This window comes from Enhydra lutris, unplaced genomic scaffold, assembly GCF_002288905.1.
Source record: "Enhydra lutris kenyoni isolate GAN:26980312 unplaced genomic scaffold, ASM228890v2 scaffoldscaffold56, whole genome shotgun sequence".
Taxonomy (NCBI): domain Eukaryota; kingdom Metazoa; phylum Chordata; class Mammalia; order Carnivora; family Mustelidae; genus Enhydra; species Enhydra lutris.
In genome coordinates this window covers 7,639,034-7,753,787 of record NW_019154140.1, presented here as the reverse complement: position 1 = coordinate 7,753,787, position 114,754 = coordinate 7,639,034, and the positions used below count along the sequence as shown (strand labels likewise).

The following is a 114,754-nucleotide window of genomic DNA, read 5'->3' as shown; positions in this document are numbered from 1 at the left end:
TGGGTGGGTTAAGCCTCTGCCTTCGGCTCATGTCATGATCTCAGGGTCCTGGGATCGAGTACCGCATTGGGCTCTCTGCTCGGCGGGGAGCCTGCTTCCCCCCTTCTCTCTCTGCCTGCCTCTCTGCCTACTTGTGATCTCTGTCTGTCAAATAAATAAATAAAATCTTAGAAAAAAAAAAAAGAATGGAAGCTCAGAGGAAGTTGGACTTCAGTAGAAGGGGAATGTCTGGGTTCAGGGAAGAGAAGTTTGGTGGTGAAACCAAGGAGCCAGTCCTGGTCTGTAGCAGCTGTGCGGTTTCAGTCCACAGGGTCCCTGCTATACACCGCCCTCTGGTGGCCGTCAAGATTAGTTCTTTTCCAGACCAAAGAAGAGAGAACTACAGACTGCAGGGATGAGTAGACTGGACCTGCGCAGAGGAGCCTTGTCTCAGGAGGCCTGAGATGGTGGGTGGGGCTTGGTAAGCTGCCAGGGCTGAGCCACAGGTGTCAAGAGCTGGTAAGGAGCCCACACGCCTCTCCTTGTGAAAACCCGTCCGAGCCTGGCATTTTTGCATCCCTCCTACCTGGTTTAGCTTTATGGCTCCCAGAAACTGGAGGTATACTTATAGCCAGATTCTGTGCATGTCCAAGTTGCCACCTCATCTCCCTCACCTTGTGACCCTTGAGTTCAGTGTCTAGAGACAAAACCATACTTAGGCTTCCAGGAAGTGCTTGATAAAGGCAACAGGAAGCGGAGTAAGTTTACCTTACCTTTAGTGTCCTCCCACCCACCATTTCCTTCTATCCCTACCAGGTACCTGCTGCCACCTCCCACCCCTCTTCTGATCTCATGGTCCAAGCTGTGGATCTTTCCCAGAGCATGGCCTGAAAGTCAGGCAGACCTGCAGATCTGATGCCACCCCAGAAGGACTGTTGACAAGATCAGTGTCTGTGCCCAGTGTGGACAAGGCGCTCGGTCAAGGTTTTCTACACTCTGCTCCCATTTCTCACTGCCTTTGCTGTTTTCCACTGCTTGTGTGCTTCTCTCCTCACCACTCCACTAGAAGCAGGATTTATCCATGGTTCCCAAATATTTGGGGGGGTGTTGCCCCCATAATTGTTTGATTTCATAACACTCCTTCAGAAGGTGCTATGTGAAAGATTTGGGCTTGCTTTAGAACTAAAGAATAATTAAAAGTGATCTTGTTTTGAGAATTTACAGAGTATTTTGTGATAATCTCAGCAAGACCTCTCTGCGTACTGGGAAACCAGACTTGAGAACCACCAGTTCAAGGTTCAGTTGACCTTTTTAACCCCTCAAAATCCAGACTCCACACACCCCCACCCAGCCTCTCTTCAAGTCGGATTTACTGGACATCTACAGTGTAGCGCTGCATTAGGCATGAAAAACACACAAAATATTAAGAAAGAGCTCCCTCTGGGAGGAAAAGTATAAGATGTTTAACTACCAAAACAACATTGTTACTTAATCAGGGTGAACTGAATGGGTGGAAAAATGTCATATTAGTACAGAGAAAGCCTTGTGGAAAAAGTAAGGCCTGGCTAGGATGTTGAGGCATGTAGGTGGAGGAGACCAGAGAGGGCATTCCAGGCAGAAGTAACGACATGAACAGGCATTTGGAATCTGGAATCTAGCAAGCTGGCTAAAGTGGGAGATCTGGGAGTGTAACTATATGTAGCTCATGTTTCTGGAGAATTTACTACATGTCAGACCCTGTGCTAGCTCTTTCCATGCATTCTCATTTCCTCCTTATGATAACCCTGTGGGACTGTATTACAGAAAAGGATACCGAGGCAAAGACAGGTTTAAGTCACTGGCTCAAGTGACCGCAGCTAGTAAGTGGGAGACCTGGAGCAGGAATAACAAGAAATAAGACTGCCTTGATGGAAAAGACCGCATTTGAGAGGGAGGGCCTTAAGAAGTTTTTGACTCGATGCATCTGGATGGCTCAGTCGGTTAAGCGTCTGATTCTTGGTTTGGGGGCTCAGGTCATGATCTCAGGGTTGTGGGATTGGGCCCCGTGTCGGGCTCTGAGCTCAGCGGGGAGTTTGCTGAAGATTCTCTCCCTCTCCCTCTGCCTCTCACTTGCTCTAAAATAAATAAACAAATAAAAAGTTTTGGACTCTCCTTCCCTTCACTGAGTCACTAGTAAGTCCTAGCTTTTTGACAGCTATTTCTCATTTTCATTGGCTCTTCTTTCTCCTGCCTGGATCACTGCCTTCCTTAACTAAAGTTATCTAGCCAATAAAGGAAATCCTGCAGATTAGAGGAGAGGGGAGACCACGTTTTGTTATGGATTAAATAGATGCCTCCCCCTCCAAATTCACACGGGCAAACCCTAATGCCTGTGTGACTTTTTTTTTTTTAAAGATTTTATTTATTTGCAGAGATCACAAGTAGGCAGAGAGGCAGGCAGAGAGAGAAGGGGGGAAGCAGGCTCCTCGCTGAGCAGGGAGCCTGATGTGGGGCTTGATATCAGGACCCTGAGACCATGACCCGAGCTGAAGCAGAGGCTTAACCCACTGAGCCACTCAGGTGCCCCTGTGTGACTGTTTTGGGAGGTGAGGCCTCTAAGGAAGTAATTAAGGTCAAATGAAGTCCTAAGAGTAGGGTCCTGATCTGTTAGGACTAGTGTCTTCCTAAGAAGAGACATCAGAAAGGTGCTTTCTCTCTTTGCATGCACCAAGGCAAGGCCATGCAAACGTGTTGTGAGAAGGCAGCCATGGGCAGGCCAGGAAGAGAGTTCTCACCAGAAACCAAATTGGCCAGAACTTTGATCTTGGACTTTTCCAGCCTCCAAAATAGTGAGAAAATAAATGCTTGATGTCTAAGCCACCCAGTTGATGGTATTGTGTTAAGACAGCCCTAGCAGACTAATCCAATCTTCCAGAGCTGTGTGAAGTAGAAAAAAAAAAAATCCAGTGCCAAGATGTGGTCTTTACTTAGTGAATATAATGAACTCTGAAAAGTGAGCATTTCGGACCTAGAGCCTTTATCCCTGACGGTACCTGTGTGGTCTCTACTATTCGAGGAAGCCTTCTTTTCTGGCTGGAAGACTGGAGCAGCTGTCTATTGGAAGAAGGCTATGGCTGGTCAGGGTATTTCTCTGTGGGATTGTGTGGGCAGTTAGCACATTCTCCCTGTTACTGTCTCTGTATGTGAATTGGTTGATGTATGCACATGAACATCTCCCATTAGATGGGGGGGATATCTTCAGGCAGATCTTACTGAGTGCCTACCTTGGGGAGAGGACGGTAAGGCAGGCATGGCTCTCACAGTTCACCTGGCAAGACACAGTGGTCAGATGGTTATTGAATGCGGTGGAAGGTGAAGAGTGATGTTGAAGCTGAGACATGAAAGATGGGTAAGAGTTGTTCAAGCAGAGGGAACGGCATCTTCAAAGGCCTGGAGTTGGGGAGCAAGAGTAAATTGAACATCAATTCAAGAGTATAGGAGCATCAGTAAGCTCAGTTTAGTGAAAGGGAGGCGTGATATACTTTAAAGATTTTCAGTTTTGTCCTGAAGGTGAAAAGCAACTGTAGGATTTGAAAGAGTTGGGAGTGGGAGTTGGGAATCAGACTTGCATTTTAAAAGAGAAACTGGCAATTGGATGGCCTTTTGGGGTCATCTTTAATCCCTAAGTCAGTTGTCCTCCTCTGTGAGTGTGAGCGTTGCAAGTTCTGACTGCAAGTAGAAAATGCTTCCATCCCCACATGGTATGTTATGGGAGCAGACGGTGGGGGACAGCGTAGGGATATTGGAGCAGGGCAGGATAAGATGGGGACAGATTTGAAGGCGATACCTCCAGCCCTGGCTTTGCTTCTCTCCGAAACCTAAACCCAAATTGTCTTTTCAGCTTCTCTCCTGGGGACCACATCACCTAAGAACATAGTTATTTGACTTCACACCACGTGGTGTCCAAACGGAAGAAGCCCTTGGAACTGGGAACTCTTATTCTCCTCTTCTCTTTTGCTTTCCAGCCATTCTCTCGGCAGAGTTTGGCTTAGTTTGGAGCTGATGGCCCTAAGCTGAGACAGAGCTGCCACCCCGAGAGCCAGGCCTGGGCTGGACATTGCAGCTGCCCAGGAAACAGCTGGTTAAGCCCTCAGCAGCTGCAGCAGCTGGGATTCCACCCAACATTTGAGCTGGGATTAATCCCATTTCCTCCACACACATCCCTTCCCTGTTCTAGTCCCTGGCTAGTCTATAGAGTATCTTGGAGGTTTTGAGGCTAAATGTCACAAGTCTGTCCATGAACTAAGCTAGAGCCAAAGTCATCCATCTTCCTCTTAGAGGAAGCTGACCCAAAGCACCTTCGGACCAGCCCAGGAAGGAGGATGTGGGTCTCTGCCACATCCACCCTCCTTTCCCTCATTCTCTCTATTCTCTGATAAGTGGGTAGGATGGATTATTCTTTGACTTGTCTGCATTTCAATAACCGTTAGAATTGTCTAAACAAGAAGGGACTGCTTTGGTGGGATGAGGAGGTAGATTTCCTTTATCTTGGAAAAACTCTATACCAAGACCTAGAAACTTGGTGGGAGTGTTACAGGAGGATCAGACCTCATAAGGGTGGTTGTCACTTTTCAACCGCACTTGCTTCTCCCTTAACTGTGATTCTACAGTTGCGAACAATAGGGCTGTATATTCTACTAGGTGCTTTTGCACCAGCTGTGTGACCTTGAGGAAATCACTTTGTAAGAGAGGCCAGAGACCACAATGAGGTACTTCCAAGAAGCTGGAAAGAAGGAGGTGCCCTGAGATTTGAACAAGGCGAATTAACACACAAAAGAACAAGGCATTTCCTCCCAGGCTCAGACATTTGACTCCCTCCCGTCAACAAATATTTATTAGGCCTCTGCAAGTACTAATAGACATTTTACTATGCTAAATATTTTAAAAATATTTTTCTAGAGAAACAGACAGTCATTTGAATAGATTAAATTAATTTAATTAGGTTTTAGCTTTGTGGAATGGCCTGATCAAGTTTGGATTTTAGAAAGATCGTTCTAGTTCCCGAGTGGAGAATAGACTAGAAGGGAGTTAGTGAGCCCAGGGAGGAAAGCAAAAGCAGAAAGGGTAGTGCAGTGGAGCAGATGAGAGATGATGCTGGTGAGATAAAGAGATGGCAGTGGAGATGGAGAGAAGAGACAGTTGAAGGCAATATTTATATTTGTGGAATTGGTAGGACCTAGTAGTTCATAGGATGAAGTAGGGAGCGAAGAGTAAGGTGGAGGAGAAAAAGACTGCGTGATATTAATGTATCTAAAATGAAAGAGAAGGGGGCACCTGGGTGGCTCAGTCAGTTGAGTGTCTGACTCTTGATTTCAGCTCAGGTCATGATCTCAGAGTCATGACATTGGAGCCTCTAGTCTGACTCCATGCTCAGCATGGAATCTGCTTAAGGTCCTCTCCTTCTGTCCCTCCCTTCCCCTGCTCACTCTCAAAATAAATAAATAAATCTTTAAAAAAAATGAAATAGATGAGAAAGAATAATTGATCAGCTAATATCACTCTATTAATCCAAAATGGAATGTGGCAAAATGAGTAACTCAGTCAATAAGAATTATTACTATGTGCCCAGAATGATCTTGACGAGAGAGGTACCCAACATAGTCATTGGTGGGGCAGGAATGGTTCTTCAGGCCTCCAGACGACTTTCTGAAATACCCCACTGAGAGAGTCCTAATTTTCTATTCATCAGGCAGCAATCTGGTACCTCCCTAGAAAAGAGAGTACCCAGGGTGCCTGGGTGGCTCAGTGGGTTAAGCCTCTGCCTTCGACTTGGGTCATGATCTCAGGGTCCTGGGATCGAGTCCTACATGGGGCTCTCTGCTCGGCAGGGAACCTGCTTCTCCCTCTCTCTCTGCCTACTTGTGATCTGTCTCTCTCTGTGTCAAATAAATAAATAAAATCTTAAAAAAAAAGAAAGAAAGAAAGAAAAGAGAGTACCCTAGATAGAGGACACAGGCATTCTAGGCAGTGGATAGAGAATGCGATGGATACACTGGCATGGGAGGACCCAGATCAGGAACTTGGGAATTACTGCAAGGCTTCCCTGGAGTCAAATATTTGGAGGTGTCCTGAGCAAGTCCAGTTTGCGAATTGGCTAGACTGAGTGTTCTTCCCAGGATCATCTTTCTCGGTGGTGTCGGGGAGGGAGCCAGCCCATCTGCCTTCCTCTGGGTATACCTCTCTAGCCAAACTGTGAATTCACTTTTAGACTAATAATGACAGTTATTATGATGGTGTTAATTCAGGGAGTACCAACTCTTTCTTAATAGAATACTTCGTAATACTCTGTTAAGAAATGTATATCACATAGAGGATCGCATCTACTTCTCACAACCATTGTGCAAAGATAAGTATTCGATTCCAGAAGGACTTAAGCAGGTCACAGGGACCACTGGAGACCTGCGTTTTTGAGGCTATGCAGCCAGAAACAATGCCTCAAATCACCGAACCCAGCCAGTGGGGGCACTGTGGCAACCGCCACTGAACACTGGACACTGTAGCTTACAGCCCAATGCTGACACTGCCACGGATGCTGGAGGGTGTTGCTGACACCACTGCCATGGGCCATCCTGGACCTCTATCTTTCTGCCAGCAGCCAGAAAGAATGGCAGACATCTGCTACCGTGAGAAACTGAGGCTCAGAGTAGCGAAGTAAATCGCTTAAGATCTCATAGGGAATAAGCTAGGATTTGACACCAGGTTGGGTCGACTGCAAGATCCATGTTCTTTCCACTATGTTCTGCTTCTGTGAACTACTTTACTTCTCCAGGCTGTTGCTTCTCAGCCTATAGTCTGGAGAAAATTGTGATAACAGCTGATCACCAAGATCCTCTAGCTCTAATAGGTGTTAATTCAATTATTTTGCATATTGCTCTTTATGGTCCCTGGATTGAGAAAGTTCCCCTAAGAGGATCTAAGTACTTCCCATTTTCCTGAAAGGGACTGGTATTTATCATCTCCATACTAGCAGAAGTCAAGTGTAGGTGCAGGAGTGAGAGGAGAACCAGACCTAGGTAACATGCAAGGAAGAGGCCTGCATGTATATCCTGGTTATTTTTCTGTGGAGTGCTAGAGACACATATCCTTCATTGGCCCATCAGCATGTGAATATCTGGGAGGAGCCCCAAAATACACATGTCAAAAATAAATGCATTAATTCAGTACTCTCTCTCCTTACCCCTGCTAAAACATTCCTGTTCTTCCCATGTCTTCTGATCCTGTTCATGGAATTGCCATCTTCCTTCTCTTTGTCTGCTTTAATCAGATCTTTAACTTCACAACTTCTATCTGGAGTGCCCTCTCTATGAGTCTTTACTATTGTTCTGATTGTTACCTGGTCCAGGCCATCATCTCCTTTCTGGGTATTGGCCTCCTAATAGAACTTCCACCTCCAGCCCCAACCTCTCTTGGTCCTACATCCTCTACGTCATAAAGCCCAGCTTTCCTTGTGGTACTGCCTCTCCCCATCAGCCCACCAAGGTAATGGCAAAGATCCCATCGCTCACTGCAGTGCTACCGAAGCCTTATACTGTATTCATGATGATGTCCATAGTGTCTGTCCACCCCTATAAGTGTTTACTATTCTTCTCAAATTCTGTTGGCTTTTCTTACTATCAGCTTTAGCTTCTGTGCAAGAATATTTGGGAAGTCATAGTTTTGACATTATAACTATTGTTTTTTCCACCACACATTAAAAATTACATAACAGCGTTGCCTGGGTGGTTCAGTGGGTTAAAGCCTCTGCCCTCGGCTCAGGTCGTGATCCTGGGGTCCTGAGATGGAGCCCCGCATCAGGCTCTCTGCTCCTCTGGGAGCCTGCTTCCTCCTCTCTCTCTCTGCCTGCCTCTCTGCCTACTTGTGATCTCTGTCAAGTAAATGAATAAAACTTTTTTTAAAAAATTACATAACAAAACAAAATTTTAAAGTGTGTATGTTACATGAATCATCTTACATACCACTAGTGGTGTATTTCAAGAATGCTGGATACTGAATAAAGGTCAAATTCTGGGGTGCCTGGGTGGCTCAGTCTTTAAGCGTCTGCTTTCAGCTTGGGTCCTGATCCCAGGGTCCTGGGATCAAGCCCACATCAGGCTCTCTGCTCAGCAGGAAGCCTGCTTCTCCCTCTCTTACTCCTCCTGCTTGTGTTCCCTCTCTCGGTGTCTCTCTCTTTGTCAGATAAATAAATAAAATATTTTAAAAATACAAAATAAACATAAAATTCTTTTTTTTTAAGATTTTATTTACTTATCTGACAGAGACAGAATCACAAGTAGGCAGAGAGAGAGAGGGAAGCAGGCTCTCTGCTGAGCAGAGAGCCTGATGCGGGGCTCTATCCCAGGACCCTGAGATCATGACTTGAGCTGAAGGCAGAGGCTTAACCCACTGACCCACCCAGGCGCCCCAAAGATCAAATTCTTTTTAGTAAAGTCTACTCACAACGTGGGGCTTAAGCTCATGACCTCTGAGATCAGGAGCTGTACGCTCTACACACTGAGCCAGGCAGGCACCCCAAAACAAATTCTTTTTTTTTTTTTTTTTTTTTGGAGAAAGAGAAAGTGTGTGCAGGTAGGTGAGGGATGGGCAGAGGGAGAGAGAGAATCTTAAGCAGACTCCATGCCCAGCATGGAGTCGCATGTGGGGCTCCATCCCACAACCCTGAGATCATGACCTAAGCTGAAATCAAGAGTCAGATGCTTAACCAACTGAGCCACCGGGCATTCTCCCAAATCAAATTTTTAAACCTGGCATTCAAAGGCCTCCCTGATTTGATCCCAAGTCTAATTTCCAGGTTTAATTTCTACATAGCTCATACACAAAGAGCTGCAGGATCCACTCTGTATTTCCAGATACAGTATTCCCTTAACTTTTTGGTTTTTTCTCTAGGGCTTTCTCAAGCTTTAAGGCCTGGCTTAATTGTCAAGTACCATGTGAAATCTCTGATCTTTCCACACAGAATCAAGCCCCTTACTTCTGTGTTCCTTTCCTTTCCCTCCCTCCCTCCCTTCCTCCCTCCCTCCCTTCCTTTCTTCTCTTCCTCCTTCCTTTTCTTCCTTCTTTCCTTTCCTCCCTCTTCTCTTCCTTATTTTCTCTTTTTCTTGAGAACAGTTTCTTCCTCTATACTTTTCGCTACTCATACTGTGATGTGAGACTTAATATAATTTTGTGTCTAGTCTTTTACTTGATCATTTTCCCTCTATAACATTCAGAGGTACATCATTCAGAGTCTTGGGGAAAACAGACTGCACACTCAAATGCAGGAACTGAGAAAAATAAAACAGAAGAGCTGTTCACACTGTTCATAAAGTTGTGGGTAGGGTTAAAGAATATCTTCCAGAGTGGTGAAACGTTGAGTCTGGGATCATTGAGGAACACAATAAGTGGTAACCCCTAAACCTGAAGGGGCCAGGGAAGAAGGGTTACAAGAACCCAGAGAGAGAGCTGTAAGTAGCTGTAGTTGAAGGAAAGGGTCTGTGGCCTCTGGTAACCACAGAAGTGAGTCCAAGAGACATAACAGAAGAGTTGCCGGTTCAACCCACAGAGTCAGGAGAAATAATACATTGGTTTTTTGTTTTGTTTTGTTTTGTTTTAATATTTATCTTTTATGGTGGGTTTCTTTTCTTTTTTTTTTTTTAAGGATTTTATTTATTTGACACAGAGAGATCACAAGTAGGCAGAGAGGCAAGCAGAGAGAGAGAGAGGAGGAAGCAGGCTCCCCGCTGAGCAGAGAGCCCGATGCAGGACTCAATCCCAGGACCCTGAGATCATGACCTGAGTGGAAGGCAGAGGCTTAACCCACTGTGCCACCCAGGTGCCCCAATACATTGTTTTTTAAAACCACCAAGTTTTTGTCATCATTGCTCTTGTTTTTAAGTAATCTCTATGCCCAGCGTGGGGCTCAAACTCATGATCTTGATACCCAAAGTTGCATGCTCTGCAGACTGAGCCAGCCAGGTATTCCTGGAACCCATATATTTAATAAAGTTATTTATTTATTTTAGAGAGTGAGAGCACAAGAAGGGGGAGGGGTGGAAGGAGATAGAAAGGAAGAGAGAATCTCCAGCACACTCCCCACTAAGCGAAGAGCCTGACACAGGGATCAATCCCAGGACCCCAAGATCACGACCTGAGGTGAAACCAAGAGTTGGTCACTTAACCAATTGAGCCACCCAGCTGCCCCAAAACCCATACTTTTGATACAAACAGAGTAAAAATGTTTTCACTTTTCTTTTCTTTTTTTTTTAAAGATTTTATTTATTTATTTGACAGAGAGAGATCACAAGTAGGCAGAGAGGCAGGCAGAGAGAGAAAGGAAGCAGGCTCCCTGCTGAGCAGAGAGCCCGATGCGGGACTCGATCCCAGAACCCTGAGATCATGACCTGAGCCGAAGGCAGAGGCTTAACCCACTGAGCCACCCAGGCACCCTGTTTTCACTTTTCATAGAGATACTTAAAACAATTTTCTGGGAGTATTTAATCTTTATTTTATTTCAGTTGTTTGAGACATAGCAAGGTATATGACGCTGTCACTAGAAATTTTATTCCAAGCCCATTTACCTGCCATTAGGATAGTTTACCTTCGGGATGCCTGGCTCAGTCGGTTGAGCATCTGCCTCTGGCTTAGGTCATGATCCCAGAGTTCTGGGATCGAGTCCCACGTCAGGCTTGGTGGGGAGCCTGCTTCTCCCTCTGCCTGCCTCTTTCCCCTACTTGTGTGCATATGTACTCTCTCTCTCTCTCTGACAAAAAAAAAAAAAGTGGTTTACTTTCTTGAGTTGATCCTGTATTGGTGATCTTTGTATACCTATGATCTCTACAAAGTAAACATTTATGCATTAATCTTCAAGGGGATTGATATTTAATAAACAAATATCTTGTTCCTGAGGTGTGCAGGTCTTATAGATTTGGCTCACTGAACATTTATTCCTAATCACCTCTCTTTTGCCTTCCTTTACTATAGAGGGTAGAAAAGAAAATGCTAAAATTTCCAGGCTCCCTTGCAGCTAGAGATAGCCATTTAATAGTTTGGTTTAAGGAGATGGAGGTGAAAATCTGCTGTGAGATCTTCTCCTCTTGTATAAAAAGAAGAAGACACAAGAGGAGAAAACCCTTTGTTTTAGGCCTTTTGTTTTCCTCCTGATTGAAAACAAGAGAATTTGAGAATGATTTAATAAAGAGATTATTTACAAAGGTATAGGGAAACCACAGGGGTACAGTAGTATTGTTAGGGTGAGTATCAGAGAAGCTGTTACCAAAGCAGGCCTGAAGGGGAGGGAGCAACTAGAAACAGCACAAGAGAAGTGTATGTGTTGGGGGTGTGTGTGTAGAGGGAGTGACTTGAGAGGTTCTAGGACCTTCAGTGGGGGTCACAGATACTGTCCCCACTCCTTATGACCTTCTGTGAGGGCTTCCCTTAGGCTGAATTCTGCTGAGATCCAGGGGGCAAGGTGTGTCTCCTGGAAACAAATCTGGGTGAAAAAGAATAGAGACTTTTTTTAAAAAAAGATTTTATTTATTTATTTGACAGAGAGAAACAGCCAGGAGGGAACACAAGCAAGGGGGAGGGAGAAGCAGGCTTCCCACCAAGCAGGGAGCCCGTTGCAGGGCCCGATCCCAAGACTCTGGGATCATGACCTGAGCCTCAGGCAGACGTTTAATACCTGAGCCACCCAGGTGCCCCAAGAATAGAGAGTTAATCTAGAAAGACAAACAGCATAAAAGGCATCTCACTTATCTTTATATCCACGCTGTATGACACATGGTGAGACTATCTGGTACAAAATAGGAGGTGAACAAATTTTTACTGAATTTCACTGAATCTAGTTCTTTGTTCTACCCTGCAGTGCCTTTAAGACCCAATCTGGGGGGCGCCTGGGTGGCTCAGTGGGTTAAGCCACTGCCTTCGGCTCGGGTCGTGATCTCAGGGTCCTGGGATCGAGTCCCGAGTCGGGCTCTCTGCTCAGCGGGGAGCCTGCTTCCCTCTCTCTCTCTCTGCCTGCCTCTGTCTACTGTGATCTCTCTCTGTCAAATAAATAAATAAAATCTTTAAAAAAAAAAAAAAAGACCCAATCTGGAATCTCCACCAACCTCCACTCAGGCCAAATAATTCAACATAAAATTGCTGGTCTGCAAGGAACTTCCTTTACCCAGTCAAGAAACTATTTAGGTCCCTTTCTGAGGCCAGAGTAAGTGCCTCTTTGAAACAACTCTTGTAGATCTGGACTTCCTAAAGCATTAGATAGTTCCACAGTTATACAAAGTGTGTCCTCCAGTACAATCTTTTTTTTAATTACTTTTTTTTAATACTTTATTTATTTATTTGGCAGACAGAGGTCACAAGTAGGCAGAGAGGCAGGCAGAGAGAGAGGAAGGGAAGCAGGTTCCTTGCTGAGCAGAGAGCCTGATGCGGGTCTCGATCCCAGGACCCTGGGATCATGACCTGAGCTGAAGGCAGAAGCTTTAACCCACTGAGCCACCCAGGCGCCCCCCTCCAGTACAATCTAACTACTGCAAACACACTTCATCAGGCCCTTCCAGAAGAACTACCTTCTGTGTGCTATCTATATGGCCAAATCTCAGTTTCCACATCTGTAAGATAAGGGTGATAATAGCTACCCATCATTCAAGCCTCAGGTACAAATGTCACCTCCTCAGGATTTCTAGGATATCATATAAAATAAGAGGAATACTACACCCCATTACTCCCTAGCCCATTAACACCTTGTTTTTCCTCCCACTGCAGTTATTATTTTTCTATTGCAGCTTATTTGTTGTTTATTTGTAGATTGTTGGTCTTGTCCAAAAGAATACTTGCTCCTTATGAGCAAATGACCCTGTCTGTGTTGTTTGCTGTTCTATTCCCAGCATCTAGAAAGGTGCATGGGATATGATGGCTGTTTGATAAATATTTGTTAATGAATGGATAAATAACACCAATTACCAACTTTAGGGCTGTTGTGAATATTAAATGAGATAACAATAAAATGCACCTGGCACCAAGTAGAGGTCCATAAACCTAGATGTTTTCTTTCTTCTTTTTCCCTCCCTCACCTCCTATATCCAATCCTTTAGCAAGTCAGATTGACCTCAGCCTCAAAATGCATCCAGAATTCTCCACTTAATTCATCTCTACCACTCTTGTCAAGCCTGCTTCACTTCTCACCTGGACTACAAGTAAGTCTCCCAACTGATCTTCTTCCCCTCTTGCTCCTATTCGCCTCATTTCTTCACAATCAGAGAGATTTATTTATTTATTTAAACCAGGGAAATCTTTTTTTTTTTTTTAAGATTTTATTTATTTATTTGTCAGAGAGAGAGAGAGAGAGAGAGAGCGCACAAGCAGGCAGAATGGCAGGCAGAGGCAGAAGCAGGCTCCCCGCTAAGCAAGAAGCCTGATGTGGGACTGGATCCCAGGACTCTGGGATCATGACCCGAGCGGAAGGCAGCGGCTTAACTGGCTGAGCCACCCAGGCGTCCCTCAACCAGGGAAATCTTTTTGAAACACAATTCAGATATTCAGATCATCATCTGCTTTCTGGGTACCCAAACTTCTTTACATGGCCGGGACCTTGCCATCCTCTTAGATTTCACCTGCTTTAGGTTGATGCACACACTCTCTCTCCCTCCCTTCTCCTGGAATTTAACAAATTTATTTTCATCGTAGCACCCATAGCGCTAATGGTTTCTTTCGTCAGAATTTTGTTCTCGCTGGCTCCTTATTGTCTTTCAGACCTCAGTTTAAATAGGGATTCCTTTGAGAGGAAGTATTACTAATCTAATGTGTCCATTTCTTATTATACTACCTTTTATAGCACTTAATACTATCTAATATTTCCTTGCTTATATGTTTGTTTCTTCAGACTAGGCTTTACGCATTGTGAGCAGAGAGACGTCTGTCATGTTCTTCGCTCTATCCCCAAAGCTAGAACAATGCCTGAAACATATAGTATATGCATAATAAATATTTGTCGAATAAATGAATGCATTGATTATTAGGATGACTACAAAACTTCAGACGACCTGACCACAAATCCTAACAATTTTCTCAAGAATAAGAATCGCATTTCCGAAGATCCTGGTAGACTATGGAAATTGACGATAAAAGATCTGGGGCCGAAGTCTAGGGGAAACAGAGGTAATATATTGGAATTTGGGGCCCTTTTTTTCTCCTATCCAAGCACCTCAGAGACCTTGCAAAAGGGAAGCCTAGAATCTTCTGAGAAGAAATTCCAACAGAGCCACAACGGGTATTTTTCCATTTTTCGGTTCTTAGCGGCCACTTCTGCTAGGTTGAAAATGCGCAAACACCTCTAGGACCCCGGGTTCCTTTCTGTTTCTTTATGAATGAACCGGCTCTAGTCTGCGCAAGCGCAGCTCCTCGTTCTCCGGCTCCACGTGAGGCCCACCCTTCCCTCCCGCTGGCGGCCCCGCCCTTATCCTTTCTAATGAACCAATGGCAAGCGGCCTGGGAGGCGGAGCCCGGAGCGGCGCGGCACTGTAGATCCCCCGGCGCCCGGCTCCCTCGCGTTAGTCTTGCTGTGTTGTGATCACGTGGCCAGCTCCGGGCGCGGCGCTTGTTTTGGTTTCCCTCTAGCTTGTCCCTGGCAGCTCCAGGGTGAGCGAATTTACTGTGCCAGTTGCTGCGCCTGCCTTACACTCAGATCTCCTCTTCTTAGGGCTCTTTCAGCCCGCGGTTCGGCAAGCCCCTCGGGGCCGGTTACTGCCATGCCGCTAGTTCGCTACAGGAAGGTGGTCATCCTCGGGTACCGCTCTGTAGGTGAGTCTCCGCCTTGGGGAGAGCACGAACGCACCGCGGCTTTGTGGCCAGAGGAGGCGCGCTGTCGCGGGAACACGACCCGGAGAGGAATGGTGGCATCGTTAGAACGGGGGTGTAGGACGAGGATTTGAAAGGATGGAGGAGGAAAGCCTGGTGGTGGTAGTGTGTGGAGGGCTGCAGGAAGTAGGAGCATGTAAGGGTTAATGTGGGCTTGGTTGCAGGAACACCAGAGTGGCCCCCAGTGTTACCCTGGAAGGGGTGGGGATGGGGTCAGGCTTTGATGGCGGGGGCGCGGTCTGTGTGGATGGCAAGTTTCAGGTGTCCGGGTGCGGGGCAGACCTGATCCTAGGGGAATCCCGGATCTTCCTAGGGGTGGGTGGGGAAAGGCAGCGGGAAAGGCTTCCTGCGGCGCTACTGAATGCATCCGGTGGCCAGGGTGCAGAGACCCAAGGCGAAAAGAGGGTGAGGGTAGGCTAAGGAAAAATATTGCATGGCACCCACAGGCTAGGGTGCTAATTTGGGGTCCTCTTTAGTCCTGGGCCACAGCCCGAAAGGACAGAGGATGTAAATGTGGACGGATGATTTGGATACAACTACCACTGCTTCCCACAGGGAAGACATCTTTGGCACATCAGTTTGTGGAGGGCGAGTTCCTGGAAGGCTATGATCCTACAGTGGAGAACAGTGAGTAGATTTCTCCCCTAGGGGTGGGGCAGGGAGGTCTTTGTTGCCCCAATTCCGTAATTTGGGATTTTCCTGGTGCCAAGGGGCTGATTTAATTAGCCATTAAATCTAATCTCTTCTCTAGCAATCCTGTTCTATTAGTTGAGCTAGAGTGTGGATTTTGCAGGATACTGCATCCAGGATGGTGTAGACCAGACAATAAGAACCTTAACATTGTCTCTCCAGCTGCCTGGAGAGCTCCCTGGACCTCGTCCATCTCTATATCACCTCTAGGTTTAAGAACGGATCGGGGCACACATTGCTAGCCCTACAAGGCACCTCACAGTCAAGTTTTCTTTTCTTTTCAGCTTACAGCAAGATAGTGACTCTTGGCAAAGATGAGTTTCACCTACACCTGGTGGACACAGCAGGGCAGGTACCAGTTTGGGGCAGGGTAATTTAAATGCGGCAGTTCAATCTTGGGAGATGAGGTCTGCTTGCCTCTGTGGCTCATTTGTAAAGTGGTATTAAAAGAAAAGTGTTTTAGCAGCTGGTAGTGTTCAGTCCACATTGGAGCTACTCTGTAAATACTTGTTGAATAGAAATGACTGGAGTAGGGAGCGTCCCAGGGAGGGTCCCCAGGATGCAACCCACCGACCTTTGCCATCTGAGTGTTGTGTATCTAGGTGTTGATGTTTCTGTTTCTTGTCAGGATGAGTACAGCATTCTGCCCTATTCATTCATCATTGGGGTCCATGGTTATGTGCTTGTGTATTCTGTCACCTCTCTGCATAGGTAAGTGACCAAGGTTATGAGAGGGGGACTTGGGAGGGTCTGAGGGCTGTCCCAGTATAAGTTTATAGCTCCATTTCTTGTGTTTAAAGCTTCCAAGTCATTGAGAGTCTGTACCAAAAGCTACATGAAGGCCATGGCAAAACTCGGTAAGTGGCCCTGGGAGATAGAAACCTAGTATGGACATGAGGGGATGGAAGAGAGTGGAGGGTCCAAGTGAGGGAGGAGGCCAGGACAGATCCTGTCTGATCTTCTGGGGGAGTTGTCCAGCCACGATGTGAAGGAAGTTGGGTTCCATGGGGAGTGGGAGGGGATCCACTAGTAACTGTTATTTCTTCACAGGCTGCCGGTGGTGCTAGTGGGGAACAAGGCAGATCTCTCTCCAGACAGGTACAGAGATCTCTATAGCTCAAGGCAAAGGAAAGTGAGATGGTCTAGCAATCAGTCAGGCTGTAGTCCTGGCTCTGCCACGGACTTGAACAAATCATTTCACCTCTTTTCATTTCTAACTCGAAGGTTAAGATGAGATACCCCCTCTATTGCAAAAGCTATAATTTCATATTTCCAGTCTCAGTCCTAGGTTTCTGAGGTCTCCTTTATTTTTCTCCTTCCCCAACCCATCTCCCAGACCTTAGAAGACGGATGGGTCAGAAGTCTAGATTCTATAATGATTTTGCAGAGAACCTGGGGACATTGCTATCTTCCATCTTCATGTTCCAAATTTGCTTCTAGGGAGGTCCAGGCAGTTGAAGGGAAGAAGCTGGCAGAGTCCTGGGGTGCGACGTTTATGGAGTCATCTGCTCGAGAGAACCAGGTGCTTGGCCTGAAGATTATGGGCAAAATCAGGGTAGCAGTGTTTTTCTTATGGCACTGCTTGGTGGTGAGGATGATGGGGGAGTGGGGTATACACTTCAGAGCTGGGTTGTATTGGCAATGAACTGATTTTTTTTTTTTTTTTTTTTTTGCCCTGAATCTCTGTCCCTTGCAGCTGACTCGAGGCATCTTCACCAAAGTCATCCAGGAGATTGCCCGGGTGGAGAATTCCTATGGGCAAGAGCGCCGCTGCCAGCTCATGTGAGCCCTCAACCATTGGGTTGCTGCCTTGATTCTGCCCCTGGCACTTGCCAGGCTCCAATGGTTGTAGGCCCTTAGGACTTCACGGGTATGGTTGCCAGCTGTGTCCCCAGTCCTCTGAGGTCACACAGTGTGGTACCCTCATGTTTGCACACTTTTCCAGGCTCCAGTGGCCTGGTTGTCAATGTTTACAATGGGCCAAGGATGTCTCATAGGCTCTGGCCTCTAGTCCTCTGTTTTTGCTAAATGAATTGTTACAACCTGCAGGGTTGCACTGTGAGTCCTAAGCATTGTTTATTTAGGACCCACTCTTCTGTGCAGGTTTTGGGTGTTGGCTGGTGAAGGGAGCTGGGGATTCCTGAAGTGGAGCAGGCTCCCTAGGGTGACCATGTATATATGCAAATAAACTGAGAAATCTTTTTGTCGTTGGCTTCTCTGTATGTGGGGAGAGCTCAGGGCCAATATCTCCTTTTCCAAGGAGTGGGGACTGTGACTTCTGGTGGGGAGTCAGGGCTAACACTTTCCTCCTACTTCATTCCTATTCCTTACTCCTCACTCATTCGGGAGGACCATTACCCTAAGACTTACTACTTAGCTTTTTTCACCTTTCTTTTCTGCTGGGTTCTGCTCTACAGGTACCAGTTGGCAGCCACTCCCATCCAAGATTGCAGACTCTCAAGATCCCCTTAACTACAGAAACACCACCCTCTAGTGGCCAGCTGCCACATGCTGACCTAGCTTCCCTCCTGGAGCCTTGGCATTGGCTGGCCCTCAGAGAGAGGCTAAGGTTTGGGGAGGAAGGAAGCCCCTCATCCTAGTGATGTAATAGAAAAGGAGCGTAGAGGCAGGGACTGAAGTGTTGGTGAAGATTTTGGCTTTCTAAGAGAGTTGAGTAAAGTAAGAAATAATGCTCCTGGTGTATATCCATCCTTCTGCTTACCATATCCCCAGAGCCATTCTTTCTATCAATGTTCTTTGGTCTTTTCATACCTTGGGTGACCTTTTCACACCCTTCACACCTTTGGAATCATGCTACCTTTTTAGTTGTCAAAGGATATTGCTTCTGATTTTTTTTTAAAGATTATTTATTTGAGAGAGAGAGAGTGTGTGTGTATACAAGCCAGCGTGCATGTGCCTGAGCCTGGGGAAGGAGGGGCAGAGGGAGAGAGAGAGAGACTCTCAAGGAGATTCCAGGGGCTCAATCTCACGACCCTGAGATTATGACCTGAGCCAAAATCAAGAGCCGATTGCTCAACTGAGCCCCCCAGTCGCCCCTACTTCTACTCTTTCTTATTAACCTGCCATCTCAGTGGAAGGACGGACATCTCAGTTAGGAAGAATTGGTCCTCTCTGCCTCTACCCTTTCTGCTTATCCCCACCCCCCACCAGACATAGGGCCTAACTGGCCCAATACCTCCTCCAAGGACTTATTAGGGTTACTGGAATGGCATCCTTCACAGAGAGAACACAGACTTCTCTTGCCACCTGAGGGAAGTCTGAGGTACTCTGTCAATGCACTTAGCTGTGGAGAATGGGCAAAATCTTAGCTGTGATCTTGCTAGTGCCCAATTCTAGGCTAGTTGGGCTTACAGTTGGGGTGATTATCATGCTAGTTTTCAGAAGTTCTGCCAGCTGCTTTTGCATCTCTAATCTAGAATCTAAAAAAATAAGGGCTGCTGGAAGAAGCATTCTCCAAAGAGCAATCTCAGTAGTTTAGGATTCTCTATAAGGTTGTCACCACACTCTTTCCTTATGTTAAAATTAGGTCCTTTTGCACGTCTGACCTGGAATATTCATTATAGGTTATCTATTGCCCTGCTGCCATTTCTATGAGGTCCTGGATAGACTTACAAATGTTTAAAGTTTTCTAAAAGTGTGTCAAGCAATCTCAAAGCCCTGATAAAAGTAATGAATAGTAGTTAATGGCTAGGTTGGAATGCTTTTCCACTTAGCTGTGTGACCCTGAGAGTCACTTAGAGTTACTTAGCCTGGCTGAGCCTCAGTTTCTCATTTATGAAGTATAGTTACACCTTCATAGGGTTGAGAGAATTAGAGTGAGATGATATATGAAATGCTTAGCACAGTCTCTCATACATAATAAACCCTTAAGAAACGGTGGCTATAGTGTTACTGGAGATCTTTTTGGTGAAGGTCAGCCTCCCTGCCTCCAGGTATAGAGAGGGACCTTACATTTCCCAGCTTTTTAGAAAAAGTGTTTGTTTAAAGATTTTAGTTTTTAAAAGTTTTTTTAAAAAATAAATTTATTTGACAGAGCACAAGCAGGGTGAGAGGCAGGGGGAGAGAGAAGCAGACTCCCCAATGGGCAGGGAGCCCCCTGCAGGGCTCCATCCCAGAACCCTGGGATCACGACTTGAGCCAAAGGCAGACACCCAATTGACTGAGCCACCCAGGTGCCCCTAAAGATTTTATGTTATTTTTTAAAAAAGATTTTATTTATTTAGTTGACAGAGAGGGACACAGTGAGAGAGGGAACACAAGCAGGAGGAGTGGGAGAGGGAGAAGCAGGCTTCCCGCTGAGCAGGGAGCTGGATGCTATGCGAAGCTTCATCCCAGGACCCCGGGACCATGACCTGAGCCGAAGGCAGATACTTAATGCCTGAGCCACCCAGGCACCTCTAAAGATTTTATTTTTAAGTAATCTCTACACCCAATGTAGGACTTGAACTTATAACCCCAAGATAGGTCGTGTGCTCTACCGACTACGCCAGCCAGGTGCTCCCATTTCCCAACTTCTATCTCCGTTAATTTATTCAATATAGCTGGGACATGTGCGGGGTCACTGTTGGGACTTTTTTGCTGAACTAGACCTGCATGGTCAGAGCAGGTTATATGATGCCACTGTGTGGCTAGCACAGGATATGCTTAGTTCTGATCCCTCCTATGAACCTGGCTGGTCTGTAGGGATTTAGGTTTTCTGCACTGTCCAATTTGGAAGCTACAATTCGCATAGTTTAATTTAGTATTAAGATTAAACAAAAAGTTCCTCAGTTGCACCACCTACATTTCAAAGTGCTCAACAGCTACATGTGGCTAAGCCAAATTAGACAGTGTAGCTATACTGCATTTCCATCATTGCAGAAAATTCTGCTGGACAACACTGTAAACCCTTTCCCACAAAACCAGCCCGGTACATGATTTGCCTCTTTCTCCACATCCTTAAAAAATTTTTTTCTGATATATAAATATATACAATCTTAGGAAAAACATGGCCATTGGTTTGAATCATGGATGTCACCCGATGTGGTTCACTGGGAAATTTTACCTATTTAGCCTCAATCTCATCATCATAGACTTAATTCCACGTAGTTCATAACGAGGGTGAGAAATAACTAAGAATATATAAAGTATCTAGCATATAGTTAATTTGTCTCCTTCTGGTCATCCGTGGTTACAGCTAATGCAGAAAAGGCATTCCAATCCCTTCTCACCCAGACATATGGGGGTGTGTGTGGGGGGTAATGCCTGCAAGTAGTGTTTTGGGATCTTGTCTAGAGTAATAGCACTCTGGCCAGGTAGCAGCAAGGCTCCAAGGCTGCAAGGTACATCCCCTCTGTTTACTAAAAAAGGGGACACAGGGCCTGAAGGTCCCGAGAGAAAGACTGGGGTTGGGAATGGGAGCACCCAGGAAAGGAAGGAAACTCCACATTTATGTTTTGATGGGGGAGGTGTGTGTGGTGATTCTGGGGGCACTGGCTCCTCTTTCCTCACGAGGGAGTCTGAAAGGTAGAAAGAACGAACAGGGACTTGTCCCGCTTTCCTTCGGCCCCCCCCAGACGTGGCAAGAACCCACCCATTGCAGCGCCAGGCGCCGTGCCTCACTTTCTCCATTTGCGGACTCCAGTTCCCAGGATGCAGAGCAGCGGCCAATCTCCTGGCTCTTCTTCCATCCCCCTCCCGCGAAAGATTGCCCCTGGCCAAGGCAAGGGGGCAGGTGCTTTCAGGGACCGAGAACTGCAAGGGAACGGAACTAGAAAGTGTCCGGAGTCTTAGTTTCACCAGCCGGGCAGTGAAGGAGGCAGGTCCAGGGCCGGGGTGCAGAGAAGGGGGGCTTCTTTCCCACGTGTCTGCACGGTGGCCGGCCCGGCGCAGTCGGGGTTAACCCGAGGCGGAGGGATCCCACAGCGTGTGCGTAGAACTGCAGAGTCACAACCTTTCCTCCGAGAGGGCCGTATCCCTCCGCCGCTCCGCTCCAACACAAAATAGGGCCGCGTCTTCTCCTTTCTCCGCTTCTCGAGTGGGGTTCCCCAGGCAAAAGGTCCCCCCGGATCTCGCGCCGGAGGCTTCCTGAATCTCCACGACCGCTGCCGAGATCTTGGGCCAGGAAATAGCCCCTTCGCAGGAACCACCCTACCGGCCGAACAGGAGGCGGAGGGGGGGGAGGCGGAGCGGCGCCGCGCTGCACTACTTTCCTCTCCGGTTGCAAATGGCTGCCTCGTTCCCCACTTTCCGCTCAGTTTCCTGACCCCCCGGTGCCGGGAGCCGGGGTTGGGCCATGCACCTCTAGGCCCCCCGCGATCACAGCCAGCCGGGGGTCGAGGGGGTGCCGCCGATCAGAGCCGGCCAGGCCGGGGGCGGGGCAGCTCCCGAGGCCAGAGGGGAAGGGAGGCGAGCGCAGGGCCTGGAGCGGCCGGAGGGGAGCGGGCAGAGGGCTCGCACCGCCCGCCCCTTCCTCTTCCTCGCCCACCTACCCTCCTCCCTTCCCCGGGGGGGAGCAGAAGGTGGGGGGCTCGAAGCCTCAGAGGGCGAACGCTTGGGGTCGAGGAGCCCGGCGTTGGGTGTGTGTCAGGTTCGGCCCCGCCGGCTCCGCGTCGCCGTAGCTCGCGCGGCCCCGGGGCGCCGGCCCGGGCGGGGAGAGGGACTCGGCGCTCCAGCGAGGGTCTCACGTTCCATCCGGGCCCGGCGCGGGGCGGCGCGGCATTCCTTCCGGGCTGCTGGGGAGGCGCCTCGACGTTCCATCTGGAGAGCCTCGACGTTCCGCCCGAGCCCGGCGCGGGCGGCCGGGGCGCTGGCCCGGCCCTAGGACTGAGAGGCCGCCCGGCGACGCGGATGCGAAGCCTTCTCGCCCAAGATCAAAGCCACCGGTGCTCTCTTTGTGTCCGCTCGGGATTCGCCGCCCTGGGGCTGTCCATGGAAACCTAAACTGCTGGAACCCGAGGCAGAGAACCCCTCTTTGGCGTCTTGCTTTTTTTGGGGGGGGAGGAGGGTGGCCACTCCGACCTGGATTTACCGTTCTTGGCCCCCCTAAGCCCCCCCGTGCGGGGGGCGGCTGTGATCGCTCTGGCGGTTGGAGGTCGGGGAGCGGCCCGGGCTCTGGCCATGTTCTCGGATGAAGATTTCTGGATCGCCCTGTGAAGAGGTGAGTGAAGTCTGCCCGGCCAGGGCCCAGAAAGGGTTGGACTGGGGGCATAGCCAGATGGACTATCTTGGCCTGAGCTGGCCTTTAGGTTGGAGAAAGGGGTGCCAGAGCTGAGGAGGGTTCCTTTGGCAAGGTCTGTCAAGGGAACCTGAGCCAGTCGCTGGGGCAGAACTGAGGCAGAACTGAGGCCTGGTGTCTGGGGTGTGCCTCTTTAAAGACTGGGGGTTCAGGGAACCACGGGAGTTTGGGAACCTGGCCAGATCGCCTTTCTGCCTGTTTATTTTTGTGTTGGGGGGAAGCTCTGCTAAACTAGGACCCAGGCCCTGATGCCAGCACCAATCCCAGTTGGCTGCTTCTCCCTCAGGGTTCCTTGTGGGCCTTGGGAACAGAACAACTTTAAGAGGGAGGATAGAGTGCCACTGCCAGGTCAGACTTACTGCCAGGTTGGACTTTAAGGTGGTTCTTGCCCATCCGGGCACCCAGAAGCAGGGTCTGGGAGACTCCAGGAACCCTAGATCTTTCACCAGGTCTTATTTCACTCTGCAGAGGGGAGAGTGTGTGGAAATTGACTAGTGTGAGGAAGGGGGTGGCTGGGGCAAGAAGGAGGCGGGGCTGGGGTCAGCTCTGGCCTTGCTGTTCAACTTTAAACTGCCCCTGCCTGGCAAAGTGACCCCTGGCAAAGCGAGGCCTAGTGCTGTCTTAGCCTGCTTTGCCTCCCCTCCTCTGGGGATGGACATAATCTCTAGGGGATTATAGAGGAGGCCGTTGAGATTTGCTCCCTGCGAATGTGGGCTGCAAAAAATGGCTTTTGTCTCCCGCTTTCTCTGGGCCTGGTGTGGAGAGCTGTTGCCCGTAAGTCCCTGGCCAGTCCCACAGGCCCCTCCCAGATCTCTCCAACCCTTTTCAATCAGGGAATGTGAACTGGTCCTCTGATCCTGTCCCAAGCCTGCAGAATAGGGTGGCCTGTCCCTCTTTGGAGGAGAAATGACCTGATCAGAGCTGTTTCTGCTGAAGCCTGTGTTTCCAACCCTGGCAGGAGGTGTTGGGGAGAAGGGGTGTGTATGTGAGTGTATGAAGGGTGCAGCATGAGCCTCATGCCTCCGGGCCCTGGGCTGGGACAGCCCCTCTCACAGCTGTCATGCTGCCCAGCAGTGATTTGCCTGGTGTGTTTTGCTCCCCTCACTCCACTGCCTCTAACATACATATGCTAGATCCCTTCCAGCCTGGTCTTGGAAAGGAGAAAATAGGGATTTTGCTCTTGAAAGACTTCTGGGTGATAACCCTGAGGTGAGAGGTACTGTAGAGGTGATGGAATGAGGCTAGCTGTCACCCATGCTCTCTGCCCCTGCCTCCTCAGGAGCGTCCCTTCTGTTGTCTGTCCCCAGAGAACTTCCTTAGGAGGGACCTCTCCTTATTAGCTGTGGCTAACCCCAGGATGACCCAGAGACAGTCCAGAGGGTCCACAGGGCCAGTGTTGCCAATTGGATTCTTCCTGGAGGGCCGGCCCAAAATGGGGGTGGGGAGAGGTGTGGTTTGATTCTCAGGCTGGGAACCAGGAAGTCCTGAGTCCTACAGAAGAGCTGTTCACTCAAGGGCCTGTTTCAGCCTTTCACCTCTCCCAAGTCTCCATTTCCCCTTTGGCTGGGAAAATGGAGTTAAAGCTATGAGTCTGGGATGGAGGCGGGGGAAGAGTGGGTTGAGATGAACCCATTTCTCCTTCCTTACTGTTTTGGGCCTCTTAGGCCCAGGACTAAGGGAGGCCAGCACAGTTTTACTCCCTAGATCTGTGCTTGTCTGGGATCTCTAGTTCCCCAGAGGAAGGCTAGGTAGGCATTAACCCAATTTAGATCCAGGGGAAAAAACCTTTGGAGGGTGTGTGTGTGTGTGTGTGTGTGTGTGTGTTATGTGGTGGTTTCTGGCTGTGAAGGATGGGACAGGGGAACCTGTGGTCTTTATTTGTTTTGATCCATTCAGGGACCTGGGACTCAGCATTGGGGTGCAGGTGCTAGACTGCTGGGGTAGGTAAATGGAGCCCAGGCTTCTTGGAGGGACCTCTAGATTCTTTTTGGTACAGCTTGGAGGACATTCTACTCTTTGCTTCTTGGTCTGTCTTCCATGGCCCCATGAATGAGGCTCTGGCTATGGAGGATATTGGTACTCTATCTTCCAAGGTTGGACTAAGGTGGTTTCTGTACCTCCCCGAGCAGTGCCAGCCTTACCAGCTTGAGAGGGCTGCGCTTGGGGGAGGGCAGAGGAATTTGTCCCTCTGGCCTTGTGTGAGGCAGTCCTCCTCCCACCTCCTATATTATCACTGTTGCTTTTTATTTCTTACTGTTTGTGACTCCTTTGGCCTTAATTTTGAGAGCAGAGCTGGTAGAGGATCTTTGGGGCATGTAGTGGTAAGGTACAGTAAGATGCACACATTTAGGCAACTTTGAAGTCTCTGGGTGTGGTCAGGCCTTGAAGGACTGAATAGCAAGAGGGGCCTGGCTGGTGCCCTGTCTTCCAACCCCTGCTTCCCAACAGTGGCTTCTAAGGGCTCCTTGAAGTTCCAGAGCAACTTTTCTGTGGGCTGGCCAGATGACCACCCTCCTTTCCTTTCAGGGATGGTTGTGTGGCAGGTTTGGGAAAGAGATGACCTGGGAATGGAGGTAACATTGTATCTTTCCCAATCTAGTAGATTCTGATAGTGGGGGGGGGGGTAAAATAAAATTTCTTTTCCTGTGATATGTCACAGAAGGTGCGTTTCCAGTTTCTGGAAATGGAGTGTGAGCTCAGGGAAAGAGGATTGATAATTGTGGTTCTTGGGAAATTGATTTACCAATCCTGGCCACCTGTGAGGGTTTCCCATCTCATCTGCCCCCGTCACTCAACCCCAGTGACAAACCACTGGGGTGTTTGGTTTGGGAAGAGACACTTGTCCTTACTCAGGTTTGTGTGATCCTTCTAGTTAAATAAGAGGAGTGGAAAAGATGGGAGAGATAAATTTCTCAAACTTTTATTTAGAGTTATTTTAGGGATTTCCCCCTTCCTGTGCGCACCGCCCCCCCCAATCCTTTGGAACACTATGCTTTCTTTCTCTGCTTAAACCGTTACTCTTCCCATTAAGAGCTACAGGCACCTATCCCTTTCTTCCTTCTTCTGTAAGATGTCTTTTTTCCTCACCTCTGTAACTCTTCACTTCTCTCTTTTTTGTACTGTGCTTAGTTCCCTCTTCAGTTTAGGAAAATATGCCCAAAAAGTGGGTCTCAACCTTCTTAGGTATAACTTTAGTGTGTTCATTTGGATTGATATAGGCAGGCATATTGTAGAAGAGGGGACCGTTACCCCCCACCCCCATAGTGTGTGTGGAAACCCTGCTTGACGGAAGAGGAAGGAAGCTAGTCTGCTCTGCTGTGTCCTCCCTGGTTTAGAACTCCTCCAAGTGGCGGTGTGCTTCCTGAGACTACAACTCCCAGCATGCCTTAGCCTCAGGCCTGGCTACACATGCTCAGTAACTCTTAAGGCCCACTTCTGTTAACTACTAGGGACATCTGAGGAGGAAGGGCAGTTGGCGTTGCTAAGGGCAACGACCTGAGGCCTTCAGGCTGGGTGAGATCCTGAGCTCAGTCACAGCAGGGGTCTGAGCTGGATTTGGATAGGCAGTCCAGGGGAAATTGGGGAGTTTCTTCTGTTGTGATTGGGATCTCCTGGTTGAAACCAGTGGAAGTGGGAGAGATCCATCCCTAGCTGGGCTTTAGTTTCAGTAATGTATTCTCCATTACAAAGCCTCAGACTCTATCTCTGGGAGAGGGATTTTGACTGGACTAAGACTTTTTGGGTTATGGCTACCCTTGGATTGACACTGACATACCTCTAGGATGGTAGCTGACTTGAGATCCGAGGAAAAACTCCAGGGAATAGGGCCCACCAGGAGCCAAGAACTCAGACATGAGGCAAAGGGTGGTACTAGATATAGATTGGATGTGCTTCTAGTTGGATGCTCTTACCCTGGGAATTCTTATGCAGGAGGTAGGAAGGGGGAGAGGGGAGTGGATCCCCTGAGAATCCAGAGTGGGAGAATAGGGTATGAGTTTATCCGGGAAGGAAGGAAGGCAGTGGGATAAGGATTAGGGAGAAAGACCTTCCTTGTCCTTAGAACAGGAATTTGTAGGTATGGCTTTTCTCGGCTTTCTGTAAAGTCCAGTTAGCAATAGCTGTTTTCCTTCTAGGATTCTGGGGAAAGTGTTTAGTTGGGAAGACTTACTAGACATGTAGATCTTTTATTTTTGGCTCTGACAGGTCTCCCCGAGAGGGCCCTGCCCAGTCGGAGAGAGGGATGGACAGCCAGAAGCCGCCTGGTGAGGATAAAGATTCAGAACCGGCAGGTGAGTAGGGCAAATTCTGCATTTGCTGGTAGCCTTCTGCCCTCCCCAGGCAACCTTAGGTTTCAGGAGCTAAGTCTGTGTAATAGATGGGTAATTGAAGGACTTTGTTCTTTGGAACAAAAGGCAAATTGCCATTACTATGATCCACCAAGGGTTTTGGTTACTTTCATGGGTCTGATGGGTGGACTAACATCACACAGAGGATGAGGCCGGATGTATGCTTATGCTTTTCTGTCTGTTCATTCAGCTGATGGACCTGCGGCCTCTGAGGAGTCAGGCACCACTGAGCCAGACCTTCCCAACCCGCATGTGGGGGAGGTCTCTGTGCCCAATTCTGGCGGTCCTAGGCTTCAGGATCCTCCCCAGGACTGCAGGTAACTAGTTTGGGGAAATGAGGATATAAGGGCACACAAAGATTTGATTTGAGGGTCTCAGCTTTTAAGGAGGAAGATTGAGGAAGATGAGTATTTGGGAATCAGGCATGCCAATTCACGGGGCTGTTAAGGTCACCTTTGGGCAGGGGCCTGCCATGGTGCTGACGCTTGTGTGTCCACAGTGGGGGTCCAGCGCGGCGTTGTGCTCTCTGTAACTGTGGGGAGCCCAGTCTACATGGGCAGCGGGAACTACGGCGCTTTGAGTTGCCATTTGACTGGCCCCAGTGTCCAGTGGTGTCCCCTGGGGGGAACCCAGGGCCCAACGAGGCAGCGCTGCCTAGTGAGGACCTGTCACAGATCGGTTTCCCTGAGGGCCTGACACCTGCCCACCTAGGAGAACCTGGAGGTAAGTGAGGGGAAGTGGGGTAGCTGACTTGGGTGGTAAAGGGGGTAAGGGCTGGCTGGTCCTGAGCCAGTGATTACCTTTTTGCTAACTCTGTCGTTTCTTTTTACCCCTTTCCATTATAAAGGGTCCTGCTGGGCTCACCATTGGTGTGCTTCATGGTCGGCAGGCGTATGGGGGCAGGAGGGCCCAGAACTATGTGGTGTGGACAAGGCCATCTTCTCAGGGATCTCACAGGTGGGGCTGGGGCCAAGAGATTGCATAGGCAAAGGGCGGAGCGAGCAGGGCCAGTGGGCTTGTGAGAGGGTAGGGTGAGAAGGGCAGTGGGTAGATGGTGGCGGAGCTGGTGCCTGATCTGTTGCTCTGGAGAGAGCGGGGGGGGGCCTGACACTCTGTCTCCAACCTGGCAGCGCTGCTCCCACTGCGCCAGGTTCGGAGCCTCCATCCCTTGCCGCTCGCCTGGGTGTCCACGGCTTTACCACTTCCCCTGTGCGACTGCCAGCGGTTCCTTCTTGTCCATGAAAACACTGCAGCTGCTATGCCCAGAGCACAGTGAGGGGGCTGCACATCTGGGTAAGAAGCCCTGCCCTCTGGCCGTAGGGCGCATGAGGGGGCCATGTGTGTCCCCGGGGCTTTGTGCTCTGCAGAGCACCGTCTGTCTGCCCCACTAGAATAGAGGGGGGGGCTCTGTGAGCACAGGGACTTCTTGCCTGTCTTCCTTACGGTGGTGTTCCTGGTTCATTCTGTGTCTCCGGAATGCCTGATGGAGAGAGCGCTCTGCTGAGTCCTGCAAGGAACCAATAGCTGACCCATGTCCTCTGTCTTCCCACTCCAGAGGAGGCTCGCTGTGCAGTATGTGAGGGGCCCGGGGAATTGTGTGACCTGTTCTTCTGTACCAGTTGCGGGCATCACTATCATGGGGCCTGCCTGGACACTGCTCTTACTGCCCGCAAGCGTGCTGGCTGGCAGTGCCCTGAGTGCAAAGTGTGCCAAGCCTGCAGGTAAGACAAGGGGGCCGGGAGAGAACCCTCAGGTGAAGCAGGAGTTAGGGTTGAAAATAAGGGGAGGTGGGACCCTGTTGTGTGCCCCATGTTCCTGCAGGAAACCTGGGAATGACTCTAAGATGTTGGTCTGTGAGACATGCGACAAAGGATACCACACTTTCTGCCTAAAACCACCAATGGAGGAACTGCCTGCTCACTCTTGGAAGTGCAAGGTGACTGTCCCCCAAGTCGGCTATCCTCCCCTAACTCTGCCTTCTACAACCTACTTTTTCTGTGTTGTGCAGAGTCCTGCGCTCTCTTCTGGGCTGCTCTCTGACCAGTGCCTGTTTCACCTGCTTGTTCCCCCTAGGCATGCCGGGTATGCCGGGCCTGTGGGGCTGGCTCAGCTGAGCTGAATCCCAACTCTGAGTGGTTTGAAAACTACTCACTGTGTCACCGCTGTCACAAAGCCCAGGGAGGACAGCTTGTTGGTTCTGTTGCTGAGCAGCATCGCCCCACCTGTAGCAGGTAAATAGACCAGAAGAGAGAGGGTTGAGGGGTTTGGAAGTACTGAGATCTGCAGGGGACATGTGACTTTGAGAGGAGAGCCCCAAGGTGGGCAGTAGGATCCACAAGATTCACACCTCGCTCCAGGGTGCTCTCTAGGGACTGAGAGTTGACAAGAGCCATGGTGTCTGCTCCCCTGTACCCTCTGCAGGTTCTCACCCCCAGAGCCTGGCGATACCCCCACCCATGAGCCTGAAGCTCTGTACGTCGCATGCCAAGGGCAGCCAAAGGGTGGGCACGTGACCTCCATGCAACCCAAGGAACCGGGGCCCCTGCATTGTGAAGCCAAACCACTAGGTGAGTGGGGTTTGCAGGTCACTGGAAGTGATTCCTGTCTGTTCTGTGGCAAGGGGTGGTGTCTGCTTTGCCTACTCTGTGCAGTGGAGCTGGGCTAGGTGGGAACATAGTGTATTATGTCTGCAGGGAGAGCAGGGGCCCAACTTGAGCCCCAGTTGGAGGGCCCCCTAAACGAGGAGATGCCACTGCTGCCCCCACCTGAGGAGTCACCCCTGTCCCCACCACCTGAGGAATCGCCCACATCCCCACCACCGGAGGCATCGCGCCTGTCCCCGCCACCGGAGGAATCACCCCTCTCTCCACCACCTGAGGAGTCTCCTCTGTCTCCTCCACCTGAATCATCACCTTTTTCTCCACTGGAGGAGTCACCGTTCTCTCCACCAGAGGAGTCACCCCCGTCTCCTCCACTTGAGACACCCCTGTCTCCACCGCCTGAAGCGTCACCCCTGTCCCCACCATTTGAAGAGTCTCCCCTTTCTCCCCCACCTGAGGAGTTGCCCACTTCCCCACCACCTGAAGCATCTCGCCTCTCTCCACCTCCTGAGGAGTCACCCATGTCTCCTCCACCTGAAGAGTCACCTATGTCTCCGCCGCCTGAGGCATCGCGTCTGTTCCCACCATTTGAAGAATCACCCCTGTCCCCGCCGCCGGAGGAGTCTCCCCTCTCCCCACCACCTGAGGCATCACGTCTGTCCCCACCACCTGAGGACTCACCCATGTCCCCACCACCTGAAGACTCACCTATGTCCCCCCCGCCTGAGGTATCATGCCTGTCCTCCCTGCCTGAGGTGTCACGCCTGTCCCCACCGCCTGAGGAATCTCCCCTGTCCCCACCACCTGAGGAGTCTCCTACGTCCCCTCCACCCGAGGCTTCACGCCTATTCCCACCACCTGAGGACTCACCCACTTCCCCGCCTCCTGACGACTCGCCTGCTTCTCCACCCCCGGAGGACTTACTTGTGACCCTACCGCTAGAGGAGTCATCCCTGTTGCCACTGCCTGAGGAGCCACGACTCTGCCCCCGGCCTGAGGAGCCGTGCCTGTCCCCTCGGTCTGAGGAGCCCCACCTCTCCCCTCAGCCTGAGGAGCCGCACCTATCCCCTGTACTTGAGGAACCATGCCTGTCCCCCGCGCCTGAGGAGCTGTGTCTATCCCCTTGGCTTGAGGAGCCGCGTCTGTCCCCCCGGCCTGAGAAGCCATGTCTGTCCCCTGCCCCTGAGGAGCTGCACCTGTCCCCCGGGCCTGAGGAGCCCTGTCTGTCCCCCCGGCCTGAGGAGCCATGCCTGTCCCCCCGGCCTGAGGAGCCACGCCTGTCCCCCCGGCCTGAGGAGCCATGCTTGTCCCCTGTGCCTGAGGAGCCGCAGCTGTCCCCTGTGCCTGAGGAGCCGCGCCTGTCCCTTGGGTCTGAGGAGCCGTGCCTGTCCCCCAGGCCTGAGGAGTTGCGCCTGTCCCCCCGGTGCAAGGAGTTGGGCCTGTCCCCCCAGACAAAGGAACCGCGCCTGTCCCCTCGACCTGAGCAACCGCACCTGTCCCCTCGACCTGAAGAGCCCCCCGAGGAGCCAGGCCTATGTCCTGCACCTGAGGAATCGCCCTTGTTCCTCCCACCTGGGGAGCCACCTTTATCCCCCTTGCTTCGAGAGCCAACCCTGTCTGAGCCTGGGGAACCACCTCTGTCCCCCCTACCGGAGGAGTTGCGGGTGTCCGGGGAGCCATCCTTGTCACCTCAGCTGATGCCACCAGGTAAGGGGATGTTAGTAACCCCTTATCTGGGACAGTCTTAATTCTTCATGGCACATCTAATCTAAGAGCCTCTCTTTTTCTCTTTCTCTCCAGATCCTCTTCCTCCTCCGCTCTCACCCATTATCACAGCTGTGGCCCCGCCGGCTCTGTCTCCTTTGGGGGAGTTAGAGTACCCCTTTGGTGCCAAAGGGGACAGTGACCCTGAGTCGCCGTTGGCTGCCCCCATCCTTGAGACGCCCATCAGCCCCCCACCAGAAGCTAACTGCACTGACCCTGAGCCTGTACCCCCTATGATCCTCCCCCCATCTCCAGGCTCCCCAATGGGACCAGCCTCTCCCATCCTGATGGAGCCACTTCCCTCTCGGTGTTCTCCACTCCTGCAGCATTCCCCCCCTCCCCCAAATTCCCCTCCTTCCCAGTGCTCTCTTCCTGCTCTGCCACTGTCCATTCCCTCCCCACTGAGTCCCATGGAGAAGGCAGTGGAGGTCTCAGAGGAGGCTGAGCCACATGAGATGGAGACTGAGAAAGTCCCAGAGCCTGAGTGTCCAGCCTTGGAACCCAGCCCTACTAGTCCTCTCCCCTCCCCCATGGGGAACCTGTCCTGCCCTGCACCCAGCCCTGCCCCACCTCTGGATGACTTCTCTGGTCTGGGGGAAGACACAGCCCCCCTGGATGGGACTGACACTCCTGGTTCACAGCCAGAGGCTGGACAGACCCCTGGCAGCTTGGCTAGTGAACTTAAGGGTTCCCCTGTGCTCCTGGACCCCGAGGAGCTGGCCCCTGTGACCCCTATGGAGGTCTATGGCCCAGAAGGCAAGCAGGCAGGGCAGGGTTCACCCTGTGAAGAGCAAGAGGAGCCACGTGTCCCAGTGGCCCCTACCCCACCCACTCTCATCAAATCCGACATTGTTAATGAGATTTCTAATCTGAGCCAGGGTGATGCCAGTGCCAGTTTTCCTGGCTCAGAGCCCCTACTAGGCTCTCCCGACCCCGAGGGGGGCGGCTCCTTGTCCATGGAGCTGGGGGTATCTACAGACGTTAGTCCAGCCCGAGATGAGGGCTCCCTGCGGCTCTGTACTGACTCGCTGCCAGAGACTGATGACTCGCTACTGTGTGATGCCGGGACAGCTATTGGCGGAGGCAAAGCCGAGGGGGACAAGGGGAGGCGGCGCAGCTCCCCAGCTCGTTCCCGCATCAAACAGGTGAGAGGCCGCTGGTTGTGGTCAGTGTGATGCCACTCTCAGGGGTGTGGTCCTGCGTCACTGTTAGCTTCCCACCTGGTTTATTGAATCATAGACTCTCAGAGATCCTTTGGTTCATTCTCTAACTTCTGTAAGAGGAATACTGATAGAGGGGGAGGTGAATTGTCCAGGTTCGTGGTTACCCAGTAGGAGAGTAAGGACTAGAAATTCAGGTCTCTCTAGCTACTGTTTTTCTCATTGTGCCATGTTGGCCACTCTTTCTCCTTGGGACAGGGGAATGGTTTGAGCCGGACCTACCTCCCTGTTGCTGACTGAGAGCTTGGCTTTTCCCCTGCCCAGACTGGGACTCCTGGGCCTTATCACCTGTCATGCTCTGTCCATTCCTTTCCTCTCTCCCCGCCCCCCAAGCCCATGGAACCAACACCCTGTGGGATGACAAGCTCCTGACTTGCTGCTGTAATCATCCTCTTCCGTCACTCAGGGTCGCAGCAGTAGTTTCCCAGGAAGACGCCGGCCTCGTGGAGGAGCACATGGAGGACGTGGGAGAGGACGGGCCCGGCTAAAATCAACTACTTCTTCCATTGAGACTCTGGTAGTAAGGAGAGGTTTCCCATTTCCCAAACATGCTTCAGATGGCCCCTTCAGGATTAAACACCCTTTAAACACCCTGCCAGTCCCCTGCACGCTCACCTACCTACCTGCTAGCCTAGGGCCTGGCCAGCTCTGCCTGTGCTCCTTCTGTCCACCCGGCCCCCAGGCTTCTCTGAAATCTCTGCTGTCAGGCTGAGGCCCGGTTTGGGAGCTAGGGTGTTCTTCTGCTTCTTAGTCCTGGCTCCTGGCCTTCATCTTAGCCAGAGGTTCACATCTCCTTCCCCCAACACCAAAGGGGAAAGCAGCTTAGCGGGGCCAGACCCAGCTGCCTCACTTGCCACAACTCTCTGCCTGTAAGGTTGCTGATATCGATAGCTCTCCCAGCAAAGAGGAGGAAGACGACGATGACGACACCATGCAAAATACTGTGGTTCTCTTCTCCAACACAGACAAGTTTGTCCTCATGCAGGTACCGTACCTATCTGGTGTCCTGTCCTCAGCACAGACCTGGCCGACCCAGCAGTGGGTGTGCGTATTGCGGTGGGAGGGTAAATGAGGAAAACCAAACCAAGGACCTGCTTCTCTGGGGATAGTGAGCTAATGAGAAAACAGTGAATCAGGATCATGGTGCTCATTTGTTTGTCCATCCATCAAATTTCTCTTTAGTTTCTTCTCTGAGCTTGGCACTGAGCTAGGATAGCAAGGGGTATAGCAGTGAAAAAGGCAAGAAATGGTACCTGCCTTATTGAAGCTTGTGGTTTAGGGAGGTTCACGTACGTTCTCACCTGAGTTATCTCAGAGCTCATAGACTTTTGTCAGATATGCTACTCTCTCATCTTGACTAGTCTTTACCTTTCTTATCTTCCTTTTACTTCTCCTTCCTTCTACCCATGTCAGGATGTACCAATTCAAATGGTACATGGTCATGGGCAGATGAGCAAGGCATGCTAGGAAGGAACAGGTTGGTGATGGCTAAGTGTCTGATGATGGGGTGTGGGACTCCCTCCTTTCAGATTAGTGTTGTAGTTGGTCTCTGGGACTGATTGAGATGAGGAGACTAGGTCATTGGGTTTTTTTGTGTGTTTCTCTAGGACATGTGCGTGGTATGTGGCAGCTTTGGCCGGGGAGCAGAGGGCCACCTTCTTGCCTGTTCCCAGTGTTCTCAGTGCTATCACCCTTACTGTGTCAACAGCAAGGTGAGTTCAAGGCCCAAGAGGCCTGGGCTAGGGAATGGAGTCAGTCACTTCTCGTCTTGGGCCACGGTTCTTATCACACTATCTTTTTTCTTTTTTTTTTAAATTTGAGTAGAGTTGACACTTGGTCACACTATTTATTTTTATTTTATTTTACTTTATTAAGATTGTATTTATTTATTTTGACAGAGATCATAAGTAGGCAGAGAGACAGGCAGAGAGAGAGGAGGAAGCAGGCTTCTTGCTGAGCAGAGATCCAGATGCAGGGCTCGATCCCAGGACCCTGAGATCATGACCTGAGCCGAATGTAGAGGCTTTAACCCACTGAGCTACCCAGGCGTCCTTTGGTCACACTTTTTTTTTTAAGATTTTATTTATTTATTTGACAGATCACAAGTAGGCAGAGGCAGGCGGTTGGGGGTGGAGGGGGAGCAGGCTCCCTGCTGAGCAGAGAGCCCGATGCGGGGCTTGATCCCAGGACCCTGGGATCATGACCTGAGCCGAAGGCAGAGGCTTTAACCCGCTGAGCCACCCAGGCGCCCCGTGGTCACACTATTTAAGGTGGCTTTTGGTCATAGAAGTTACTTATCAGTTACTAGTGGTTATCAGACTCATCATGGGGCAAAGTACTCTGGAAATCATGGTGGTCTTTATTAAGTTTCTCAGTGGTAGACCATGATTTACTGGAATAATTTAATCTATTGTATAAGCTGTGAGAGCTTTACTAATAGGAAACGTGATATGGCCTGGAGATAAAGTATAAAATCAAAATCAGAAGCACGTGTGTACAAGGAGAAAGCACTGCTTTTGACCCAAGTGGGATCACTTGTTTTGGGGTTTTCATTGTTGTTAATTTAGAACTTGTTCACTGCTAACATTCATTAACTTTTAACAGTGGTAGGTTCTAAATGTTTAAGAAAAATTGGGGGAAATACAACCTGATTCTACCCACAGTCTTTCTGTCTTTCTGGAGAGTTGGCTAGTGAGAGATGGTCATGAGGCAATGGCTGGGTGAGGCTGTTCTCTGATCAGTGGCGATCCCCAGGAGCCTAAGTTTAGAACCATTGCTTTTGGGGACGAGTGTGCTTGGCATGGCCTTCCTGTGCTGAGATGAGCCCTGAGGTCCTTCAGCCCTCCCATGGCAAGTCCCACCCGCCCCGAGTGGTCTGTCCTGTCTTGTGTGTCCTACTCTGAGGAGTTGCTATATCGTATACCAGATCACCAAGGTGATGCTGCTGAAGGGCTGGCGTTGTGTGGAGTGCATCGTGTGTGAGGTGTGTGGCCAAGCTTCGGACCCCTCACGCCTGCTGCTCTGTGATGACTGTGACATTAGCTACCACACATACTGCTTGGACCCGCCACTGCTCACCGTACCCAAGGGTGGCTGGAAGTGCAAGTGGTAAGGAGGCCTGGGCTCTTGAGGGACCGGGGCCAGAGATGCTGGAGGGCTGGGATGTTGCTAACATGACAGAGCCTGGGTGTAGAAAGCCGGGGGCTGGTTGCTTCAGTGCCTCTGGTTGCCTTGGGCAGCTTAGGCGCTGAAGGTCTGTGTGTCTGCTATCGCCAGGTGTGTGTCCTGTATGCAGTGTGGGGCCGCCTCCCCTGGCTTCCACTGTGAATGGCAGAACAGTTACACACATTGCGGGCCCTGCGCCAGCCTGGTGACCTGCCCTATCTGTCACGCCCCATATGTGGAAGAGGACCTGCTCATCCAGTGCCGCCACTGTGAACGGTGAGGGTGCCCCCTTGCCTCATAGAGACCTTCTCCCTGTTCTCCTCCTTGCGCGGTCTACGTTTATTGCTTCCTGTCTCCTTTTCTACAGGTGGATGCATGCTGGCTGCGAGAGCCTCTTCACAGAAGACGATGTGGAGCAAGCCGCTGACGAGGGCTTTGACTGTGTCTCCTGCCAGCCCTATGTGGTAAAGCCTGCTGGTGAGTGCCAGGTGCTGGGGAGAGGGGCAAAGAGGTCAGGGCAGGGCTGCCTTGCTTTGGGCAGGGCCTCAAGTGGCCTTGGTTTGCCTGTCTCTTCCACAGTGCCTGTTGCCCCCCCAGAGTTGGTGCCTATGAAGGTGAAAGAGCCAGGTGAGTCCCAGAAATCCTAAGTGCCAAGGCTGGAGGAGACCCAGACACTGTTTGGTCTGGCTCTCACCACCCCCAGCTTCATCTCCTCATTTTCAGAGGAGGAAACTAAGATCCTCAGAGGTTGAATGGTCTGCCCAGGATCAACCCAGTAGGTTAGTGGTTAACTTAGGATGAGAACCAAGGCTTCCATTTTCCTAGGCAGAGTTCATTCCACTAGGCAACATGGCCTTTGCACTGCCAGAATCTCTTTTCCAGAGAGCACAGAACACGACTTGTTTTTCTCCAGGAAGGAGGCTGGGGCCGTCTCCTCCTCCGTCATGATGCGGGCACTGCTCCTGGCATCCAGGGCCCCATGTGCTGCCATTCTGCAGGCCCAGGCTTCTAGAGAATATACTGGTGAACTAGTGTTAGTCATGAGCAAAGTCAGGCTTCTGTAGTAGCCTGTGAACCCTTCTGGATCACTGATGGAGAACTTGGGCCACAGCTGGCACCCGTTGGTGGCCTGTCTCTCCAGCCCTCACACCCCAGTGTTGGTTTTGATCTGTCTTTAGCTGCTTTTGTCCCAGCTGGGGACTTAGGCTGGAACTGGGAGTTCTGGTTTCTCTGGGGCCTCCATCCAGGGGTGATGCGCTCTTCCCCTTTGTGCAGAGCCTCAGTACTTCCGCTTTGAGGGTGTGTGGCTGACAGAAACAGGCATGGCCGTGCTGCGTAACCTGACCATGTCCCCTCTGCACAAGCGGCGCCAACGGCGAGGACGGCTTGGCCTTCCAGGCGAGGCAGGGCTGGAGGGCTCTGAGCCCTCGGATGCCCTCGGCCCTGATGACAAGAAGGATGGGGACCTGGACACTGATGAGCTGCTGAAGGGTGAAGGTCAGGCTGGGGGATCCCAGGGAGTGGCTAAGGAGCAGGAGCATGCCTGGGAGAGTGGGATGTTGGGTGGGGCAGCATTGCTACTCCTAGTCCCCCTCAAGTGACTGTTGGTCTTGCCAGGTGGCTCTGTGGCAAGGCCCGGGTTCTGTGTTCTTGGATGGCAGGATGACAAAGTTAAAAAGGTCCATGCCTCTGATCTTCCTCTCTCTCTCTCTCTCCCTCCGTGTCTCTTTCTCGTCCCCAACCATAGGTGGCGTGGAGCACATGGAATGCGAAATGAAGCTGGAAGGCCCCATCAGCCCTGATGTGGAGCCTGGCAGAGAGGAGACCGAGGAAAGCAAGAAACGCAAACGCAAACCCTATCGGCCTGGTGAGGCCCTGGGATGGGGAAGGTGCGTGGGGAGAGAGAGCTTACCAGGTCCCCCGCAGCTTCTCAGTCTCTGCTCTGCCTCCTCACAGGCATCGGTGGTTTCATGGTGCGACAGCGGAAATCTCACACACGTGTGAAAAAGGGGCCTGCTGCACAGGCGGAGGTGTTGAGTGGGGATGGGCAGCCCGACGAGGGTGAGACGGGTGAGGGCTCCAGTGGGGTCTGGGAGAAGGTGGGGATCACAGGGACTAGGGGGCGCTGCCAGGGAGGCCCAGGGGGTGAGGGCTCACGAAGGGCCGAGAGGTTGGTGGGCTCAACTCCATTGGGGAGAGAGTAGGCAGAGAGCATCCCTCAGCCAAGTGAGGAGCAACATGCCTCATAGCCCCTGAGAGGGATGACACCCCCCTTCTATTCCCAGTGATGCCTGTAGACTTGCCTGTTGAGGGCCCCGTGGACCAGAACTTAGCTGACGGGGATGAGAAGAAGAAGCAGCAGCGGCGAGGGCGCAAGAAGAGCAAACTGGAAGACATGTTTCCCGCTTATCTGCAGGTGGGTCTGAGGCTCCGTGGGGGGAGGGGAGCACCCGCCCTGCAGACCGTGAAGAAGCTTATTTCCCTTACTTCTCCTGCAGGAAGCTTTCTTTGGGAAGGAGCTGCTGGACCTGAGCCGAAAGGCCCTTTTTGCAGTTGGGGTGGGCCGGCCAAGTTTTGGACTAGGAACCCCCAAAGCCAAGGGGGATGGAGGCTCAGATAGGAAGGAGCTCCCTACCTCACAGAAAGGTCAGTCCTGTGGAGGCGAGGTGGTCTGAAGGGATCCCACTTCCCTGTGCTTGGGAGCTGGTGAGGGAATCTGGTAGGGCACAGGCTTATCTCCTGAAATTGAGGGTGGGCCTAGGCCCTGGCATGTGGAGCTGGAGGCCCATTCTGGGCACCAGGTGTGGGGCATCTCTGACTGGAGTGGGGTCTGTTGCTCATAGGAGATGATGGCCCAGATGTTGCAGATGAAGAATCCCGAGGCCCTGAGGGCAAGGCTGATACACCAGGTGAGAGCTGTTGGGAGGACTGTGTCCTGTCTTGGTTTTGCCACTGAGCACCACCTGGGTTGGAGGCTGGCAGCTGTGTCCTGCCCTCTGTGGTTCAGGGTAGCCAGGCTGGGGCCTCTGCACTGTCCTTGGCTGATGGGTTTGTCCTGGCAATTGCAGGACCTGAGGATGGAGGCGTCAAGGCATCCCCAGTACCCAGTGACCCCGAGAAGCCAGGCACTCCGGGTGAAGGGATGCTCAGCTCTGACTTAGATAGAATTCCCACGGAAGGTGAGGCTATGTCCTACTCTGTTCATGGGTAAGGGTCTTCTGTAGGAGAAGGACAAGGTCCTACCTGTGGGACTGCCATCTGCACAACTTCTTTGGTGGGAGGCTTGGGCGCCTTCCCTGACCATGGCCTTTTGTAGCCCTGTGGTGTCCCCTCAAATTCTTAGTCTTCCTCAGTGGCATCCTTCATCAATCCCCCCACAGAATTGCCCAAGATGGAATCCAAGGACCTGCAGCAGCTCTTCAAGGATGTTCTGGGTTCTGAACGAGAGCAGCATTTGGGTTGTGGGACCCCTGGCCCAGATGGCAGCCGGACACCGCTACAGAGACCCTTCCTTCAAGGTGATGTGGATGGGAGTGGTGTGAAGACTGGGTGGCCAGGTTTGGGCAAGCTGCCCCAAGATGGGCCTCTTCCTCCCTTTCTCTGATCCTGTGCCTCTTGTAGGTGGACTCCCTTTGGGCAGTCTCCCCTCCAGCAGCCCAATGGACTCCTACCCGGGCCTCTGCCAGTCCCCATTCCTGGATTCTAGGTTGGTATCTGTGCTTAACCTCGGTAGGCAGTCCCTGTTGTCCCTTCCGTCCCACTGGGGCCATGCCTAGGGAGGAGACCTTGGACTTCTCCGTGCTACTATAGCAACGTTTCCCTCTGCTCCTTAGTTAGTGACCCTTCTGGGCGGGGGAGGGGCAGGGCAGTGGCCTGGGGGCTCTAGGCAGTTTGCCTGGGTGTGGGGCTTGGCATCCCTGCCCTCTGTGACTCTCTGCCCCTGCGCCCCAGGGAGCGCGGGGGCTTCTTTAGCCCGGAACCCGGTGAGCCAGACAGCCCCTGGACAGGCTCGGGGGGCACCACGCCCTCCACCCCCACCACCCCCACCACGGAGGGTGAGGGCGACGGGCTCTCCTATAACCAGCGGAGCCTTCAGCGCTGGGAGAAGGATGAGGAGTTGGGCCAGCTCTCCACCATCTCGCCTGTGCTCTATGCCAACATTAACTTTCCCAACCTCAAGCAGGATTACCCAGGTACCCATGGGACAGGGGCAGGGGAAACCACCTGGTAATGTGGGCACAGGGGTCACCTGCCAGGTCTCCTCTAATGAGATACTTCTGCCCTTCAGACTGGTCTAGCCGTTGCAAACAAATCATGAAGCTCTGGAGGAAAGTTCCAGCTGCTGACAAAGCCCCCTACCTGGTTAGACGGAAGGGAGCCTGGGTCAGGGTGGGAACTGGGGCTCGGGGGTGTCTTGGGGAAATTCACCTCAATTCTTACAATTCCCCACTCCCAAAGTGACTGGGCCAGAAGGGATCCCCTTCTGGATAGGGAGTGAGGGACATGAGGAATGGGTGCTGGGCATGAAACTGAGCCCTGGTAGGCCTAAGATTGTGTCCTATCTCCCTCAGCAAAAGGCCAAAGATAACCGGGCGGCTCACCGCATCAACAAGGTGCAAAAGGTGAGTGGGGGCTGGGCTGGGCCAGGCAGTGCCATGCACGTCCTGTAGCTGGGGACCTCTCAGAGGGTATGGGGGACATAGCACCTGCCCCAGCAGCCTGACTGCTCTGTGCCTGGTCTCCCCCTGTAGCAGGCTGAGAGCCAGATCAACAAGCAGACCAAGGTGGGCGACATGGCCCGTAAGACTGACCGACCGGCCCTACATCTCCGCATTCCCCCCCAGCCAGGGGCACTGGGCAGTCCGCCCCCTGCTGCTGCCCCCACCATTTTCATTGGCAGCCCCACAACCCCCGCCGGCTTGTCTACCTCTGCGGATGGGTTCCTGAAGCCGCCAGCGGGCACAGTGCCCGGCCCCGACTCGCCCGGTGAGCTCTTCCTCAAGCTCCCACCCCAGGTGCCCGCCCAAGTGCCTTCGCAGGACCCCTTTGGACTGGCCCCCGCCTACGCTCTGGATCCCCGCTTCCCCACGGCACCACCTACCTATCCTCCTTATCCTAGTCCGACTGGGGCCCCCGCACAGCCCCTGACGCTGGGCGCCTCGTCTCGTCCTGGGACTGGCCAGCCAGGGGAATTCCACACTACCCCACCTGGCACCCCCCGACACCAGCCCTCCACACCTGACCCCTTTCTCAAGCCCCGCTGCCCCTCACTGGACAACCTGGCTGTGCCTGAGAGCCCAGGGATAGGGGGAGGCAAGGCTACCGAGCCCCTGCTGTCGCCCCCGCCTTTTGGGGAGTCTCGGAAGGCCCTAGAGGTGAAGAAGGAAGAGCTCGGGGCATCCTCTCCTAGCTATGGGCCCCCAAACCTAGGCTTTGTTGACTCACCTTCCTCAGGCCCCCACCTAGGCACCCTGGAGTTAAAGGCACCTGATGTCTTCAAAGCCCCCCTAACCCCTCGGGCATCTCAGGTAGAGCCCCAGAGCCCGGGCTTGGGCCTAAGGCCCCAGGAGCCACCCCCTGCCCAGGCTTTGGCCCCTTCTTCCCCCAGCCACTCGGACATCTTTCGCCCTGGCCCCTACCCTGACCCTTATGCCCAGCCCCCATTGACCCCTCGGCCCCAACCCCCACCCCCTGAGAGCTGCTGTGGCCTGCCCCCTCGCTCATTGCCCTCAGACCCTTTCTCCCGAGTGCCCGCCAGTCCCCAGTCCCAGTCCAGCTCCCAGTCTCCATTAACACCCCGTCCTTTGTCTGCCGAGGCTTTTTGCCCATCCCCCGTTACCCCTCGCTTCCAGTCCCCTGATCCCTATTCCCGTCCACCTTCACGCCCTCAGTCCCGTGACCCATTTGCCCCCTTGCATAAGCCACCCCGACCCCAGCCCCCTGAAGTTGCCTTCAAGGCTGGTCCTCTAGCCCACACTCCTCTGGGGGCTGGGGGCTTCCCAGCAGCCCTGCCCTCAGGGCCGGCAGGTGAGCTCCATGCTAAGGTCCCAAGTGGGCAGCCGCCTAATTTCGCCCGGTCCCCTGGGACGGGTGCTTTTGTGGGCACTCCCTCTCCCATGCGTTTCACTTTCCCTCAGGCAGTAGGGGAGCCTTCCCTAAAGCCCCCTGTCCCTCAGCCTGGTCTCCCTCCACCCCATGGGATCAACAGCCATTTTGGGCCTGGCCCTACCTTGGGCAAGCCTCAAAGCACAAACTACGCAGTAGCCACAGGGAACTTCCACCCATCGGGCAGCCCCCTGGGATCCAGCAGCGGGTCCACAGGAGAGGGCTTCGGGCTGTCCCCACTACGCCCCCCATCAGTCCTACCGCCGCCCGCACCCGATGCATCCCTCCCCTACCTGTCCCATGGAGCCTCACAGCGGGCAGGCATCACCTCGCCGGTCGATAAGCAAGAAGACCCAGGGGCTGGAATGGGCAGCTCTTTGGCGGCACCCGAACTTCCAGGTACCCAGGACCCGGGCATGTCCAGCCTCAGCCAAACAGAACTGGAGAAGCAGCGGCAGGTGGGTGGATATCTGGGAGTGAACCCCCCACACCCCCATCCCTCTGCTGTCCCTATGCCAGCCCTGTGATTGGAGTAGAACAGACTGACCCCGCTTGTCTGTCCTCCGCACAGCGCCAGCGACTCCGGGAGCTGCTGATTCGGCAGCAGATCCAGCGCAACACCCTGCGGCAGGAGAAGGAGACAGCTGCGGCAGCTGCAGGAGTGGTAGGGCCCCCGGGCAGCTGGGGTGCTGAGCCCAGCAGCCCTGCCTTTGAGCAGCTGAGTCGCGGCCAGACCCCTTTCACCGGGACCCAGGTAGGTAGAGGGGCAAAGGGTTGGGGGGGTTCCCAGGTGCTGAAGGTGGCCACCCTCATCTACCTTTGTCTCTCCTAGGACAAGAGTAACCTTGTGGGGCTCCCCCCAAGCAAATTGGGTGGCCCCATCCTGGGGCCAGGTGCTTTCCCCAGCGATGACCGACTTTCCCGGCCCCCTCCACCAGCCACCCCTTCTTCTATGGATGTGAACAACCGGTGAGGCTCCAAGGGGTTTCCCTCGGGGTAAAGCAAGGGAACAGACTTCACCGCTGCAGTGTGCTGCCCCTGGTTTTCCCGTGGCTGACCCTCGTCCGGTGTCACTTACTCTTCTTCCCCGTTCCCTCTGACTGCGGCGACTCCATTCTTCCCCGCTGCCCGCAGCCCGTGTTCTAGCTCATCGTCCTGATTTCGTCGTACTGACTACTGCATGTTCTTCCAGGCAACTGGTGGGAGGCTCCCAAGCCTTCTATCAGCGAGCACCCTACCCTGGGTCCCTGCCCTTACAGCAGCAGCAGCAGCAGCAGCAACTGTGGCAGCAGCAGCAGCAGCAGCAGCAGCAGCAGCAGCAGGCAACAGCAGCCACTTCCATGCGACTTGCCATGTCTACTCGCTTTCCATCAACTCCTGGGCCTGAACTTGGCCGCCAAGCCCTAGGTTCCTCCCTGGCAGGGATTCCCACCCGCCTTCCTGGCCCTGGGGAGCCAGTACCTGGTCCAGCCGGCCCGGCCCAGTTCATTGAGTTGCGGCACAATGTACAGAAAGGACTAGGACCCGGGGGGGCTCCGTTTCCTGGTCAGGGGCCCCCTCAGAGACCCCGTTTTTACCCAGTAAATGAGGACTCCCACCGAATGGCTCCTGAAGGGCTTCGAGGCCTAGCGGTATCTGGCCTTCCCCCACAGAAACCCTCAGTTCCTCCGGTTCCTGAACTGAGCAACAGTCTCCACCCAATGCCCCACACCAAAGGTCCCTCCCTGCCCACTGGCTTGGAGCTGGTTAGCCGCCCCCCCTCAAGCACTGAGCTTGGCCGCCCTCCTCCTCTGGCCCTGGAAGCTGGGAAGTTACCCTGCGAGGATCCTGAGCTGGACGATGACTTTGATGCCCACAAGGCCCTAGAGGATGATGAGGAGCTTGCTCACCTGGGCCTAGGTGTGGACGTGGCCAAGGGAGATGATGAGCTGGGCACCCTGGAAAACCTGGAGACCAATGACCCCCACCTGGATGACCTGCTCAACGGGGATGAGTTTGATCTGCTGGCCTATACTGATCCTGAGCTGGACACGGGGGACAAGAAGGACATTTTCAATGAGCACCTAAGACTGGTGGAGTCAGCCAATGAGAAGGCTGAGCGGGAGGCCCTGCTACGAGGGGTGGAGCCAGTACCCTTGGGTCCTGAGGAGCGCCCTCCCCCTGCTACTGATGCCTCTGAGCCCCGTCTGGCATCAGGGCTTCCTGAGGTGAAGCCCAAGGTGGAGGAAGGTGGGCGCCACCCTTCCCCTTGCCAGTTCACTATTACCACCCCCAAGGTAGAGCCAGCACCTGCCACCACCTCCCTGGGCCTGGGGCTGAAGCCAGCACAGAGCGTGATGGGCATCCGGGACACCCGGATGGGCACAGGACCCTTTTCCAGCAGTGGGCACACAACTGAGAAGGGTCCCTTTGGGGCCACAGGAGGACCACCAGCTCACCTGCTGACCCCCAGCCCTCTGAGTGGCCCAGGAGGGTCCTCTCTGCTGGAAAAGTTTGAGCTAGAAAGTGAGGCTTTGACATTGCCCAGTGGCCATGCAGCATCTGGGGATGAGCTGGACAAGATGGAGAGCTCACTCGTAGCCAGTGAGTTACCCCTGCTCATTGAGGACCTGCTGGAGCATGAGAAGAAGGAGCTGCAGAAGAAGCAGCAGCTTTCAGCGCAGCTGCAGCCTGCCCAGCAACAGCAGCAACAGCACTCCTTGCTGTCCACGCCAGGCCCTGCCCAGGCCATGTCTTTGCCACACGAGGGCTCTTCTCCCAGTTTGGCTGGGCCCCAGCAGCAGCTCGCCCTAGGACTTGGAGGTTCCCGACAGCCAGGCTTGGCCCAACCCTTGATGCCCAGCCAGCCACCAGCACATGCCCTACAGCAGCGCCTTGCCCCATCCATGGCCATGGTGTCGAGTCAAGGGCATGTGCTAAGTGGGCAGCACGGGGGGCAGGCAGGCTTGGTGCCCCAGCAGAGTTCCCAGCCAGTGCTGGCACAGAAGCCCATGGGTACCATGCCACCTTCCATGTGCATGAAACCTCAGCAGCTGGCCATGCAGCAGCAGCTGGCTAACAGCTTCTTCCCGGATACAGGTAACTTCAACCAGGGCCACTGGCTTAGCTCCTCAGGGCTGATCACTGTTACCACCAAGTGGACACTGAAGCTGGAGACCTAAGATAATCCCCAGTTAAGGGAAGCGGGACACACAGAGCACGGGCTAAATGCCATGCTAACAGTGCAGGCAGAGGTGGTGTAGCTTTTGCGAAGGGAGGGACAGTGCTTGGCGTATAGCAGGCATTCAGATGTTGGAGTGAATGGAATGAGTGTGTGGAGCTTGATTAGCGAAGGCTTCATAGCTGTGGCGAGACCAGGAGGTGAGGAGCTGGAGAGACGTGGTGCAGGGCAGAGCAGTCCGGGTAGGTATGAGCACTTGCGTGAGGCTAATGGTGGGGAGCCAGTGGGTACGTTTGGAGACAGCAGTGGAGTGGCTAGGCTGGAGTGGACTCTATGTGGCGGGAGGTGAGTGGTCACTACCCTGATTTTGAGGATGTGAGAGGGGGCCCAGATTGTGGGAAATCTCAAATTACAATAGCATTTATTGAATTCCTGTTTGCTAAACAGTGTGCCAAGTACTTTGTGCCCATTATCTGACTGAGTCACAGCAAATTCATTAGATAGGTACTGCTGTTGTCTTCAGTTATAGAAAGGGATGCAGGCATGGAGGTTAAGTGTCTTGCCCAGATCGTACAGCTGACAGAGTGAGAGTTCTGAGTCCTGGCTTTCTGATCCTCTTAACTTTTTTATTGCCTCAAAATACGAGGAGGGGGAGTTTGGTTGATCCTTTAAAAAACGGAGAGGTGGTTTTGTGAGTAGTGGAGAAATACACATGTGCAGGATTTTAGGAGGATTTTGTTTTGGGAGGTTGCTTATTCCTCCTTTTTTACCCAGCGTCCTGAACAGGCATGAAAGTGGGCCGGAGGTGATGCATGTTGTGCCCAAAACAGCTCTGGCATCTAGGACTTTGGCACAGTGCCCATATCTTGGGTTTTGGGGCTGCAGTAGTTGCCTTTGAAGAATGTTTTCTAGAGCGTAGGGTGCATTCACAGTCTTGGTCATGTTTGATTCAGTAGTTCCATGAGGAAGGCAGAGTAGGGAATCATGAGCTCTGTCAGAGGAGGAAACTGAGGGTCAGAGAAATCAAGTGACATTGATGTGTTGACCCTACAGATATTTGCTGAGTATCTCTTCTTAGCACCGTGCAAGTGAAAACAGGGCTGCGTGTCTTGTGAATAGTAAAGCTGAGTCACCCATGCTGCCTGGATCCTTAGTTGTCTTTCCACCACTTTTTTGCCATTCCTTTGTTCTGCTTGGTTCGGTGGAGGTCAAGGTGTTGGAAGGCATAGCAGACGTAGAGTGGAGTATTGAATCCAGTGTCTAGCTTACTTGGCTCTCCTCTTTCCAGATCTGGACAAATTTGCAGCAGAAGATATAATTGATCCCATTGCAAAGGCCAAGATGGTGGCTTTGAAGGGCATCAAGAAGGTGATGGCTCAGGGCAGCATTGGAGTGGCACCTGGTATGAACAGGTAAGACTTGGGAGGTGTGGGGTGGTTGGCGCTTTTCCTTTCAACAGTCCTTCCCCTCTCCTTCCTGGTCCCCCTCCCTACTTGTCCCATCTCTTTGTCTTTCAACTTTCCCCATGACCTACACATCCCCTCTGTTTTGGCGGACTCCAGGCAACAAGTGTCCCTACTAGCCCAGAGGCTCTCAGGGGGCCCTGGCAGTGATCTGCAGAACCATGTGGCAGCTGGGAGTGGCCAGGTAAGTGATCAGGGTGGGAGTAGGAACGTTTGTCTTCCACAATTGGGCCACTCTTCTTAGGGCGTGATTTGTGACAATGACTCTTCAGCGGTTTCTCTCACCACAGGAGCGGAGTGCTGGTGACCCCTCCCAGCCTCGTCCCAACCCACCCACTTTTGCCCAGGGAGTGATCAGTGAGTATGGGGATGGGGAGGAGTGTGCATGGGAGTGGCTTGGGGCAGATGTTGGAGGAGGAGGGACTCTGATCTCCCTTTTGTGGGTCCTGACATCCTGTTTCCCTTCCCAGATGAAGCTGACCAGCGGCAGTATGAGGAATGGCTATTTCATACCCAGCAGCTCCTACAGATGCAGCTGAAGGTGCTAGAGGAGCAGATTGGTGTGCACCGCAAGTCCCGGAAGGCTCTGTGCGCCAAGCAGCGCACTGCCAAAAAGGCTGGCCGTGAGTTCCCGGAGGCTGATGCTGAGAAGCTCAAGCTGGTTACAGAGCAACAGAGCAAGATCCAGAAACAACTGGATCAGGTAGGGAAAGCAGACTTCAGCCTGGTAACCAGGAGCCCAGGAGAGGGAGGTCACGGGTGGGCAGGCTCCAGGCTGAGCCCCGACTCTCTTGTGTTAGGTCCGGAAGCAGCAGAAGGAGCACACCAACCTCATGGCAGAATACCGGAGTAAACAGCAGCAGCAGCAGCAGCAGCAGCAGCAGCAGCAGCAGCACCACTCAGCCGTGCTGGCCCTGAGCCCTTCCCAGAGTCCCCGACTCCTCACCAAGCTCCCCAGCCAGCTGCTCCCGGGCCACGGGCTGCAGCCGCCACAGGGGCCTCCGGGAGGGCAAGCTGCAGGTCTTCGCCTGCCCCCAGGGGGCATGACACTCTCCGGACAGCCTGGTGGCCCTTTCCTCAACACCTCTCTGGCCCAGCAGCAGCAACAGCAACAGCAACATTCTGGTGGGGCTGGGCCCCTGGCTGGCCCCTCAGGGGGCTTCTTCCCTGGCAACCTGGCTCTTCGAGGCCTAGGACCCGATTCGAGACTTCTCCAGGAAAGGCAGCTGCAGCTGCAGCAGCAACGCATGCAGCTAGCCCAGAAACTGCAGCAGCAGCAGCAGCAGCACCTCCTAGGACAGGTGGCGGTCCAGCAGCAACAGCAGCAGAGCCTGGGCGTACAAGCAAACCAAGCTCTGGGTCCCAAGCCCCAGGGGCTTCTGCCTCCCAGCAGCCATCCGGGCCTCTTGGTCCAGCAACTGTCCCCACAACCACCCCAGGGGCCCCAGGGCATGCTGGGCCCTGCCCAGGTGGCAGTGTTGCAGCAACAACAGCAGCACCCTGGAGCCTTGGGCCCCCAGGGTCCTCACAGACAGGTGCTTCTGACCCAGTCCCGGGTGCTGAGTTCCCCCCAGCTGGCACAGCAGGGTCAGGGCCTTATGGGACACCGGCTGGTCACAGCCCAGCAGCAGCAACAGCAGCACCAACAGCAGGGATCCATGGCGGGCCTTTCCCATCTGCAGCAGGGCCTGATGCCACATGGTGGGCAGCCCAAACTCAGCACTCAGCCCATGGCCACCTTGCAGCAGCAGCAGCAGCTCCAACAGCAGCAGCAGCAGCAGCTCCAACAGCAGCAGCAGCAACAGCAGCAGCACCAACAGCAGCAGCAGCAGCAGCACCAACAGCAGCAGCAGCAGCAGCTCCAACAGCAGCAGCAGCAGCAGCTCCAACAGCAGCAGCAACAGCAGCAGCAGCAGCAGCACCAACAGCAGCAGCACCAACAGCAGCAGCTTCAACAGCAGCAGCAGCAGCTCCAACAGCAACAGCAGCAGCAGCAGCTCCAACAGCAGCAGCAGCAGCTCCAACAGCAGCAGCACCAACAACAGCAGCTCCAACAGCAGCAGCACCAACAGCAGCAGCACCAACAGCAGCAGCTTCAACAGCAGCAGCAGCAACTCCAACAGCAGCAGCAGCAGCTCCAACAATTTCAGCAGCAGCAGCAGCAGCAGCAGCAGCAGCAGCAGCAGCAGCAGCAGCAGCAGATGGGCCTCTTGAACCAGAGTCGAACTTTACTGTCTCCGCCGCAGCCACCACCGCCGCAGCAGCAGGTGCCCCTCGGCCCCGGCATGCCCGCCAAGCCTGCACAACACTTTTCTAACCCCGGAGCCCTGGGCGCTGCCGTCCTGACGGGCAAGGAGCAGAGCATGGTAGACACGGCTGTTCCTCCAGAGGCCGCGGAGGGGCCGTCCACACATCCGGGGGCACCGCTAGCCCTAGGGGCTGTTCCCGAGTCGGCGGCCACCGAACCTGGGGAGGTGAAGCCCTCGCTGTCTGGGGACTCGCAGCTCCTGCTTATCCCACCGCAGGCCCAGCCACAGCCTGGCCCTGCACAGTTGCAGCCACCCCTGAGGCTCCCGGGTCCACAGCAGCAGCAAGTTAACTTGCTCCATTCAGCAGGTGTGGGAAGCCACGGGCCAGCGGGCAGCGGCTCATCCTCGGAGGCCTCATCCATGCCCCATCTGCTGGCCCAGTCCTCTGTTCCTTTAGGGGAGCAGCCTGGGACCATGACCCAGAACCTTCTGGGCTCCCAACAGCCCCTTGGACTAGAGCGGCCCGTGCAAAATAACGCAGGGCCACAGCCTGCCAAAGCAGGATCTGGCCTCCCGCTGGGGCCGGGCCTGCCCGGGCCTGGAGTTATGCCAACAATGGGGCAGCTTCGAGCGCAGCTCCAAGGGGTCCTGGCCAAAAACCCCCAGCTGCGGCACTTGAGCCCGCAGCAGCAGCAGCAGCTACAGGCGCTCCTCGTGCAGCGGCAGCTGCAGCAGAGTCAGGCGGTGCGCCAGGCCCCACCCTACCAGGAGCCTGGGGCCCAGCCCTCTCCCCTCCAGGGCCTCCTGGGTCGCCAGCCTCAACTTGGGGGCTTCTCTGGATCCCAGACAGGCCCTCTCCAGGAGTTAGGGGTGGGGCTTCGACCTCAGGGCCCACCCCGGCTCCCTGCCCCACAAGGAGCCTTAGCCGCAGGACCGGTCCTCGGCCCTGTCCATCCCACACCTCCACCATCCAGCCCCCAAGAGCCAAAGAGACCTTCCTCACAGCCCCCCGGAGCCAGCCCTCTGGTCCCATCCCAGCTCCCCTCTGAGGCCCAGCTCCCCCCCACCCAGCCAGGGACCCCAAAACCCCAGGGGCCACCCTTGGAGCTGCCTCCTGGGAGGGTCTCACCTGCTGCTGCCCAGCTTGCGGATACCTTCTTTGGCAAGGGGCTGGGACCTTGGGACCCCCCAGACAACCTAGTGGAAGCCCGGAAGCCAGATCAGAGCAGCCTGGTACCTGGGCATCTGGAGCAGGTGAATGGGCAGGCAGTGACTGAGCCACCCCATCTCAGCATCAAGCAGGAGCCTCGGGAGGAGCCATGTGCCCTGGGAGCCCAGGCGGTGAAGAGGGAGGCCAACGGGGAGCCAGTAGGGGCACCAGGTACCAGCAACCACCTCCTGCTGGCAGGCCCCCGCTCAGAGGCTGGGCATCTGCTCTTGCAGAAGCTTCTACGTGCAAAGAATGTGCAACTCAGCACTGGGCGGGGGCCCGAGGGGCTGCGAGCTGAGATCAACGGGCACATTGACAGCAAGCTGGCTGGGCTGGAGCAGAAACTACAGGGTACCCCCAGCAACAAAGAGGTGAGTGCTCTAGAGAGATTGGAGAAGATAGAGTGGGGACTGCAACCCAGGGCACTGTGAGCAGATGTGGTTCACCCAGAAGAGGTGGGGGCTTGGAGGAAGACCGCAGCCTTCACTGTGGGTTTTTCTGGCCTAGGACACAATAGCAAGGAAGCCTGTGACACCAAAGCCCAAGCGGGTGCAGAAGGCAAGCGACAGGTTGGTGAGCTCCCGAAAGAAGCTGCGGAAGGAGGACGGGGTCAGGGCCAGCGAGGCCTTGCTGAAACAGCTGAAACAGGTGACCCCCAGGAGCCAGCCCCCTGGTCCCATCCCAGGCTGGGGGCACCCTGGCCCCCAGCTGTGCAGTGGCAGAGATGTACACACTGCAGGTTTCCAACCTTGTCATCTTGCCCCTCCTAGGAGCTGTCCCTGCTGCCCCTAACAGAGCCTACCATCACCGCCAATTTTAGCCTCTTTGCTCCCTTCGGCAGTGGCTGCCCGGTCAGTGGGCAGTGCCAGCTGAGGGGGGCCTTTGGAAGTGGGGCACTGCCCACTGGCCCCGACTACTATTCCCAGCTGCTTACCAAGGTCAGAAAAACGGCAATACCTTTTGGGGCTGACGAGGTTCTTGGGGAGGTGGAGGTGGGAGTGGAAGATGAGGAAATTGCTGATGTCGTGTGGGGCCAGGAGATTACGTCATTCTCCCTCTGCCATCTTGCACACAACACCCCACCCCACCCCCAGAATAACCTGAGTAACCCGCCGACACCACCCTCGTCGCTGCCCCCCACCCCACCCCCATCGGTGCAGCAGAAGATGGTGAATGGCGTTACCCCATCTGAAGAGCTGGGGGAGCACCCCAAGGATGCTGCCTCTGCCCGGGATACTGAAGGGACGCTGAGGGGTAAGTCAGGAGCAGAGTGGGCCTCTCCTCCTCCTGTAGGATTTGGCGGCTGGGATCCAAGTTGGTTGGTTTGAGACGGGAAGGATTGTGTGCGTCCCTGTGTGTGCACATGACAGGGTACCTGATCTAAGGAAGGGCCTGCCCTCTTCAGGGCGGATTCGTTGGAAGCCAGGGCTCCAGAGCACGAGCAACAGAGGAGGCGGGTGGCGGAAAGGGTGTCGATGAGGCTTTTGTTCACGAGGCACAGCCTACAGTGCCTTAGTGGGTATAGAACTACAGTCAGCTGTGGATTTGAATTCTCTGGTGCCTGTATTCATCTAGCTGTATTAGCACCGCTAAGTAACATGACCGACTTGTGTGGGCCCCAGTTTCCTCACTGTAAATAGTGTTAGAATATTCTTATGCAGGAGTTGTTAAAGTTGATAAACAAAACCCAGTGCCTGGCACATGGGAAAGTCTCGATAAATACAGCTCATCCACCCAGGGTTGTAGGTAGGTGGGTGGGTAGACAGCAGCAGTTATGAGAGCTAAGCTAGGTCTTGCAGTAGTTAGGCCTGAAACATGGGGCAGATTGTCCCGTCAGCTCTGGCCACCAGCCTGACTTTTCTTCTCCCCTCCTACCCTTCAGATGCTTCAGAGGTGAAGAGTCTAGACCTGCTGGCCGCCTTGCCTACACCCCCTCACAATCAGACTGAGGATGTCAGGTACGGGGGTGGGCCTGGAAATGGGGATAAGGAATGGGGGTGGGGGGCAGGTTGCCTATTTTTTTCCTTTGGCCAGTGGCAGATTTCACATAAGGCTATGACATCTACTAATTTCTAAATTTGGGAGGGAATGTCTACAAGGCTATACCAACAAATGTCTACTTTTGGCCCATAGGATGGAAAGCGATGAGGACAGCGATTCTCCTGATAGCATTGTGCCGGCTTCGTCCCCTGAAAGCATCTTGGGGGAGGAGGCCCCCCGTTTCCCTCAGCTGGGCTCGGGCCGGTGGGAGCAGGAAGACCGGGCTCTCTCCCCTGTCATCCCCATCATTCCTCGGGCCAGTATCCCAGGTAGAGACTGCTCTGGGCATGGGCCAGGCAGGGCTGGGTTGTCTGAGGCTGGGAGAGAGAGGCAGCTGGAGTTTACATGGGTCCCTCTCACATTCCAGTCTTCCCAGATACCAAACCTTATGGGGCCCTGGACCTGGAGGCCCCTGGAAAGCTGCCTGCCACAACTTGGGAAAAGGGCAAAGGAAGTGAGGTGTCTGTCATGCTGACGGTCTCTGCTGCTGCGGCCAAGGTGTGTCCTGGGGGTTCCTTGGAAGCCAAAGGGATCCTGGTCAGAAGACAGTCCCTGGAGCTTGTGTGGATAAATTCAATTGCTCAGAACTATGTACTAGGACCTACTGTGTGTGAACGCCTGGGCTGAAGGCTGCAGGATTAGGGTAAATAAAGCATGAGAGGTCCCTGCCGTCCGAGAGCTCACAGTCCAGTGATAGATGCAAGTCAGCCAATCGGGGAGCACACAGAATGCGACGAATGCTGCAAGACAGCATGTCCCCAGTTACATTTGGTGGAACTCTTTGTTATTTTTTAATGTTGACAGGGTTTTGTGGTCAAAGAAAATTGGAAATCCCGTTGAAACCACAAAACAAGTTTCTTTACTACAGGACTTCTCAGATTCTTTAGTTTGCTAATGTGTATTGTGAGTCTCCCAAGTGGTGAACATAGGGTGTGTTGTTCCTACACTTGGGGGGCATGGGGCCCTTGTCATGGAGTGCCCATTACTGACCGCAGCAGTCTGGGAGAGGTGCTGTGAAGGAAGCACGGGAGAAGGGCAGGACTGACGGGCCACTCGGGGAGCGGGGTTCTGGGTGTTGTGTCCCCGCCAGAGTGGTGGCAGTGCACGCCCCGTGCTGCTGACACGGTCCTCCTGGCCCCTTCCCTGCCCTGGCAGAACCTGAATGGTGTGATGGTGGCAGTGGCAGAGCTGCTGAGCATGAAGATCCCCAACTCCTATGAGGTGCTGTTCCCAGAGAGCCCTGCCCGGCCGGGCACTGAGCCGAAGAAGGGGGAAGCCGAGGGCCCTGGTGAGTGCGGCAGGAAGTCTCAGGACCTGCAGGGAGGGATGCTGCTGGGAGGTTTTGACCCCTTCCTTTCTGCAGGAGGGAAAGAAAAGGGTCTGGGAGGCAAGAGCCCAGAAGCTGGCCCTGACTGGCTAAAGCAGTTTGATGCAGTGCTGCCCGGCTATACCCTCAAAAGCCAGCTGGACATCTTGAGCCTCCTGAAACAGGTGGGTGTGGGGGAGAAAAGAGGGTGGGTGTGCGGCTAGGGCACAGAAGGCGGAGGGCTTTGGGGAGAGTGGACCCTAGGTGAGAGGAGCGAGGGGACTCGCAACGCAAGGAGCTGGCGCTGATGATATCGGGCATGTCTCCTCCCATAGGAGAGCCCTGCCCCGGAGCCAGCCGCCCAGCACAGCTACACCTGCAATGTCTCCAACCTGGATGTGCGACAGCTCTCTGCCCCACCTCCTGAAGAGCCCTCCCCGCCCCCATCCCCCTTGGCACCCTCTCCGGCCAGCCCCCCTGCGGAACCCCTGGTAGAACTCCCCGCCGAACCCTTGGCTGAGCCACCGATCCCGTCACCTCTGCCACTGGCCTCATCCCCTGAATCGGCCCGACCCAAGCCCCGAGCCCGGCCCCCTGAAGAAGGGGAGGATTCCCGGCCACCTCGCCTCAAGAAGTGGAAGGGGGTGCGCTGGAAGCGGCTACGGCTACTACTGACCATCCAGAAGGGCAGCGGACGGCAGGAGGATGAGCGGGAAGTGGCGGAGTTTATGGAACAGCTCGGCACGGCCCTGCGGCCTGACAAGGTGCCTCGTGACATGAGGCGCTGCTGCTTCTGTCACGAGGAGGGTGATGGGGCCACTGATGGGCCCGCCCGCCTCCTGAACCTGGACCTGGACCTCTGGGTGCACCTCAACTGCGCCCTGTGGTCCACGGAGGTCTATGAGACCCAGGGTGGGGCGCTGATGAACGTGGAGGTGGCTCTGCACCGCGGGCTGCTGACCAAGTGCTCCCTGTGCCAGCGCACTGGTGCCACCAGCAGCTGCAATCGAATGCGTTGCCCCAATGTCTACCATTTTGCCTGCGCCATCCGCGCCAAATGCATGTTCTTCAAGGACAAGACCATGCTGTGTCCAATGCACAAGATCAAGGGGCCCTGTGAGCAGGAGCTGAGCTCTTTTGCTGTCTTCCGGCGGGTCTACATCGAGCGGGACGAAGTGAAGCAGATTGCCAGCATCATCCAGCGGGGAGAGCGGCTGCACATGTTCCGTGTGGGGGGCCTTGTGTTCCACGCCATTGGACAGCTGCTCCCGCATCAGATGGCCGACTTCCACAGCGCCACGGCCCTCTACCCCGTGGGCTATGAGGCGACACGCATCTATTGGAGCCTCCGCACCAACAACCGCCGCTGCTGCTACCGCTGCTCCATCGGCGAGAACAACGGGAGGCCAGAGTTCATCATCAAGGTCATGGAGCAGGGCCTGGAGGACCTGGTCTTCACTGACGCCTCCCCCCAGGGTGAGCACTGGGCCCTCAAAACGCTCCTGTGCAAGTGGAAGGGATCCATGGGGTCTTTGTGAGTAATCTTCCCCCATGGCTTCAGGCAAGTGGAGGTCTTCTAAGAGCCCCAGAGACAGTGTTCTAGCCTCTCTGAGTTGTCTTACGTTCCCTTGTGATTGGAGCTACTCTGCTTGTCTGCTTCACATATTCTAGCTCCTTTTCCTAGCCTCAGTGGAACTAAGGAATACCATTCTGAGACCACATTGTCTGGCTCCCTCACCGTGTTCCTAACCATGAGGGTCTTATGATTGCTTTGCCCTGCTCAGAATTCTTTTGCTTTGAGCTCTAGCGTTAACGATAGAAATAAGTGAGCAAGTGCTGTGCACCATACACTGAAGTAAATGACTGACCTAGGCTCTTTTTTGTTTCTGGCAGCCCTGTGAGGTGAGTACTTTCATATTGCCCAATGCATACATAAAGAACCAGAGCCTTAGAGAGATTTAGGTATTTGGCGTAAGGGCCCATAGCCGGTACCAGACCCTGAACCCAAGTCTTCCTAGCTCCAAAGCAGGCCTAGTGTTCTGGCTCTTGGTTAGGCATGGTGGCCTCTGCTGGGTCTCCTGGGCCGTAAGGTCATGTGTCTGTGTCCTAGAGCTCTCTCTAGTGCCCCTCCAGGGTAGGAAGCCTTCTGGCTTGTTGAGGGAGAGTGGAACTGGGAGGCCAGCGGGGAGTCCTGAAGAACCACACAGCCTTGTCACAGAGAGGTGTGCAAGCTATAGAAAAGGACCATAGCTCCGGATCAAGGTTAGGCTGAGGTCAGTCAACAGAAGTTGCCTCTGAGGGCCACTCTCTTTCCTTGCCTCTTAGCGGTGTGGAATCGCATCATTGAGCCCGTGGCTGCCATGAGAAAAGAGGCCGACATGCTGCGGCTCTTCCCTGAGTACCTGAAAGGCGAGGAGCTCTTTGGGCTGACGGTGCACGCCGTGCTGCGCATAGCTGAATCAGTAAGGAGGGGGCCAGGCGCCATGTGGGCACTGGGGACACTGGCCATGCCCCCAAAATGCTCAGGCTAAGGCAAGCATGACCTGTGTCCACAGCTGCCCGGAGTGGAGAGCTGTCAAAACTATTTATTCCGCTATGGACGCCACCCCCTGATGGAGCTGCCACTCATGATCAATCCCACTGGTTGTGCCCGATCGGAGCCTAAGATCCTCACACACTACAAACGGTGAGCTTGTGGGGTGGGGGCTGTGGGATGTGGGAGTGGGGGTTGGCAGGGGCCCTCCGGCCAGTTATGAAGGTTTGGGGGTTCACTCTAGGCCTCCTGGCTAGAGGGTATGCAGGGATCACCTAGGTTATCCCTTTCCTTCTCCTCCACCCTGCTCAGGTGTTCTGGGTTGACCTGGGGTCTGGGACAGACTTACTTTGGGCACCCTGGGAATGACTTGGGGAGGTTCTGGGTAGACAGTGGTGAAATTCTGTCAAGTAGATAAGGGAGCCAGTTCCCTCCTTCCTCTCTTATTTTGCTTCCAGGGGGCCTGTGATTCTCCCAAACCTGAGACACCCCATAAGGCTAGGGTCACCTTCCCTTCCCCAGGCTGAGTTGGTGTCAAAAATAATTAGAAATATAGTAGATAAATAATAAAACCTTACATTTGTATAGCACTTTATACTTTTTTTTTCAAAGCGTTTTCACATCCATTATCTCATTTGATCCTCACAACAACCTTATGAGGTAGGTAGGGCAGGTGGTATGACCCCCGTTTTACAGCAGAGAAAACTGAGACCCAGAAAGGTTAAGTGACTAGACAAAGGTCACACAGCTGGGACCAGAACCTTACCTCTCGACCTGTGGTTCACTGCTCTTTCTGTGTACCACGGTAGCCTGACTTTGGTCCCTGGGTAGAGGGAGGCAGACTCTTGGTATCAGGGTTTTCACAAAGGCCTTCTGTTGCTCCTTGGGCTAGCAAAGAGCGTCAGGCTCTACTATCCCAGTCATCCCTAGTCCTTGATGCTCTACAACAGTGGTTTTCAAACTGTCTGTGTTTCAGAAAGTTCTGGAACACGTAAACCGAGTGAGCAGAACTTGGCTCTCCCCATGTACAACTCCCCCTTCCCCAAATTGGATTCATCCAGAAGCATTGTGTTTTCACCTAGTTTATGTATTGGAATTCCAATGACATTTTATTAAAGAAAAAACACTGCTAAATCAAAAAGAATCGAAAACGTTTGAAAACCACTGCTCTGGGATGGGCAAGATTTTGGCTGGTGCCCTAGGGTGGTGAAGAGGCATCCCTGCCAGGCAGCAGTCATTCCCCTGCACTGAGCCGTCTGTACAGAGCCCAGCATTATGTCGGAGAAGGGGACAGTGTGAAGAAAGGAAAGGGTACCACCTTCTCGGCTGTGAATTCAGAGCGACTTTTAATTCAAATACAGCCCAATGTGGTAGGCACAGCCCCCAATTTCAGGGCTTCTAATACGTGCAAGAGGTAGAACTCAGACGTTTGAGCAAACCATGAGCTTACATGCCAGGCCTGGGCTGCTTGGGGAAGACCTCCCAGAGGAGCGTGGCCTTGTGTAACGTTTGGCAGGAGGGTGGTATAAGGCAGGGAGATGGGAGAACGGGCTCAGTGTAGGGGAATTGGTGCCCCCCCCAACACCCTATCCCCCATCCTGGGCTCTCTGCACCACTTAGGGTGTCGGATGGGTCCTCACAACTAGCAGCTATCACACCAAAGCCAAGACCCACACGCCTCCACTCCCATTTCCAAGACAGCACATGCCCCTAGCCGGCATGTTGCACATCCCAGGGAAGAGGCGGGTGGCATGTGCTTGGTCTGAGGGAGAGCTGTCTTGTCATGGCCTGTGTCACCTCCCAGGCCTCACACCCTGAACAGCACCAGCATGTCCAAGGCATATCAGAGCACCTTCACAGGCGAGACCAACACCCCATACAGCAAGCAGTTTGTGCACTCCAAGTCATCACAGTACCGGCGACTGCGCACCGAGTGGAAGAACAACGTGTACCTGGCCCGCTCCCGTATCCAGGGCCTGGGGCTCTACGCCGCCAAGGACCTAGAAAAGCACACAATGGTCATCGAGTATATTGGTACCATCATTCGCAATGAGGTGGCCAACCGGCGGGAGAAAATCTATGAGGAGCAGGTATGAGCTGGCTTATGGCCCCTGCTCTGCGAGGAGGGAGGGTGAATTGGGGTTAGGACAGGAGAGCAGATAGAAAGCTGTGGGAGGCGGGGGAGGTGAGAGATGGGAAAAAGGTGGAATAAGAACTGAAGATAAGCCCACTGCCCAGGTCTGGTACCTGATCCCACCACCAGCACCGCTGCCATTCTCTGACATTCTTCCCACTTCTGCAACTTCTTCCCTTCTAGAATCGAGGCATCTACATGTTCCGAATAAACAACGAACATGTGATTGATGCTACGTTGACTGGAGGCCCTGCCAGGTGAGAGAGGAATGAGGCAGGAGGAATTTTAGGGGTCCCTGGGGGTGACACTCAGGGTGGGCCAAGAAGGAGCCAGAAGCATCCCGACTCAGTTGCCTGGCATCCCCGACTCTGGCCCACTGCTTAGGTACATTAACCATTCCTGTGCCCCTAACTGTGTGGCGGAAGTTGTGACGTTTGACAAGGAGGATAAAATCATCATCATCTCCAGCCGGCGAATCCCCAAAGGAGAGGAGGTGAGAGGAAGTGTCCTGTGTGAGTGACTAAGCAGCTCCCTCTTCTCTGCTATTCCCCAGAACCAAGTTCCATGGCCACTGCCGTCAGATCAGATCTCTGCTCAACCCCCACTCCCTCTGGGGGGCTGGCATCGATTCTACCCTCTTCTCTTTCCAGCTGACCTATGACTATCAGTTTGACTTTGAGGACGATCAGCACAAGATCCCCTGCCACTGTGGAGCCTGGAATTGTCGAAAATGGATGAACTAAGAAGCTTAGAGGCTACCAGGCAGGGGAGTCCCCCCACCCCCAACCTCTTCCCTGAAAGGGATGAGGGGGAAGAGAGGTAGCAGCCAGAGCCAGGACCCAGGGCTGGGGCTGCCGGCTGACCGGAGCCCCTGGAGCAGGAGGCTGGGGCAGAGGGCCCTAGGCCAAGCCCACCCTGGGCACCAGGGACAACCCTCTTCCCCGCCACCGGCCCCCAGGCTGGCATCTCTGCCCCCAGCTCCAGGAGGGGCCAGACAGAAGCAGCCATTGGGCATCTCAGGTTTGAGGGGGATATGGGCCGGGAACTACCCAGAAGCAACTGGGAGGCAGCAGGGAGGGGGGAGGAGGATGTGTGGCCGGGCCTCACAGCCCTGCTTCTCCCACCGACCTCTCCGGCCCAACTCAAGGCTGCAAAGAGACTTGACTAAGCTTGACAATCCCAAAGGCCGGGTCCCACACCTGGCCCTGCCTGCCGGGTCCTGCCCCCACCCTCACTCCCATCCCCTTCCCTCTCAATCTGTCTCTGTCTCCCTCTTCTCCTCTGTGTTTCTGTCTCTCTATGGGTTGTGTTTCCTTGTTTTCCACTCTGACAAATGCAACATGAACGGGAAAGAGGCGCCCAGCTGCCCAGGAGGGCAAGCCAGGCAAGCCGGGCAAGGAGACCCCGCACCCACACCTACCTCATTTAAGTGTTGGATTTTTTGCTGTTTTGAAATGTGAGACCCTCTCCAAGCCCCCTACTGCCCCGACCCTCTCTTCCGCCTCACTGCCCTCTTCTGAGTGGGTGGAAGGGGGGTAGGAAGAGGAAGAAAAACAACAACAAAAAATCCATCTTTGTTTTTAATTATGGGCATGGGATGGTGGTTGAGGCTAATGCTGATGAAGATTGGGGATAACTGGCCCCTAGTTGCTCTAGGACTTCCTTCTCCATCTGGACATGGGGGCAGGAGGGGTGTGCTAAACCTAGGACCAGGATATCGCCCTCCTGTTTTCCCAACCCCATCATGAGCCCATTTGCCCTCCAGCCCCTGGATGGGGTGGGTGGGTGGTCGGGTGAGGGCTATCCCTGAGTGGCATGCCCATACCCAGTGAGGCAGGGTGTGGCCCGGAGCTCCCACTTTCCCTCAGTCACCAAACTGCTGCTGGTCTGGTGGGAAGGGGTGGTGATGTGGGGGTGGGGAGCTTAGTGTCAGCGCGGGGAGGGTGGGGGGTATTTATCTATTTATACATGGGATTGTACATAGTCTTGTGGGGAATGGGGGAGCCGGCTGGAGGTGAGAACCCTCCCCTCTCCCCCCACCCCCGGGGAGAGCAAATGTAAAACTACTAATTTTTGTGCTTTATATATTCTATATAAATATATCTATTTTCTTTTTACAAAACCAGTTTATAAATGGTAGGGGGGTGTGGGGCGGACACATGGAGCTCCCCTTGTGGGGGGGCCCCCTCCATTACCCAACCTACCGCCCTTTTCCTCACCCCCTCCTCCCCACCCCCTGGCTGTGACTGCTGTAAGGTGGGGGTATAGAGGCTGGGCAGTTCTCACCCCCCTTGTATAGTTGGACTATGTTATAACGCACAAAAGTGAGCTGGCCCCAGGGGGAGCCAGAGGGTGATGGGTTCCCTGCCTCCCTTTCCTTCCCCTTTCTGCCCAAGCTTGTGCTGCAGTTGAACCTCTTCCTGGGGCTTAGGGGTAGGTTGGGGGTGGGTGAGGCCCCAGACCCCTCTTGAGTAGGGAGTGTGGGGATGAAGATGAAGCTTATATGCAGTTCTCTCCTAGGGGCTGTGGGCAAAGGGCATTTTGTAATTAATATTTTCAAGAATCAAATGTCTGGAGTGTAGGGGTGGGCTTGGTGGCGGTGGATGGGCGGGCCTGCTGGAGGGGGAGCAAGGTTGCTGTTGTGATTTTAGGTTTTGTTTTGTTTTGTTTTTGAATTTGGGGGGTTGCGGATTGATGGGGATAGGGAGATTTTTTTTTTTTTTTTTAAAGCTGCTTCCTCAACTGTTTCAAGCTGCAAATGTTTAAGAGAATAACATCCCCCACCCCCACAAAAAACCACTGTCATTAAATCAGGCAGTGAGGAGACTGGGCTGCTGCCCCCAAAGCCATTGGATATTCCTTTTCCAAGAGCAAAAGGTCTAGGCTACAGGGAGAGGGAGATTGTCTCCTGTGAGTCAGGCTCTGGTTGGGGCTTGGGCCCTGGGATTGGGAAAAGGGGATGGGGCAGACTTTGTAAGCATATGCTAGGTATCCGATAGTCCTGTAGAATTTAGTGAAGAACCTTATACAGTTTTTAATTTTTATATAAACTAACTCAGACCCAAGCTACAAGGTTGGAATTTTGGTTGTTGGTTTTTTGTTTTGTTTTGTTTTGTTTTTAAAGTACCCCGCCTGTATAATTGCATCTGAATTCCCTCCTCTTCCCGCCCCCCACCCCGTGTTTGTATTTTGGGTTGGTTTACACTTGCACATATTCAGTTTTCAATTTTTCCCTTTTACAGTCTTCTCCCCTCACCTTCAGGACCCTCCCCCTTTTTAAAAAATAAATCGCTGACAAGTGTGAATCCCGTGAAGACTTTATTTTGTGTTGTGTGTATCCTGTACAGCAAGATTGGTCCTTCGTAACAACGGATGAAATGATTCCCTTTTTTAAAGCGCCCTCTCTCCTTCCACCCCCAGCGCCCTGTCCTTGGCATGTTTTGTATCAGCGATCATTCTGAACTGTACATAATTTATGTTGCAAGAGGCAAAGGGCAAGTTTTGGATTTTGCTTCTTCCAAGTTTGTTTTTAAACGACAAATAAAAAAAGAACATTTTAAATACAAGCGGCTCCGTCCAGTCACCCTCGCCGGCAGCGGATCCGTAAAGTCCGAGAGCACCCACGGGAGGGCGGTTACGCAGGCCAGGCCACGCCGGAAGAGTGATGTCCCCGCCTTCCGCCCTTGGCTTGCGTGTATCTGACGTAGGCGGAAGTGGTGTAGCGGTACCGGACGTGGGGCGGGGCTCCTGCCCCGCTATCAGAGAGCTTCCTAAAGCGAGCGAACCCAGTCAGCGCCTCTTGAAATGGAGACGGTGAGGAGCACGGGAGGGCGGCGAGGGGCGCTGTGGAGCCCGAGACCCCCGTTAGGGGACAGGGAGGCCTGAGCAGGGACCGACGCTGCACGAGAAGCCGGTGTCTGTCCTATGCCGTGACCCTGCCCCTCTGCTCCTTGGCTGGGCGCATCTAGGACTGGGCCGCGCGATGCCTACCTCACGTCCGTGGTACTCTAAGCCCGAGCTGGCAGTGACGCTTTGGTCTCGGTTAGGAACCCGAGCCTACCTCGGCGATCTCGGACCTCCTTTCCTCTTAGCACCTCAAACCTTCAGAGGTTTGCCAGAGAGTGCAGGGCTGTGCTGTGATCCGGCTTTCCTGGGTAAGGCAGGGGGCTTCTGAGGGACTCCCGCTTGCAGGGTAGCACCTGGCCCCCGGTTGTCTTGAGTGTGAGCCCTGCAGTCCCTGGCAGGAAGGAGACGAGAAAGACTTTTATACTGCTTCGATGTGTCTAGCGAAGTTACATTGCCTTAGTAAGACTGAAAAGTGGGTTTTCCCTGAAGGAGGGAATCTTTCAGTGTTAGAGGCCGCTGTGTTCCTGGACACGTTTAGGTTATGCCCTGTTCTGCGATTCTAAGCAGGCGTGTTGGCACAGATCCTTCTTGGCCAGCAGGCACTACCAGTTGTGGCAGGTCCTTGTCATCCTCCCAGAGATGCTGCAGGTAGCCTTTTACATGTTTGGATCCAGTGTGACGATCAGGAGCCTTTTCTAATACTCTGGAGCCATATATCCTCCCCCAGGCAGAGTAACTCTTCCCGTGTCTTGGTTTTTATCATCTGTTACTGGCAGGTTCATCTTTCTTTGGGTCAGTCCTATGCCCTTAGTAATTCCTTTACCACACCCTTTCTCTGCCTTCAGAGAAGTCCTGTCCCTCAAGTCTTAAAGGAGAAAACAGACCGAAGTGGTGAAGTGATTTGCAGTTGGGCACCCAGGCAAGGGACTCAACTCTTACAGACTAAGAAAATTTTGAACAAAAATAAAATATCTGGGACACCTGGCTGGCTCAAGTCAGGAGAGCATGTGACTCTTGATCTCAGGGTCATGAGTGCTAGCTCCATGTTAGGCATAGAGTTTACATGAAAAATAATAATAAAAATAATAATAAAGACTAATAAAAGTTCTGAGTCCATTAAATGCAAAATAACATCAATTTTTATTTTACTTACTTGTCAACGTAGTATGGTTTACAGAACATTTTTACATAGCTTTTCTAATTTAGTCCTCACACTTTTTGTATTGATTAGGTTCTTGGGATAGAAATTGTCTTAAAAAGAAGAAAAGAAAACCCTTGCTTTGAAAATGCTCAGCCTGCCTGGAGTGGGGGTGAGGGCAAACCAATGACAGCTGTTACCGAAGGTAGACTGTAATGAATGCTATCATCAAGATGCAAACAAAGGACTGTGGAAACATAGAGGAGGGAGAAATTATTATGGACCTAGGAGAGGGCATTGCTCGTTGAGAGAACAGTGTGAGCACAGGCATAGAAATTGGGGTATGTAAAGATGAATTGGGGGTGAGCCAGTGGCTTGATGTTGCTCAAGCTTTGGATTTTGCTTGCAGTGGGAGAAAAGATTGGAAAAGTAGGCTGAGGTCAAGTTGAAGGTATATAGCATGCCACACTAAGTTTGAACTTTGTTTTGTAATAAGGGGAGCCATGGATGCTCTGTGACCAAGGCAGGGAGTGTGCTTTAGGAATGTTCTTAGCAGCTTCTGCAGATGGATGGAGCCACTTCAGAAAGTAGTGACCTCCTAGGTGCTGGAGATAAAAGTCCCTTAACAAACCTGAGATGCTTAGTGAGAGAACTTGGAGGCAGCATGAAGGATGAAAAGGAGATAGATTTCGGACAGGGAGACCAGTTTAGAGAATGTTGCAGAAGTGAGAGGTAAAAGCCTAAGTTGAAACTGAAAGTGGAAAGGAGAGAAATGGATTTGAGACATTTCTAACATATCAGTTTAGTTGATAGACATTAAGGACAAGTTTAGGTCATGCCCTGCCCTGCAAGTCCAAGCAGACATATTGGCATAGCTCATTCTTGGAGGAATCAATACTACAGTTCTAGGCACTCAGAGGAGAGCAATGCAAAAAAACAGAGATGGGAACCCCAGTAAGAATAATAGGATGAAAGGACAGATGCTGTTTTGTATTGAAGTGTTTGAGGAGTTTTTGTGATATCTGTGGCATTCCAGCAAACAATCAGAAATGTGGATTGGGGGTAACTGGGTGGCACAGTCGGTTAAGCATCTGACTTTTGATTTCAGCTCAGGTCATGATCTTGGTGTCATAAGATTGAGCCCCACATCAGGCTCTGTGCTTAGTGCCAAGTCTGCTTGAGTTTTTCTCTCCCTCTTCCCCCAGCATGTGCGTGTTCTCTCTCTAAAATAAATAAATATTTTTTTTTAAAGAAATGTGGATCAGAAATTCAGAAGAAACTGTGAGTCCATGTGTCAGATCTAGCCTGTGTCTCCATAATATTTTGTACTCGTGTTATAGTGGTACTTTCCCAGGTTTCCTGTGTTATTAAAAGCAGAGAGAAGTTAATTATTCTCCAGTGTGGAGAAACAGGCAGAAAGGTAAAGTCATATTCAATAATGCCTTACTCTCTTATGTAGGTTTCTGTATCTCTAGCTGTACATCACTTTTTCCTCTATAACTTAATCTTAGTTATTCACAAGCGTATGCATCATTATCATTATCAATTTGAGAGTTAAAGAGCAAAACAGTTGAGATTTATGTGCAGAACCCCATGCTAAGTGGTGTGGGTGATACAAAGAAATATAAAATAGTTCTAGCTTCCGGGAATTTAAAACCTGTTTGGATAGATAATGAACAAAAAAACTATAGCACAATGTAGTATGTATTATATGATGGGTATAATAAACAGCTACACAAGAGCTGTTTCTGTGTCTTTGTATAGCTCTTTGTGAGACTGCGTTATCCCATGTGTGTATCGTTTCCACTGAACAGCCCTCTCTCCCACTTAAAAGTGATGAGGCTGTTGTTCCGATAGCCTTGCCAAAATGCTGGGCCAAGCTGATAGTCTTATGCAGTCCAGACAGAAGAGGGAGATTATTCTCCTTCCCTCCTGCCCCCACCCTGGCCCATGAGGGGAGGGAAATTTAGAGCTGTCCTGCCAACTTGACCCTGTTTACCACCAACCTACCAAGTTCAAGCCAAGGCCTTCAGTTTCACGTTACTGCATAGCTATGTAGGTGAAGTATGACTTTAAGTTAGTTTTGGTATGTTACCCAGAACAAATGGAGCCAAAACTGTTCATTCCAGTGGATTAAAATTATCATGACCCCTCTTGGGTTCCTAGATAACAAGAAAATTTCCAAATGTTCCCACTTGAGGGAGCCCAGAGATGGTTCTGAAGGTTTCTCTGTATTCAAAGTGCTCTGCTGTCAGACTGTCATGGTCAAATCAACTTGGAAAACCAGCATCCTCTGGGTTGTAGGAGCCTTTGACTCATAAGGGTGGTAAGAAGAATCAGGTTCCCAGTTTCAAAACATTTATTGTCCTCTTCCACCCCTCAGTCAGTCAAGCTTTAACTCTCTGTAATAGTCAGCTGCTGGGATCCTCCCCAGATGTGGTCCTGTCTCTCTCTCTCTTTCTCTTTTTTTAGAAGGGTGGGTGGTGGGGGAGAGAGAGAGAATCTTAAGCAGGTTCTATGCCCAGCATAGAGCCGGATGTGGGGCTTGATTTCATGACCCTGAGATCATGACCTGAGCTGAAATCAAGAGTTGGATGGTTAACTCACTAGGCCACCTAGGTGCCCCTGATGTGGTCCTCTCTTAATGGTAAAGGGGTATGTCTATGATTCTAGTGTCTAAGAGTAGGTTTAGTATTTGGAGGAAAGCAGTATTGTCTCTGGCTTCCATGTTTTTTTAAGTAGATCTGTGAGAACCTTGTGGATTCTCAGATTTTCTAGTCTCAGCTTTTAAGTCGAATGTTTCATTAGGCAGTGTGGTTAAGGGCATAGGCTTTGGAACCATACAGATATGTGTTCAAACTCGTATTGTACCCCTTACCAGCCATGTGATGTTGGGCAGGCTGTTTAATATTTCCTGAACCTCAGTTTTCTAATTAGTTTTTACCTCGGGGTTGTTATGATTAAATGAGGCAATATTTTAAGTGGGCCTCATAGTGCTTTAAATGACATCGTTAGTTCATTAGCCCTTCTCATCATGCTCGGCTAAAATGGATGGAGCCCAGGATAGGCTGAATCTTTGTTCCTCTTGTCTCTCCAGGTCACTTCTTCAGATAGCTCCCCAGCTATGGAAAATGAGCATCCTCAAGGTAAGTTTACTGAAGAAAGGAAACTGCTAACGAAAGCAATAGCCCAATCCTAACTTGTCCTCAGCGATGCTTTTGAATTTCTCTCAGGATGCCCCCTGGGAAAAATCAGAACTGGGCCAGATAATGTGCCAAACCATACCAGTCAGGATTAGTAATTTGGCAGGATCACCCAGGAATAAATCTTGGGCAGGATGGGAATGATGAATATTTTCAATTATTGAACCACTGAAATTTTTTTTCTTTAAATAAAATCCAATTTCAGAAAACAAAAATCAAAATATTAAGGATCCCTGAAATATTCTTAACCCTAATGAGATTTTACTGGACTCAAGTCATTTTGTAGTGAGGGACTCATAATATGACCCCATTAAACCGGCTGAGGAATTCTCGGGAGCCATGAAGGCCTACATGAGATACTCTGACAATGAACGGTAACCAGTTTTTGGGTGGGAAAACTTCCCCTAATTTGGCTCTAATGTCATCAGGCTTTTGAAATGCATCCTCCTCCTTGCCCCCACATTTTTAAACAAACCTGTTTATAGTTTGCATTGATACCCTTGGTTCAAATAGAGCTCTGTTTTTCTGGCACCGAAGCAAATTGGAGTTTGGTTCACAGACGAAGAAACAACATGTAAGGAGGGTCCGAGGGGGCACCCTCCACTTTTGCCTGAGGAGATGCAAAAGCAGAAGTAATGGGGCCTGTGCTTGGGGCACAGAGGGGGTTTGAGAGGATCCTTGTAAAAGACTAGTTAAAAGATGGCAAGTGGGGACAAGTGCAAGGAGAGAAGGAAGTTAGTCTGACTGGCTTTCTGTCCTGCACCATTGATTCAATGGAGATTGGCGGGAAGGAACTGGAAGACTAGGGGTGAGGGTGGGCCATGGGGCAAAGGAGAGAGAGGCAGACAACTAATACATTTCATTTATAACAAGTAATAGAAATCAAAGACTTAAAGGAGATTAAAAACCAATCAGAATAATTTGGCAACTTTAATTCTTAGGAAGATCAAAGTTCCCTCCAAACCTAATTTGATGTTTTATTACTAAGAGCGAATACCAGTATGGTACAGTAGTACTCCAGAGGAATTAAAGGAAGATCCTCAGGGCTGCTTTACCCACATTCATTTTATGAATGGATGCCTCCCCTACCTCAAAATGCTTTGAGAAGGTACTGCTACCATAACATGGTTCCTTATTAAGTTTGAAAAGTGCCTGAAAGTTTGGGCACCAGAAAGACACCCCAACAACATGTGTCTAAACTGCAACTTCAGGTTAATATGACTAAAGCAGTTACTTTGTGAGAAGTGCTTAAGGTATGTGATGTCTTTCCCGGCACGGAGGTGGCCTTAGTTCTTCACCAGATGGTGTAGCCACCATCTGAGCCACCCATGAAGAAGTTTCCCTTCTGCTGAGTTACGAGGACATTGGCTCCCTGCATGACTGCAAGCTGAGCGGCGTTGGGAGGGCATCCAGGGGGTGGAGGAGGAATGTTGCCAGCAGTAGCCCCAGCTCCAAATCTGGCACCTGCATCATACCCTCCTTCCACCAGCATGGCTGAACCAGGTGGATAGATTGGACCAACTGGGTAATAAGCCATAGGGATTGTGGAACCTAAAGGTCCAACAGCCACAGACTGGGCCATGGGAAGATACAGTGAGGCGCCAGGAAATGCAGCAGACATGGTGGGGACTGTGGCGGCCCCGGGGTGCACGAAGCTTGGATGATAGAGCTCGGAGTAGGCAGGTGGAGCATCAGTATAGGGTGGAGCCTGAGGAAGATGCAAGGTCTGAGGGTACACGGGATTCCCAGGAGGCTGCACAGGGTAGGTTGGCTGCTTTGGATATTGACCTTTGCTGTTCATGGTGGCTGCTGGTCCAGTTCGGCTCGGTGTCGCGGACGGTTATTTTTTTTGTCCTCTTCCTGTTCGTAGTCACTTCTGTGTCAACCACTGAAATTTTTGAGGGAAAACTTCCATAGACAATTCTGGGCTGGCTAACCATGTATCAGTGGTGCATGGTATTTTCTGATTAGCCCAGAAACAATGCCACTAGGATTTTATCATCCAGTGAGCTCACTAAAGCCACTGAGTGTACATGAGAAGTTATAGAAAGGCCTTGAAAGCCCTTAAAACTAATCTAGAAATAGAGGCACTAAACCCCAAAATCCAGGGCAGAGGAGAAGGCAGTTCTAGCACCTGCCCAAATAACTAGTTAGCATGGAAGGGTCCAGCTGTAGACTATCTAGAAAGAAGCAGAACTTACAGGTGCCTCCCTTAAAGGATTTTATCCAGGAACACCTCTAGGTCTTCCCAGGACATGTTGATGGCATTAGGAGTACACACTTTCTCAGAGAATTGAAATATGGGCTGAGATCTTAGGACGTATTATTAAGGATCTATGAGTTCTCCACAAGAATTTTTAAATGTTCTGTTTTCATTTTGTTGGTATCCTAAAAGGTTAACATAGTCATATTTGAATTATCTGAGTGATATCTTCATAACTGAGTACTGCCGCATGATACTAGTGCCTATTTTATGTTTCTGAGTACATTTGCAGTAGCACTAAGGCAAGGCTCAAAACTCAAATTGTGAACCAAGCAGTGCTGTAGGTGCATACAACTACGACAACCTATAGATCTTGTCACATCTAAAAGGACGCAGCAACTTTCCAGGTCTTGGCAGTTATCACTGTTCAGAAATTCAGGCCTAAGATCTGATTTTGAAAGAAGCTCAGAATTTGGATTTTTATTTCAATCTCCAGATTTTTACAATTGAGAAACTGATTTAAATTATTTTTAAAATACTGAGAAAGCCAAATCAAATGTATTTATGAGTCTGTGACCTAAATTGATGGTATTTAACTGTCAGTGTAGCGTGTCTTAAACTGGCATCTAAAAGGCATGTTCTTGGGAACTCCTTAAACCAGCCTCTTGGGCAAGACAGGGGAGTTCCCGGATCTCCCCCAGATGGGGGACACTGGATGTGGGACACTGGAGTCCCACAGAGGCCAGCAGCACGGGGCCATAAGAGATTTCCTTTGAAAAACAATAGTGGGCTTCAGTCAAAGATAGTGGACTGAATACATGCATCTACTTTTGTTCCTTCACAAAAAACTACTAAAACCACCACAAAAGAATTTTTTTCAAAAGGAACAAACCCACCAGAATAGAGAATAAGAGAGGAGACATTAGTAATTGGAAGCTGGAAAACAGATGCACGAGTGGTAAATCATTTAGCAGACCTGAGAAAACTGAATTACAAACTAGCAGCAGGGAAAGCCAAGAGAAGAATTGAAGATCTAAGAAGCAGTTAGATTCAGAGACTCCCTACTCCACTGAGTGCAGCTAGGAAACTCCTCCTCCCAACTCTGGCAAAGACTGGATGTCTGAAGAGGAGGTCAGGCCCAGCTGAGGGCTGCAGTACTATACCAAACACAGGAGCATGAATGAACTACACTGGATGCTGAGATCCCAGTCCTTTCACCAGTCTAATTTCCCGAATGCTGACAGAAAAGTCTTCACCCTCCAAGCACAAAATTGAGTAAATAATCTTCTGCAGAATCCCCTTGAAGGGAAAGCCCTAAAAATAAAAGTACTGAATGTTCCCCATCTATACAGCTCATAGTCAATAAGACTTATGTGTACATTTGAGCTGCCAGTCAACTTTAAAGCCTGCACTTTGGGGCACCTGGGTGGCTCAGTTGGTTAAGCATCTGTCTCCAGCTCAGGTCGTGATCTCAGGGTCCTGGGATCCAGCCATTGGACTCCCTGTTCAGCAGGGAGCCTGTTTCTCCCTCTCCCGCTCCTTGCTTATGCCCTCTGCTCTCTCTCGTCCGCCCTCTGTCTCCAAAATAATTAAAGTCTTAAAGAGAGAGAGAGAGAGACTGCATTCTTAGAATATGGTTTGAATGCTCCTTTAAACCAAGGATAACCAGACTCTAAAAAATGCCTCTAAAATAAAAAGAAAAGTGATTCAAACTGCTCCCTTGAAGAACAAACAGAGGGAAAAAGCAACAGAAAGAAATCAATGCATAGAGAAGAAAACTTTAAAAAATTAATGTTAATATATACTCAGATAATCTATTTCCACCATGCAACAAATAGAGGATGTCTTGTTCTTTTTTTTTTTTTTTTAAAGAATTTTCAGAAAACAAAGAAGAGCTCTTAGATGTTAATAGGAAATAGGAAAACTTTTAAACTAAGTAGGAGGTTTGGAAAATTAAGTGGAGGAAGACTCCCAAAAAATAGAACTAAAAATCAAAGAAGTGTGGTGCCTGGATGGCTCAGTTGGTTAAGCGTCTGACTTTTGATTTCAGTTCAGGTCATGATCTCAGGGTCGTGAGATAGAGCCCCATGTTGGGCTCTGTGCTGGGTGTGGAGACAGCTTAAGATTCTCTCTCTCACTCTCCCTCTGTCCCTTCTGCCCCCTCAAAAAACAAAGTGGGGTGCCTGATTGACTCAGTTGACACTTGATCTTAGGGGCTGTGATTTCAAACCCATGTTGGGTGTAGAGATTACTAAAAAAGAATATCTTTCTAAAAAGCCCCCAAAATCAAAGAAGTAAAGGAAAGAAAAAGAAGTGTAAACTAGAAGAGATATTTTTAACAACAACAATAACAACAAAAACAACTCATCAAACAAAACAAAACAACCTTAAAGGGTCAGTCTAGGAAGTCTGATTTCTAAATAATAGGAGTTACAGAAAGAGGAAAAGGACAACACAAAGGGAAGGAAATGATCAAGGAAATAATTCAAGAACATTTCCTGGAACTGAAGGACATTAGTTTTCATACTGAAAAGATTCATTGAGTATTCAGCACAGCGGATGAAATTGACCCACCCAAAGCACAATCATCATGAGATTTCAAAAACAGTGGAAACAAAGAAGATCCTGAGCTTCTAGAAAGGAAACAAACAAACAAACAAACAAACAAAAACATGTTACATAAAAGGAATTGGAATTGCCTCAGACTCTCAACACACCAGAAACTAGAAGGCAATGGGGGCAGTGCCTTCAACATTCTTCAGGAAAATAAATCCAAATCTAGAATTTATATCCAGCCAAATTATACATCAAAGATGAGGGTAAAATAAAGATATCTGCAGGCTGTGAGGTCTCAAAAATTTACCTCCCATGCACCCTTTCTCAGGAAGCTACAGGAAGGTGTATATCACCAAAACAAGGAAGTAATAAAAAAAGAAAAAGAGGGGCGCCCGGGTGGCTCAGTGGGTTAAAGCCTCTGCTTTCGGCTTGGGTCGTGATCCCAGGGTCCTGGGATCGAGCCCTGCATCGGGCTCTCTGCTCAGCAGGGAGCCTGCTTCCTCCTCTCTCTCTCTGCCTGCCTCTCTGCCTACTTGTGATCTCTGTCTGTCAAATAAATAAATAAAATCTTAAAAAAAAAAAAAAAAGAAAAGAAAAAGAAAGTTGAAAACATAAGAGAGTACAGGACACAGGAGTGCCAGTACAAGAGAGACATGAAAGGGGGCCCCTGGATGGTGATGAAGGAAGATCTCTGGAAGACAGCTGTGCACACCAGCAAACCAGCCCAGATTTGAGCAGGTCAGAAGATTCACGAGAAACTTCTTTGGGTGGTTTAAAGTGATAGACTATCTAGTGCTTCTGAATTTCTTGAAAGGAGATTTAAACAACTGGTGAAGAGTTTGGGGTTGAATTAGTTATGAACACTTGAATTAGCTATGAATACTTGAATTAGTTATAAAAACAAAAAGACAAGACAGTTATTAACTCCAGGAAAAACAACGTTGTGAAAGAAAGAAAAAAAAAAAAGTCAGGAGTTTACCACTGGGCTTCACTCCGAAAAAGGAATTCCGTCAAAATTATTTTAATACTAATGTAGCCAACATAATTTCTGGAATAATGGGGAGATGGGAAGTACATGTTTGTGTTGGGGTCCTAGTAGGAAGGAGAACTAAAAATTCTCATATTGCTTGAATGATAATAGATAATGCCCCAAAATGGAAAAATTAAAAAAAAGAAAAGGTTGTTATTTATAGACCTAGATATAAGTACCAAAATAAATCTGGGTAGGGGTAGGACAGGGCAGTAGGTGACATGGACTGCAGTTTTTCTTAACAAAATCTCTAGAATTGTTTGGCTTTTTAAACAGTATACCTGTGTTAACGGTAAAAAAAATTAAACATTAAAAACACCTGGCATAGCATTTAAGATCATGAACTTTGGAATCAGGTCTGTGTAAGTCTGTCTTGCCACTTACTAATGGTGCAACCTTGAGCAGTTTATCTGCTTCCCACCTGTTTTCTCATCTGAAAAATGAGGACAGTATTTGCTTTACAGATTTGTCATAAGGAATAAATGATGTGATATTTTTAAAGTACACATAGCATAGTACATAGCACCTTCAGGTTTATTATTTTCTGGGTTGCTTCTCCAGTTTAGAGCAAGCAATTAAAATCAGAGGAATAGACGGGTAAATACAGCCAGGCTCTCCCATTTGTCTAGAGTAAATGGGATGATTTTGATTGACAGGGTCATCCCAAGATGGACTCTCAGGGCGCTTGCAGCCAGGTTAATTAAGCACTGGGCTTCAACTGAGTGTTGATCTGAAACAGCCCAACTTGGACCATGACTTTCTCATCTGCAGATCTTAGAAGAACTTTAAGAAGCTTACTTGCATTTTAAGAAGCTTAATTACGTCCTAATTGAGAAAAGACAACAAGTGAAAATGCACTTAAATATATGAAAGGGGAAATTTGAGTTCAAGATTAGAAAAAACCTTTAGGTTAGAAGAGGTTAATGAAAGCTATTAATAGATTTTCTGTTTTAGTAGCTGTCTTTTGCCTGAGGAGTCAATAGATAGAGTCCTACCTGGATATGGGGGTTGGATGAAGTAGTTTCTAAGGGGTATATCTAGTTTTTCTGGGAACAGTAAGAACAAAACAGAAAAGAGGCCTTATAAAAAAAATCAGGCTATAAATATTTGAACAGCTACACTTTTATTTTCTGCCTCTGTTGATTGTGAGTTGTTGCATGAAAGGAAGCTTCTAACTATCCCACCCTATGCAGAGACCCCAGAATCCAACAATAGTGTGTATACTTCCTTCATGAAGTCTCATCGCTGCTATGACCTGATTCCCACAAGCTCCAAATTGGTTGTATTTGATACTTCCCTGCAGGTGGGTGAAATCCTCTTCTCCCATCCCCCTTCCTAGGAGCCTCTGGTTCAAAAACTCTAATCCTATGTCATCCTAAGGGTAATTTCCTCGTCCTTATATGGGTTTAGTTTCATGTTTTTCCCAACATACCCAACCCCCGTTCTTTTAAAGTCTTGCGCCCTGTGAATTTTCCTTTGTGATCATGACTCTTTTGGCTACAGGTAAAGAAAGCTTTCTTTGCTTTGGTGACTAATGGTGTACGGGCTGCACCTTTGTGGGATAGTAAGAAGCAAAGTTTTGTAGGTAGGCAAAATTTTCTGGAACACAGTATTATTGGCACCTTGTGCTGGGCAGGGGGAGAAGCTTTGAGCAGTGCTGAGGAATCTTGTCTTGGCTTCTAGGCATGCTGACCATCACCGATTTCATCAATATCCTGCATCGCTACTATAAATCAGCCTTGGTAAGACTGGTACCGAAGCCCAATGACCAAACCTTTTTTGCCTACCCAAAGTCCCTCATTCCTAGTTCCTTTCTTCCAAGCAAACCACGAGGGGTCCATGAAGTAGAGAGATCAAGTCTCAAGCTCTTTGCTTCTGCTTCCAGGTACAGATCTATGAGCTAGAAGAACACAAGATAGAAACTTGGAGAGGTATGTAGGGAACTGGGGGTGGTAAAAGGGGAAAGGCTGGAGAGTTTTCTGGGAAATTGTTTTCCATACTGGTATTTTGTGAACCTCCCTTTTCCCTTTAGAGGTATACCTACAGGACTCCTTCAAACCACTCGTCTGCATTTCTCCTAATGCCAGGTGAGTTCCAGCTACCCATTTGTCCAGAAGGGGAGGAGCCTTGCCACCAGTGAAGCTAAAGCCCTAGATACCTAAAGATCCAGGGGCGGAAGAGAAACAAGACTCTCCTCCCAAACACACACACATTCACACACTCTTAAGGTCTAGTTTGAACACTGCTCTCCTCTCCCAATCACCAGTTTTCCCTGTTTATAAACATACTCTTAGAAGCTATTTACTCACCTCAAGCTCAGCACTGTGGGACTTACCATTATGCCCAATTTCCCACAGCTTGTTTGATGCTGTCTCTTCATTAATTCGAAACAAGATCCACAGGCTGCCAGTTATTGACCCGGAATCAGGCAACACCTTATACATCCTCACCCACAAGCGCATCCTCAAGTTCCTCAAATTGTTTGTAAGTGTCCTCAGCCTGGTTTTTACTTCCTTTTTTTTTTCTCCCCAAAGAGAGACAGCAGGGGTGGAGGAGTCAGGGGGGCAGATGAAGAGAGAGAGAAAGAATCTTAAGCAGGCTCCACACCCAGTGCAGAGCCTGACACGGGGTGCTAGGATCATGACCTGAGCTGAAATCAGGAGTCATACACTTAAGCGACTGAGCCACTGGATGCCCCTGGTTTTTACTTCTTATATACTGGGTTGGAGGGGTAACCAAGTGTGGTGGGGGGGGGGGTTCTTGAAGATGACCCTGATGGTTCTCTCCTCAGATCACTGAGTTCCCCAAGCCAGAGTTCATGTCTAAATCTCTGGAAGAGCTACAGATTGGCACCTATGCCAACATTGCTATGATCCGCACCACCACCCCTGTCTACGTAGCTCTGGGGATCTTTGTACAACACCGAGTCTCAGCACTGCCAGTAGTAGATGAGAAAGGTGAGAGATTGTGCAAGAGATGGAAGGCTCCAGGGAAGTCAGGGTGGTTCTGGGAAAATCTCCTGTCCTTCAGCTCAGCCTGAAGGGTGATGCTATAGGCAGGGGGAGCCTGGGATACCAGACCCTCTTTGCTGAGCTGCCTCTGTCTCCCTAGGGCGTGTGGTGGACATCTACTCCAAGTTTGATGTTATCGTGAGTGATTGCGGAGGGGCTGGGAGGTAGGGAAAGGGGCGGGGTGTTGAATGCGGAGAGGGAGAAGAATTGAGTCTCTTCTGGGACCTAAGGGTTTTAGAAGCTTCTAAGCTTTCAAATCCAGTTTGAAAAGGAATAAGTTGGGTGTGGCTTGTAGGCCTGGCTAACAACTGCCCTGAATCCCTCTGGTACGGTCGGGTGGGCTCAGGGTTTGGGGGCTTGACTCCCTTGCTTCCCTGCAAGCACCTTCCACTCTCTCCCCAGAATCTGGCAGCAGAAAAGACCTACAACAACCTAGATGTGTCTGTGACCAAAGCCTTGCAGCATCGCTCCCATTACTTTGAGGGAGTCCTCAAGTGCTACCTGCATGAGACTCTGGAGACCATCATCAACAGATTGGTGGAAGCAGAGGTAGGGAGGCCAGTGACTCAGAAGGAGCTGGGGGTGCAGCTTGAGTGTGGGGTTTGGCAAGGTGGGTAAGGGTTGCAGGGTTCATCCTAACTGAGGCTGTCACTAAACCCCTTTTCTCCCTTGTTGCTCCACGCAGGTTCACCGACTTGTCGTGGTTGATGAGAATGACGTGGTCAAAGGGATTGTATCTCTGTCTGACATCCTGCAGGCCCTGGTGCTCACAGGAGGAGAGAAGCCCTGAGCTGGGGAAGGGGTCAGGCAGCACCAGGGGATATGCCTCACTCACTGCCTGCCCCATGTTCTAGCAACCATGGATGAAACCTTGAGAATTGTGACTCTGTTCCCTGCTCGGGAGCTGGGGAGGGTGGTGGGGGGAGGAAGGAGAATGGATTTTTAGCTATCCGTATCCTAACACAGCCTAGCCCATCCTAGCCCTTGCCCTCTTAGATGGAGCCCCCTTTCTGGGTGAATGATGGGCTATGTGCCCCTCAGGCCAATTCTGATCTCTAAGAGATCCCCAGACCTCACCTCTCTCTCTGTCCCTGACTCCACCCTAAGATAATAGCACAACAAAACTCTTCCTAAAGATATTTTTATTCATCCTGTTTCATGTTGTATGGAGGAGGCTGAGTCCATTTAGTGACATTTCTTCCCATAATGGGAGGTGGGAGGATTGTAGGGAGGAGGGTCGTTGGGTTCCTGTGCTATGTGCAAATGAAGGGAGATGGGGGTTATGTGGAGGAGGAGGGCAGAGCGATTAGCTGAGGCTATTGCTTTTCATGGCAAGCCTAATTAAAATGACAGGAACCTCTTCATGGTATTGCAGTGTCTGATTCTTGCACTTCATAGACACTACTGTTCCAACTGTTCTACTTTTTTTTTAAGATGTTTTAAAATTTATTTGACAGAGAGGGAAAGCAAAGCAAGGGGAATGGTGTGCAGACAGAGAGAGAGAAGCAGGCTCCCTGCCGAGCAGGGAGTCCAGCGTGGGGCTCGATCCCAGGACCCAGGATCATGACCTAAGCCGAAGGCAGACGCTTAACCAACTGAGCCACCCAGGTGCCCCACCGACTGTTCTACTTCATATGGCTTCTTCAACCCATTACTAGCAACAGGAATAATGGCACATACATATATACACACACATATATATGTAAAACTGTGTCAGGCACCATTCTTAGTGCTTTACATCTATTAATTCATTTAAGCCTCAGAACAATAGTAGATATGATTCCAGTTTTACAGATTGAAAAAAAAAGAAAACTGAGGCAGAAAGGCTAAGTAACCAGCCCAATGCCACACAGCTAGGAAAATGTAGAGCTAGGATTTGTACCCAAACAGTCCGGCCCCAGAGCTCCTGCTCTTTACCACTACACTAGACTTACTGCCTTTCCAACTTTCCATTCATAACTGTTTCCCACCCTCTTCCCCCGCAGTTCTCTGTATTACCTTACTTTCCCCTCTGCCTGAACCATAGCTGAGACCCCAGAGAAATCTAACAGTGTTAGATCTGAGTAGAGAGACTGAGGGTCTCCTTTAGGCAGAGAGATGTGCTACTGTCATCAACTTTTCTTAGGGAAGGTTGGACTCTTTGTTTGAATTTTGCTGAGCTGGAATTGTCTTTGAACCTACAAAATGCCTTACCATTCTTCCAAGGTGAGAATGAAGTGGGGGGTGGAGAGCAGACTCCACTAGTGCTAAAACCATGTGAACCAAACAGTCAACACCAAATACCATAAAGACTGCTAGTCTCCTGGGCCTGAGCCAGATTTGGGGTACCGTCTCACCACTGACTTGCAGGTTTGAAACCATTTCCTGTCCAAGACCAGAAGCAATCTTGGAGGACTTCTAGCCCCTACCTACCTAAGAACTCTGATAAATCCTGGCATACCATACCAGTTCCTCCTAAGTAGGCTTCCTCATGGCTCATGGGGAAAAGTGTCAAGGCAGCTTGTCAGGGCTGCCTTCCTGGCTTTGGAGAAAGCCCCTGCTTCTGCATTCCCCTCTTCATAGCTCACAGCACATTCCCAGACTTGGGGGAGGGAGGCTTCCAAGTTATTAGAATTAGGGTATGCTTATGTATGTGGGGGTGACTGCATGGTGGAGAGGACAGATGTCTTCTTATGTCACATTCCATCACTGAGGGTTTGTCTAGGGGGGAGGCAAGGGCTTTAAAAAGCCCTAGGACTCTGGTGGGACCTGGGTAGAAGGAAGCACCTTCAAGCAAAAAGCCACCAGAGTGCAGCTGGTAGGTGTGAAAAGTGGGGGAGGGAGTGTGGTCAAATGGAGGGCATAGGGGCTGTTTGGGTTATCTCTCAGGGTTCATATTAGGGAGCAGGGAGCCTGGGTTTGGTTGCTCTGGTTCTCATGAAGTCAATCTCTGCCACAACAATTGTCCAGGCCCCATCCTCTTAGAAGGAAGGGTCTGTACCCAAAGGGCTGCATGATCTTTTGCCTCTCCCATTCTCCCCTAAAACCCAGTCAGTCTCAAAATCTGAGAATGGAGCAGAAGGAAAGACAAGAGACAAAATTACAGAGCCTCATAGCCTATTCTTAACTATTCCTCTCAGAAGAGGCAAATTATCCCTTCTTCCTCAGGAACCATTGCCATACACACTCTTCTCCCACCTCCCTGCTCCCCTCCCCTCCACTGGAGCTGCTGCCATGGTTGCCAGGATGGTTGCTAAGTCTCTGCATGGAAGGGTTGGCGTGGGCTGTGCTGCCACTAACATTACCATGGTGAATCAGGGGACACCTGGTGTAGGCTTGGGGGGAGGGAGCATGTGGATGTAAGCAACACCCCCCTGCCCCTGGCAGAATGAGTGTAAAAGGTGAGCATCTTGAGCACCACTTCAGGTGGGGGCTAAGTGAGCTAGGCATTGTGGTAGTGGTGATGATGGGCAGCTCTATGCTGGGAAGTGGGGGCCACTCGTTATCATTTCAGTTGCTAGGGTATTGGTTTTGCCAAGGGAGCACACCATTCCTCCTCCGTCCCTTCTGAAAGGGTGCAAATGCATAAGCACCTTAGTCTGTCCATAAGGCTGAGCAGAGCTGCGTGGGCACAGAACAGTATGACCCCCAAATCCTGGCTTCTGGATTGGGGGAGAGAGCCTGCTGTGGGGAGAGGGCCCAAGGACAAATATCTAGAATAGGAACGTGGGACAGTTGATAGCCAAGACAGACTCCTGTGTCCTACCAGCAGCCCTGGGCTGCAACACCCAGAGGGCAAGGAATTAAAGGTGTGGGGGGTCACCCTTGCTGAGCTTGGGGAGGCAGCTCTCCCCCAGAGTCACATAAAAGCTGCGTGAAAGCCACCGCCTCCTCCCTCCACCGCATGGAAGCTGGTTACTCATCTCTCTGCACCCGAACAGCCACTGCCGCTAAAAATAGACCCCCTGCACCCCAACCCCATGGAAACCAGCAGAGAATGGCAGGCAGAGACCTTGAGTTCCATTCCTGTCACCTCCCAGTTAGGGAAACTGAAGTCCGAGGCAGGAAGTCAGTGGCAGAACCCTGGTGGTGGGGCACCCCGACAAGCAGAAGAGTGAAGGGTTAAAAACGGCAGGGAGGTTGAAGAAATGGGGGTGGGGGAAGGGCAGCATCAGCTTGGCAAAAATAAGTCCCCTGCCCACTCGCGCAGGTCCCATCAGGCTTGGGGGACATGAACAATGGGAAGGGGCGCCCAATCCCGGGCCCCAGGGGGCGGCCGTGCACATGGGGGAGGCAGCAGCGCTGTGCCGTCCGCGCCGCACCGTGTCACATGCGCGCGCACACACACACAGACAGGCACACACGTGTGCCCGGGTATATATAGTCCCCAGTCTCTGGGCCCGTTGCTCTGCAGTGGGCGCCGGCTCCTCGGGCTGGGAGGGGGCTCTCGGGGCGGGTGGGAGGGTGGGGGGCCGGGGTGGGGTGGGGCAGGATGCTGGATGGCCAGCTCTTCTCCGAGGGGCCCGACAGCCCCCGGGAGCCCCAGGATGAGGAGTCTGGCAGCTGCCTCTGGGTGCAGAAATCCAAGCTGCTGGTGATCGAAGTGAAGACTATTTCCTGTCATTATAGTCGCCGCGCCCCTCCTCGACAGCCCATGGACTTCCAAGCCAGCCACTGGGCCCGAGGGCCCCAGAGCCGCACGTGAGTGAAGGAGAGGAGACGGGTGTTGGGAAGAGAGTGGTGGGGCGGGGAGTGGGGTCCGGACCTCCCCGCAGGCACCAGCTAGTGCTGCTGGTCCCCTTTCTCTTTCCCACGCCTCCCCCTACCCCATTCCGAGGCCTGGGGCCTGACTCTTCCCGCATTGTTTTGGGGGGCAGGAGTGGGTGTGAGAAAGGGCAGGAGGTGAGATGGGGCAGACGCTGTTAAAGTGTGCATGGAGGGATGGTGAGGAGTCCGCCTTCGACTTCAGCCCTAACATATACGCACGTGCACACGGGCACACACTCACACACACCCCTCCACTCGGCTGCCCCAAATGGTCTCCAGGGCTCCCAGCTCCCCGGGCCTCGGCTCCCTTCCCCCACAAACTGCTCACCTGGGTTCCTGCTCATTGTCCCAGGTGTGGGCCGCGCCCGGGATCCCCTGAGCCGCCGCCCCGCCGTCCCTGGGCCTCCAGGGTGCTGCAGGAGGCGACCAACTGGCGGGCGGGGCCCCCGGCCGAGGCCCGAGCCCGGGAGCAAGAAAAAAGGAAAGCGGCATCGCAGGAGCGGGAGGCCAAGGAGACCGAGCGAAAAAGGCGCAAGGCTGGTGGGGCCCGAAGGAGCCCCCCCGGTCGGCCCCGCCCGGAACCTCGGAACGCCCCTCGGGTGGCCCAGCCTGTAGGGCCCCCGGCTCCTTCACGACCCGAGCGCCTGGGGCCGGCGGGGCGACCGCCCCGTCCATCCGCGCAGCCGCAGAGCGACCCAGGGGCGGCGTGGGCGGGGCCCTGGGGAGGTAGGCGGCCAGGGCCCCCCAGCTACGAGGCTCACCTGCTGCTGAGAGGCGCAGCCGGGACAGCCCTGCGACGACGCTGGGACCGCCCGCCACCCTACGTGGCTCCACCTTCTTACGAAGGCCCCCACAGGACCTTGGGGTCAAAGCGAGGCCCCGAGCCCTCCCAGGCGCCAGCCTCAGCAGCCTCTGCTCCGATTCCGTCCAGGACAGAGGGAGGGTGCACAAAGAAGAGGCTGGATCCTCGGATCTACCGGGACGTCCTCGGGGCTTGGGGTCTCCGACAGGGGCGGGGTCTCTTGGGGGGATCCCCAGGCTGTGGAACAGCCGGGCCGAGGCTGGAGTCCTTGGGCAAGGGGGCAGCGGAGAAAAGCCTGGGGCTGGCCACTGCTGGCCTGAATAGTGGTAGCGACGGCCATTCCCAAGCCAAAGCTGCTGTTAGCCCAAGCACTGAGACGGCTCCTGCGGGCTTGGCCGCTGCGACTCCCAGCCCCCCGCGTCCCGCTCCCAGGTCCAGGCCCCATCTCAAGGGCTCCGGGGAAGGGAAAGAAAATAGGGAACAGAGCAGGCTCCCCAAATGCTGGATTCCCTCCCTTAAAAAGCAGCCGCCCCGACATAGCCAGACCCTCCCCAGACCCTGGGCTCCAGGAGGCACGGGATGGAGAGAGTCCCTAGGTCATAGAGAGGGGGCTGGACCTGAGACCTTGGAGGGTTGGAAGGGGACCCGCCGCGCCCACACCCTACCCCGCAGTTCCCGCGGCCCTGCTCGTGGAGAAGGCGTCTTTGTCATTGACGCCACGTGCGTGGTGATCCGGTCACAGTATGTCCCAACCCCTCGAACCCAGCATGTACAGCTTTTGCCCGATGGGGTTCCGCGCGTCGTGGGGGATGCCCCTAATCAACCCAAGCCCAACAAGGAGGAGGGCGAGGGAGCCGCGGCCTTTCCCTCCCCTTGCCAGAAACGGCTCTTGAGCAGTCGCCTTTCACACCAACTCGGTGGAGGGCGCGGGCTCGAAGCTGAGGGCGGGAAGGCCGCGGACTCCTCCTTGGAGGAGCGCGCCTCCCGCATCTTGGGGCTCCCTGTTGGCGAAGTAAACCTTCAGGACGCTCCCCCGCAGCCGGGTAGCCCAGAGCGCTCAGCCTCAGGCCCAGCGGCCTCAGGAGGCACGGTCAGTGCCGAGGGCTCGGAGGAAGGGGCGGCGGTCCCGCGGCGCGCGGGCCGGGCCTGGCCGCGGACCCCAGGGCCCTACGCCGGGGCCCTGCGGGAAGCCGTATCCCGCATCCGCCGGCACACCGCCCCAGACTCGGACTCGGACGAAGCTGCGGAGCTCAGCGTCCATAGCGGCTCTTCTGATGGAAGCGACACAGAAGCCTCGGGCGCCTCCTGGCGAAATGAGCAGCCCCGGCCCGGGGAAGGCGGGAAGACAGCAGAGCTGAGCGACAGCATCCGAGAGATTCTAGATGTCATCAGCCGAACCGAGGAGGCCCTCTTCGGAACGAGGGACACTAAGGGGATCCCACAGGAAAATAGGGAGCGGCAGTGACAGGCCCTTCCTTGTATTTGTGTTCCCCACTTTTCCATCTTTGGACCCACTGGTCCTCTTTCCTCACAGACTTCCTTCTACCCCTTCCCCAGAGTCGTTCCCATACTTGAAATAGAGGCCGCCCAAATGAAAGGAAAGGGAGCATATGCCAATTCACGATTTATTCCTTTCCTTCCCCTCCCCTCCCCTCCCCTTCCCTCTCCTCTCCTTCCCTTCCCTTCCTTTTCTTCTTTCTTTCTTTCTTTCTTTCTTTCTTTCTCTCTCTCTCTCTCTCTCTCTCTCTTTCTTTCTTTCTTTCTTTCTTTCTTTCTTTCTTTCTTTCTTTCTTCTTTCCTTCTTTTTCAGGACAGGTGAGGATGAACAATAGACTTTAATACCTGCTCCATTCAGGGCACTGGGGTAAGGTCTTCAGCAGGGGCTCATGCACTGGGTTCAGAGCAGAGCAGAGTGGCTTGGCCAGGATCAGGTAGGGGGCAGGGATGTTATAGTCCTAGGGCAACTTTAGGGCAGGATCTTGGGGCTTGGAGGGAGAAAGTGATGGAGAGGCTTCCCACTGAGGTGACCAGGTGAGGGAGAGGCCCTTGGCAGAAGAGGAAGGGAGCCAGATACAACCAGCAAAACAGGAAGAGGACTCACTTTGGTGTCACCCGTCTTGGGATAAGTTCATCCCTGATGCTTTGGGTCCTTGGGGGGGTGGGTTCTATCTCACCCTCTCCTCCACAGGCCAAGAAAGAGAATTAGGAATAAGTGAACAGAGTCTAAGTGTCCCTCAGATGGCTTCATTGTCACCTGCACTCATGCTCAATATTCAAGAGACTCTCCAGGATTTGCAGAAGATCTGAGCAAGTTTAAGGGCTTCTATCCCAGTCTCTTAGGTGTAGGTGAGGGCTCCTCAAGGCAGAGCAGGATGGTGGCCTTGTCACCGTCCCTGGCCTGTGGTGGTCCAAGCTAGGGAGGGAAGGCAGCCGGTGAATCAGCTTGGGACCTCTTTAGGCCTTCCCCCATTTCCTCCTCCCCAGTGTTCCTTAGTGATGCTCTGAATCGTCACCACGATTTCCCACCCCGGTGGTATCACTCATCTGAAAGAACCCTGAAACTTTCTTGCATCTCTGCCTATTCCAGAAACCTTGGCCAGTCATGGAAGGGGGAGGTTGGTCCCAAAAAGCCTGTAGGTGTGGGGTGTGATACTCGCAGTAACCACTACGGGGCGCGCGCAGGTCGCGGATTTCCCCGGTAGCTAATTCTCGAGGCCCCCCTCCCCGGGCACTGCTAGTTAACCAGTTGATACCCAGTTTCTGCGCGCGGGTCCCCCACGTTGCCACCTCCAGCCGTGCTAGGTCGGGAGCAGGCCTCTGGAGCGCGCGGAGCCCCTCTTTGTACTCACCCACGCCAACCGGCTTGGGACCCAGACACTGAAGTCTTTCTTCTCTCCAATCTTGGACAGTTCTGTCTCTATTTACTAGCCATGTGAATTTGGCCAAATCACTTCACCTCCCTGAGCCTCAGTTTCCTCATCTGTCAAATGGGGGTTTATAAACACCTACCTCGCAGGGTTGTTGTGAGGATTTTACGCGATAATGTATGTAAAGCGCCTTGCACAGTGCCTGGCACACAGTAGGCGCTCAATAAATCTAAGCTTCCCTTTGTCCAACCTTGGCATCTTTTTCCTTTCACCGGCCCAGTCGCTCCCCTGTCCCTCCCCACAGGACTCCGCTGTTTCTTCCCGCCTGGTGGGAGGCTGGTGGGGGGAACTCTTTTCTTTGATGGAAACTCCCAGCGCAACCCTATCATCCCCAGTCGGACTCTTCCTTCCTTGCCCCCCACCCCACCCCCGCTTGCTCTTCCCAGTGCCCTGGCGCACTCCCCCCACCCCCCATTCCGGGCAAGGGCTGAGTCAGCCCGGGTAAATTTAGCTGCCAACTCGGCGGGCGCGGGGGCTTCGCCCAGACTCAGTCCCAGAGTCCTGGCCCGCTGCCTCTGCCCCCATCCCTACCAAGTCACTCCAACTCCTGCACAGCGTTCAGAGCCCCAGCCCCATTCTCAAGCCATTTATTATTTTGGTCTTCAGTTATCTCGATGTCACTCCCTACCGGTACAGGTCAGGACGGGGTAGGAGAGAACAGAACAGTTTGGGAGGTCCCTGGGCTGGACCCTGTGCTGGGGCAGGCTGACCTTGGTTCAGTGTGTATGTGTGTATGTAGGGATGTCTCTCTGGGCTTCTGAACCTGAGGGGACAGCACTGATCAAAATTACCCTGGAGAGTTCATCTCAGAACCTGCCTGGGACCCACAATGTGGAGTTTCAATCAAGTTAGTTCTTGCTAGAGGAAGTAAAGGAAGTGAGGTTCACCTTGGGAAGAGATCAAAGTTTGCTGAAGTCTGTCTACCTTTCACCTGCAAGTCTAACTACTACCAATTTTAAATACTAAGCATTTACTGAGTACCTGAGAGGAAGCAGGCCCTGGGTTGGGCTCCAGGAAAGAGATGAGTGAAGATGAAATCACACCAATAATGACAGTAGTGAGCAGGAAGTGATAAGTATTATCAGGAGTCAAACAAGGGAGATTGTGTGGATTTTATGAGATCAGGAAGGGCTCCCTGAAGGAGGTGGCATCTGAGATAGAATTTGGGGAAAGGAGCTCCAAGTAGAGAGGAGAGCATAAACAGAGGTATGGATGTGGGGAAGCAGGGTATGTGTAGGAAATTACCAAACAGTCTGCTTAGACTGGAGTTGAGGGTACCTTCAGATAAAGACAGGTGTGAAAACTGAGGGCAGGCTGAGGCGAGCCTGGCTCCCTCAGGAGTGTGTGCCCTGGACTTTTGGGCTTGAGAAGAGAACGGACTTGAGCCCAGGAGGAAGACGAAGGAAGGCTAGGGCAGTGGTGAGAGCATCTGCCTGGATTTTGCTATAGCCCAGGGGCTCCAGGCTGGTAGAAGAGGTGAGCCCTGAGGGTAGCAGAGGGGCTGGCCCTGTGGAGGGAGACTCCGCCATACAACCAAAGCCTCTGTGAGGTTGAACAAGCAAGAGGTCAGTTTCGAAGAGTTCACCCACACTGCTATCATTATGGGAGAAATAGGGCAGCGTTGTGTTTAGAGCATGGACTCTGGGGTCTGGCAGCCTGGGTTTAGATCTTGCCTCTATCTCACACTAGCTGTGTGACCTTGGGCAAGTTACTCAATATCTCTGTGTCTTGGTGTCCTCAGTTATAGGATGGGGTTATGAATAGTGCTTTTATTCATAGGCTTCTTGGGATGATTAAATGATTCAGTATGAAAAGCACTTGAAAAGAACAATGCCTGATGCTTAATAAGGGATATACAAGGGTTAAGCTCTGGTTATTATTTCTCTAGAGCTATTTCATTAGTACCGGGGATATAAGAACAGAAGGGGAGAGGGAGAGAAGTAGAGGTTGGGGAAGAGCAGGAACAGGCAGCAGAGACCAGGTCAAGAGGAGAAAAGGGCTGGGGTGGAGACGTGGTCCCTTGAATGGTTGGATGGTGTACAGGGAGCATTTGGGTGGTTAGGGTGACAGGAAACATACCCTGCTTCCCCAGAACATCTTTCATCTTTGCCTAAGGGTAGAGTCAGCACTGGCTGCTAAAGATCTGGGGAGAAAGGGACAGAGAGAAGAGGAGGAGTGACTGTAGGTTTGGGGGCCTGCCCTTGGTGAGCCATATCTCAGACTGGCCCTACATGGCACTGTGGGTGGGAGGCTGGAGGCTCCCTGCTGTGAAAATGACTTCTAAATCTGGCTTCGTCTGCCAGCTGGCCAGCCTCTCAGAGACGGAGGCCACAACCACCCCCAACCTTGGGACAGCCTCACAGGTCAGGTGCAGTGACAGCAGATGCAGGAGGACGCAGGCCACTTGGGGCAGCAGCTCTCAGGTTAGCATAGGCCACTACCCTGCTACAGCCAGGTTCTTTCCATAGAAGCCCTTTTCTGTCCTGAATGGGGCCAGATTAATACGGCTTTAGAGGGCCTAAGGACCCCCTCTCCTTTCAGACTCTCATGAGAGGCCTGGGACTTCCCTCAATCAGCCACAAATGGATAACAAAGAACCAGGCCATAATTCCGGGACTTTAGGGGATCCAAGGTCAGGAGTGAGTATAGGGCGTGTGAGGAGGAGAGGACCAAGAGAGATGGCTGGACATGAGTACACAGGGAGTGGGTAGAGTGTGTCTGTGGAGAAAGGGGAGCACTCCTTGGTTATTCATCTGGTCAGTCCTTCATTAAGCTTGTATGCCAGGCCCTAGGGACACACCAGGGACTCAGACAAGGCTCTTATTTTCAGGGAGCTTCCAGTCTAGGGTGTGTGTGAGACAGGGCAAGGGATATGGGAGAGGAAACCCACAAAATCACTATAGTGTGGGCTGTACAACATAATATATGTTAATGAAGGCATTCCTGAGGATCTAGGCAAGCCTGTGAGAAGGATCAGTTCCCTGACAATGGGTGGCTTCTGGGAGTGGGAGATGAGTCACCGAGGTGCATCCTGACTGAGTGTAGGAAGGCTCAGTCTGGATACTGGCCCCTCGTCTCCATGTCTTCACATGGAGTGGGTTTCCTCCCTTGAAGCCCCTGATACTACAGAGCTTTTGATGAGTCCCTTTTAAAGAAGAATTGCTTCATCTGTCTATCCATCCATGTGTGCCTCCATCCTTCTGTTCATCCCAGCATGCATCCACCCATCTATATATCCCACCTATCCATTTATCCATCCATCTCCCAACCCTCCGTCGTCCAGCCAGCCATTTATCTGTCCACTCATTCACCCATGTATTTATCCGTCCGCCACCTCTTTCTTCTCTTAATGATGACATCTGATGTCCCTAGCTCCGTGCCACAAAGAATGCCAAGATGAACAAAAAATGGAACCCATGTCCTCAGGAAGGTAGAAGCCTAGTAAGAGGATAAGTAACTTACGCAGATAACCTTCTACGGGACGGCCTGTATATGCTGTTAACCAAAGCCTTGCCAAGATGCTGCTTCAGGAAGGCCATCTTGCCAAGGGAAATTAGAAGAGCCTGATGGAGGGAGGGACATTCCAGCCTTGGGTTTCAATGGGGAAAATGGGGAAGAGGTGCATTCCAGGGTGTGGGCAAAGGTAGAGAAGTGAGAAAGCACAAAGGCTTCACAGGGAACAGAGGCACTGGGGAATGCAGAGGTGCGGGGACTCGGGAACAGTGTGTGTGGGTTAAATCATGAAATGGCCTGGAAAGCAAGGATAAACGTTTAAGCTTTAGGAATCGAAGAAGAGAGAAGGGGCAGAGAGTTGTTGAGCTGCGAATGTCCCAGTTGTCGCCTCAACACCTATATCATTGTTTTCTCTGCTGCCTGGTTATGACCTTCACTGGTCTTGTTACGTTGTGGAATCCCCCTCTGGACCATGAGTTGCTCAAGGCTAGTGCCTTTGGTTTAGCTCCATATCCCCTACAGGCTTGACCTGGAACAGGCTTTCAGTAAATGCTGGCAGAAGGTAGGAACAAATTATAAAACCGTGTAACAGGGACACTGGCACAGCAGTTCAGCCTCAGATGTACAGAAGGAGAAGGGGTCTGCTGCCTCGTGTTCCCACCCTCCTGGCATAGGGAATAACCCCGCTTCCTTTGCTGGAGTCTCTCCAGGAGCTCTTCCAAGAGGCACCACAAGGTGGCGCTGTTTCAACTGTAGCGCTGCGTTCTGCCAAGGTCCTTAAAATGTTCGCAGTTGGAGGAGTGCCCATTCAAGAACTGTCCCTGGATCGTCTAGACATTTCCTTCCAGCAAGTGCTGAGACAGAATAAAAAGGCTAAGTGCAGCTATGGAAAAGAAGAGCCGACAGACCCCCAACTCCAGTGTAAGAACTGGCCTCATCTATCCATCCATTCCCTGGACAGTGCCTACTACGCGTCAGGTACAGTGTTAGGGTCTTGGGAAACCAACAGGGACCAAGACATAGTTCCTGCCCTCAAAGAGCTCAACATCTAGTCCTAATCAAAACCCAAATCTTCCTTTGCTATCTTTCTCTCTTTTACACACACATACACACACAGAGATACACACACCTGTTCCCCAGACCAATGCCCTTGACCTGGGAAGCCATCTCCACATGAAATCTACTCTTTGGCATGCTCACCCTTCCAAATCCACGTTTCTCCCTAAGGTTACTGTATGGCCACGTTAGTGTGACCCTTAGATGTTCCCTCCTGGGCTGATTCCTTTTGTCTTTTCTGAGCTTCCTGACCAGCCCTTTCCTAGTCTGTCTCCCAACCTCCCCCATCACATCCACAGCCACGCTGCCAGCTCTGGAGGCTCTAGGGACCTCCTGAGAGTATGCCTGGTATGGATTAGGGCCTCCCAATATTTTACAGATCTGGAGGCTACAGGAACACAAAGGTGGAACCACAGAAGGGCCCTATGAGATCCTGGTGTCACCAGTCCAGAGATGAGGAGAAAACCAAAATCTCAGAAACATGTCCCTGTGTGGCCTGGGGGCTCTGCCAGCCAAACCTGTCCCAGGCTGCCTTCCTTTCCTATCCACTTTGGGGGGGCCGGACTTCTCCCTAGCTGCAACTCCATAGTCGTGGCTGTGGGAGACACTGGTTGGGAGGTGAAGCATTGTGGGACATTGTCTGCTTTCCCAAGATGCTCTAGGGCCCAACTTAGCCCTTGGCGGGTTTGGAAGAGAGGAGGGAGGGTTGGTGCTGAGAGTGGGAGCCAGGCCCATCGAGGTCCCGGGAGTGAATGCCGCATTGTTGGCCAGGCCAGAGTCACAGATAATTACCTCAATTAGTGACAATGGGAGAGTAATAAATACAGGCTTAGTGTCTCCTACCCCACCAGGGCTCCGAAGATTAATCCAGGCTGACGGGCGGGCCCTGAAAGGCGTGATGGACAATTCATTAAACTCCCCAAATGCCGCACAACCTGGGCGTGAAGGCTGAGTTAGCCCCCTGGGGGCTGCGCCTTTGTCCTGATTGTGTGTCTCCGCCGCAGCCGAGCCCAGCAGCCCCCAGAGAGTGGGGAGGTGAGTGGGGCTCCCCCAGCCGGGCCAGGCGGCGGGAGGATTAGGCCTCGGTCCGGCCCTGGTTGCCCTGGCACACCAGCCCTGCCGGGCTGGAATGTCCGTGGGGGGGAGCCGGCCGAGCGGAGGGGCGGGGCCGACAAGGTGGGGTAAGGGGGGCACACAAAACCGGGGGCAGGAGGAGTTAATTAGACGCCAGCCGAGGAGGGCGAGGGGCCACAATAGGGCCGAGGGGCCGCCAGGGACGGCCCCTTCACTTCCGAGGATTAATAGGGAGGAGGGAGAGGGGAGGGGTTCAGCCCTGGGGGAGGAGAGCTGGAAGCTTCCCAGGGTGGCACTGCCCCCTTTTGCCCAGCTTGGCACCTACTTGGCAAGTGGCTGGGAAGCAGGAGGCTCTGGCAGCCTGGGCAGGTGTCCCCTCAACATCCCAGAGAGTGGCTCTTTCTTCCTGGCCTGCCCTGGGAGATAGCTGGGCAGGGAGGCAAGAAAGGACCCTTCATTTCTCTAGGGAATAGTGGGAGCAAGAATGTTTGAGGGCCCTGGTTCTCCACATCCCGCCTGGCTCTGCCAACCTGCTCTGAGGCAGAACTGGGAGCCTGGAGCTTTACCCTTCCTGATGACGCTGCCAGGTTCAAGTCCAGAAGTCCATAGGGGGGCTTGGCGCTGATGTGAACATGTGGGAGTGGGGCTGCTGTGTGTGCACGAATGAGTGCAGACACACTCATGAGTGCTGGTGTGCTTATGCATGGGGCCTGGGGCTCAGCAAGCCCCTAGCGAGTGCCCGTTGAACGAATGAATGAACTTTGGCTTTGCTGAGAGTTAATGAGTACGAGTATGAGAAAGAGAAGGGGTGCTGAGCCCCCCCATGACCCAGGTTGGCCTTGGGTCCTCTCCTTCTGAGGTCCCCACTGTGGCTGGGGGAGCAATGGAACCCCACCTCCGAGCAGATGAGCCAGTGTCCAGGAAAAATGAAGAGGTGGTGGTTCCTTCGCTTTGAAAAGGGCAAAAAAAAAAAAAAAGTGCAGAAGCGTCTTGGAAGCCCCACTTCCTCCTGGGCCCCAGGAGCAGGGCAGCCCTGGCTCCTCCCTCGGAGCCACCCCACCCTATCCCCTCCCAGGGAATGACTAGGGAGCGAGTTGGCGGCAGTTCCCCGGGCATATTTATAACCTGCTGCTCGCTCACCAGCGTCTGCTTTTAGCCCAGACGGGGGAGGGGGCCGGGGGGTGGTCTGTCTCCTGCTGGGCGCCCCGGCTGGGTGTGGAAAGAGTGAGTAAGGGTGAGTGGTGGGCAGCTCTGTATGGATATTCCTGCTCACACCACAGCCAAACAGCTTATTTTCTCCTCATTTTGTTATTTTTCTCCCTCTGGCCTGGAGAGGACGACGGAGCCAGCCTGAGGTGGGGGGGGGTAGACCCTGGGGTATTTGCAGCCCCACTGACGGGGTTTTTCCAGGGTGCGTGTGGTGGGGTGTGTGTGTGTGGTGCTGGCTCGCTGACCCCCTGGGGACTGTGCAGGCCTGCCATCTTGGTCCTCTCAGCTTTTCCGCTCCCCCCACCCCAGGATATTTCAGGACTGGTGCCTCTCTCACTTGCTGAGGCCAACCGTGCATCCGGGGTCCCTGGCAGCCTCGGGTCCCTCTGGATGTGTGGCACCTGGCACCTAAGATCAAAGGTGGGCGGAAGGATAACCAGAGCGGATAGGGCAGAGCTGGGCATTGGGCCGATTCACGCCAGCACTAGCCTCTCTAGGCACAACCCTCCGTGAGGATGGCACAGAAGATCTGAACATCAAAAGAATTCGCTTTGGGGCTCCTGGGTGGCTCAGTCAGTTAAGCAACTGCCTTTGGCTCAGGTCCTGATCCCAGGGTCCTGCAATCGAGCCCCTTCTTGGGCTCCCTGCTCAGCAGGAAGCCTGCTTCTCCCTCTCTCTCTCTCTCTCTCTCTCTCTCTCTCTCTCTCTCTCTCTCGCGTGCGCTCTCAAATAAATAAATAAATAAATAATCTTAAAAAAAGAGAGAGAGAGAGAATTAGCTTCTATATAATGTTTTGCAGATCCTATCCCCCTTTTGCTTGTCTCCCCAACCTTTTTCTTAGTGCATGGCCCTTCGAGGGCCAGGCCTTATTCTGCACTTCCCTACGCACCGTGAATTTCCAGCCCCTGGAAATGAAGGACCTCCACGCAGCAGACTTGGTTATGGGGGTCTGTCCTTAAACCTCAGGGGTGTGCAGAGGGTTTTCTACTCCACCGAGCCTTCACAGCACTCCCCTATTATTCTAACAATATGCATTGATGTACTTGATTCCCTGGCCACATTGGAAACTCCTCCAAGTGGGCTCTTAGGGCCCCGTATCCCCAGCATTTGGCACATGCCTGGCACAGAAGAGGCGTCAGCCAGTGTTCAAATGACCCGGCTTTTCATGGACATGATCTCCTCTGAACCTCATCGCCTTCCGGAGGGAGAAGACTTGTACTGACAACCCTCCCTGTTCAATAGACAAGGTAACAGGCTGAGAAAACAACATATTTGTTGAAAATCTAAGTAGAGCCAGACCAGGAATCATTGCTTCTCTTTACCCTTCTTCCAGCAGCTGCATGTCAGCTCTGCTCAGAGGCCTCAGCTTCTGGGCCTGAAAGCTGATACCAGTTCCAGCTCTTGGAGTTCGGAGTTAGGTGAGAGTGGTCGAGGACAGCTGCCAAGCCCTCAGCTCCCCAACCGCTGCTTCTCCCCAACTCTGGGCATTGTCCAACAGGGGCCCAAGCCCCCTCTCCTGCCTCTGGCAGTCCATTAACTTCTTGCTTTTGGAGCCGGGGACCTAATAATTCATTGGATTATAGACTGGACATTCTATGCAGGGGGTTCTTTACTGGAAACCCAAGGCTTATGAGGTGCCTTCTACTCTGGATCAATACGTTTTCAATCCCCCCCCCCCAAGTGCCCATCAGAGCTGAGCTGGTGCTGGCTTGGCAGATGGAGAAAGAGGGAAAGGGATGTCTTTTGCAGGCTTGAGCAGATCCTGGCTCCGCTCCCCTACCCCCACACATACCCCAAAGGCCAACAGGGGTCAGAGTTCACATATCCAGGGAGAGGTGGGAGGCAGCCACAACAGCAAAAGAGTCCTGGGGAGAGGGGGAAATTCTCCAGTTGTCTGGGATCAGTTGCTGCCCTGGGGGGGGGGGGGGTACTTCATAGCTTCCCCCTGCCCTTTAGGTCCTCCCCTGGGGAGAAGTGTTAAGATTAGGGATAGGCATTAGAGCTTAGGAAGGGGTTAGTGTTTGTCTGAAGTTAGGGTTAAGGCTAAGGTTAGACCTAGACCTAGGGTTGGGGAGAGGATTAGGGTTAGAGATAAGGTTTAGGGTGTGGGTGCGCTTAGTACTCCTGACCTCTCTGGTGAATGTGCACATGGTGGTATCTGTATTACTGGTAACAGTCCTCTTTCAGGCTTTTTATGGGAATGGCTAACTTAATGGTTCCGTTATGGACCACACTTGGGTTTCCTTTTGGTTACATGGGTTTAAGCCCTAGCTTCTGTTTGGATTCTCGGCCCTCCTGCTCCCTTCTGCTCCCCGACCATCACCTCTGAGCTTTTGGGTTCAGAACTAGAGCCCATCATGTGACCTGGATCCTCTTGAGCCCAAGGTTGGGAGCTGGGGTCTAATAAGGTGTTTCCTTCTCTTGGGGAGGGATGTACCCTCCCCACTGCCCCATGCCCTGACCACAGATGAAGCAGATAGGCTTCAGGGACCAAACACTATACAGCAGCACCCTTTCTGCTTGGATTTCTCTTACTCTGGTTTCTTTTCACAACACGGTCATAGCTATCAATCAGTTGTGGCTATTTTCACAACTCCCGATAGGAAAGATAGGCTCAGAATTTGCTTGTTTGTTTGATCCCCATTTAGCGAGGGAAGAAACTGAGGCTGTTTGGACATGCCCAATATCACACAGCTGGTCGGTGTTTGAAAAGGAAGAAGAATCCTACAGAGTCTCTTGGCTCCTGACAAGGTTCTTCTGGAGACCTGGTCCCCCAATGGCCTCATTAAGGTCATCCAAGGGTCAGAATCCCAGGGTCCTCTTGCAGGGCTATGACAGTAGTCCCCCAACAAGGGATCCTATTTGTTTAAGAGAGGTAAGCCATGCCGTGTTCTGGATTCAAGAAAAAGCCACCAAGTCATTGATAAAAATAGAGATTTTATTTTGCAGAGGAAGATACTACATTGGTGGGGGCGAGGAGCCACTAATAGCTACAATGGAAGGAAATACTGATTCCGGTAGGCAACAGCATCTTTGAGAAATTGGGGAGAGGGGAAGAGGGACCAAAAAAAGGCTGGAGAGCAAAAGGGGAGAAGAAGGGAGAGGGACTGAATTGGGGTGGGTGGAAGTGGTCTCTGCAAGCCAGGCTGGAACCCAGCATAATAAATAGTTTTATTTACAACAACCAAACTCGTGGCTTTGCATCCACGATTCAGTGCAAATTATTTACACACTGATGAGGAGGCAGGACAGGAAGGGGTAGGAGGTGGCCGAGGGAGGCATGGCTCACAGCTGTTCAATGGCTCTATGATAGAGGCTGGGAGAATTGGGGGTATTTCTGCTGGGCCCCCCAACCTCATTTTCCACATCACCACAGCTGCCCTCTCACCCTGGCCCCTCCTGGTTCTGCTGTAGGCGGGGAGGAGAAAGGCGCTGATGCCCAGGTGTGTGTTCAGGGTCTGGGCCCTTGGCAGGAGAATGGGAAGGGCACGATGGGCCCTGGAGAAAAACTGAGGTTAAAGGGGAGATGGAGAGAGGCAAGGAGGTCACTGGCCCGGTAGGGGAGGCCCAGCGGGGCGGTCAGAAGCTGACCCCCACAGGGGAGGAAACAGAATCCTTCTCTCTCCTCCTGGCCAAGCAGAGGGCAGTGCAACAAGGGGTCTCCCGGGAGAGGGAGGGAGGTAGGTCTGGGGCAGGTCCGTCAGGATGGCAAGAGGGTTCGCGCCCGCCCAGGCAAGTGGTTTCAGGAGTCCCCAGGTAGGAGGAGGTGGGGGAAATGATCGCGCACGTAGGAATCCCCAGGAGTGCGGCTGGAGGGACCGGGAGGGTGCGAAGTGGGGGGGGGGAGGTGTTCTGTTCGGAGGCGGAGGGAGGCGGGCGAGAGGACAGCGCTCTTGGGGGCGAGTCCGCGCGGCGGTTCACAGACACTCGTGCAGTACGCGCGTGTGCGTGCAGTTGCGGCAGCTGACGTGGCAGCACCAGTGAAAGGTGCAGTTGCAGCGCTCCGTGACGCGCTGTGTGCGCGTGCGGTGGCCCCGGCCACAACAGAGCAGCTCGCAGCCGTCCAGCGCGGGCGACGAGCTGTTGCAGGCGCGCCCCGCCGTGCCCGCTGTCCCCAGGCGTCCGCTGTACGTGCAGAAATTGGGCGATTTCTCAAAGTAGACGAGATCGTGGGGGGAGGGCGGCTTGTGCGCGGGGTCTTCGGGCTCCAGGCGCAGCAGCTCTGCCCGCGAGGCGCGGTTGCTGCCGCGGTTGCCGTAGAGTACGCGCGAGGCGCCATCGAATCTGTCGCGTAGCACGTCGCCCACCGCGCGCAGCGTGGGCAGCCGCATCCAGCACGTGCGCACCGTGCAAGAGCCCGACATCCCGTGGCACTTGCACTCCTGGCGCATCTCGGAGAACACGGTCTGGGAGGAAAGGGGAAGAAAGTGGGTCCCACGGCACTGTCACAGCCAGAGCCACCATCCCAGGTACTGGCCCCTCCCGGACCCTGCCAGGACCTCCGCAAGCGCGGAAGGGAGGAAGGGGAAGGGAGGCGTGAAATCGTCGCGCCGAGATTTGAACACCGGGCCCAACTCCACGCTCCACGCCGGACGTGGTCCCGGCCTCCAAGCCTTGTTGGTTGTTTTTTTTTTTTTTTTTTTTTTCAATTATTAACCCGGAGGGGTTATAGGCAATACATTCCACGGGCTGCCTGACTTCTAACCTCTTCAGATCTACCTGCCCTGCGCCACTCTCTTCCATTCTCTGCCTTCCCTTCGAAACCTCCGCACCCTCTGGACGTCCTCTCCTGGTTCCCTGCCCTGACGCCTGGCCGTATCACCCACCGTTACTGCCCAGATTCGAGGTCAGACCCTGCTCAGGGACTCGGAGATCCCCGCCACTGCGCTTCTGGGCAGAACCCCTGAAGCCCGCTCACCGTGCGGCCCGCCTCGTTGTTGTGAAGGTTCATGAGGAAACGCAGGTCCCGCCCCTTCTCCCCGGAGTCCACAAACTCCCTGCCGAAGAGGCGGCCGAAGTCGATGTTGTCGCTGCAGCCCCCCCAGTGCCAATCCGGGCCCCCAGGACCCCTCCGCCGGTAGTCGCACGTGCAAGACTCGATGGAGCCCTCCGAGCAGGAGCGTGCCACTGAATGCGTAACCCCCGCGGAGGTGATGGCGAAGATAAACGCTGTTTCCCGACAGCCTGTGAGGGAAGGGAACGGGGATGAGCGAGAAGGTAACGCTAGGGGAGTCGGGGGTTGGGGGTGGGGGCGGGGGGCAGCCAGCCTTCTCAATGGAGGGTTCGGGACCCTTGAGGCCGGTGCCCCGACTCCGTCCTTGGAGTCCCGAGAGCCAGGCGGCCCGCTGCTCTGGGAAGCTGGGCTCCTAGAGAAAGCACGTGCGTGGGCACGCAACCCTGACCACGCTTGTGATCACGCGCTCCTGAGACTCTGAGACTCGGGGCGCGCTTTGCTCCTCAGTGGAAGTGGGGCAGCTCCAGAAAGAAAAACCGAGAAGAGGAGAGAGGACGAACTCTGCACTGTCAAGACCTCTCTCCGTAGCCCGGACTTTCGGCCCCGTGTCAGCGATGCGAGCCTTGCTGGACTTGGAGGCGAGACGCTCTGGCAGAGATCAGCTTCCCGGGCGCCTTTCAGAGGGGCCGCGAAAGTGGGGGCCAGCCAGCGTCCACGACTTAGAACTCGCTTCTACTTGGGCGGTGGCGCAGGAAAGTTCAGCTTCGCGCGCGAGGTGCACCGCTGGGAAACGCCTGGCAGAACGAGTCTGGCCCAGAGCTGGCGCTGGGCATGAAGCTCTTGGGTTGATCTTGTAACCCTGTGGGCGCCCGGGATATCTTCCCTACACTCGCCCGCCCCTGCCCTGTGGGTGACCCTGCGTTCCCCTGGTCCCGGAAGCGTCGCTTTCCTGGGTACCCACCTCGGTTGACGATCTTGCCGAAGAGGTGGGGCCCCGGAGCCGTGGGGCAGTTCCAGCGGCGGTTGCGGAACTGCCACTTGCACTCCCGCACCGCGCTCTGCAGCCCCCCGCTAACGCTGTGCAGGATCCCCGGGTTCTGGCGGATCAGCCGCCGCTGTTTGCGGCTCAGCAGCTGAAGACTGGGCTCCAGCACCAGTTGTAGACTCTTGGAGTCGGTCAGCAGGTTCGTGGAGGAGGCTACGTTCACGATGCCCCTGGTGAGGTGCATGGTAGGAGCTCAAGCTCTGGAAGGGGACTGCGCCCTAAGCAAAAAAGTCGTGTCTACCCTGTCCTCTTCCTGGGGCTATTTGCCTGGGAGAGCCACAGGACATCAGCGATGAGGTAAAGACTCCGGGCTCCCTGGCTCACTAGTTTGAAAGGAATGGGCGTCCCTAGTTTTGCGCAGGACCATTGGGGGCCCTGGCTCTGGGGACTGGACAGAGGAGGCATGGGAAACCTGAAGACCAGGTGTTCACCTTGGCTCTGAGGGACGGCTTCAGGGCAGCTTGGGGAGGGAATCCTGGCCTGGAGTCCATGTCCACCCAAGGCATGCAATGCTTAGGAGTCCCACCCTTTTCATCTCTCTGAGCGCGGGCCTGGCCCTTCGCTGCCGGAGGCAGGGAAACCTGTGGTGTGGCTACCACCATGAGGCTGGTCTGGGGCTCACGGATGAAGGGCGGTGCTAGATGGGAGTGGGCTCCCTGCCTGGAGAACCGTGGGCCGCGGCGGGCGGACCATTCACCCACCTCATCAGAACTAGATTCTCTGGAGCAGCTGCGCTCCAGAGCGCCCCTCGGTGTCTCGGGGGCAAGTCAGTGAGGTGGAGGGAGCCTGTCTGCGGACGGATCCCAGAGCGTGGGAGATGACTGGGGCTGGCCCCTGGCTCTGCGCCCCGGCACAACTGGCGACCCCGCACCAGCTCACTTACCACCATCGGCCACTGCTGTTGGCGGCCAGGGCTGCAGGCAGAGCGGCCAGCGCCAGCAACAGCGTAGCAGAAACCCAGCCGGGCAGCTGCGCCCAGTGCCCCATGGCCTGCCCGGCCTCGCCGCCTCTGTGCTGAAGTTGGGGCGGCTTTGGCTGCTGCCCGCGACGGTGGGACGGGACGCGGCGGTGGCGGCAGTGGCGAGAGTTCGCAGTCTGGCTCTAACAGCCCTGGGGGCGGGCGGCGGGCAGCATGGCTCGCGGTCCCAGCTGGTGGGCTGAGGCAGCCACGGCGGGCGGCACCGCCTCTTATAGTTGCGGCTCTGGCTGAAGTGACGATAGGAGGCTGCCCCGCCGGGCCACACTGTGGCACCAGGGCGCACCGGTCAGGGGCGCAGACAATGGGCAGCGAGCGGGGCCGTGGCTCCCGCCCGTCTGAGCCGAGAGCTGACGGGCTGGCCGTCGGGGCTCACCCCCGCCCCCTGCCCGGTGGCTCCCGCCTCCCTGCCTGCACTGGCCGCCGACCCCTCCCCTTGGGACGCCCTCCCACGCGCGCCCGCCTCACTCCTCTTCGCGTCCGGAGCCCGTCGGGGACCAGCGTCCGCCAGGGGGCGAGGCGATAGTGTGCTACGGGGAGAGTCTGCCCGCAGCCCAGTCGCTTCGCCACCGCCGGCCTTAGGGTCCCTCGACGTCAGCCCGGCCCCGCTGTCGTCCCCTCTCTCCCCACTCCTGAGTAGAGGAAGGAAAGGAAAGCTGTCGTTCTGGGCAGCGACTCCGGGGAGACGCCTCCTTCCCAGGAACGCCCCCCTCAGACCCCGCACCGACGGCTTGACAGGGAAGGATCAGCGGGAGTCTGAGGGTGCCGCTGGGATCGTGAAATCCCAGGGGTGCGTGGGTTGGGGGTAAGTTCACTAAACAGAGCCTGCTGTGGAGAGAAACCGGGGACAGTGGCAGTTTGTTTGTGGGCTGGAAGGCATGCACAAGTGACTCTGTGTGTGTGTGTGTGTGTGTGTGTGCTGTGTCTATGTGTGTTTAAGTGGCACAATGCAAACGTGAATGCATATGAGAATGTGTGAGTGTGTCGTGAGGGTGCACACCCATGTGTGTCCTCATGTAAGGAAACTCCTTGTTCCGAGGAGGGATGTTAGGGACCTTTTCAAGGAATCTTGGAATTTAGCTCAGGTCAGAAGGGATCAATCGATCGAGTCATCTTGTCGCAGCCACCACCTGGGACAGTGCATCATCTATTTGTGGGGAAGGAGGTGGCAGCCACTGTCAGGAAAGACCCAGATGATTGACTGAGGCATAGAGTGTCTGGAACTGTGTGTGGAGGTGGGTGGATGGGTGGATGAGTGTGTGTGCGTGGGGAGATTAAATATGCATATATGTGTCACTCTCGCCATGTATACCTTGTGTCATCTTATGGTGCGTCACCCTCAGCATGTGTCAACCTGTGCATGTCACTAGGGGAGGGGCCTGAGCCTGCAACCAAGGCAGCATCAAGATAGAAAAGGCCCGGAGTGGCTGAGTCTCTGAGGATTAGGCTCAGGAAGGGCAGTGGAGTAGATGACAGGTGCGTGTAGGGGTGCAGGAGGGAGGGCTGGGAAGAGAAGAGCTGCTGGCTGAACTGAGCCCAGAATAGAGAACTTGTGCCTCCACATGACTGCTTCTTTTTGGATTTTTCTGTCAAATTTCCATCTTCCTCCAAAACCTCTGGCTCTTTCCACTCTTACTACATTGAGATACCCAAAATGCTTGTAAGGGTCTCCTCCATTATATGCTTTTCTCTTTTCTCCCTGGGACTCCAACTCAGTTTCAAGGCTACCTTAGCCTCCTATTAAAGATGTGGCAGCTGTTCCCTCTGTGGGGCATATCGAGCACTGCCAGCCTGGTCATCATGCCCCAGCAGTACACACACATGGCCCCTGGAAGGAGGGAAGATCTCTTTTATGTCTCTCCCTTCTCTCACTTTACAGAGGAAAAAGTAGATTAAGAAATTGTTTAAGGTCCACACAGCTAATAAATGACCAAATGGGGACACTTGGCTGGATCAGTCGGTGGAGCATGCGACTCTTGACCTTGGGATTGTAAGTTGGAGCCCCCCATAGGGTGTAGAGATAACTTAAAAGTAAAATCTTTAGAAAATGAATACATGGCAGGGGGAACTTGGGTGGCTCAGTTGGTTAAGCATCTTGATTTCTGCTCAGATCATGATCTCAGGGTCCTGAGATCGAGCCCTGTGTGGGCTCCACATGCAGTGGGGAGTCTGCTTCTCCTCCTCTCCTTCTCCTTCTGCCCCTCTCCCTGTGTGCATGCTCTCTCTCTAAAATAAATAAATACATCTTTTTCTTAAAAAATGAATAAACAGTAGAGCTAGAATTAAACCCAGATCATTTTGACTCAAAACCCACGTTCTTTCCACCTTACAAGCTATTTCTGAGTGTGCAGCAATAATAAAGCTAGGGGCCTTTCTCCAAATTGACAGATAAATAAAAATGATCTTTAGGATTTTTCTGTCTCCCTTTTGGATCTTCTCTTTTTCATCTCCCCTGCCTTCAGGGTACTTTCTAAATGAGTATGTACCCAGGTCTGATCCTAAAAAGGTTCCAAGTCTCAGAATTTCCCCTTCAAGGTGGGGAAGTCACTCTAAGGAGTACATGTCTGATGAGTTTAAGTAATCTTCCTGGGGCAATTCTATTTTAGATGAGATGCTGATTAGCCCAGATGGAGCCTGAGGGAGGTTATTTTTGAGGGCAACATCCTTCCCAGTCCTATTGCCCCATCCACTGTACCTGGCCCCTCCAAGATTTCAACCCTGAAGGACAAGGTGTACTGGTCCAGCATCCTCCCCAGGTCCAAAAGCCAGTAATCTCTCCAGAGGGCACCCTGGAGAGGGTAAAAGATGGCTCAAGTAAATAGACAATGATGGGTAGCTTATCCTTTGTCCCTTAGCAGTTTATTCCCACTGGGGCCTGGGGCATGTCTTTTTGGCCTATGGATTGTTAAAACCCCCTAGAGGTTGGAGATGCACTGGAAGACAGGAAGTCCCATCTGTGGCCATTGGTGACAGAAAAGAAAGAAAGGAAGGAAGGAAGAGAGAAAGAAAGAAAAGAGTGAGCTAGTATCCTCTGTTCTACCATTCCACCCACCAGGAGTAGTGGGGAAGAGCAGGAGGGGAAGTCTCTAAGTCTGGGTCACACCGTGAGTGACCTGGCCCAAATTTCTATTTAGATCAAATCATCACTCTGTTGTCTTTCCTGTTTCTTTTCTGCATCTTCAGTTTACCTCTGTACCAGATCATACCTATCAGCATGCCAAGTGCTGTAATATTTCCCATCTAAAACTGCCAAAGTTTCATTTGACTCTACATTACCTCCCAGGATTGCCCCATTTCTCTGCTCTCTTTTACACAAAGCTCAAAAGGGTTGCTTTAATCACTAGCACTAATTTCTTTTCTTTATTCTCTCTTTCCACCCTGATCACATCTTTGAACCTGCTACACCTCCTTATCAAAATCATCCATGACCTCTGGAATGCTCTACAGTCAATTCTTAGTTTTCAGCCTAATCAACTTTCCAGGAACAGCCTGGAATCAAACCCTTCCTCCTTCTTTCTCACTTGGGTTCTAGAACACCATTCCTACCTCCCTAGCTGCTCACCATCTCAGTCTCCTTATCTGATTCCACCCTGTATACCAATTTCTAAGCTTCAGAATGTTCCCCAATTCAATCTGGACTTTGTTCTCAATCTACACTCACTCTCTTGGTGAACTATTCAGTCTCACGCTCCCTAATTTATACATCTAGCCCTGAACTCTGGACTTGCACATCTAGCACAATAAGCATCTCAAAATGTACATGGTCAAAACTCGAATGCCTGGTTCTTCCCCCATCCTAACCTGCTCTTTCTTTGGTCATCCCATTTCAGTAAATGGCACCTCCATCCTTTTGGTTTCTCAGGACAAGAACCTTAGAGTCATCCTTGATGCATCTGTTCTCTAGTACTTCATGTCAAGTTCATGGACAAATCCTGTCCTTCTGTATTTAAAATATGTGCAAACTTGGACCCATTCCTACCCTTGGGCAAAGCCACCATCCCCTCTCTCTTGTACTACTGCACTGGCCTCATGGCAGCGCTCCCTGCTCCTACCTTTGCCCTCCACACTCTCTTCTCCACATAGCAGCCAGAGCCATGCTTTCTAAAACCCAAGTCAGATCGCTTCATTGCTCTGCTCAGAATTTTCCAATGATTCCCTATCTCAGTCAAAGAAAAAAGGTGAGCTTTTTACAGTGACCTACGTGGCCATCTATGATCTGACCCTTCTCCTTCCTCGTCCTCTAACTTCACTGCCTGCACTCTCTCCCCTGTGGGTTCCTCCCTTTGGCCACACTGGCCTACTTGCTGATTCCCTGAACATACCAAGCAAGTTCCTGTCTTGGGATCCTTGCACCTGCTTTTCTGTGGAAGACCCTTTCTCAGATAGCTCCATGGAATGGTTCCCTCACTTTCTTTGTCATTCTCCCTATATAAAATGGAATCCTGCTACCTGTCTGCTTTACCTTGCTCTATTTTTCTACCACTTTTGACCATGGAGAACTTTAAAGGCTCAAAGTAGAAAATCAGTAGCAAACCACCTCTCTGGAATGGGAACAGGAGCAAGATGTCGAAGGGGAAAGGGGCTTTACCTTGTTGTTGGGAGTGCGAGGGGGAGTCAGGGAACCAGGGCTGAGAATCTGTGGGCAGAGGGGCCTACCTTCCTTTGAAGCACCAGCAGGCGGCACTGCCTCCTCGTGCTGGGAAGGCATCAGCCTCTGGTAGAGAAGGGAGCCAAGTTCTGTCTATGGTAATCCCACAGATTTGTTGGGGCTAACTGTTCAACTGTTGGGGGTTTCCCCAGGGAGTCCAGTGCAGTGGGGCTGCGGACTCTTTGGTGCCTCCGGGTGGTGGCCCACGGTGCTGCAGCAGAAGGCGTGAGAGGCGGAGGGTGGGCAGTGCCGCTTAGCTCACCGCCAGGGCGCATCCATCCCTCCCAGGCCTATAATTTGGGTTCCCCGAGCTTGGCCGCCCCTATCAGCGGCTCAGCAATAGATGAGTCAGCCGGGACCCCGGGCCAAGGCAAACATGAGGGGAGGAGGAGGCTTCCGAGCCTTTGCTCTGCTCTCTAGCCGCCTCAGTTGCTCTATTCCCCCAATCTCCCAGGGCCCCCACTCTTTTCTTTGACCCCCGCCCTGCAGGGCCCCAGTGTTCTTCCCAGATTGTTCTTGCTACATCCCCATGGTTGGAAAGCAGCCTCCAATCTTCTCAATGAGGGGAAGGGGGACCAGCTTGCTCCCACTCCCTCCCCAAAATAATGACAGCCCCTCACTTTCCCCCTCCTGTCATGGCCCCAACCCCTGTCAAGGTCTCTCTGGTTCCCGCCCCTCCCCTTTCCTGGAGCTGGCCGCGTGCTTGGGGTATTAGGCAATGGGTGTGTACCCACAGCCCTCTCCAGACCCCGCCTGCTCCACCACCCTCCAGCCGCCTGCGGGTCAGTGCTCAGGCCAGCCGGTCGGGCCAAGGGCACTGGGGGCCAGTTCAGGCCACCCAGTCTGCCTGCCTGTGGCCTCCTGTCCCAGAGCTGGGCTTTTGCAAGGAGAGGGAACAGGAGTGTGGGTCCTTGGATTTGGGACAGACCAGCCTGGGGAGCCCTGGAGCCACAGAGAAGTTGGAGTCTAGGGTAATTGTTCTGACCTTGGGTCTTCCTTGACACCTGACTGTTCTATAGCCTGACAAGGGTAGAATCAGAAGTAACAATCAGAAACCTGAGAGAAATACAAAAAACCAGAGACCTGGGAAAATATAAATGCCCATGGGAGAAGAGAGGCGTAGGAAATCTCATCCCCTTCCTCTGGGGAACTGAGTGGAGTCCCAGGCTGACATGCAGGAAGGAGGACAAGGTCACTGAATCCAGGTGTAAGGATGAAAGCTACTGAGATAGAGCTTGCAGACTCTGGTGGCCTCAAAAGCCACACATGATGTGGGTCATGGCATCTGAACAGGAAGGAGAGGCAGGAGTTCTAGGGCTATTTCTCTTCCTCCCCTGCCCCCAGAGGTGAGAAAGCAAAGAAGAGCAACCAGAGCTGTCCAGTGTTAGGAACCATGGCACTTTTTTACCCCCCAGACCGCTGGAGACCTGGTGCATAAAGGTGGTCAATAAATAATATGACCACAGATGAAAGTCACTGATCTCCGGTTGCTCTGCCCCCTAGACAGCAGCGCCCCCTGCAGCACAGGGCAGGCCCTGCAGCAGCATAGGCCGGAGGCTGACTGCCCTCAGAAGAGCTGCAAGGCCACCACCAAGGAAGAGATGACTGTGGCTGTGGGTTTCGGGCCCCGTGGCTCTGCTTCCCCAGGGGGCCTGTCTCTGAGTCAACGTGCCAGCTTTGGGCGCGCGGGGCCAGTCGTGCCTTGGGCTGCGGTCTGGCAGGGGCGGGGGGCGGCTGGGAAGCCTGGGGCCCCTCTCTGGCAAAAATAGCCCGCAGTGGTTAGAGCTGGGAGGGTGAGTCAGGCAGGAGCGCAGTGGCGCCTAACCCCTTCACTGCCACTGGAGCTCCCTAAGGTGGTTTGCTCTGGTCTGTGCACCCCTAGATCAGACACTTTCCCTGGCTGTCCTCAGGCTGGGCTCAGTCTGGGATCCCAAGGCCCTCCTCGTTCCATGTGAAGCAAGTCTGAAAGCCTGGAGCAAGAATCTGGGCCACTCCTAGTGCAGAGCTGGGATCTCGGGATGGGGCAGGAGAACTCTCTGGGCAAGGATGCCTATAAGCCAAGGGAAGCATAGGAGAAAGCTGGAGATCTTTGGGGCTACCCGAGCCTCTGCTAGGACCGAACTCTGAGGCCAAGTCTGACCCCTCCCAAGGGGCAGGCGCAGAGCTCAGAGGTGGGTGGAGGCCAAGCCACCCAGAAGGGATCTTTTCCTGCTGGCTCTGAGTGCCCTGAGGCGCGCTCTGTCGCTGAGGGCTCTTCCCAACATTGTCCAGGGAGGGAAGCTGATTCCCTGCTCCGTGTTCATCTTGTCAAAGGCACTCACCAGCCATCCAGCTCTCGGTGGGGAAACTGAGGCAAAGAGAAATGACCACGCGAGACCAGGGTCCTGTCTCCCTAGTCTGGGTCACTGCACCGTCCTTGCAGACTTGGCTACCCAGAGCAGGTAAGAGGCACTCTGGTCACCACCCCCTTCAGTGGGGCCAAGCGTGAACCCAGGCGTCGGGGGAGAGGGTGTGTGTGTAGGCTGGGAGGAGGGGGAGCGCCTGCGCTCCCCGGGTCAAGGCGGGGGGTGCGAGGAGTGGGGTGGGGATGCCCGGGGCTTGGGGAGGGGCCGCAGCTCTGTCAGCCACAGCAGAGCTGCCTATGAGCTCGGCACGAGTTGAGTGGAGCCGGAGCCCCCAGTTCCTTGCTAGACCGCTCGGTAGCTTTCTCGATCACTCCCTCCCTTCCTCCCTCCCTTCCTCCCGGCGGCTGCGGCGGCGCTGGGGAAGCAGCGAAGAGGAGTGGCCCTGCCCTGGAAGAATGCGGCTCTGCCGAAGGGGCAGAACCCGACGCAGTATCCCCACGGTTTGAGAAGCCGGAGCACAGGCGACCCAACCTTGCCGGTAGTCACCTCGCACCAGAGCAGCAGGTAATCGGAGCCGGGAAAGCAGGGAGGGCAGGGACATGCACACGGGGCGAGACAGGCACACGGATAGTCAGATAGTCAGACAGACAGACAGACACGCATCCGCCCACTGGGGCATGGAGACACAGAGAGAGCCAGGGATATTGGCAGAGATAAAGACAGCAAATAAAGGAATATCCCCAGATCCGAATGGCATTGAACGAGGGAGTAAAGGGGTGGGGGAACGAGCCTGGGACCCGAGGGGACCAGACGGGCATCGCAGACAAGGGAAACATTAGTTAGGAAAGGTGGACGAGGAGGAAGAGGACTCAGCCTGTGCCGCGGTCCTTTTCAGGCGGGAACCAGTTCTCCTCCCTGTCTGGCGCACCTGGAGACTCCCCTCTCTCCCGACTGTGGAAAAAGTGGGTAGAGCAGGATTGGGAACCCATTCCTCCACCCCTCTCACCAACGCTGCCTGCCCTCGACGGCAGCTGAAGGTGACCCTCCCCCACACCCGGCCATCTGTAGGTGGTGCAGAACCTCGTTCTAATCCCGCCCCCCCAATCCCGCCCCCTAGCCCTGAGAGCGTCGCTCTGTTGGGTGAGGGAAGCCAGTTGTGGGGCCCTCAAAGAGGGAGCGGTGGCAAGATGGTGGAGTGGTGTTTGTGAGTCAGTTATGTCTGAGTTTGCACTTGAGTGTGTCTGTGTGCCGGGCATTGTGTCTGGCTGGGTCCAGCTCCAGTGGCTCTTGACTAAGCCCCAGCTGCGACAACCAGACTCTTCCTCCAGGGTCCAGAGTCAGGGTGATTCTTCTTGTTTTGCTTGGGGAGGGATGAGAAGGGTTCCTAGAGCGCACTGGTGAGTTAGGAATCCTTGGTTACCCCGGGTCAGCCCACCCTATTCCGAAGCCCCCAAGTCTCCCTGTCCCGCAGGCCCTGATCGATCTGCCCACCGGGGCCTTCGGGCCCGGGCTTCGACATGCCGGAGGAGCCCCGGCCGCGGCCTCCGCCCTCGGGCTTCGCGGGTCTCCTGTTCCTGGCGTTGTGCAGTCGGTGAGCAGATCCCCCCTGTCGCCCTGGCCACGAAAAAAAGCCGGAGGCCGAAAGCACCGACCTAGGACGGGAGGAGTCGGAGGGGGCGCGAGGCCTGGACCACAGACCCCCGAAACGCCTTCTGCGTTCCCAGGGCCTTCAGCAATGAGATTCTGGGCCTGAAGCTGCCCGGCGAGCCGCCGCTGACCGCCAACACCGTGTGCTTGACGCTGTCGGGCCTGAGCAAGAGGCAGCTGGGCCTCTGCCTGCGCAGCCCCGACGTGACGGCATCCGCGCTTCAGGGCCTGCACATCGCGGTCCACGAGTGTCAGCACCAGCTGCGCGACCAGCGCTGGAACTGCTCCGCGCTCGAGGGCGGCGGCCGCCTGCCGCACCACAGCGCCATCCTCAAGCGCGGTGAGCGGGGCCGGCTGGTCTGCGCCGCTGGGGCCGGGGGTGGGGGCCAGGCCGAGGCGAGCGGAGGCGGGAAGGGACCGGTTCACGACTCCAGGAGGGGCCTCTCTTCGGGAATTCCCCCCCACACACACACCCGGGAGCCACAGAGTGGGCCTGGCCACCCGTCCGGGTCCCTTCCTCACTTCCACCTGCGTGCTGCAGGCAAGGCAGCTGGGTCGCTGTTCTCTTACCTAGGGCCCCCCTTTCCTTCTCCACCGGGCTCGATCTGGGTTGCACCTGCGAGCCAGAGATGCCCCCAGCCCTGGAAGCTTCAAACATCCCCCCCATTCCCTCCCCCAATTTCCTCCCCCCTCCCTCTCCTTGGACAAGCCCAGGCTGGTGTCCCCAGAGCCTCAGCGGGGGTGGGGTGACGCCCCCAACCGTTTAAGGGTTAAACCTACTCCCCTAATTGCTGGGGTTCCCAGGAGCAGAGGCTGGGAACAAAGACCCTGATGGCTTTGAAGCCGGGGAGCAGCCCCCTCCTCTGTGCTGTGGGGGCCCCAGGTGGCTCTCACCTGAGCAGGTGAGGAACGGCTGGAGGGGCGAAGAACAGGTCACTGCTGGTCTGGTCTGGGAGGTATGGTCTGGAAGGCATCGTTGCCTCTTGCCAGGCCATGCCCGTGTTTCCTCCCTGGAGGAGTAAAGATCCATTCTGGGCTCAGCTAGAGGGTGGGGGCAGTACTTCAGGGACTATGGGGTTAATAGGCAGCTGCCATCTGCGGGGGAATTCCCAAGACATGTGCAAACAGCTTCACCCCTGGAGGGTTGAGGTTGGGGGGGATTGGGAGGCTGGGCCAAAAACCCTGCATCCTGGGGTGGGAGAGGCCCGGCCCCTAAGGAGGTGCTGTGTCTCATCCTCTCAGGGCTCAAGAAAGCCCCTACCTAAAAGGAAGTAAGGGACCCCCCCAAATGAGAAGCATGGGAAAAGCTTGTCATCTTGAGCCTCTGTGACCCCCAAAACATAACAAAGACGGCAACATTTTAAGAGGACCTCAGGGAAAATCACCCCGCACCCATCTCCCCCCCACCAGCATTTTATAGAGTAATATAGCAGGTTAGAATAAACATAAAGGGCAGTCTTAAAGGGCAAATAGTAAACCAGAAACTGGAAAGGGGAAGGATAGTGCCATAGCTCCAATGCTTTGGGGTTTTGGGGTGGTGGAGCAAGGTTTGTTAAAGGGCTCTAAAGAAAAAAAAAAAAAAAAAAGAACCTGAAAGTTTCTGCTTCCCCCCCCACCACCCAAGCTCCCTGCTGGGCTGGGGAATTTTTAAAGCTTTCAGATGTAGAACTCAGTGATCACTTCTTCAAAGACCTCGGGGACTCCCTCTCAGTCACCTGCCAACCCCAGGGCTCTTGCCCTCTAGCTAGTTCTTTCATCTGTACCCGAAAATCCCAGACTTACAGAACCAGGATGGGGCTCAGAGATCAATCTCAGCCAGCCCCTCCCTTAATAAATGAGGAAACTGAGGCTCCGTGCTTCCGCTCCCTTCCTTCTCTGTGACTTTCTCCCAAATTATGCAGCTGGTAAATGACAGGGTCAGGATTCAGTTAGGAATTCCCGGAATTGAAGGGTGGCTGCTTATTTCCTTCCACCTCCCCACTCCAGCTGCCTGTCAACCTTATGCCTCCGTCACACCCTTTTCATCCCCAGGTTTTCGGGAGAGTGCTTTTTCCTTCTCCATGCTGGCGGCAGGGGTCATGCATGCGGTCGCCACGGCCTGCAGCCTGGGCAGGCTAGCAAGCTGCGGCTGCGGCTGGAAGGGCAGTGGTGAGCAGGACCGGCTGAGGGCCAAGCTGCTGCAGCTGCAGGCTCTGTCCCGGGGCAAGACTTTCCCCCACTCCCTGCCCAGCCCTGGCCCCGGCTTAGGTCCCAGCCCCAGCCCCCAGGACACGTGGGAATGGGGTGGCTGTAACCAGGACATGGACTTTGGAGAGAAGTTCTCTCGGGATTTCTTGGATTCCAGGGAAGCTCCCCGGGACATCCAGGCAAGAATGCGAATCCACAACAACAGGGTGGGGCGACAGGTATGTGTGTGCAACTTGTCCTGAGTCTCCTTAGCTTTTGAGGCCTGACTAGAAAGGGAGAGGCACCGCAGGCAGAAAAGAGAATGGGCCGCGGTGGGGGATGGTCGCTCACCCATCTGGGTGACCTCAAGCAAGTCACTTAACCTCAGTTTTGCATCTGTAAAAAGAATCTAATGATACCCACCTTAACGATGTGATTAAGAGTGAGCTAGCAAATAGGGCACTGGGCAGAGTGCCTAGTCCTTGGCAGGTGCTCATTACAGGGTAGCTATTATCACAGCTGCCTTCCTACGGGAAGGGTGCTCATTTTTAGTGCTCGCTCTGGAAGGAGGACTGGATGGCGACTCAGGACAACTGGAGTTGAGTTCTGTTCACATCTAGCTGTCTAAGCTGAGTCTCTGTTCCCAGCTAGGGATTAAAATGGGCAAATCATTCTGCTCTGCCTTCAGTCCTCCAACCAGAAGATGAGGGAGTTGAGCTGTTAGCCAGCCCTGCAGTGCCCTTTCTCTTCTGATATTCCATGATCATTCTCGCCTCTATTTCTCCCTCCCTGTGCTCTCTGTTCCCTCCCCTCTGCTGTGCCCTGGTGCCCTGCCCCTTTGCTGCCCTCCCCTTCACCTCTCCCACCCCACCCCCACCTCCACCCTCCGCGCTCTAGGTGGTAACTGAAAACCTGAAGCGGAAATGCAAGTGTCACGGCACGTCGGGCAGCTGCCAGTTCAAGACCTGCTGGAGGGCGGCCCCAGAGTTCCGGGCGGTGGGGGCAGCGCTGAGGGAGCGGCTGGGTCGGGCCATCTTCATCGATACCCACAACCGCAACTCCGGAGCCTTCCAACCCCGCCTGCGTCCCCGTCGCCTTTCTGGAGAGCTGGTTTACTTTGAGAAGTCTCCCGACTTCTGTGAGCGAGACCCTACTGTGGGCTCCCCCGGCACTCGGGGCCGGGCATGCAACAAGACCAGTCGTCTGCTGGACGGCTGCGGCAGCCTGTGCTGCGGCCGTGGGCACAATATGCTTCGGCAGACGCGAGTTGAGCGCTGTCATTGCCGCTTCCATTGGTGCTGCTACGTGCTGTGCGACGAGTGCAAGGTCACAGAGTGGGTCAACGTGTGTAAGTGAGGGGCAGCTTCACCGCAGGGCTGGCAGAGGGCAGGAGCGCCTTTTCAGCCTTTTGCTCCGATTTCTGGCCAGGGTCAATATCAGCTCCTAGAAGCTCAAAGCACTGGCCTGGAAGCAGCTCTGGGGGTGGTGGGGGTCAGGCAGAGTCTGTGACGTGCAGCCTTCTCCCCCACAGTAGGAGGGCCTGGGCGGGAAAGCTGTCACCCCCTTCTTCTGCTCCTGAAACAGCTGAAATGAACGAAGACTACATGCACTGTATTGCCTCCCTCTCCCCAATCCTGGAGTCAGTCCCTTTAGCTCTGGTTCTTACTCCTTCTGGCTGGGGTGTCCTTGTAGTTTGACCACTCCTCTCCTTTGAGGAATAGCCCCAGGCATTGTGTGGAGCCATAGACCTGTATCGGGGATACCACTCCTTCCTGTCTGCTGATCCCAAACTCCTCTACAGCAGCCTGGGCGCCTTCCTGTGAGGGAATAGGAGACAGTGGTAGAGAGGTTTTTCTTGGGGAAGGGACAGAGTGCTGGAGGAGGGCTCTCCCTTGAGTCCTCAGAGAGTTGTTTGTCTAGGCCCTTAGGAAAACGGTCTCCCCCATTCAGATGTTAAAGGAAACCCTCCAAAGGAAGAATTTTACCTAAGACTCTCTGAGCCTTTTATTTGTTCCTTAGCAGGAGGGATGGGAATGGATAATTTATTGTACTGAGACTTGTTCTTGGTTTCTGTCTATAACTAAAATAAATTAAACTACTGGACCAGTGGCTTCAGGTGGTTCTATTTCTGCCCACACTTGTGATCCGAGTCCATCGCTTCTTTTCCAGGTGAATTCTACCCTCATACACCCAATGACTTTATTTACATGTATCCTGCCTAGTTCCACAAAGGATTTGAAATGGTCCTCAGTGATTCAGTTGGCATCTCTCTCTGTGAAAAACCAGAGGGTACTTCGAGGTTGGGGGTGGGGGCTGGATATCCAAACATAGGCCCAATTTACTTTTTACGTGCTTCAACTCCAGACTTCACCTTGGTCCTTGCCCTAGAATGAGGGTTGGCATTTTTTCTTTTACCTGTAGAGGGCTTGATAGTGAGTAAACAGTTGACCCTTAAACAACATCCGGGGTTTGGGGGCGTCCCCACTACCTAAGCAGTCAAAAATCTGTATGTAACTTTTGAGTCTCCCAAAACGTAACTACTTATAGCCTACTGTTGACCTTACCAATAACAGAAACAGTCCATTAACAGATTAACACATACTTTGTATGCCACGTGTTTTATATACTGTGTACTTACAAGAAAATAAATTAAAGAAAAAAATGTTATTAAAAATCATAAGGAAGGGGCGCCTGGGTGGCTCAGTCAGTTGGGTGTCTGCCTTCACCTCGGGTCATCATCCTGGGGACCTGGGATCCAGCCTGGCATTGGGCTACCTGCTCGGTGGGAAACCTGCTTCTCCCTCCCTCACTTCCCCTGCTTGTGTTCCCTCTCTCGCTGTCAAATAAATAAATAAAATCTTTTTTTTTTAATTTTTTTAAAAGATTTTATTTATTTGTCAGAGAGAGAGAGGGAGAGAGAGCGAGCACAGGCAGACAGAATGGCAGGCAGAGGCAGAGGGAGAAGCAGGCTCCCTGAGGAGCAAGGAGCCCAATGTGGGACTCGATCCCAGGACGCTGGGATCATGACCTGAGCTGAAGGCAGCTGCTTAACCTACTGAGCCACCCAGGTGTCCCTAAATAAATAAAATCTTTTTAAAAAAATAAAAAAAAATAAAAATCATAAGGAAGATGAAACACATTTACAGTAGTGTATGGTATTTAAAAATCTACGTATTAAGTGGACCTGCACAGTTCAAACCTGTGTCATTCAAGGGTCAGCTGTGTTAAGCTTGTGGGGTTTGTTGCAACTACTCAACTCTGCCATAATTACTTAACTCTGTTGTTGTGAATCAGAAGTAGCCATAGACCACACATAAACAAATGGGTGTGGCTGTGTCCAATAAGGCTTAATTCACAGAACCCGATTTTGGGTGAGATTAGGTTCTCTGGCTGTACTTTGTTGACCCCTGCCTACAGCATGTGGTTACCTCTGCTCTGGAGATTTCAAGTCCTGAGCGGATCTCAACATTAAGCCTGGACCCAAAAGAGCAGGTGCTTTTCTTTATGGCTCCAAATCAGAGAACTTGGGAGGGGGATATAAGACTAATGGGACACATATAAAAGAGATTCCGGAGCTCAGAAAGGGAGTGTATTGCTCTGGAAACCAGCAAAACCAGCATGCTTTCCTACTGAATTATTTGCATATGTATTTTGTCCTTCCTTATTCAGAGCTCTTCTGCATTTAATCTTAGCAAAATAATTCCTTTATCTTTTAGGAGATAACCAAAACTAGAGAAAACAGATTTTTAAACAATTATAGTCTATTCCTACCCCAGTATCTTTGAAAAGCATTATCATTCAATTCAGAAAAGGGACAGGCATCACACATTCAGAACTTTACAAGTGACTAAATGTTTATGGGTTTGCGAGATGCTGCCTCTAACAGGTCATCTCTTTGGCCGTGGAATGTAGAAATGGTTTTCTCTATTTCTCTAGGCAATAGGTATATCTGCTACCCAAATTACCCTCAAAATCAGGTGATTTTGCTACTCAGGTGGCAAGGGCATTTTGAGGAATGTTGGGTTAGGCCAGTATTTTATGGCATAATCTTATGTCCTGAATTTCCACTTAAGAGTCCTGGACTTGGAAATCTGATGGAAGCGGGAAGATATCTCATTCTTACTTCAGTCACTGACTAAACCTGGTGTGTATGGGGCAGAGAGGGGATACAGCTAGAATGGGCAAAGGATATGAGAGAGAATAATGATAAGGAACAACCAGAATGGGAATTTCTCATTTTTCCAATGGCATTACAGCAAGAATATTTCAGCTTTTTCCTGTTTCCTTCCTCTGTATTCCCTTTGGCTCCCTCTCTTTCTAGCTTTCTCTTTCGTCAGACACACTCTGTGGCAAACTTAAGCCCCAAACCACAACCTTGAGAAATTCCAAATGGATTTTGTCAGCAAGGCCAACACCCCCCACCCCTGCTCCCGGCACACGTGCTGGGCTCAGACCCAGGCCTGGGGTCAGTGACGAGAGTGGGAGTGTGCAACCCACAGAGCGGGTGGCTACAATTTCACCTTTTACTTAGCTCCACTGACAGAGGGAGGGAGAAGGACTGATGAGGCCTCTGGGCCTCTTTCAGCTCTGGATGAGCTCTTTTCCCTTAGCCTTTCAAGTGGCTGGGAAGCTGGGGAGTGGCAGTGGTTGGCTTATTGCCAACTAGGCAGCACCTCTGCTATCTCTGCTCCTCTTCTTTGCTCAATGGAAAACACCCAGTGATGCTGGAGCAGACTCCAGACTCCAGACAGGTGAAAGACAGAAAGCCTGGGAGATTTTCATCAGTTATTTTATTTTATTTATTTGAGGGAGAGAGTGAGCACAAGTAGGGGAAGGGATGGTGCAGAGGGAGAGGGAGAAGCAGACTCCTCACTGAGCAGGGAGCCTGACAGATGTGGGGCTCCATCCCAGGACCCCAGGATCATGACCAGAGCTGAAGGCAAACACTTAACTGACTGAGCCATCCTGGCACCCCTCATCCATCAGTTCTGACTCAAATGTCATGGTATTTGCTGCTAACCATATTAGGCTGTCACCATTTCCATCCTTCTGTAACACCTGAGACCCAACCCCAAGAGGATCTACAAGTCTTGGGCAGGAACATTGAATTCTTACCTCCTGTCAGATTTTCCAAAGGCATGTTGGCATGGTTGGGGCACTAGTGAAGGGGGGGGGTGCAAAACATAATTTTTTTTTTGAGATTTTATTTATTTATTTGTCAGAGCACACACAAGCAGGCAGAGTGGCAGGCAGAGGTGGAGAGAGAAGCAGGCTCCCTGCGGAGTAAGGAGCCCGATGCAGGACTCGATCCCAGGACTCTGGGATCATGGCCTGAGCCGAAGTCAGCCGCTTAACTGACTGAGCCACCCAGGCATCCTGCAAAGCATAATTTTGGTGGTTGGTGTAGGGGCATAACTTGGTGGGGTGAAAATTTTAGGAAAAGAAAGGGAAAGAGTACATGTGGAAGTATCCCAGGGCCTGATCCAATTGTTTGCAATAAAACTGAAGAAGTCTTCTGCCATTTACAACACAGAGTTTATGAGGGCAAAGCCTCTTAATAGCAACAGCCCAGGACATATACAACTCTGTTATAAACATGCTCCTTGTTATCCAGATCTTCCCTCACCATCTTAAATTAGGGTCCTCTTGCCTTCACATTCTAGGGTGTAGTTATTCTCCACATTAAAATAAGAGAGAAAACAGACTGGGATAAGAGGAAGAGAGTGATGAATGTATACACCAGGGGTTGATGGGGGATGAGGGATAGACACAGTGTGGCTATCTACCAACCTGGTGGTTCTTCGTCTTCTTCTTCTTCTTCTTCTTTTTTTTTTTTTTTTTTTTTAAGATTTTATTCATTTATTTGGGAGAGAGAGACACAGTGAGAAAGGGAACACAAGCAGGGGGAGTGGGAGAGGGAGAAGCAGGCTTCTGGCTGAGCTGGGAGCCTGTTGGGCTGGATCCCAGGACCCTGGGATCATAACCTTAGCCGAAGGCAGATGCTTAATGACTGAGCCATCCAGGTGCCCCAAACCTGGTTCTTCTTGAAAGAGACAAGAAATAAGGCAAAAAACAAAAACAAAAACAAAAAAACAAAACCCAAAACCAAAACCAACAGCAAAAACCCAAAACAGAAAAGCAACAATTTTGGCCCAAGCCTTAGGGAGGAGCTATGTGTTCCCATACACTGAGGAGAGAGGCCACTTAAAAAGAACCTTCTTCTTAGTATTACCAGTGTCTTTCTTCTGTAATAGCCGAGACTGTTTCAAGGCAGTTCTGCATGTCTAGATCAGGTGCAGAAATGAGTGTAAGGAAAGTGGGGGCTGGGCAGGAGTGGAGAAACAAGGGTATAAAGTCTCTCATTTTCTTTGGGATGCTAAAAGTCATAGTCATGTAGGTACACTCCCTCAAGCCACACCTCTGAATATTAGGTTTCCACCGTTTATCTTTCACTTTCCGACTTCCTAATTGGACCAGAATCCAGCTTTTTCCTTCAGTCTCTTAAGTTCATCACTCTCTCTCTCTTCTTCCCCATGGGAAAGGATCTCCTGATTTAGACCCCTGAGTAACCTAGCCTTAGCTTGGGAGGAGTGAGTAGCAACAGTGATGCAGCGAGGGCTCTCATGCAGCTAGCCAGGGTTAAGAAATA

The 114,754-nt window shown here is 52.7% G+C and overlaps 7 protein-coding genes across 10 annotated transcripts; 5 read left to right on the top strand and 2 right to left on the bottom strand.

The window, feature by feature from the left end:
• Nucleotides 1–14,711: 14,711 nt before the first annotated feature.
• Nucleotides 14,712–17,738, top strand: LOC111157943 (RHEB like 1). The gene is made up of 8 exons (XM_022519690.1): nucleotides 14,712–14,790; nucleotides 15,403–15,474; nucleotides 15,822–15,889; nucleotides 16,166–16,248; nucleotides 16,338–16,394; nucleotides 16,588–16,635; nucleotides 16,978–17,059; nucleotides 17,234–17,738. Exons 1-8 carry the CDS (start codon nucleotides 14,739–14,741, stop codon nucleotides 17,321–17,323), a joined length of 552 nt encoding a protein of 183 aa, XP_022375398.1. The 5' UTR covers nucleotides 14,712–14,738; the 3' UTR covers nucleotides 17,324–17,738.
• A 3,075-nt stretch (nucleotides 17,739–20,813) lies between these two features.
• LOC111157787 (lysine methyltransferase 2D) lies at nucleotides 20,814–61,374 on the top strand. Its single transcript, XM_022519422.1, has 57 exons — nucleotides 20,814–22,696; nucleotides 26,978–27,063; nucleotides 27,311–27,437; nucleotides 27,620–27,843; nucleotides 27,968–28,077; nucleotides 28,251–28,413; nucleotides 28,676–28,841; nucleotides 28,942–29,056; nucleotides 29,194–29,351; nucleotides 29,542–29,687; nucleotides 29,814–31,060; nucleotides 31,178–31,427; nucleotides 31,521–32,629; nucleotides 33,111–33,224; nucleotides 33,579–33,689; nucleotides 34,312–34,416; nucleotides 35,631–35,812; nucleotides 35,981–36,145; nucleotides 36,237–36,346; nucleotides 36,449–36,496; nucleotides 37,145–37,366; nucleotides 37,617–37,736; nucleotides 37,826–37,930; nucleotides 38,155–38,285; nucleotides 38,368–38,515; nucleotides 38,713–38,778; nucleotides 38,938–39,048; nucleotides 39,250–39,387; nucleotides 39,491–39,575; nucleotides 39,821–40,062; nucleotides 40,158–40,231; nucleotides 40,441–40,491; nucleotides 40,621–42,432; nucleotides 42,546–42,728; nucleotides 42,807–42,943; nucleotides 43,167–45,052; nucleotides 46,423–46,546; nucleotides 46,697–46,781; nucleotides 46,888–46,954; nucleotides 47,068–47,300; nucleotides 47,398–48,408; nucleotides 48,634–50,427; nucleotides 50,564–50,704; nucleotides 50,827–50,994; nucleotides 51,151–51,310; nucleotides 51,939–52,014; nucleotides 52,190–52,365; nucleotides 52,464–52,594; nucleotides 53,252–53,384; nucleotides 53,460–53,587; nucleotides 53,738–54,878; nucleotides 55,728–55,864; nucleotides 55,958–56,088; nucleotides 57,740–58,025; nucleotides 58,253–58,326; nucleotides 58,454–58,562; nucleotides 58,720–61,374. Exons 2-57 carry the CDS (start codon nucleotides 27,015–27,017, stop codon nucleotides 58,810–58,812), a joined length of 16,608 nt encoding a protein of 5,535 aa, XP_022375130.1. The 5' UTR covers nucleotides 20,814–22,696; nucleotides 26,978–27,014; the 3' UTR covers nucleotides 58,813–61,374.
• A 319-nt stretch (nucleotides 61,375–61,693) lies between these two features.
• LOC111157789 (protein kinase AMP-activated non-catalytic subunit gamma 1) lies at nucleotides 61,694–76,425 on the top strand. 3 transcript variants are annotated; one of them, XM_022519425.1, is made up of 12 exons: nucleotides 61,694–61,882; nucleotides 66,151–66,199; nucleotides 73,239–73,348; nucleotides 73,549–73,630; nucleotides 73,729–73,787; nucleotides 73,931–73,976; nucleotides 74,078–74,132; nucleotides 74,403–74,529; nucleotides 74,837–75,002; nucleotides 75,157–75,194; nucleotides 75,459–75,605; nucleotides 75,742–76,425. In XM_022519425.1, the coding sequence occupies exons 1-12, from the start codon at nucleotides 61,874–61,876 to the stop codon at nucleotides 75,844–75,846; spliced, it is 993 nt and encodes a 330-aa protein (XP_022375133.1). In that variant the 5' UTR covers nucleotides 61,694–61,873; the 3' UTR covers nucleotides 75,847–76,425. The 3 variants fall into 3 exon arrangements, with proteins under 3 accessions (XP_022375133.1, XP_022375134.1, XP_022375135.1); XM_022519426.1 differs by lacking the exon at nucleotides 61,694–61,882 and adding an exon at nucleotides 62,079–62,223; XM_022519427.1 differs by lacking the exon at nucleotides 61,694–61,882 and adding an exon at nucleotides 63,204–63,258.
• On the bottom strand, nucleotides 66,435–69,901 carry LOC111157790 (DAZ-associated protein 2-like). Of its 2 annotated transcripts, none has more exons than XM_022519428.1 (2): nucleotides 67,867–69,901; nucleotides 66,435–67,800 (listed from the first exon to the last, which is right to left on the bottom strand). In XM_022519428.1, the coding sequence occupies exons 1-2, from the start codon at nucleotides 68,055–68,057 to the stop codon at nucleotides 67,551–67,553; spliced, it is 441 nt and encodes a 146-aa protein (XP_022375136.1). In that variant the 5' UTR covers nucleotides 68,058–69,901; the 3' UTR covers nucleotides 66,435–67,550. The 2 variants fall into 2 exon arrangements, with proteins under 2 accessions (XP_022375136.1, XP_022375137.1); XM_022519429.1 differs by having other exon boundaries at nucleotides 66,435–67,829; nucleotides 67,908–69,898.
• Nucleotides 76,426–79,527: 3,102 nt separating the features above from the next.
• On the top strand, nucleotides 79,528–82,159 carry LOC111157788 (dendrin). Its single transcript, XM_022519423.1, has 2 exons — nucleotides 79,528–79,736; nucleotides 80,155–82,159. Exons 1-2 carry the CDS (start codon nucleotides 79,528–79,530, stop codon nucleotides 82,067–82,069), a joined length of 2,124 nt encoding a protein of 707 aa, XP_022375131.1. The 3' UTR covers nucleotides 82,070–82,159.
• A 12,082-nt stretch (nucleotides 82,160–94,241) lies between these two features.
• LOC111158015 (Wnt family member 1) lies at nucleotides 94,242–97,310 on the bottom strand. Its single transcript, XM_022519789.1, has 4 exons — nucleotides 97,207–97,310; nucleotides 96,240–96,493; nucleotides 95,243–95,508; nucleotides 94,242–94,730 (listed from the first exon to the last, which is right to left on the bottom strand). Exons 1-4 carry the CDS (start codon nucleotides 97,308–97,310, stop codon nucleotides 94,242–94,244), a joined length of 1,113 nt encoding a protein of 370 aa, XP_022375497.1.
• Nucleotides 97,311–105,809: 8,499 nt separating this feature from the next.
• On the top strand, nucleotides 105,810–109,461 carry LOC111157990 (Wnt family member 10B). Its single transcript, XM_022519766.1, has 4 exons — nucleotides 105,810–105,883; nucleotides 106,017–106,279; nucleotides 107,971–108,344; nucleotides 109,003–109,461. The coding sequence occupies exons 1-4, from the start codon at nucleotides 105,810–105,812 to the stop codon at nucleotides 109,459–109,461; spliced, it is 1,170 nt and encodes a 389-aa protein (XP_022375474.1).
• The last annotated feature ends 5,293 nt before the right edge of the window (nucleotides 109,462–114,754 follow it).

Coding starts and splice junctions, on each gene's coding strand:
- LOC111157943 (XM_022519690.1), top strand. CDS start 14,739: ATGCCGCTAGTTCGCTACAGGAAGGTGGTCATCCTCGGGTACCGCTCT. Junction 14,791..15,402: donor CCTCGGGTACCGCTCTGTAG/GTGAGTCTCCGC, acceptor TGCTTCCCACAG/GGAAGACATCTTTGGCACAT. Junction 15,475..15,821: donor TGATCCTACAGTGGAGAACA/GTGAGTAGATTT, acceptor TTTTCTTTTCAG/CTTACAGCAAGATAGTGACT.
- LOC111157787 (XM_022519422.1), top strand. CDS start 27,015: ATGGACAGCCAGAAGCCGCCTGGTGAGGATAAAGATTCAGAACCGGCA. Junction 28,414..28,675: donor TGAGGGGGCTGCACATCTGG/GTAAGAAGCCCT, acceptor TTCCCACTCCAG/AGGAGGCTCGCTGTGCAGTA. Junction 39,388..39,490: donor ACAGAGACCCTTCCTTCAAG/GTGATGTGGATG, acceptor TGCCTCTTGTAG/GTGGACTCCCTTTGGGCAGT.
- LOC111157789 (XM_022519425.1), top strand. Junction 66,200..73,238: donor GGAAAATGAGCATCCTCAAG/GTAAGTTTACTG, acceptor CACCCTATGCAG/AGACCCCAGAATCCAACAAT. Junction 74,530..74,836: donor TCAAGTTCCTCAAATTGTTT/GTAAGTGTCCTC, acceptor TTCTCTCCTCAG/ATCACTGAGTTCCCCAAGCC.
- LOC111157790 (XM_022519428.1), bottom strand. CDS start 68,057: ATGAACAGCAAAGGTCAATATCCAAAGCAGCCAACCTACCCTGTGCAG. Junction 67,801..67,866: donor GTCCCCACCATGTCTGCTGC/ATTTCCTGGCGC, acceptor TTTAGGTTCCAC/AATCCCTATGGCTTATTACC.
- LOC111157788 (XM_022519423.1), top strand. CDS start 79,528: ATGCTGGATGGCCAGCTCTTCTCCGAGGGGCCCGACAGCCCCCGGGAG. Junction 79,737..80,154: donor CGAGGGCCCCAGAGCCGCAC/GTGAGTGAAGGA, acceptor TCATTGTCCCAG/GTGTGGGCCGCGCCCGGGAT.
- LOC111158015 (XM_022519789.1), bottom strand. CDS start 97,310: ATGGGGCACTGGGCGCAGCTGCCCGGCTGGGTTTCTGCTACGCTGTTG. Junction 96,494..97,206: donor AACAGCAGTGGCCGATGGTG/GTAAGTGAGCTG, acceptor GCACCTCACCAG/GGGCATCGTGAACGTAGCCT. Junction 94,731..95,242: donor ACAACGAGGCGGGCCGCACG/GTGAGCGGGCTT, acceptor CTTTCCTCCCAG/ACCGTGTTCTCCGAGATGCG.
- LOC111157990 (XM_022519766.1), top strand. CDS start 105,810: ATGCCGGAGGAGCCCCGGCCGCGGCCTCCGCCCTCGGGCTTCGCGGGT. Junction 106,280..107,970: donor CAGCGCCATCCTCAAGCGCG/GTGAGCGGGGCC, acceptor TTTCATCCCCAG/GTTTTCGGGAGAGTGCTTTT. Junction 108,345..109,002: donor ACAACAGGGTGGGGCGACAG/GTATGTGTGTGC, acceptor TCCGCGCTCTAG/GTGGTAACTGAAAACCTGAA.